The 144,179-nt window shown below is 48.4% G+C and overlaps 1 long non-coding RNA gene across 1 annotated transcript; it reads left to right on the forward strand.

Annotated features, from left to right (window-relative positions):
• Positions 1-8,497: 8,497 nt before the first annotated feature.
• LOC131484308 (uncharacterized) lies at positions 8,498-112,852 on the forward strand. The gene is made up of 5 exons (XR_009248155.1): positions 8,498-10,259; positions 94,580-96,551; positions 101,697-103,502; positions 110,809-110,964; positions 112,214-112,852. It is a non-coding gene; the product is annotated as an uncharacterized LOC131484308 (long non-coding RNA).
• The last annotated feature ends 31,327 nt before the right edge of the window (positions 112,853-144,179 follow it).

The raw sequence follows: 144,179 nt of genomic DNA on the forward strand, positions 1-144,179 counted from the left end.
CCCAGAGGCCAGGACATCCTCCCCCTGCTCTCACTGAGCCCGTCTGCTTGTGAAATGAAAATGTCGCCCAGGATGACTGTGGTCCTTCACAGGGACCTCGTGGGAATCAATAGAATATCTTTGTGTGTTTAGAAGAGATTTTCAAATCCTAGGACAGAAGGGGAAAGATAAAAACAAAGCCTCACACTACAGGCAAAACCCACATCTCCAACGGGGCCTGGAGCAGCCCCTGTTGGCGGGTGTGGGGGGATCCTTCAGCAAGGACCGCTGCACACAGCAGGCGCCAAATGTGTGCACTTTCTGCAGAGGCGGGACCCCACACCCTGACTTCACCAGAAGAAACTTGCAGCCTGAGAGGACTCAAAAATCATGTCTTTCAAGTTATAAGGAAGCAATATCATTCTGAGACCTATTCTTTAAAACGGCAAACATGCAATAATTTTACTAGAGTGAAGTATGCAACGCAAGTATACCCATAACCTAGGTCACTTTGACCATGGCTTGTGTGGTTCAAAAAAGGAAATAATGTGGGTAGTGGAAACTCTGAATGGACATGACAGATGAGTGACAATGAGTAACCCAGGGTTCTGTCCATGTCTTCTCACCTTTTTTTTAAATGTTTATTTATTTTTGAATGAGAGAGAGAGAGAGAGAGAGAGAGAGAGAGAGACAGAGTGTGAGCAGGGGAGGGGCAGAGAGAGAGAGGGAGACACAGAATCCGAAGCAGGCTCCAGGCCCTGAGCTGTCGGCACAGAGCCCGACGCGGGGCTCGAACCCATGAACTGTGAGATCATGACCTGAGCTAAAGTCGGACGCTTTAACCGACTGAGCCACCCATAAGGCTCTCTTCTTACTTCTAATTCAGAGCAGGAAAGGGCACATTCGGTTGATGACTGTGAACTAATTAAGAGGCAAACTGAAAACAATTCCATTTAAAAATATACACAGAATGTGCACCGCCCAGGGTGTCTATAAATGTCCAGGTTTCCAGCTCTGAGACTAGGGCAGCTAACCCTGGCTGGAATCCTACCTCTTGCGCTTATTAGCAGTGTGACATTGGGCAACTTACTTGAGCTCTCTGAACCTTGGTTTCCTCCTCTGTAACACGCATGTTGTAACAAACACCTCATGGGTTCTTGCTCTCATGTTTCCGAGCAAGCTGTGTCATCGTACTCGGTGCGGTGCCGTCTGGGTGATGCGTGTTCAGTACTTTTTATCCACCTAGGACTTCAGATTGGGGCCAGCCAGAAACACAACCATCTCACCGAAAATTAAAATCAGCTGGTTTGGTTGGAGACCACCCCCCCGCCCCCCACCCCCACCAAATGCTACAATTTTTTTTTTTTTTTTGCTTTGCCACATTAACTTCATTAAATATTCGTGGGCATTGCTTGTCTCTTGGGGATCTGCCTGGGAACCCTGGGAGGAAAAGGCCCGTCCTGTGTCCTTTGAAAGGTTCCCCTGCGCTGGTGGACATGCTTGGATGCTGGAGGTGGGCAATGGGAGGGCGGGCGATGACTGAATGAAGAATGAGGAAGGCTGGAGGCAGAAGAAGGTCCCCTCAAGGGCAGAGCGCGGCTCCTGAACGAGGCGGCAAGAAGCCCTGTCCGGGGCTGTGCAGCCACACGGTCTGCCTGGTTTGTTCCCTCGTGAAGCGGAAGGTGCACCTGCCCAGGGAGGCTCTGTCTCTACGGTCAAGGGCAGGAGGGACCTGGAGGGACGCAGGGCTTGTCCTGCAGCCCACTCCCAGGTCCGTGGTTTCAGGAGAGAGGGCCGGCACTTGGAATGTCCACAGTTTCTGGAAAATACTCGATCAACGTATCCTGTCTTCCCAAAGGCCATCTCCTCGATGCAGAGACCATTTGTATCTGCAGAGCGCGAGGTACCAGAGCGAAATCGCCTTGCGGCCTTTTTGAGGTTTCTTTGTGCTTCGTGCTGGCAGAGCCACGTGGAGCTGGGAGCCCACGCGGACAGGCTTGGGTGGCCCCCCTCCACGGACGGTCCTCCCTGACTCCGCTCACACAGATTTCCACTTTGCACACCTCACTTAAGCACGGCTACCTCAGTTCATTCGGATTAGAGGAGCGTTTGCCTTCTTGACAGAGGTGGCGAAACAGGAGTTGAAATAATAGTGGTAAGATTATTATCACTATTATTACCAATAATATTGATTTCCCATTTTCTCGGGGACGAGACTGACTCAGAGGAGGCAAAATGTGGGGCGGAGCTCTGTGCTCTGCACGTGATTTCTCCAGGAATACGTGTGGGGGGGGGGCGGGGGGCGGGGTTACTATTTTCATTCCATAGATGAGGAAACTGAGATTTACATGGTTGAAGGGATTCGCCAAAGGCCGTGCAATTAGTTCACAGTGGAGCTGGGATTTTAACTCGAATTTTCTAGCTACCTTTGTGATTTCACTTAAATTATACTGAGTTACCCACATCAATGTAGTTTACTTAAAGGGGAGCCTGGGCGGCTCAGTCGGCTGAGCGTCTGACTTCGGCTCAGGTCGGGATCTCATGGTTTGTGAGTCCAAGCCCCGCGTCGGGCTCTGTGCTGACAGCTCGGATTCTGTGTCTCCCTCTCCTTCTGCCCCTCCCCCGGTCACGCACAGGCACGTGCACACACACACATACTCTCTCTCTCTCTCTCTCAAAAATAAATATACATTAAAAGATAAAAAGAAATAGGGCCCCAAGCTGGATAAGCATAAATGGTGCCCGATTTTGCACGATATTTCCTACGTGCGTCTCGGGCCACAAATCCGGATGTAGATAAAATGCTAATTTCTTGGCGGCCCATTACATGACTTGTTATCTGAGTGACAGTCATGTCCCCAGGGTCACAGAGCAGAGCCTCCAGCCTTGCCAAGGTTTCAGATGGGAACTGCAGAGCCGAGGATGGGGTCACTGACCCACAAAGCTGTGGCTGACACGTGAACCCCCAACACCCAGGACTTCCACACCAGGGGGCCCTCTGCTGCTCGGGGTCATGTGCAGGAGCCCAGATCCGGGGTGCATGGGATGGACACATCACCGGGTCACCTGTCCCCGAGAAGCGGGCGGGGCTGTACTCTGGTCGTTACGTTAAGGATCAAGGCACACAACCCACAGACCTCTCCCGTCTGTCTTTCTTTCTTTCTTTCTTTCTTTCTTTCTTTCTTTCTTTCTCATTGTTTGGGGGAAATCTTTCTTCCTCCGTGCTCCTGGCCAAGACACTTGCTATGAACACTGTATATCCCCCCCTTTCCAAGGTGACTTGGGCATTTAGAAAGAGAATCCAAGAAGGAAGTATATGGTGGCAACTCAGAGCCCTCTGGGGCCGTGATCACACAAGCAAACTCCCTAATGAATAAGGAAAATAAAGAAGGAGACACAGAAATCATAATAGGTTAATAGCTATGTCTGCGTGTTTACAAAATCTATAGATCTATATTTCCATGCAGTTCTGGCTTGCTCTCTGTATTTACCTTCAAGAAAATATGCCAAAATGCTATCAGTGGTTATGGTAGGTAGTGGCTGGTAGGATTTTCAATGGTTTTAATGTGTAAAAATTCCTTGGTAAACGTGTTTTATTAATAATTAGAGTAAACAATACTATTTCGTAAAACGACACACATAGATATGTTTTAGTATAGGCGACTGAAAACTTTTAAGATGTTCGAGAGAGTAATATATAGAAAACAAGCTATCATTTGTGATTTTCAGCACAGGGCAAGGACGAAATTCTGTTTCCCCTGAAGGATGGCAAATTAATATCCCCCAGCCTATTTATACAGTCAGTAACGAGTAACATGAGCGTATAATGTGAAGTATCAGCTCTATCATTGTTTCACACAATTTGTGCAGAGGATGTGGTTCTCCAAGTAGACCACGTGACATGTAATTTTCATTGTGACGTTTTTATCGACCCTTAGCTGTGTAACTTCATGTACTATCTGACAAGAGAAGTGGAAAATGAGGCTCAGCTCTGGCTGTTTTGGGGACCCCTGGCAGGGAGGAAGCTAGAAGGTGAACATTCCTCTTCTCGAAGCTTCCAGAATTCCTCCTGATGATCTGCCCCAAAACTACCACCTGGGACAGGTCACCATCATAGTTATAGAGGCACATGAATCAGTAAGACACTGTAACACACAACGGAACCGTGACCAGTCTAAGGACCCAGTTCTTCGCTCCTCCTTGAAGCCTGGTTTCGATGACGGCTCAGGTCTTCTGACGTGCTCCCTTCCTTTTCAGCTTCATCTCCATACGAGCCGTCCCCCAGCTTGGAGCCATGTTGAGTTCTCTGAACTGTAAATCTGACCATGAGGCTCCCATGGGGAATGGCTCTCCATTGCTCCCAGGGCGAAGTCCCAACCACAAGGCACCATGCAAAAGGTTTTCCCAGTAGAAGCTTCTCCAAAGAAGATATACATGTGGTTGATCTAAATGGGTAACAAGGCCATCCAAAGATGGCCAACATCATTAGACACCGGGGAGGTGCAAATCAAAGCCACTGTGCAGTGCCCCTTCTCATTACATTTCCTCATTACGTTACACACAGAATATCACATGTCCAGCAATTCCACTCTTAGGTATATACTCAAAAGAATCGAAGACAGGTGTTCCAACAACAGCTTGCATAGGATTGCTCATGGCGGCAGTCCTCACCATGGCCAGAGGGAGGGAACAGTGCAAATGACTCTCGACGACGAGGTCAGCTGTTCGCTTACAGTGGAATATCATTCAGCTGTAAAAACAAACACAGTGTGGGGCGCCTGGGTGGCTCAGTTGGTTAAACATCCAACTTCGGCTCAAGTCACGATCTCGCAGTCAGTGAGTTTGAGCCCCGTGTTGGGCTCTGTGCGGACAGCTCGGAGCCTGGAGCCTGCTTTGGATTCTGTGTCTCCCTCTCTCTCTGCCCCTCCCCTGTTTGCACTCTGTCTCTCTGTCTCTCTCTCAAAAACAAATAAACATTAAAAAATAAAACAAACAAACAAACACAGTGCTTCGTATGCTTCAGTGTGGACAAGGCTTGAACATTTTTTTAAATATTTATTTATTTATTTTGTGTGAGAGAGAGAGAGTCAATGACAGAGATTTAGAGTGTGAGTGGGGAGAGGGACAGAGAGAGAGAGAGAGAGAGAGAGAGAGAGAGAAAATCCCAAGCAGGCTCCGTACTGTCAGTGCAGAGCCCAACGTGGGGCTCAATCCCATGAACTGTGAGATCGTGACCTGAGCCGAGATCAAGAGTCAGACACTTAACCGAATGAGCCACCCAGGAGCCCCCAGGCTTAGAAAATGTTATTCCAGGGGAAAGAAGCCAGGCGTAAAAGGCCACCTGTTGGATGATTCCACTGAAATGGAATATCCAGAAAAGGCAAATCATAGAAACAGAAAAGAAATGAGTGGTTGCCAGAGGCAGGGGTGGGGAAAGGAGGGGATGTAAGGAGTGATTGCTTAATACAGGCCAGGAATGTGGAGGTGAAGACTGCTTTGGAAATAGATAATGGGGGTGCCTGGGTGGCTCAGTCAGTTGAGCGTCCGACTTCAGCTCAGGTCACGATCTCACGGTCCGTGAGTTCGAGCCCTGCGTCGGGCTCTGGGCTGATGGCTCGGAGCCTGGAGCCTACTTCCAATTCTGTGTCTCCCTCTCTCTCTGCCCCTTCCCCGTTCATGCTCTGTCTCTCTCTGTCTCAAAAATAAAATAAAAATAAACATAAAAAACAATTAAAAAAAAAAGGAAATAGATAATGGCGATGGTTGTACAACTGAATTGGACACTATTGAATTATTAAAATGGTAATTTTTATGCCATAGGTTCATTTACGTAATAACAAGCAAATGTTCTAGAGGGTTTCTGTATCTGAGTGTAGCTTTACTTCTGATTCTTCTGCCCCAGGCCTGTCCCCCGTGAGCGGGCCAGGCCTCTCGCTCACACTTCACAGACTAGACACGCTGGCCTCGTATCGTCATTTCCGTGTTCGCATGACTCCCCGTGCTTCAAAGCGTGAGCCCTGCCGCTTTCCTCTCTGCCTAATTCTTGCTGGAGAACGCACTCGTGTTTCAGGGCAGAACTCATATCGCCACCTCACGAAACCTTGCCCCAAACACTCAAAGTAGATTTGTGCACCCACTTACCCCTGTGGACATTTCTAGCAAATCTCTGTGATAGTGTCGCGGTTACTATGGCTGCGTAACAAACGGCCCCACGGCTTAGCGGCTGAAAAGAGTGGCAGCACTGGGGAGCCTGGGTGGCTCAGTTGGTTAAGTGTCTGAACTTCTGGTTTTGGCTGAGGTCATGATCCCACAGTTTGTAAGATCGAGCCCCACGTTGGTCCCTGAGCTGACAGCGCAGAGCCTGCTTGGGGTTCTTTCTCTTTCTGCCCCTTCCCTGTGTGCTCCCTATCTCTTTCTCAAAATAAATAAAAATAAACTTTTGAAAAAAAAAAAAAAAAACAATGACAGCATTCACTTTATTTGCGCATCTGCAATTTGGGCAGGATTTGTTAGGAACAAATCCTCTCTGTTCCATGAAGCCCCAGACAGGGCAACTTGGAGGCTGGGCTCATTGAAACGCTCACCACTCACAAGTCTGGTGACTAATGTGACCCCTGGCCACAATCTCAGCTGGGTGTCAGCATGGGTCAAGCTGTATCTCCTGAACGTTCACATAACATGGCCGGTGGGTTTCCAGGGCAGGGCCTTGAGCTAGAGAGAAGTAGGCAAAGGGTTTTATTGTCCTTATGCCCTTGTGTCATGAGTCACACGGTGTCACTTCTGTCACATTCTCTTAGAAGCGTGTCACTAACACCAACTTAATGGGAGGTGAATTAGACTCCACGTTTTTTGAACAGAGTGTCCAAGCACTTGGGAGCATATGTTACAGTCATCGTGAATATTCCTCTAGTCGGAGAGTACCCACCCCAGACCCCCATGGCCTTCCTTACTTCCCCTATAATATTCTTTCTTAGGTCTCATTTTGTGTCTTCTCTTTGCTAGCTTGTTAGCTGCACGAGACAGTATCAGTTTTGCTCAGTGTCATGTTATCAGTACACAGCACTCTGCCTAAATATTTATTGCAAGAATAAATAATATTTTATTGCCCTCATTAGTTTGCTAGATTTTCCTCAAACTACTACTGCCTAAAGGCAGCAATTGTGTCTTATACGGCTTCATCATCCCTGCACTAGGCCCCGTGGTGTCTGACCCAGAGCAGAAACCATAGTTATTTGTGAAAGGAATCAATCAACGCATCGACCGATTGATGAAGGCATTTGTTTGCTGGGGATGTGTGTGTATTTGCACATGTAGGGGTTTTCAAGAGACTTTTTCATGTGTCTGCTCACCTCAGTGAAAATAGACAATTATTTTTCTTACAAGTTTACATTCAGGGCTAGGAAGCTAGGAAAGAACTCAAAACAAAGAAACAAACAAACAAAAACACCAACCAGTAAGCATTCAGCATATTCATTACATTTACTAATAAATAAATTAATGAATGACTTTGTAGTTTGTTCTTCTTTTAAAAATGTTTATTTTGAGAAAGAGAGACAGCATGAGCAGGGGAGGGGCAGAGGGAGATGGAAAGAGAGAATCCCAAGCAGGCTTCATGCTCAGTGTGGAGCCTGACCTGGGGCTTGATCCCACGAACCGTGAGATGTGACCTGAACCGAAATCAGGTCAGATGCTTAACCAGCTGAATCACCCAGGTGCCCCCAGAGTTTGCTCTTTTTATAGAGAAACAAGCTGAGGGATATCAATCTTCAATGGCTACGTGTTGTTACATTGAATGCATTCTACCATAATCTGCTATTTCTTTAACACTGTTTTTTTTTTTAATATTAGCTCTGACCCAGCCTAGAGCAGTGGTTTCCAAACGGGGTTGATTTTGCGGGGCCAGGAGGCATTTGGCAACGTCTGGAGACTTTTCTGGTTGTCTTAAGTGGGAGGCATCTAGTGGGTGGGAGTCAGGGTGCTGCTGAACCCCTCGAGGGCACAGGACCGTTGCCCACGAAGGAGAGGCACCCAGCCACACTTCTCACTATTGCAGAGGTCAGGAAACGGGACACAGAGATGGCTAGATGCACCCTTTGTCCCCCCCGGGACCCACGACAAAAGGAGGCGTGGCAATGAAGAGTTCCATCAGGGTGACGTGGATGTAATGAGCCCACACTTCCACCCTGCTTTGTGCACCTGCACACGTGTCTCCTCTGCTGGCTGCTGGGGCGTGAAGCGTCATCCACAGGGGTCGGTGTGGGGACCCCCCCAAAGTGCCTTCTACGTTCAGTCCTCATCGGCTGTTGTTGTTGTTGTCATTTATATCATTACCCAGTGTAAGATATCTCCACATATTGAATGTCACAATACATATTCTGAGGTCCGTTACTTGAAAAACCTTTGTTAAAGTCCGTGCACCAATGGAATGTTGGAGATCACAGTTACACATGGAAACAGAAAGACCGGAGAGAGAAAGGCGACCCCTCTCTTCCTCCTACGCGAAGTTTCATCTCAGTTTCTACATTCTGTTGGAAATCCTACTTTTCCTCCAAGGTTTCTGTGATGCCTGACGTCACCCTGCAGATGGGCTTTGCCCAGCCTCCCTCCCGGGGCTCCCGTCCTGGACTCACCACCGACCGCATCTATTGCTTTGGGCAAATTGTCTCCGCTTGCTACACGAGTATGAACCTGTTCTACGATCGGGGCTATTTTAAATGGCTGTTGCAAGGAAAGCACTTTACATAGTGCCCTGAAAGGCAACGGTTAACGGAGGAAAAGCACTTTACAGAACGCCCCAGTGTACGGTCAATTCTCAGTAAATGGTTTTGTTTTTGCCTTGTTAAGGCGAGATCCTGCCTCCCACACGCAGAGACGTGGCCTCATCTTTGCCAGCGTCAGTGGAACCCTCTCTCGGTAAGGCTCTGACTCTGGACTCTGTGCCCGAGACCGCACCTCCAGTACTAGCAAGAAGGTACAACAGCGGCCGAACGACATTCACCAAGCAGGGACCCAGCGCCGCCCTTGGTGGTTTTGCAAGTAACAGCTCACTCACTTCCCACAGCAGCGGCGCCAGCCCAGGAGGAGGTACTGTTCTCCCATCTTGTGGATGAGGACACTGAGGCAACCTCTTCCTGGACATTTGTCCAACTTACGGAGCTGCAAGGCGCGGGCCGTGCGTCCAAGCCCGTGAGTCTTCCGCGATTCTAACCGCAACCCCCTCTGACGGTTACCCTGCCTCCAAACGTACAAGTAGATGACCTTTCTTTCCTCGGCTCAAAGAAAGAACAACTCTCCAGGGCTGGCACCAGAAGGGACGCAGGCAATCAGCGAGCCGGACGGCTCGCGAGCCTGGGAGGGGAGTGAAGCCCGGGAACCAGCCACTTGCACACGTCCCTACGGCTAAGGGAGTATTAGCTTCGCAGCTGCAACCTGGGTCTGCCTAGTGTCAATCCTGCACCCTCTGCCTCCGTCTCTCGCACCCCACAACGACACGACCCATCGTCTCCCGTGCATTATTAATTTCCTATGTGGTTACGTTGTTTCTTAATACCCATGTCTCCCCAGTCAACCGTAGCCTTTCCATATGGAGTTTCAGATCCTATAAATTAAATGAGAACAGCATGTTACACAGGAATGAAGGAATGGTTGTTGGATTTTTTTTTTTTTTTTTTTGAGATTACAGTGACTTCGACCCGTAGGTATTTATGGAAAAACACTAGGATATTTACAAATGTGTTAACGCTGGAACTGTATTTTAATTGGTTTCATGAAAGAAAAGGACTTGGAAGCCCTGGGATTAATATAATTACTTTGCTAGAAACGATGAATTCTTGGCTGGCGTCTTCTGCAAGGGACCGGGTCTGTGAGCCCCTGCGAGGCTGGAGCCCTGGCGGAGAGAAGCCCGGGGCGGCAGAACCCTGGTGTGGCAGGGGGAGCATCTGAGAGAGACGCCAGGGCTCTGCGCTTGGGGACGAGACAGTTAAAGCCTCCCCGTGCGAGCCAGTTCTATCACACGGCGCTGGCGACAGGTCAACAGTCTGGCTGGAGCGCGGACGGGGCTGATGATGCCAGGCGGTGCCAGGGACCCCGGGGAGCCCTAAAGAGGCTCCCCACACCGGCTTTCCTTCTGCAGCCCGGGGGATGTTCCGGCAACGGCCTCATGCAAGGAAACTGGGGCTGTGTCGCTGCTTTCTGGGCGAGCCACGCTGGAGCACTGACGTCCCCGGGCCGAGAGCCCACTGTGGCTGTGACAAAGGGACCCCGGCTGAGAGCCTGCGCAGGTGAGATGAGCCGGGCAGCTGCTGGCGGGGCTCCTGTCTCGGCCGTGGGCTTGGGGGAAGCGGGTGTGCGGGGTGAGATGACGTTCTCAGACAGCCGGATCGCTGCATGCCTTTGCCATTACCCTCATTGCTTTGTAAGAAGCACGAGCGGGCTGATCCCACACTTCGTTCGTTCGGAAAGCCACCTAGAAATTCAGGGAGACGCTGTCCCAGAGCGCCTAGCCGCCGGGGAATTCTAGCTGGGGCGCTCCTGTGACAGCCACGGAGCAGTCTCACTGGCAAGCCCCCGGAGACTTCTCGAAGCCCCTCAGAACCACACTGGGCTCGCTGGTGAGCAGGGAATGTGCTGGGGCGCCCAGGGAGCGGGGTTCTAATCCACATCCCGTCCTGTAGGGAGCAGGGGGCGGCGTGGCACAGGGGGAGAGCACCACGCAACCTCTCGGGGTCGCCGCTCTCCGAAAAAGACGGTTAAATATCTGCCACCACAGGTTTGGGCTCCTTGTGCCCCATTTGCCTCTGTTTGCTGAGCCCTCGGCGCCGGGACTGGTGCTCGGCACGCCTGCAAACCATCCATGAACCGGCTGGGCTTGAGGACGGAAACAATGACGGCAAAAGATGGGTCCAAACTTGGAAAAGCCGCAAAGTCTCCCTGATAACCTCAGGGGAGCTCTTAGCCTTTCAGAGCATTTTTAAAAGAGCAGAGCAGAATTTTGTGTGCCGCTGAGTACATTGGTTAAGGTCTGAACCGCTGTGAGGTGAATGCGGGTGCTGTGGTAGGCGCCGTGGCCCCCGTGGGCCTGATGAGTGTCGGGTTAAGTGCGTCCCGGATGATAGGTCTGAGGCACAGACAGTAGACAGGAGTGAGCTCCGGGCTTTGGGATGAAGGCATTCTGGAAACAGCCTGGCCCAGTGGCTCACGGTGGCTGGATGGGTGTGAGACCGGGATCCATACCCAGCTGGGGGTCAACCTCCAAGATGCCCGATCCATTGGGTAGGACGTGCTCACGATGAAGGAAATATCCTGATGCCAATAGCCAGAAGGCGACTGTTAGTTTTCTGATAAAGTCCCTCCGCTCTGTGTTCACAGATAGGTTCAGGATTCTTCCAGTGACCCTCTAGGCTGATTCAGCCTCCTGGGCTCTGTTCTGTTGCACTCGTGTGCCCTCCGGGCCTCGTGTCCACACACTTGCCAGCTTCACGCTTCCCACAGCACAGGCTCCTTGCTTCTGTTTTCCTCCCGGTTCCCTGATGTTATCTGTACTCTGTGTGGGCTCTGTGTGGGTCCAGCTCTGTGTGGGCTGGACCCGCAGCCTGTAACACCCCCTCCAGCAAAATGTGTGACTTCTATTCATTGTTAAGACTCACCGTGGTTTCTTCCAAAAGGCATCCTTTTAGGTTCTTTTAGGGGTATCTCTTCTTACCCTGAAAGCTGCCTGTATTATTTCTATTACAGAACCTTGTATTATAATTATCTGCACCCCCGCTAATCTGATACTGGACGGCAGGAGCTATGGCTTTGGCACCTGCTATACTCAGAATCCGGGACACTGTAGGGAGAGTCTTGTCCAACTGCAGGCAGAAAGGGAGTGTCTATCTTCTGGAGAAGGCTCCAGAAGCTTCCAAGAGGTTTGTGGTCCTCCACGGCACTGGGAACCTGCAGAGAACCATAGTAAAACCTGGGGACCAAGGCAGGAAACCAGGGCTTGGATACCAGGAGTCAGGGGGCTCAGCTCCAAAGGCCGAGTGCAACAGGTGTAATGGCCCGGTGTGGGCAGAGAGGTTCAGCCAGGTTGACGACACCGAGAGCCTCCTTCCAGGCCTCACGACTGCCAGCTTGGTCTGTCCCCAACTGCAGAGGGTGGAGGCCAAAGAAATGAGCTAAAGATCGAAGCTGAGACTGAGCCGTATGGTGGCCAGTGGCAGTCATGCACTCCATGGAAATAAATCACATTTTTTCAAGTAGTCATTACAACCTTGCTTTGCTCTCACATGACAGTGCCTTGTAACCAGCCTATATGGCTCTCACTTTGCCCCCGTCCCTCACATGGACAGTGAAGAGACTGTCCCTGAGGGACCGGGGTACGCACACAGCTCTGCTCATGAGCAAAGGCACCCGAGGGGACACAGCTGTCCCACGGCTCCGTCTGGATGCACTTTACTTCCCTCTCTCTGTGCAGAGCCCGCAGGAAAGACAAAGTTAGAACGTGGGATCACAAGCTGTGCCTGAGTCAGAACCTCGGCCCTGTGACATACACATCTCAGACTGGTTTAGACAAGACCGGACATTTGTCGGGTCGGGAGACCAAAAGGATCCAAGTGTGGATTTGCTTCTGTGCCAGCTGGATACGGGGGTTCAATGACGTCAACAGAAATTGGTGGGTGTTTACATTTTGTTTTAATTATTCTCTGTTTCTCAAGTCTGCTTTATTCTGGGTTGATTTCATTCACAAAGAAACATTTCCCCGGCGGGGCCCAGATGATACCTCCAACAGTTCCAGTGCGGAAGTAAAAGACCTCCTTCCCCAGAGACCAAGCAGAATCCCAGTGGCCTGTTTTTGGCCCCGTTGGCTCTCCAGGCCATTCCTAAGTGCGGCTAGGGTGCAGGGAATGCGGGCTTTGAGGCCCCCCCACCCCTGCCAGGCTGAGAATCACTCCCAGACCGTCCACCACTGACTCCAAGCTCACTGTGGGGCAAGAAGGGAGCTGTGGGGCAAGAAGGGAGCTTAGCAGTTACCTGGTTAGCTTCTCCCAACTCAGTGTCTCAGTGGGGAAGGGGCTGTGAAAACACCATACACTTAACGATGGCAACTTTGAGAACGAAGAAAAAGATGAACATAAAAACCATGCGTTGTCCCCCACCAGTGTAGAGATAAGACCTCTCATCATTTACTCTTTCCCCATTTACAACGTTTTCTACGTAATTTGGGGGCGCTGGTGCAGCTCAGTCAGTAAGTGTCCAACTCTCGACTTCAGCTTCCATTGTGACCTCACAGTCATGGGATTGGGATCGAGACCCTTGTCAGGCTCTGCACTGACCTCTGGGAGCCCGCTTGGGATTGTCTCTCTCTCTCCCTCTCTCTCTCTCTCTCTCTGCCCCTCCTGCGTGCTCTCTCTCGCTCTCAAAATCAATAAACAAACTTTAAAAAATAATGAAAAAATACGTTTTTTACATAATTTGACACCGATTTATAGTTTAAAGTCTTGACTTTTCCCGTAATCATCTTCTTTTGTCACTCAAAAATGTTTAAAAATATACTTTAACGATAACATGACCTTCCCAGACATGAACATTCACCTTCATCGAAACTTCTTTTTTGGCCTGGAATCAATCCCTTCCTTTTATGGGTGAGGAAATTGAGATTGGGAGAAGGAAGCAATTTTCCTACATTTGTAGCCACTGGGTCCTTTGATCCGGGTTCTTAGTGTATCATGTGCCTCCCGTCTTTTGCCCACATATCTGCAAGGATGATAAAGGGTTTATTTATTTACTTATTATTATTTTTTTTTTTATTTCTGGGGGGACTTCAAGAACTGAAGGACAAAGAGACACATCTTAGCAGAGTAAGGTTCTCCTTCTATCTGTGGAGACTGCCTGAGCCGTAAGAGGGCCCATCAGGGGCCTGACCGGGATGACAGGTAGAAGGTCATATCTAATGGGGACAGCGAAGCTACAGTCTCCTAACCTGTGTAAAGCTGGAGGCTATTTTGCAAACACACGTTCTTTCTAGGGCGGTGTGTGGGCAGGGAAAGTTCTAGATCTTGCTCCTGCCTCCATATTTTCATTCACTGAACAAATGTTTATTGTGCACCTGCTCCGTGTCAGGCACTGTTCCGAGTGTTGAGAAGAAGCCTGAAAAAATACGGGCTGTGCTCTCGGGGAGCTCACATGCTATGCAGGGGAGGTGGGACAGAATGTTAGACAAAGAAACAAAGGAAAATAAAAAGGATCAGATGGTGATGAATAGTAAGCAGGGAATTAAAACGGAGAGCTCTGATAGAGACTGGGGAGTTGATTTTGGACTAAGCTGTCAGGAGAGGCCACTTAGGATGTGAGCATCGGCTGGGGAGAGGGGAGAGTTACTGCCAATGTCCCGGGACGGCCCACGCGGGGCCTGATTGAGGGGCAGAAGGAAGGCCAGCCAGCGTGGCCGAAGCGGGGGGCGGGGGGACTCTGTGGATCGGCCGGTGCTCAGAGACAGGCAAGGCCAAGTGAGATTGTGGTTTTGATTACAGTAAGGGGCTGCTGGGGAGTTTGGTGGCTGGACAGCACCGTGACGATCTGGTCCATGTTTGCAAGACCACACTGGCTTCTCCTGGAGAAAGGATGTGGGGGGTCGGGGATGGAAGCAGGGATACCGGTAGGGAAGCTGTCGTGGCGGGGCAGGCGGGAAGAGGTCGCGCCCTGAATGGCGGGGACACGTGGCTGGGACGGACGTGTTTCGCAGCCCACGGGAGCAGACCCCGGATGCGGAGCGGTGGGGTGTTTAGGGAAAGAGGACGGTCAAAGACCCTCCCTGGTCTCGCTCACAACAACCCGACACCTATGGGTTGCCCCACCGCTTTTCTGCTTAATTGGCAAGAGGTGGACGGGTGGCGGATGACGTTCAGATTCACACAAGCCCGCGGCTCGGACGGGGCAGGGGCCCAGGCGCTGAGGGGCGGAGCCCGGCACCACTCCATCCCTGGTGCCCAGAGCCACCACCATCCTGCGGCATTTGCGTGCGACCGACAGGGAATCTGCTGCCGGAACAATCCGAGAGCCGTCGCCCTCGAGGGCTGAGTGGACACCGTCCTGTCCGGGCGAGCCTCCTGCTCTGCGTGTCCCGGGTGCCAGCCCTCAGTGACGCCCCTGCCCTTGCAGCCCACGTCCCCCGCCCCCCTCCTGTTGGCCACAAGATGAGCTGGAAAGGAGAAGTTAGATGCACGGGGGGCGCTCTGGAGAGGAAGGGTCAGGGGGCAACTTGTCACCAAAGCTCCCACATGGCTTGAGTCGTCCTAAGTTACGGTCAGCAAACCTCCTCCCGTGTGGTTCCCAGCAGGGAGCCGGGGACGGGGCCGGCCTGTGAGACGGTCCCACGGGGACCAGGTTACGTGTCGCAAGGGCCGTGCAGTCCGGGGGGAGCCTCACATCACAGCCCTGTGGTTGGCGGCGTTTGGCCTGAGCGAATGCCCCCCTCCGGCCCTCTGCTCAGCCTCGGCCTCCCTCCCGGATGCCCAGTTTCCGGCCTCCACCTGGAGGCCCTCCCTCCTCCCTGGGCTCTGGGTCTGCGCCGAGGGCCCTGGGGAGCTGACGTCTTCATGTCCCCTGCTGGCGGGGATTCCGGATTCGACAGCATCGCTTATTTATTCTCTGTATGGTGTGCAATCCTGTCATCTACAGTTGGCGGGACACTTTCTGGTGTACAAAACAAACATGGGCACGCACCGCAAAGAGAAAGCACAGCGTGTTGTTTTTCCAGCCAGGGGCGGGTGGCAGGCGCCGAGCCACACTGGGGACTTTGGAGATGAGCCCAGGGGTCTCCGCGGCTCATGGTGTGCCATGCGTGGGCACCTGTGTACTCGTTCTAGTTCTTTCTTTCTTTCTTTTTAATTTTTTTTAACGTTTATTTATTTATTTTTTTTTTATTTTTTATTTTTTTTAATGTTTTTTATTTATTTTTGGGACAGACAGAGACAGAGCATGAACGGGGGAGGGGCAGAGAGAGAGGGAGACACAGAATTGGAAACAGGCTCCAGGCTCCGAGCCATCAGCCCAGAGCCTGACGCGGGGCTCGAACTCACGGACCGCGAGATCGTGACCTGGCTGAAGTTGGACGCTTAACCGACTGCGCCACCCAGGCGCCCCACGTTTATTTATTTTTGAGACAGAGAGAGACAGAGCATGAACGGGGGAGGGGCAGAGAGAGAGGGAGACACAGAATCTGAAACAGGCTCCAGGCTCCGAGCTGTTGGCAGAGCCCGACGCGGGGCTCGAACTCACAGACCGCGAGATCGTGACCTGAGCCAAAGTCGGATGCTCAACCGACTGAGCCACCCAGGCGCCCCTCTAGTGCTTTATTTTAAAGCAAGAAAGTCAGAGAGGCGATCTGAACGTTTTTGGTGGAATATTCCACCATAGAAGCAGAAGCTCATTAAAATTAGAATATGCAAAAGGCAATGTTGATTTCAACAACCAGAAACCAAATCCGGGGCAAGCGGACACGGTATTTTCAGGATTAAAACTGGATGCGAGCTGAGACAGTGAGATGCTGTGGTCACGTCTAAGAGGGTGACGCTTTGGGGTAAACCCACAGCAATTTAAACAACATCAGCACAGAGTGAAAAATTTTGCTGCATCTGGAATATTTGTCATGTAACTAAGGTCAAGATTATAGGTCAAATGATACTTTGCACGTTTTAAAATTTTACTCCAAGAATAACAATATCAAATATTAAATATTCATGGTGGCATCTTTCATTTTTAAAGCGATTTTTATTTGGCACTTATTTTGGGTTCGTGCATCTTTGTTTTAGCGTTTTTTTTTAATTGTCAAATATTTGTATTAGGTAGAGATCATTTTTCATGTTACTGAAATGTACAATCTTTCTCATCATACGGATTCCTAATAACAAATCATGTATTTCTTATAATATATGTTTAACAGAAAGTCCCTCTTAATATAACCCAATCACAGAAAAATGACTCACTGTTTATTATTTTGGACACTCACTGAAAACCACACGAATACAGTGTTGTAAAAAAAAAAAAGTACAGAATAACTTACGGTTTCAGGAATACGTTAGAATTTCTGGAAATTTCAGGATCTGTTTCCTGAGCCTGGGAGATTTACGTCCCATGGGAATTTGGAAGCACTAAAATGAACTCCTAAGGCAGAGTGAGGGATCTGTTACAAATCTAAGGCTTGACAGCTGCAGGAGCAAGGTGGGGGAAAGCCAGTAATGTGGCCCGAGGTCCGTGGTTGGAGACAATGTGTCATTTCAGATGGGTCTGGAAGGATCGGTAGTTGCTCATTAGGCAGAAAAGAAGAGAAGTATGTTCCATCCTGTACAACAAGCAAAAGCCTGAACAAACGAGTAAATAGTATGTCCAAAACAGCAGGAATCAGGAGTAAAAACAGGAACGGCTGCCCAGTGTTACGAAACTTACGACCCTAGAGGAGCCCAGGCACTGATGCATGCGGGGGGGGGGGGGGGGGGGGGGGGGGGGGGGCGGGGGAAGTAGGCCAAGCCATGGCAGTCGGATTTGAGCCCGAGTGTGTGCCCTTCTCTGCTCTCCTCCGCTGTGCCCCTCGCAGCTTCTCCTCCTCTTCCCAGTAGCCCCCACCTGCCTGACACCTCCTCCAGGAAGCCTCCCCTGCCTCTCCAGCCCCCGTGGGCCCACTCTTCTCCAACTTCGTCCCATGTCCTCCTCCTCCTCTGAATGCTGTCCCGACTCCGGCAGCCAGAACTTGCTCCTTGAGGTGTGGGAGCACCTAGGGGCTCGTGGGAATGCAGATTCTCGGGCCCCGGAGTTACCAAATCAGAATCCGGCCTCTGGTGAGATTCTGGAGCGACGTGAATGCACGCTGCAGTTAAGGAACCTCTGGTCTCGCCCCACCACACCCCTTCCCTGGGTAAAACAGATAGGGCGTCAGCAGGGCGGGGACCTGCCAGTGAGGCCGGGACACGGCTGGGCTGCTCTCCGGCCTGGAGGGTGGCGAGTGGACAGTGAGTGCCCCCAAACCAGCATGCTCACGGGACTTGCACTTGGGATACTGATGCTGGACCTCTTTCTCAAAAATCCGATTCAACTGGGCTGCCCACATAGGTGCTTTTAGTTTCCAGATGATTCTAACCTGCAGCCAGAGTGGACCCACTTGTGGCCATCGCGTGGAAAGTTCTGGTACCCAAGTGGATCCAAGGAGGAGAAGCCCATGCCTGGCTGGCAAAGGGTATCAGGGCACCAGAGCATGTGGGTCTCTGGGCTCTCTCTGGGGAACCTGGGCCCAGTGAGTAGCTCCTGGGAAGAGCCAACATGGTGACCCTATCTGTGGAGTGGATCTCTCCAGAAACCTCCCTCGGGTGTGCGAGGAATGATTCTTTTTGCTCTGCACTAGACAGCACGAGCCCTGACAGGTGTGGGAAGCCCACCCAAGGGCTGGGGCAGCTGGCCTTGGAGCTGGGGCGGGGTGGGGGGTGGAGGGTTGCACAGGAGGCACAGAGGGGAATCCCAGCTGCTTTCCTTGGGAAATAAAATCCCCGTGGCCGGGCCCTGCCTTCACGCCTCATTTTTGCCATTCTGTGTCTCAGAATTCACACTCTAACCAGAGGGAGTTTCACGTGGCCCTGGGCACGCATGCATAGACCCACACACACGTGCACGTGCAAGGCACTTTTCTTCCGGGCCTGTCTTCATACACCTCTGTCTGCTTCGTCCGACCTTTGTCCGCCTCCTCCATTCGTAGCCCCAGCTCTCTGCCAGGGTTTCTCTGCTCTACCCAGTGGGCTCAACGTTCCTCCTCTGTGCCACCGAGATCATGACCTGAGAAGTCGGATGCTTAACTGATTCAGCCACCCAGGCGCCCCATCCTTATTTTGTACCTTATTCTTTCATATTTTCTTACCTCCTCGCCGTTGTCCATGTTACTAACAGGTGACTCTGGGAAAAGGCTCAGCTACAACGTGAATGTTTCAGTCTATAAACCGGCGTGGAACATTCAGATTCAATTAAAGTGTTCCAATACTTGCTTAATTAGCCAATGTGCATTAAGCCCCTTGATATCAAGACGTGGTCTAGGCCATTAAAAGAGACCCAGGAAGGGTGGGGGGTCACAGTCCCCATCCCAGAAAAGGGCCTCATTCCCCCGACAGAGAGGCCATCCAGGCTTTTCCAGTGATCCTTTACTGGATAGCTAGACGAGTTTTTTTCTCTTTTTGTTTTCATTTACGTACAAGGCAGGGGCACCCGGGTGGCTCAGTCGGTTAAGCATCTGACTCTTGGTTTTGGCTCAGGTCATGATCTCATGGTTTGTGAGTTCAAGCCCTGCATCGGGGTCCGTGCTAACAGCACACAGCCTGCCTGGGATGCTCTCTCTCCCTCTCCCTCTCTGCCCCTCCTCTGCTCTCTCTGTCTCTCAAAATAAATTTTAAAGAGTTTTAATTAATTCAAGGCAAAAGATACTGTCTACATAGGCCCATTAGTTACATGTTCGTGTGATGTTTTAGGTATAAAATGTTCATGCTCGTCTGTGAAAGCTGGTGGCTTTTTGGTTTTTTGGTTTTTTTTTTTTTTTCTTTGCACTAAATTTGTACAACGGACGCTTGAATGCCCCTGCACACAGCGCCTTGCTTACTGAATCAAAGCCTGTCACCTTCAGTTTGTGAATTAGGTGTGCGTATTATTTCTGGGCCAAGAGCCTAAGGCAAGGGCTCCTGTAACCCCAGACCTGAGCAAAAGAAAAGTGGTCCCTGAGAAACGTGGCCGCTTCGGCACAGAGGGTCCCAGACTCAAGTAGCCGCGCAGGCAAAGGCAGGTGGCACAAGGTGGGGAAGCAGGCCAGGTGCAGAGCCACGGGGAACCGCTGAGAACCCATGTTCTAGGACTCCATGGGAAGCCAGAGTTCTGGAACGGAACATGGAGCCTCCTGGCTTTGGCAGCCCTTGGGCACACCGCGTAAGACCCTACCTCTGCGGGCTGGAGGCGGCTCCAGGGCCCCGACGTTGTCACATCTGCTTGGTACTGTCAGCGGGGAGTAGATGTCTCTTGCTGGGAACCGCTGCCCCAAATCCAAACTCAGAACCGTGTGGTGCGGTTGGCTCAGTGGTTTGAAAGTCAATAAACGTCACCCATTTGAACCGAGCATCTCTGAGGGGTGTCAGCCCGGTTTTCCGCAGACCTCACCCCTCCCTGTCGTCTGGCACGCCCCGTCCCCCACCGCTCCCTGCACCCACGGATGTTACCTGCCTGTCGTTTGTAGGCATGCACATCTTTAACTGTGCTTACAAACAGACACACATGCTAACCTCTCGTCTTTCGCGGGTTTACGATCTCATTGGAGACCTGCGACGGAAGATCGGGTAACGAGGCGGAAGGAACCAAAGAAGTGTTATCAATGACATCGCGGGCCCGGCGGCCTGGCGTGTTGGTCTGCCACAGGTTCCCTGCCCTGGAACTTCTGACTTCTGGTCTGTAACCCGTCGTGAGTTGTGACATTAGAACCAAAATACGCCAGACACTGACTCTAGTGCCTGACGTGTAATCGGAACTAATTCTTGGGGTATTATTTTATGAGGATTATTTTTACTAGACTAGCCTGCGTCAGTAGAAACCAATACAGAGGGAAAGAGCCTTGGGCTCACTCAGTGCAGAAAGGCTTAGATGCATAAACCCACATGGCCCCTTAGCAGTGTTTCTTATATACAAACAGAATGGAGGTGGAATTCTAAAGCCCCAATTAGGTGGAAAAGGTCGCTTTCCTTGGTAACAATAGGCCAGGGCGAAGCAACAACCAAAAAAAAGCTACTTAGTTTGGCAACCTTTGTTCGGAAGAATCCTCTGCAAAAGCCCCCCTCGGAACCTTCTGAATGGGGACCGAACCAACCTTCTTCATCCTCTGCCTGTCTCACATAGGGTTAATTCAATGCTTGGGAGGAGGTGGGCCCCCCTTTTGTGGCAAGAGCTGGTCACAAAACAAAAACCAATTGCCAGGCTTCAGAGGGGTTTCTGGCTCGCACTCTGGGCTGAAACAAACATTGCCGTTCACCTCCCTTCTCCGGCCCGGAGGGGGCGGAGGGCAAGGTAACTCTTCGGAAGGCACAGAATGTGCTGGAAAAGGTGAAAGTTCCATTGCCCATTGCAAGTTCCAGCTGGAGTGCAGACCCCAGGCTCTGCCCGCTTCCTCGGCGTCCCTTGTGGGGGGTGTGCATGCGTGGGGGGAGGGCCCTTCAGGCGCCCCACCCCCACCCCAGAAACAGCAGGCGATCAAACCTCGGGGGCCTGGGGACTTTGGACCCTGGTTTGGAGCAATACTACACTGAAGGCTGCCCCGACTCCAGTCTTGCCGTGGAATTTTCTGTAGTTACGCATGGCTTCCCAGGTAAACACACCCGAAAAGAAGTCGCAGGCGGGAATTGAATCAGACCCTCAGCGTTGTTGGTGATGAACCAGTTTGCTTGATTAGACGATCACAATCACGTCACCGAAAAACCTAGCCTTGTGGCCCGGAATTGAGGGTTCACCTCGCTTTCACGGGTCCTTGGCGAAAGCTCCTCATGAACTATGACGTTTTCTTAGGTGTTGCATGTGACTTTAGACCAGTTGGCATCATGAGAGATAGGGGCTCTTAGCACCATGCCACGTGTCCTGGGGCAGACTGTCGGGCTCCTCTGGGCCTCTGCTTCCTTTCGGTAAAATTCGTACAGTTTTGTCCATCTGGGAGTTTAGCCTGAGACTCGAATGGGATCGTCGTGGCCACATCCCGAACACGCCGGTGTGCGAAGCCTCATGCTCACGCACCTGCCCGCATGATCTTCTCCCCTATGTGGGCCTGGGAGTGGAAGATGCCAGAACTTTTTCTAGTTGGGTGTGAAGGGAAGGAGGTCCTCGAAAGCCTTCGGTCACAGTGAGCACATCTCCGCCAGCCTGACCACGGGCTCCCCAGGGCTGCTGCCTCACCTGCAGTCAGTCCTCTCTCCTGGCATCGGTGACTCTAGGTCCCCGTGCTGCTGGGCTGGCCTTCTTCCCAGGGAGCAGTGAGACCCTCCTGGGGCGGGGGGGGGGGGCCGCCTGGTGCATCGCAGTGCTCAATCTGAGATCAACCTAGGAAAGCAAGGATGCTTGCCTTCAAAAAACACTCTTTTCAGGGGCACTGGGGTGGACTTGTCGGTTCAGCACCCGACTCCCGATTTCGGCTCAGGTCATGACCTCACCGTCCGTGAGTTCGAGCCCCACGTCGGGCTCTGCGCTGACAGTGAGAAGCCTGCTTGGGGTTCTCTCTCCCTCTCTCTCTGCCCCTCCCCTGGTCATGTGCTCTCTCTCTCTCTCTCAAAGTAAATAAATAAACTTAAAAAAAACCACAGTGATATCAACAATTAAAAAAAAGCTGATCTTGGATATTTATTCCTTAGTACAAGTTAGGTTAAGATGTCTGTTCTTTCTGAAATAATCTGCAATTTCTAGTTGTTCATATGTACCAAGCGCTCTCCTGCCCCAGGGCCTTTGCACTTGCCACTTCTTCCTTGGGAGATGCATTTCCCCTGGGCGTCTGCTTTGTGGTCTCCCTCCTCCCGTCACTGTGGACCAGTTCTCCTGGCCACCGTGTTTATCATAGTATTTGCTGCTTCCCTCCACACACAGCCCATCCCACCTCCCTCTTAATTTTTACCCAAAGCCCTTACCACGATCTGACTCCCCATATGCTCTGCTTTTTATTTGTTGGTGATGCCCTTTTCGACTGTATGCTCCGGAGGACGCGTGTGCTTGTCTCTTAGGCACTGCTGACAGCGTGTGGCATCTAATAAGCAGAGAGTAAATACCTGTTGAATGAATCAGTGGAGTCCTCTGTGGATCAAAAGCTCAGAGTTTTTCCTGTTGGTCACACACAGTGCTCTTTGCAGGGGGACATCGGCTGCCCCACTCGGGTCCGCCCCAGAGACCAGGGTGGACTGGTTCCTTGGGGGCCTCTTCCCAGCAGACGGGGTGGGTGGTGAGGTGGCCCCAAGGCCTTGGTGGAGGTCACCCCGTGCCAGGAGGGCGGAGGGGGTCTGCAGGTCTGAGGGTTGCTCCTCTGCCCTCTCCCACACCTGGTGGGATTCTGCCCTGCAATCTCTTGACTTCGGGAAGTTTTGATTTCCCCATCTGAAAAGTTAAAACAAGGAAGTCCACCTTGCTGGGTTTCTATAAATGGTTATGGACTGTCTTCTAAGAACTTAGAAACTCTTTTTTTAGAGAAACAGAGGGAGGGAGAGAGCGGAGAGGGGTAGAGAGAACGGGGGACAGAGGGTCCAAAGCAGGCTCTGCACTGTCAGCAGAGACCCCCATGCGGGGCTCAAACTCACAAACTGCGAGATCACGACCTGAGCTGAAGTCAGATGCTGAGCTGACTGAGCCCCCCAGGAGCCCCATTTTTTTGAGAGACAGAGGTGGGGGAGCAGCAGCAGGGGGAAGAAAGAGTCTTAAGCAGGCTCCACACTCAGCACGGAGCCTGACTTGGGGTTCAATCTCACAGCTGCGTGGCTCGATCCCACCACCCTGCGATCGTGACCTGAGCCAAAATGGAGAGTCAGAGGTGCAACCGACTGAGCCGCCCAGACGCCCCAGAAATTGGACACGCTTCCATTTCTCCCGGCACATAGTAGGCTTTTCAGATCGGCAGGCACCGTGGGGGTGAATGTCTCCACAACGAGCGTGAAAGTGGCCGGGAGTGACGGCCCCGGGGGCCTCCTGCACCTGCTGTCTCCTGGCAACTCTGGAGGAAGGCGCAGTGTCCTGGGCAAAGCCCAACCCTCGGGCCAGCACAGACCACTGGCAGGCTGTGTGCCTCCCCCCTTGGGCTCACCTCTGTACCTCCGCTTGTCCTCTGGGAAAATGGACACATGAATCAGGACTTCAGTGAGGAAGCGTCCTGAGGCCAGCTCAGCAGCCCCCACACGGCGACCTGGGCACAGCTCGGCTCCTTTCTGTGGGTTTTACAGCAAACACGCTGTTAGTCCCCTTCCCCTGCTCATCTCCACACCTCCAGCCTTCCCGCCGGTCCTATCTTATTTTATTTTATTTTATTTTATTTTATTTTATTTTATTTTATTTTAATCTTATCTTATCTTACCTTATCTTATCTTATCTTTCATTTAGCTATGAAAAAACTATCTGCGAAACGTCTCCTCTTGCAGGGTATTTTCTCAGGCTTCCTGATGAGGGCACAAAGCTCTGGAGTTCAATATTTCCAGGCTGAAAGGTGAGACATTTATACAGATGGTGACCAGCTTGGGCATCTCTGTTCGGCGTCAGAAAGTGCTGCAAATATCCAAGGTCAGAGGGAGGAAGGAGAGCCATTTCTTCCCACGGGAAAAAGAGAAAGCTTGGAATTCACTGAGCTTTTTTTTTTTTCCTAACCTTTTGTTTTTAACTTTTTAAAATTTTTAAATTTTGAGATAGAGAGTGTGAGCAGGGGAGAGGCAGAGGGGGAGATAAAGAGAGAGAGAGAGAATCCCAAGCGGGCTCTGGGGTCAGCATGGAGCCTGATGCAGGGCTCGTCCTGGGATCCCGACCTAAGGCAAAATCAAGAGTCAGCTGCTCAACCCACTGAGCCACCCAGGTGCCCCCAAAATACCACTTAGCTTTTCACAAAAAGGCACGGAAGAACTTTAATTTTTTTAATGCTTTTATTTATTTTTGAAGGAGAGAGAGACAGAGCATGAGCAGGGGAGGAGCAGAGACAGAGGAGACACAGAATCGGAAGCAGGCTCCAGGCTCTGAGCTGTCCGCACAGAGCCCGATGCGGGGCTCGAACTCACGAACAGTGAGATGGTGACCTGAGCCGAAGTCGGATGCCTAACCGACTGAGCCACCCAGGCGCCCCAGCATGGAGGAACTTTAAATGCATTGTACCAAGTGAAAAGAGCCAGTCGGAAAAGCTACATACTGTAGGATTCCAAATATAGGGCATTCTGGAAGATACAGAACTATGGAGATAGTAAAGAGATCAGGGGTCGCCGTGGGCCCAAGGGGAGCACAGCAGATTTTGAGTGCAGTGGAGCTAATCTGTAGTATACTGTAATGGTGGTTACACCTCATACATTTGTGCAAGCCCACAGAATGAACACCACCAAGAGTAACACTAACGTCAACTGTGTACTTTAGTTAGTACCAAGGGACCAGTAGTGGTTCATCAGTTGTAACAAAGGGAGCACAGTAACGCAAGATGTTGATGTTAGTAATAGAGAAAACTGTTGGGGGACAGGAAGCAATAGAGGGGAAGGGTCTGTGGTATCCCCTCGATGTTTCTGTTAGCCTAAAGTCTATTGATTCACGTACAGTCACATGCGCACACACACACGCACACACACACACACACACACACACACACCAGTTCAAGAAAGCAGGTTCACTAGACTGGATAAGATTTAAGCAGGTGGAGTTCAGAGGTGAACCCCCGACACCCCAACGCTTCTGGGCCACGCCGGGATGGCGTCTGTAAGGGGCAGAGCTTTGACCCACTTCCCTCTTGGATAACGAACCAGCCATAGGTTTGGAACATTCTAGTGTCAAATAAGAATAAATGAGAAGCTTGAGCACCGGTGCACTGCCATGGGGGAGAGAGAAAAAGGTTTTCGACCAAACTCGTTTAAGTCTTGGGTCTGCTGTCTATTAGCTGTTTGTCCTCGAACAACTCACACCATGTCTCTGGGCCTCTGTCACCATTTACATTTGACCAAACAGAGTTCATTGGTCAAGTGTGATGATATCTATCTATCAGAGGGTGCTGTGAAGACTGATGAGGAAATCTGTGTCTGTACCCAGAACGACGCTCGGTACAAACGGTCAGCTGCTATTTCTTTTTTCTTTTTTCTTCCTTCCTTCCCTTTTAGTGGCAGGAGGAAAAGTGAATGGGAGGAAGCGGCGCCTCTCTCGTGCGCGAGGCTGGAGGGAGGGACTTGACAATGGGTCCCTGTACCTGAAATTTGCAGGCATCCCCCCTGGTGGCCGCCATGCCGGATTTCCCGTGTCCCATTTCCGTCTCTGTATTCGGTGGTGTTCGTTTTTAATGACTCTATCCTACTGACCCGTATGCTGATGTCATAGTTTCAACCAGCATGGACTTTGCTCCCAGATCTCTGCTTCCCCTTGGCCCCTTAACCGTATCATTCCTTGCGGTGACTGCTCTATTGTGAGGCTGGGGAGGCGTTCACCAGCGTCCCTGAAAAGATACCCAGGAAACAGCCCCGCGCTGAGATTTCCACTTGGCACCCCAGCAGGTGGCCTTTGGGGTCAGGGTCCCGCACCCTGTTCTCGAGGACCAGAGGGCACCGGCTTTTAGAGGTGCCAGACCCCAAGCTTGTGCTTAGGGGCGCAACCCTGTATCTGGCCGGTGGTCACAGAGCTCATGCAGCCTCGCCACCCTGCTCTCCTCCCATCTTGGACTCTCCCCCCACCTTGTATAACCCCCTCCCCGTGATTGCGGACCGCGGAGCAGGGGTCCACGGCCCAGCGCCTGAGGAAGTCATTGCAAGTGGGGAGTAGCCGTTCAGTCACTTAACGGCCCGCACAGTCCCTGAGCTGCTGGGGATCGAAGAGGAAAAAGAATCTCAAATTGAGCAAGGGTTCCTCGAATGAGCCCACCCTGGAGGTGACCGGTGGTGACTCTGCCGTGGCTCCAGCTGTGGGGGCAGCTCCTGCCAGGGCCATTTCCCTTGGCGGCCACGGGGCGGAGAAGGGGTGGTGTGAGCGAGCGGCGGGGCAGGGGTGGGGGCACAGAGGCAGGGGCCGGTGGCTTTCTCCCAGTACGTTCGCAGGCGGCCTCCCGGGGAGGGGCTTTCGTTTCGGCAGAGTCTGCACCCCTCCCCCCGATCCGAGAGGTCTGGCAGATGTGTTCAGTTAGAGAAACACGATCGAGCGGGAACCCTTTCCCTGTAAATCCCACCCAGATGCTCCTGGGCTGACTGCGGTGGCCGCACAGGGTCCTTCTCGAATGTCCAAATCCCTGTGCTGGCTTCTCTACAACAGATGTTCCCTTGACTCCTGTGACATTAATTTACAAACTTCACATACGCTGAGCTGCGGGCCCCACCCTGCTGCATATGCTTTGCACGTTGGTGCCCAAAAGCACAGTTTTATGGGTCTGTAGAAACTCTGTGCTGTTCTGCTCTTGCTTTCCACGTGATTCTGCTGTCTTTTATCCCAGCAGCGTTCTAGGCTTGTCCTCGAACATCACAGATGGAAGCAGGCATTCCAGAGCCGCCCCACCCCTCCTCCCAACACCTGCCAGGGGAGGCAGTGAGAGGCATAGAGAGGCCGTGTGTCCCCAAGATTGCCAGATTCGGTGACCAGCTCACGCCCAGGGCCCGATCCTACCTTCCGATCAATGTAGGACCCTTTCTGTCTCAAACCCTGATTCCCGAGAAGATCGCCGTTTTACAGACAACACATTTTAAAAACAAACGGTTCAGTGATGTTTAATATTTTTGTCTCTTTTAAAGGATTATATTCGAGCTGGTGTAGATTCACAGAGAACTGAGGGAAAGGTACAGAGAGTTCCCACACATTCCCCTGCCTGCCCCCCAGCCTCCCGCATTGTCACCACCCCCATCGGAGCGGGACATTCCTTACAAACCACGGTTATACCCATGACAAGTCAGTATCACCCAAAGTCTAGGTTTACCTTAGGGTTCCCTGTTGGCGTTCATTCTGTGGGTTTGGGCAAATGTATAATGACAAGTGCCCACCATTATGGTGTCATCCGGAGTAGTTTCCCTGTCCTAAGTCATCCTCTGTGCTTTGTGTGTTTGTCTCTCCTCTCCCCAGACCCTGGCAACCACTGATCTCTTTACTGTCCCTCGTTTAATATTTCTGAGGTTAAACTGTTACCCCCGGAGGTCATAGGAGTAAAGAGCTAACCATCAAAGCTGAGGAGGTTGGGTCTGGCTGGGTGTCCACTTTCGGAACAGAAGCGTTTCAGAAAAGCCTTGACCACACCTTTCCTACGAGTAACCAGGTGATGTTTGTCTCCGTGGATGTGGCTCAGTCATGGCTTCTGAGGACAGCTGCCCTTGTGGACACTGTCCAGAGTGTTCTCCTCCGACATCCACTCCATTCCCACTTCGGCACATATCCCCAGCTCGGGGGCCTGGTGCTCTCCTAACTTACGTCTGGCTTCCCGGGGCTCCCTCACTGGATCCACCCCCTCGGAGCAGGACCCGGCTGTCTTGTCGCCCAGGGTTCCCAGCACGGAGGACAGGGTCCGGTTTACAGTAGGTGCTCACCAGATAATTCGTCGAGACAAAAACAGGTGTCCTACCCAAACCAGTCTTTCTCACGCGTAACGCTTTCTAACCCAGAGCTCCGAAGTATTATCTTGGTGTTTCTCGATCTTTGGGGGACACAGAGGGCACCTGAGAAGCCAGGTTCGCCAGCCTCGCCCACAGGGGCTCTGAGCGTGGTTTCAACCCAGGCCGAGGTCGCTCCAGGATGCCTCAGAGAAGGACCTAGCAAGGCTGAGTGCTTCAGGGGAGGGGCACTGTCCATGCTTGTCTGTGCTCAGTGACCGCGGGGTGCGTCTGGGCCGCACGGGGGTGTGTCGATTATCTCATGGGTGATGAGCCACAGAAGTCTCGCCCTCAGATGTGAAGGCTGGTCCAGCGCGGCCCTTCCCCGGCTGACGGAACTTGAGCAGATGGCCTCCCTGCCCTGAGCCTGCTTCCGCATCGCGGGATGGGGACATCGGCCTACGTGAAGGTCTTTTTCAGTCCTCACTAGGCTGTGAGATGAAGCGTCTAGGGACCGTGTGCGGGCAGCTGCAGGTATGTGCCTGTAACCGGCAGGAAGGGGCGGAGGAGACCACAGGGGACCCGCTGCCCCGCGAGCCGCTCTCTGGAGGAACCCTGTTCCGGCCACCAGCCGCCCCTCGCTCAACCACGTGTAGGGTTCCCCCCACACAAGGGGAAGCGGAGCCCAGCAGGCCTTCCTTTCCCTGTTCTCCTCGCTCCCGGCACGTTAGCCTTTGTGGGTCTACACCCTCGCTGGACTCAGCCTGCGCTCTTGGGGTGTTTCAAGCCAGACGGGTTGTGGACACTGCGTGACACCGGGAGTCGAAATGCTCACATTCTAGTCTGGCTCCGCCGCTGACGAGCTTGGGGCAGGTGACGTCACCTGTCTGACTACAGTGTCCCAGGTACTCGGGTGGGGGGCGTGCATATTCGTGGTTATGAGCCTGGAGCCCAGAGAGCCCAAATCAGCATCTTTTGGGCCAAATACACAGAATGCGGTTCTAACCTCAGGGCTGCTGAGACAGGGGGTCTGGAGCCAGGTACAGACACAAGAAATCGGGGGCAGAGAGCACTCTGTAGGGGAGTCTGAGGTCCTCAAGGGCTTTCCTGGCGCTCGGCTACAGTGTGTCCCTCATTAATCCACACAAGCGCGGCTCACCTCTTAACCTGCCCCCGGCACCGAATAGGCAGCCCGCTTTGCGTGGGTGCAAACACTCCCTCCTGTTGGTGTTTGCTTGTGAAATTGAGCTTTTGCCATCAGAGGTCTTTTCCTGCTATTTGGGCATCAAAGCACGTGAACCACCATTAACAAGAGGGACCGAGTCTATCAGGAAAGTCGTGGGGGCTCAGCACAGATGCAGCCCATTTGGGGCAAACTTGGGCAACGCCATGGCCAGATATTTGACACCTGCCACATCGCTTGAGCTTAGGGTGCCCGCCCTAAGTCCAGCCCATGAGTTACGTGTGCATGGAAGCCGTGTTCCCTGAGTCCCAGGAGGATGCCAGGAGCTGTGTCATGTTCTACGCTCTCTGGTCTCATCATGGCGCATGGGCGACCATCGTATACTGTTACGTCCCCTTTGCTACACGTTATTGTGACTTTGTCACAATATTATTCTTGTTTTCACAGACGTCATTTTATAGCAATAGTGATACAAACAGATAGATGTTTTTGAGCATTTCTGTGTGCCGAGTATTAAAAGAAACGCTTTTCATGCATTGCCTTATAGCCACACTTTGAAATAATGCTTATCACCCTCACTTACATAGAAGAGAAATAAAGACCAAAGTATGTGAGTGCCTTTGGGGGAAGATATTATTTTGGCCAATGGAGAGGCTGATACATTAGCTCGTTTTGCTTCAAGAAGAAGCAAAAATAAAAAAGTTAGGGGAATCACAGGTACCTGAATCACCCAACCTCTAACATTGGCTTGGAAGGAACCACTGCTTTCCTTAACACAGTTCTGGAAGAGGGGCTTACGCTCAACTGCCATTTTGTGCTGTGAGCTCTGCCGGGGCATCAACCCTCCCAGACTCCTCTGAGGCCAGCCTCCCTCCCCGCTGCCGCAGATGGGGGCACGGGATGCTGGAAGGCCAGGGCTTTCGCCATTTCTGAGACCCAGGGGAGGACACTTCCTAAGGCACATGAGCTCTTGGCTCCCGTGGAAACTCACCGCCGTGAACATCAGCAGACTGCTTGTGAGGAGAGATCATGTCCAAGGAGCCGCAGATAATGGACAAATCCAAATGTGCTTCCGATCACTCAAAACCCAGTCTAAAGGGAAAAAGGAAGGAACCCAGCTAAAATTCTGGCAAGAAGACTTTTCAAAAGAGAATCACAAAATTACAAACCGACTCACTGAGCTAAAGCGAGTGGGTTGGCCTAGAATGTCTCCTGGTCTCTGTTAGTCTTGTCCCCGCTGGAACGTCCTGGGAGTGGGGATGGGCCTCAGGGGACCTGGAGTCTCCGTGGCCTCACATGCTCAGTATACACACAGCTGCTAAAACATCAGGGCCATCGATGTGAGCGTCCGCCCTGAGCTGCTGCCTCCCGTGCTCAGAAGTGGGGTGCGGCCACCCCCAGATGCCCTCCAGCTCAGCCAGGCATCGTGGGCCCCCAGGTCAGGGTGAGGGGAGCACATGCCTTGCATGGCGGGGGGGGGGGGGGGACACCGTGGCCGGTTTCTCTGGCCGCAGGCTCAGGGACCTCGTGTGCGTCCCTGGGGTCCATCACGGTGCCGGTGGGGACACAGAAGGTCTTTCCATGAGACACCCTGAAGCTTCCCGCTCTACCTTCTCCTGTCACACCATTTATTGTGTTCCCTCGTCCTGTGCTAACGAGGATCCTTGAAAAATGACCGGCATGGTAATGATCTACGGAACTTACTGTAGGTAGCAATTAAGTCTGGCTAAGGGCCAGCCTACGCTGACACATTAAAAGGTCTCCAGGCCGCGATTTATGAACACAACTCTGCCGCCTCATTTGTAGCTGAGGCCTTTCTCTGGTTCCCGCTGAAGAGGTCTGGCCTCGGAGGGAGTGATCTCCAGGCCTCCCCCAGCGTCAGCCTGCTCACCAGGCTGCCCAGACCACCTTAGCCCGGCCTTCCCGGCCTTGCGGTGTCCTCACGGCCCCTGCTGGCCTCTGTCCGTGTGACGTGTGGGTCAAGGTTTCCGTGTGGAAAAGGCACAAGCCGCTGAGGAGACGTTCCGTACGTAACGCCTGGGATGGTTCTCAGATGTGGTGAAAATGCTCTGGGGACAAGACCTGAGACTAAGTGCTGGCATCTCACTGTCCCAAACTTCGTTGGCCGCTGGGGGTGGTGGACATTCGGCTCTGCTGGGGCACGAGGACCAAGCTATCTGGGGGGCAGCACCCTCCACTTAATCACGTCTCACTCATCCAGCCTCTAGCCGCTGCGACACTGCTGAGGAAGGGAAAGGACTGAGGAGCCCAGACGTGGCCTAAGACCATGCGACCCGCTCGCAAGTTCACAAGCAGATGAGAGATGCCCAGGTTGTCCCCGGGGCCCGCGTGCCCTGCTGGCCGGTTCCACTCGCTGACATCGCATTAGTCAACACTCAGCCCCAGACTGTGCGTTCTCTTCCCTCTGAGATGGCTAATGGTTTTGCGTCCCAAGACCAAAAGCAGAAGCGTCCAGGCCGCCTGAAGGTGATTCACACTCATCTTCTTGGAGGCCTGGGTTTACTGGGCGCAATCTTGCTGCAGCGGTCGGTGGAAGAAACTGCAGAGACGGGGCCTGGCAGGCCAGGCGGGTGCAGAGGACACCTGGGGACAAGGAGTGGGATGGCTTCTTGTCGATGTCATTGTGACTGCCGTCCAGTGAGTCCCTGAAACCCCCCCTCACACCAAAGATGTTGGCAAGCGTGAGGCCACTGAACACAGAGCGATGACTTTGGGGGAAATAACTAAGTATCTCTGCGACCCAACTCAGCTCCAGCACAGCCTTCCTCAAAAGTACCAGGTGGGGCAGGGTTTATCTGTGGGACATTTGGTGCCGAAGAACAAACAATGCGTCTGTGAGTGTGTGTGCTATATAGAACCTTCTGGGATTATGTTCAAGTCCAGGAAGAATGGCTCAAAACGTGACTGAGATTGATTTGCACCAGCAGGCTGAAGAGATAACCGGATCAGATTTTTGTTAATTTGGAGAAGGAACAACATGTATTAGTTTTTCGGCTACGGTCTAAAGTTCTTTAGAGTTCGCCCTTGAGATGAGTTTCCAGAAAGAGGGAAGGATGTGGAAGGTGACAAGACGGCCCCCATCTCCCTGTGTGACTTTCTGGGAAAACCGAAGCCGCTGACTGGAGAGGGAATGGGGTGTCCTGGGGCCAGCGTAAGGACCCCTGTCCTGGGGCACAGGTGCCTGGGTGCATCCAGTATGGAAGCCATCAGTCCATTGAAACCCAAAGATTGCTTTTGTTTCGTTTTGTTTACAGCTTTATGAAGGTATGCTTTACAAAGAAGTAATTGTACATATTTAAGTCACGCGACTTGAGGTTTTCATGTACATATGCCCTGTGAACTAATTCTCGAAAGCCAGCTCATTAACATATCCATCGTGGAAATAGTTACCTTCTTTTTATGCATGGGGGTGAGAACACTTAATCATCTACCCTGTTAGCAAATGCCAAGAATGCAATACCATATCATTAACTCTAGTCACCCGTCTGTACATCAGATCCCCAGAACTTAGTCATCTCATAACTGAAAGTTTGTGCCCTCTGGCCACTATCACTCTATATCCTTTTTCCTCCAGCTATTGGGAACCAACACTCTACTCTCAGCTGCTATGAGTTTGCAGGATTTCAGATCCCGTGCGTAAGTGAGATCGCGTGGTATTTATCTTCCTGAATCTGGTTTATTTCTCTTAGCATAACGTCCTCCAGGTTCATCCATGTTGTCACAAATAACAGATTTTCCTTCCCTGTAAATGTTTGATGCTGTTTCATTGCAGATGCATTTATTTACTGATGGATGCTTAGGCTGTTTCCACACCTTGACTATTGCGAATGTGCTGCAGCGAACATAGGAGCTCAGGTACCTCTTGGAGATCGGGTATAATTTGGTTTGGGTAAATACCTGGAAGAGAACTTGCTGGATGATAAAGTAGTCCCATCTTTAATTTTTTAAGGAGCTTCCATACTGTTGTCCATAATGGCTGCTCCCACTTACCAACACTCTACCAGGACTCCTTTTTCTGCGCTTCCTCCCCGATATCGATCCTTCGCCTTTAGGGACTCACCACCCTAAGGGGTGTGAGGCTACCTTGTGGTGGTTTTGCAGTGCATTTCCTGATGGTTAGTGATGGTGAACACCTTGTCATGTATCTGTTGGCCATTTTTACATCGTCGAGAGATGTTTAGTCATGTCCTTCGCTCATTAAAAAAAAAAAAATGTTTTCCTATTGATATGTGGTAGTTTCTTACATATTTTGGATATTGACCCCTTATCAAATATATGATTTCTCCCATTGCACAGATTGCCTTTTCACACCGTGGTTGTTCCCTTTGTCGTGCAGAAGCTCGAAGATGTTTCCTAAGGCTGAGACTCCTGAGCTAAGAATAGAGCTATTTGAGCTTTAACTGGCATCCTACTGAGAAGTTGAATCAATGGTCAGTGTCTGAGGCCACGAAAAGTGTCAGCTAATGGAGTATCATAGGGGCTCTGCCTTTAGGGTATCTGTGTACTCAGAGAGACTTCATCTTCAATGACCGTGAGGCAAAGAATGTCTGAATAATTTAAAACGGGCCTTGGGCATGCTGGCAATCAGAAAACAGGCCGGTCGCCTGCCTATATACTTATGGGGCGGGGCTCTGTGTTGCTCGGAGAGCAGAGACAGGACATCGGGGCTCTGAGCAGGGGGACACGAAAGCAGGAGGTGTGGTTTAGGCCTCAGTAGAATAGGCGTGGTCCAAACAGAGCTGGGGAGGTCCTCAACCTTAAGCTTAGCCCAACCATATTTAAACTCTGTAAATATCTCCAACCAGTGGAGATGCTAATGGGATGGGAAGAGGGGAAAATGGAGCAAGGAGGTTTTGACTCCGTTTCACCAGCTGTGGCAGGCAGGGACCAATGGTGGGAGCGAAAAGCCTTCAGAGAAACAAGCTTGGCCAATCCTCAGCTGGTAGCTGAGAGTCAGGTACAACAGACAGACCACCAGTTACTGAAAGGTGATCGGCGCACCTGTTCTCTGCATTCATTGTGTTGGTCAGGGCACACCCAAGAGCTTATCTTGGGAGAGGAGGCTTGAAGTTAAGGCAGATGCAGAAATAAACACACTAGCCTGGATAGCGAATGAAGGAAGTGATTCAGAGACAAGATCTAAGACCTTTAGGAAGGATACCGTTGACCCCACACAGTTTACGGGGACTGGTAGCAGGTGATTTCCAGTAATGGCACCGGGGAAGCAGAGATGAGTATTTTATGGCAGGCCCAACAAAGAAGATGCATAACTCGTGATCTGAATAGTAAAGAACGCTTGGGCAATTTCAAGGAACGGTACACATAATCCAGAGTGGAACACCGAGAGACACCTAAGAGATTAAGTATGCCCATTTGGCCCTGAGGCCCAGGAAGCGATTGACAGGAGGTTCAAATGTCTCTGTATGCCAGATCTAGGGAGGGTCTGGCTCTGAGTCAGGGCTGGTACGGGCAGTCCACCGTGCCAAGGACCTACAGTGTTTTCGCGGTAGATGAGTTTTGAGTGGCATAGCCCAAGCTTGAATTTCAGAGAAAAAGGAAAGGTCTCATTTGGACAGGCTTCTCCTGACACTATGTGTGCAAAAGTCACACACTCCACTCCTGCTCACATCCTGTTGCCCTGGATATAGTCACAAGGTCGCACCGACCACAAGGGAAACTGGGAAATGTAGTCTTATTTGGACTGGCCACATGGCCACCTGATTATTGGGGGTTCTACTATTGTGAGAAAACAGGAGTGCAAATATTATCGGGAACCAACTAGCAGTCTATACCACAGGTGCCCTTACGGTCCAGAGGGATCAAGATAAAACCTAGAACATATAAAATGAGAAGACAGAAAACCCACTGAGAACGATGTTACTTGAGTGGAACTTTGAGTGGCGTTTTGGTAATTTTTACGATGGCCGGCAACCAGCAGTTAAACTGTAGTGTTCAGATTGCTTCCTTGAAGTTAATACTTTTCTGATTGTAGAAACAATATTTCCTTGAACTTCATTTAGGAAATAAAAACGGAAAGTGTAGAACATCAAGTAGAACTAATAATTATCACACCATCAAAAGGTAACTACCTCTGGGGGCACCTGGGTGGCTCAGTCGGTTGGGCGTCCGACTTCGGCTCAGGTCACGATCTCGCAGTCTGTGGGTTCCGCGGGAGGCAGGTGCCGAGAGCGTCACCCAGGGAGGGGAGCCGGCCGCAGCCCTGCCCCCCTTTCTGCCAAGGTGGTGGCCGGTGAGGACAGGGGCGGCTGCGGCCCAGACAGGACGGTGGGGCCGGGACAGGCGTTTGCGAGCCCACCTCCCGTCAGCCCGTGGCCCACGGTCAGCACACCGCTCCAAGGGTGGGGGCCGACTGCCAGGGCTCTTTAGTCAAGTCTGCGCACAGCCTCACCCCTGGATGTCTCAGGCAGAACCCTGGCTGGCCGCTTCTCTAACGGGATCGCGTTGCCCTGGCCTCCCGGACTGCGTTCAATGTGAAAAGGGTGGTGCGCCTCTCTCTGCTTCAGAAACATACAGAAACATGTGGAAACATCACATTTTTCAGATCCAAAGCCATGTGCGCTGAATTTTCCCAGACCTGATCTTAATGTAGATAAAAGTGAGAAGCCCTGAGGGGGCGCAGGCTATAGAAACCCTGCATTGTCTGCTATAATTTAATCATCGTGGGCTGCAGAATTTCTTTGCATAAATTACAACCACAATGATAGCATCACTTTCACAAAAGGTGGCCTCCAGTCGATTCAACCCTCCGAGAGATGGCCGGGTTTTCGCCGCAGGGAAAGGAGTCACTGCCGTCTACAGGGCTGGAGATCATCGCTGGGGCTCTGGTGGTAGTCGGGGCGCACCTGGGGCGGTTTGCTGATTCAGCTGACGTGCCTTTTCTTCTCGGCGTGCGCTAAGCACTTGGTTTTTATTTTTCTAGGAATGAGGGGGGATTGGGAATGGGCCCCGCCCCCACGTCTGGAGGAGGCATGTGTCTCGGGTGAACCTCTGAAGGACAACAAGGTAGAGGAAATGTTTTCCTGACGATGCCTTCACTGGCCTATTTTTCCGCTTCCTCTCCTTTCCCCCACCCCTCGGGCAAAGGTGATTTTTATATTTCCTACGTTTTTAATGCTCTCGGGTCTTCTCGTACCTGGAAAAGCACAGAATCTATGCTGCTCCTGCCTCCCTTTCCCCAGCCCAAGCCCCCGAGAAGACAGGACCCCGGGAGCACGTTTTGTAAGCCTCTCTATTGAAGCGAGGCCTTTAGGCAGCCGTGCGTGGCTGCATTGTGGTGGTCCCCAAGTGCTCCGGACAATCCCTTTCAAAGAATAGGGTCGAGAAGATTCTCAGGACAGAGGCAGCTAATTTCCATCCTTGAGGCTTTATCTCACAAAGGAAACTCGATGTAAAGAGAAGAAATTAAGTCTGTGGAAAATTTGCTCCCCTTTCCAATGGCCTCAGGATGAAATGGAATCTTCTCCCATGTCCTCGAGAGAGGGATGCTTTTCCTGCAAAAATCTTCAAACCAACGTGACCAGCACACGTCACACCTATGTGTGCGGCGGGAGGAATGCAGAGGGAAAAACTCCATGGCTGCCAGCATCCAGTTGGCGTTTAATAAAGGTTAAGGGAACAAGTGAAAACTACTCACCATTGTCACTGCTGCTCCGAAAAGTAGTGATGATTAATTGAGGCAAATTTACAATCCCTTTCATAATCGCAGCAGTATGAAAGCCTTATCTTCTCTTGCATCACCATGGGAACCTTTGATGTTTATTCCTGGGGGCAAAACCGCCGACCGGCCCTCCTGTGTGTATGTGCACATGTGAAATGCAGCCCGGGGTCTAAAAGGGCTCTAACTGCATTGTGTGTATTCAGGGGTGGTCATGAGTCAAGGCACTTCCTGGGAATGATAGAGGAAATCTCAGATAATGCAGCCTTGCGTAATAAAAGTTTTCCTCTGGCTCTGTTTATATGTGTAAATGGGAGGGGCTGAGTGGAAGAGAAGAGTGACAATAAAGACAGTTAAGAAAGACAAGAAGTATGTACATAGCAGATGATTCCCCCCACCCCACCCCACCCCCCTTCAAATCGGATTATCCGGTTGCCTGCCCTCTAACTGGGCTGCGACGTCAGATCCTGGAAGGCCGCACGGAGAGCCAGATAAAGTCCCTGGTGCAAGGGTGTGTGTGCGAGTGTGTGTGAGTGTGTGTGTGTCTGTGCCCAGTTAACTCCAGGAGCCCTGCCCCGCGGCTGTGAACAATTACCCAGGAAGTAGCCCCTCTGACCACTTGAATAGAAAACCTTCCCGAGGAGAACCCAGCCTCAGGGCCCCTGTGGGGGCAGAAAGAAAGGCTTGACCACTCTCAGAAGGTGGCTTGGCTTAATGACCTCCGCCGGGTCTATCAGTACATTTCCATGTTTTACACCCTCCCCGCCTTCATTCCTTAGCTTAAGAGAGGAAAACCTATTGAAATGATTCGGTGGGGTTTCTCCCTTGTTGAAAATAAATCTCATCACTCCCTGAGGTCTGGGACGTCAGGGAAGTGATTAGGGTGGGCTTTGGAGCCAGGTAGGCCTGGGTGCTCATCCCGATTCCCCTGACTGCTGGCGCTTGGTCTTTTGTCCCTCTCTGTTACGTCAGCCTTTCTGGGGAGCATTTCTTTATCTGCAGAACAGGGGCGATGACGCCCAGTGATGCCCGCCTTGCTGGGTCGTACTGTTTATGTAGGAAAAACAGGTGGCACACAATAGAAGCTTAATAAAGGAACAGCAATTATTACTGACCTTGTGTGTGTATATCAATGTATGTAAGGTCCTTTGTCTTGACTGAAAGCAAGTACGTTCTCCTGGATTAAAGAGGAAAAAGGTCATAAAATGCCAGAGACCTACTTCCTTGGAACATCTGCAAAGCTTGAAATAAGGAGATAAGATAGCAGGGTCGAAGCTCTGCCACTAATTAGGTACGGAAGCTTAACGACCTCTATCACCTCCCTGGCTTTCCGTTGTAAACAGAGCTGTGTTCTAGATCATGCTAAACAGCCAGAGCAGGTGGAGGCAACGTGTGACAGAGGCCTCTGGGTTGGCTGTGCGCCCACCTCTCTGCCCACGGGTTCCTGCAGACCTGCCCCTCACTCCTCTCTGGAGGCAATGGCCGTTCTTTTCAACTTTCCCTTGTCTCCAGGCCACTGAAGGCAGGGCTCGTCCAGGTCCTCGGTCCTCGGTCCTCGGGAGTAGACAGCCAAGCCTTGGGGCGGTGGCCAGCCTGGCTCCAGCATGCCTCCCCCTGCACTCGGCATGCCCCGTCCCTTGACCTGGAGCCCCGGATCTCTACCTTCCAGGTCAGGAGTCCACACCTCCCAGAAATGGCCGCACTCTCCCCCGGTTGAGCCCCTGGGAATCAGCATTCCTCTGCTGACACTGTGGTTTGGCCCCCGACTCACTCCCCTCCCGGATCCTCGAGTCCTACACCCTTAACAGGAGACAGCAGACCCCAGGTTCCTTCCAAAACATTTTGAATCAGAGCCAGTAAGGACGCCCAGCCTGGCAGCCGAGAGGCGGGAAGCTGGTCACTCGGGGTAGCATGCCTTGGTGGCAGAGGAACTGTCTCCTCCATCCGTAGGGACCCAGAAGTCGGATCCCACAAGGAACAAAAGGGAGCCCGGGCAGCGTGAGCCAGGGAGGAAAAGCAGTCAGCGTAGATGGCGGGACTGAAGGTGACCGGCAGGCTGGGTCCCAGTGATAATTAGAGGCGGCCCAGCGGGCTGCAGCTGAGGCCCCGTCCCCGGGAGCCATTTCAATTGCAGAGTCGGTGGCGAAGGGCCTATTGGCCTGACTGTCGTCTCTGCCCGGCCATTTGATCACAGGGAAATAATAGCCCCGGCCTCACTGTGTTGGGCTGCCGTGAGGACAATGACCCGCCGTGAAAGGAGTTAAAAAGATTCTGGGGAAGGGAAAGGCTGGCCCACACGGTGGCAATTCAAGATCTTTTGGACGCTGTTAGCTCGTCCTTTAATTAAGCCCCTCGTCTCCGGCTCATCCTGCAGAAGCACACCTGCCTCCCATCTGCCACCCAAAACGGGGAGCGGGCGAGTAGCTTCACGCCGTTACTTTCAGAGTTTTGCCGCGGCCCACGGTGACGTGTCGAGGGAGGCGCCCGCAGACTGGCCTGCTCCTTGTCTTTCTTCCTTGCTCGGAACGATTCTATGGAAACCACATTAGAAAGTGTGGGGGCCAAGCAACTCCATGCAGCAAAGGGAGAAGGCCGGGAACAGTATTCATTCTGGGAACATCAGGCACGCTACCAGCTTTCCGTGCGAGGCATGAACCCCAGGGTCCCCGCGATTTACTTAGTCTCCGTGTCATCCCCCCAAACTACATCTGTGTCTGAAAGCTGGAACACAGCAGAGTTTCCTCTACCAGACGATTTTTGTTTTCGACGGGTGATACACGCTCAGGGCCTGTGACTTAGGGTCGTGTCACCTTCGGAACAGGCCGGTTGTGTTGGCCGTGGCCGTGGCGGTGGCGGTTGCTATTTTAGGCTGTTTGGTGCTTATTCCGCTCTGCAAATGGTTCCCATTCACCAGGCCTGCTATGGGCATAAGGCCCTGTCCTGCCGGGAGGCGGCAGGATGCACCTGTCTGCACTCCTGGAAAACTTGTCTTTGCCAGAACTGTGTTAGCTCGGTGCCAGTGCCCACCCCCGCCCTACAGATGTTGGTGCATTCGCAGGGAGGGAGCCTGAATGTGCTGGCTCCCTCTCACGCACAGGCCTGCTGTCTCCAGATCTAAGGGAGCAGCTGCAAACCCAGCCCAGCCCGACTTGCTTCCCCACCGCCTGCTGCAACCCTAGAAAGGCCAAGCTGCTGTGGCGGCTGGCTCCTGAGGACCAGCCCTTCCCTACTGCGGTGCCCAGTGGAGCACCTGGAAGCTGGGGTCCTCCTTGATGAGCTCAGGATACAAAGAAAGTGCAAGTCCGAGATCCCTGTCTGGAAAAATGACTGTGCCCTGAGAAGCTAGAAAGGGAACAGCAGGACGTGGTTCTCCTCCCCACCTGGGAAACTGCCCCCCCCCCGATGGGTTCACCCATTAGACACCTGCTCCTTCAAGGCTGGCCCTCTGTCTGTACGCACTTCTCCAGGCTGCCGGCCCCGCCCCCGCTGTCTGCCCCGCCCCCTCACGCGTGACCTGGACACGCCCCTCCGCCTGTGTCCTTACGTCATCCCTGACGTCCCCTTTCGTTCAGCACCGCTCTGCTGGCTCAGGACCTCCACGGGGACCCCTGTTCTCTGATCGTTTGATTATTCCATTATCGGCCCAAAGCTCACTGGGTCTATGAAGCTGAGAGAGCGTTTTTATTATATGGTTTTAACTATTTAGAGAAAAGATGCCTAGGCTCAGATCTCCGCTGTCGAAAGAAAAAGGGAGAGTTAAATGCAATTCCAATTTGAAATTGAATTTCAAGCTTGCAGTGCGACCTTGAAAACAAAACTATGATTCGATTGAAGGTATTCAGGAAAATCTGCAAATTGGATAAGCTTCGTGATTTTTAGCATTTCAAATAGACTGTGAGCCCTTGTTGCCACGAATAACTGTTTTGGAGACTGTGGGCTGATGGTTGTTATCTCTCCTCTCAGACAGGCACAGGTACCTGCCATCTCCCAGAGTGGGTCTAATTTGGTGGCTGGGGGGAGAAAGGAAGAGAGAGAGAGAGAGAGAGAGAGAGAGAGAGAGATCCACCAAGAAAAAGGTCTGGCTTCTCAAATGGCACATAATGTGCCTGTGAAATAGAGGAAGAGAACAGAGACAAGGAATTTTCTCACATTCAGGTGGGACCTCTTTATGTCCTGTGAGAGGTCTGCACCTTTCCACAATGAAACAGAGGGCTCCGTTTCACAAATCACACACACACACACACACACACACACACACACACACCCAGGTTAGGAGGGTACAGAGGGTTCCCGGAGGAAAGGGACCACATCTGGCCAAGCTGGGGTTCTCCAGGGTCCTGCGGGTGGATGGGGTCTCGCACTGGGCTGGCCTCACGGCTGTGTGGGGGTGTGACCGTGCCAGACCCTGACCCAGCCCTTCCCTCTCCCATGTCCAGCAGGACTGCTGTGCCCGCGACACATCCAGAGACCATGGTGCGAGATCCCCGGACCTCCCGCCTTCCTCCTCCACTCACTTCCCAATCCTGCTCACTGTTGGCCTGCTTGTTAAGACTTGCTGTTTTCCACGATTCCTTCTATCCCTCCCTTCACCTCATGCTCTATCGCTTTTCTCAGCATTCGTTTTGGCAGCTCAGGCTTTTATTCCCAGTTTTACGATCGTGATTCTGAAACCTTTGTATCTCGCTTATATCTCCCTGTGGAGTCCTGAACACTCAGCTTCAAAGCCCACTGGCCAGCTCTGCCTGTGGGCACCCAGGCCCCTCAGCCTCCAGCATCCAAACGGATGGAGCTCCTGTGTTCTCTGCTCCTGACCTTGTCCTCCACACCTGCTGCTTCCCCGTATCGCCCCACCTTTGGTCAACGACATCCCCGTGATTAGCCAAACTGGAAACCTAGTCCCTTCCTACATGCACCCCTTCAATTTATTGAGGTGGTCTCTCTTCTGACCACTCACTGCTCAAGTTCAGGTCTGCATTAGTCCTGCCATTGTGGCTGCAAAGGCGCCTTCTGGGCTCTGGGTCACCCCTACCTCCGGGTCGCCCCTCACCCTCCAGTCTGTCTTCCCCCTGCCTTCAAACTGATGTTTCGTAATTGAAGCTTGAGTTTTCCAGCACATATGGAATAAGTTCCTCAGCCTGTCCCTCGAGGCTCTGCGTGCGGGCTTTTACACCAGTCGTGTACCTGGGTAGGCTCCCACTTACCCAGGCCCTCTTTAAGCCCTGCACCCCATGCCCACGACGCTGTGCTCAGGCTTGGCAATTTGGAGTGGCTTTCCTGTCTGCTTGGTAGAATACATTTTCAAGCCGCCTTTAAATGTTATCTGTGCTACCGCTGTTTAATGCATGCCATATGGTATATTCTATGTAGTATATGCTATGTGGTCTGTGTTATGTGGTATATGCCATATACTATGCTCTATGGAATATGCAGTTGGAGTTTGTGAATCGAAGTAAAAGGCTCCCCGCGAGCCTTCACTTCCATCTCCAGCGCTGGATGCCCTGCCCTTTCTCCTGTGCAGCTTAGCGTGGCTCAAGGTAAATGGGCTGGGTGCCACACATTGGGATGGTTCCAGAAGCCTCTGTGTGACTGTTGTCTCAGGGCCCGGGATCAAGCCCCAGTCCAGATTCTTCCTCTTGCCAGGGGGATGGTGTGTGCACAGCCACCATTGTTCCACAGTAGGCTACGTGCTTATTAGCTGTAACGACACAATTAGTATTGTTACTTTGTTCCTTTCAAAGCACTTCTCCTTCACTTTCTTATTCAGGACCGTGGGTTTTATGCTCATTACACAAGTGACGGGAGAGAGCTTCCGAGAGGAGGGCTTTTTCAAGGCAGCGGTTAAACCCCACGTTCCCCCGACCCCGTCTATCTTGTTGGAGAACTGCCTCCTTTCTTCCTGCCTCTCCCCTCCCCTTGGCCCTCTTCCCCCTGGTTCTCCCTACTCCTGCCCCGTCTCCAGCTGCTCTGAGACCTTTCCCTTTCCCTCACCCCACACCACGCCTTCCTCCAACCGGCGCCAGGTGCCAGGTGACATAAAATGCAGAAATATGAGGACACGGCGGGTAGACAGAGGCCAGTGGGCCACCAGAAGGGACCTCCTCTCCAAAGTCCCCCTGGGAGTTATCAGCTTGCACACCTACACGTAGGACCAGCTTCACTCTGACTCACCATGCCTTTTATGTAATATTAAAATATTTTTAACGTTTTCATTTATTGTTGAGAGACAGAGGGAGACAGAGCACGAGCGGGGCATGGGCAGAGAGAGAGGTAGACAGAGAATCTGAAGCAGGCTGCAGTCTGTGAGCTGTCAGCACAGAGCCTGACGTGGGGCTCGAATTCGCAGACTGCGAGATCATGACCTGAGCCGAAGTCAGACGCTCAACCGACTGAGCCACCCAGGTACCCCTTTTATATGATATTGACTTCACATTTGTTTTTGGCGTCTTGACCGAAATAATGTGTAATAGTCATAGTTGATGCTTCCAAGAGGTTTTGACGACACTCATTTAAAATCACTAATTGAGGGGTGTCTGCGTGGCTCAGTCGGTTAAGCGTCTGACTTCGGCTCAGGTCATGATCTCGTGGTCTGTGAGTTCGAGCCCCGTGTCGGGCTCTGTGCTGACAGCTCGGAGCCTGGAGCCCGCTTCGGATTCTGTGTCTCCCTCTCACTCTCTGCACCTCCCCCGTTCGTGCTCTGTCTCTGTCTCAAAAATAAATAAACATTAAAAAAATTTAAAAAAACATAAAATCACTAATTGAGAGAGGGTTGATGTAAGGCGTAGATACAAATGCAGCGTGATACTGTGCAACGTTGGTCCAACTTCAGTGGGAAAGAACCACCTGGGAGACTTTTTGAAAAATGCGATTGGCCTCATCTCTAGCGGTTGTGAGGGAGTGAGTCACAGGGGTGTCAAGACAACGCTTCCCTTTATCCAGCTTTCTGGCCGGGTAATTGACAATAAAAGTTGTATACATTTAAGGGGTACAGCTTGGTGGTTTGATGTACGCATTGTTGACGGGGCTCTCACTCTGAAAGTCCTTTTTGGGAGTAGCATTGACTTTATGCTCAGACGGACCCGAGTTCAGATCTGAACTTGGCCGCATACCACCTCTCTAACTTTGGAAGAATCATTTGAAATTTTTGACCTCGAGTTTTGGTTTCCTTTGTTTTATTTTCCTCTTAGAAAATACGGAAGAATACTTGCCTCAGGGGCTGTTGTCCAGATTCAATTAAATCAATTAACGCAATTGGTTAAATCATTAATCGGAAGGTATCCGTCGTGCACTGGTGTTCGTATAATTTAATTTAATTTAATTTGCTTTTTTCAAACAATAGAGTGAATGTCTTAGGAAAGCATAACGATCCATACAGGAGGATATTGTAATCCATTGAGAAATAGGCAAGTTTTTCTCTTCCGTTTGAGAAACACGTGCTCCTAACGTATCTCTATCACAGGCAACTTTGCAGAGATCACTCTAGGCCGTGACAATCATCCATATCACCCATTTTTTTTTTAATTTCAACTTTCACAATGTGGTAGACGTGGTGCCTGAAAACTCCAGAACCTCCTGGCCATTCTGGATACACGACTACAACCACATCCGCGTGCACGGCTGAGGTCCCAAGAAAGGACGCAGCCACCGCAACCAGAGTGAAGAACAAAGTGTCAGCGCGCTCGGAGTTTACCCGGCCGTGCAGGTGACAGGGACGGTCTTGCAGTTTACACATCAAGGGCCCTGAGTGTAATGACTGGAGGAGACGGAAGTTGAAAGCTGGAGTCTGAACTCACTCTCCCCTCCCGGCCCACCTACCCAATAAAGCTGGGTACTGGACGGGATACACCTTAGTGAAAAGTTCGGTGGGAAAACCCTGCCCGCCCTGCTCAGGGGTTTGACAAGGATGCCAGTCTGTCCCTACCTGAGATGAGGGTTCAGTGAAAGGAGCGGAGGGTGCGGAGTCCCCTGGACAGCCCTCCCTGGGAGCCCACCTTATGGGGGGCTGGGGCCCAAACAGGGATTCAGAGTGCAGCACCCAGAACGCTTGGAAAAAGCAAATGCAAGGCCGCTCTAGAAACACCAGGGCAACCACAGGAAGCCCACCAGCCCCAAATCCAAAGTTCATAAAAAAAGAAAGAAGAAAGAAAGAAAGAAAGAAAGAAAGAAAGAAAGAAAGTCATTAGAAAAGACAACAAGTGCTTAAAACCAAAAATAGAACAGATTTTGGAGAAAAAAAATGAAACTGCTAAAAAAGAAAAACCATCATCACTGGAATTAAGAAAATTAGAACGAGTTGGAGGCGCCCGGGTGGCTCTGTCGGTTAAGCGTCCGACTTCGGCTCAGATCATGATCTCACGGTTCATGAGTTCAAGCTCCACGTCGGGCTCTGTGCTGGCAGCTCAGAGCCTGGATCTGGTTTTGGTCTCTGTGTCTCCCTTTCTCTCTTCCCCTCCCCTGCTTATGTGCTCACTTTCTCTCTCTCTCTCCCAAAAATAAATAAACTTAAAAAAAAAAAAGGAAAATTATAATGAGGTGAATAGCACATCTGACACACGGAAAGAGAATCTGTGTCCGGGAAGATAGATTGGAATCATTCGTCGCATATGCGTGGAGCAAAGAGCTAGGAGCTGTAACTCCGAGGTTACACCCGCCACCTGTTGGAGATAACCTGCCTTGTAGCGAGAGGACCCAGGGAAGAGAACGACAACAACAACGACAACGACCACGACAAACGGAGAGACGATATGGGTAGAAATAACGAACGCGTATTTTCCACAGCTTTCGAAAGCCTTGTGTCTGCGAATCGGGAGTGTCGGGGAGTCCTAGAAGGATGCATTCAAACAGACCCACACCACAGCGACATCGCATGGGACCAAGGACAAAGACATGATCTTCAAAGACACCGGAGAGAAAAAGCAGACCGTGTACAAAGGAAGATGGTGGCATTTGCAGGGACAATGGGTGTGACAGTCGACTTCGGGGTGGTGCTCATGGAGGTGGAGGTCAGATAGGCGGCCCCTGATTGCCTGTGCGCAAGTAGTTGTCGAGGACGCCCCAAAGGGCCGGGTAAGCAGTCCCTGCTCTTTTGCAGAGTCCAAAGGTTAGTGACATCTGTGCTCATTCCTCAGGAGGAGGAGCCCAGCACCCGCTCTGCCTCTCGATGGCCGTGTCTTCCCTGTGCTCCCCGTGGGGGACGTTGATGGCTGAGGGTCACTCCGGGAGCCCACATGATCAAAGAGAACATCAAACCTGACTCCCTCCAATGAAGAACACCTTTTAGGAACAAAGACGAGGGCAGCATGCCTGGTAATGTATGGATCTCTGCGTAGAAGTGTGTAGAATCGTAAGAAAATTGTATGACGATATTAAATTGATGGGCTTTTAGTCCCCCCTGAAATTATGTTCCTTTCCAGCAGTTACTTGTAAGGTGAGGCCGTGAGGCTTGTGGTGCCAGAGAAGGAAAGAGCAGACAACCGGGTGAGGACCAAGAGAGCTTATACACTCCAAATGGAAATGTTGGTTTTCTTGATCTCCTTCCCCAGACTTAGTTTTGGAAGTCAGGCTTTGTAGAGAGAAGAGGTTGTCAAATTTTCAGTCCCCCTTTCTGCATATCAAGGCTTAGATCTGACCACAGCATTTTCTACATGTTGGTCCGTGGGGGTTGGTGAGAGAAAGAAGAAAATGCGGAGAGAGACACAGAGAGATAGAGACAGAGAGAGAGGAGGGAGAAATAAGGGACAAGGGGGAGATACAAAGGGGGAAAGAGAAAGAGAGACAAAGGGTAAGAGAGAGGAAGAAGGAAAGATAGATGGAGAGGAGGATGGAGGGAGAGAGAAAGAGAGGGAGAGGGAGAGAGAGAGAAAAGGAGACAGAGAGAGAGCAGGAGGGGAAAGAAAGAGAGAGGGAGAGAGAAGAGATTGGGAGTAAGGCCCGTCAGGCTGCCCAGGGGCCCTGGAAGAAGAGAAGGGAAGTGGGCGGGTGTCCTGGGCCGGATGGATGAGAGGGAAGGTGCAAGAGAATTAGTAGACTAACGTCACAACTCCTTGCTCAGGTGTTTGTGCGACTTGTTTTATTGTGCCTTGTCTTTAATATCACTCCTCAAAGAAACCTTCCCCGATCTTCTCACGTAATACAGCGCCCCCCTTCCTCCCCATTTCTTATGTTATTAAACTTTCTTCGTCTTTAGGCACCATCTGTCTTCTGTTGTCTGTCTTCTCGTCTATGCGGTCTGCCCTGGTTCTCCCAGTAGACAGCAGCGTTCATTAAGCCTCCCCAGAGCCTGGGCATGGCACACCACCGTGTTTGTCTGGTCATGAACCAGGGAGAGCTCAAATCCCATGGCGCTTTCCTCTACGGGGTCTCCAGGACCGTAGCGGAAGACTACCTTACAGGGTGTTTCACGAACCAGGAGAGGGGAGCCATGTCGCAACCAGGCCAGCATGTTGACGGTTGACCAGAACAGCTGCCCACGTGGATGACCCTGAAGGGAGGCAGTGATGCAAAGGTTAGAAAGTATAAGCAACACAGAGCATGCCCGGTGTAGACCAGGTCGAATGAGGATTAGCTGTGCACTCTCAAGGCCGTGGGAACCCGATCCGGAATCCACAGGGCCTCCATTTTTCTGCTACATCACAAGTACTATCATAATTAGAAATATAATTATCCCCTGGGGTCTCTGAACATCTTACTTCTCCCTCACCAAATAAAGACATATGCATGTCGCATTAATATTAAGGAATAAACACTAAATTATAAACGGAGCAGAAATGATAACACGGTGGTGCGATGTCTGCAGATTTTTACGGTCCCTGAGGTACGCCCCTCTAGAAAGAACACAATCGTCTGGCTGTTTAAAAATATTCACAATTCTTTGTTAATCCGGTTCACCATGCCCATATAGGAGGAACACTGGAACAGAGAGTGTATTTAGAATTCTACGCGCCCCATTCTTCCATTGCATTTCCATTAGAGACACCATTTGTCTTGTGCGTTTTATCTCCTGGAACATTCTCGCGTGTGCTGTTGGAAGATAACACCGTTTTCGCGTCTCTCGAGTTGCTGGGTTTTACTCTGCGTCTGCTAACACCCGTAGGTGTATGTAATCTCACCGTAGCAGGATCTTGTCACGTCTTGTTGACTAATTAGCCCCTCACTCCAAATCTCAGCAGCTGTGAGTTCAAGTGTTAAATGGTGGGGCAGTGAATCCAAAAGGGAGGGAACAAGGACAGTGTTCAGGAACTGGCTGGGAACTCCGCGGCTGGATTTTCCCCCATGCATGCCAGGTGCGCATCCTGGTTATAGACCCTAGTGGGCTCAGCCCTGAGCCACAGCTATTGTCCAAACGTAAGATTAGGAACCAGAGCATACGTGGTGAAGGAGAGCAAATTCTTCTAGCTTGGTATTCACGGAGGGGAGTGCAAAATGCGGTAATACAATATATAATATAATATGATATAATATAATATAATATAATATAATATAATATAATATAATATAAATGTATTTGTTTATTTGTCTACCATGTGCCAGACACTGGGAAAAATATTGGGGCCATAATGAATCATAAGACATGTTTCTTGCTCTGAAAGTACGCAATCTGGAGGGAAAGAGAGACAAAGTAGCCTGTTAGAGGATGATATGGTGAGGGCTGGGAGAGAGGCCTTCTCAGGAGCCCTGAGGACTCTGAGGAGGGGTGGAATCGGCAAAGGTGACCTTTGAGCTGTGTGACGATCAGCTAGAAGAATGAAGAGAACTGAGGCAGGACCGGAAGCACAGCCTAGACGATCATAGAGGGCCACCCAGTCCACGGTGCAAGCGTGGGCTTCCACCGAAGGACTTGAGGAACTATTGAAAAGATTCCAGATGGAACGTCCAAGGGGAACCTTGAGGATGACTCCGTGCCTTGATGGTTGTGTTCAAGGATGGACTCAATGGGGGAGAAAAGTGAGATTCGACAAGTCGAGGGAACTCTTTCAAAGGAAAAGAGACACTGAAGGTCTGTGCTAACATACGGATGGTTGAGTCTAGGGTAATTTAAGGGTAACAGTAGTGGGATCAGGAGGAGTGAAGGGGGCTTGGAGTCTAATTGGGATACCTTGTGCTGATGCTGTCATTGAATCATAGAATGTAGAGAAAAGACAGCCTTTAAAGACGACATCGTGCTCTCCGTGTGGGTCAACTTTAGTTGAGGTGTCCCTGAGACATTCAGCTGGCCACAAGGTCCTAGAGCCCCAGACCTGGGCTGAAATGTAGGCACAGAAATCAGAAACTTTCCAGAGCAATCATAAACCAGGGGTATAAACCATGAGAATAAAAGGAGTAAAATCCTAGGAATAATAAAATTTAAAGAAAAGAGGAAGAAAGAGACCAGGGAGGCAGATTGGAAGCCAGTGGTTGGAAAGGCAGTAGGAGATCCAGAAGAGAGAAAGGTCACAACAGCGAAGAGCAGAGATTGCCTTGGAGAGATGTCCTGGAAAGCAGCCATTAGACTAGGAGGACCCCATCCCTGGACTTGCAACTCAGAGGTCTCAGGGGGACTGTGCACGACGAGTGTCAGTGGATTCAAGGGTAGGCTGAAAACTAGACAAAAACATGCTTAGAGGGAAAGAGACAGGGTCTTGTGGAAGGTCTTGAACTCCAGGCCAGGAATCCAGACTTGGGTTCATTGCTACCATCACTGGCAACATAGAGCCACTGAAGGTCCTTGGGCTGAGTGTTGACGTGCTCACAAGAACATTTTGAGAAGATCAGTCTCACATAAATGAGCGTGCCTTGGAAGGGACACGAAGGTTGGGGACGCTGGACTTGGAGGTCGGGGCTGTCCCACAGTCCAGCGATAAGGGTAAGTAAAAGAGTTAGGATGCAGAGGACTGGATGAGAATCGTGAGGTTAGTGTCCATGAATGACTGGGGAGAACCGAAATAGAGAAGAAGCCTGACTAAGTTTTCTGCCTTCTTGTCTTGGAGGAAGAGAGATTCATTAGCAGAAGTGGGTAAATCCAGACGTATTGCTTCTTGGCATATCAAATGCCTTTATTTATTTAAAAAAAAATTCTAATGTTTATTTTTGACAGAGAGAGAGAGAGAGAGACAGAACATGTGTGGGGGAGGGGAAGAGAGAGAGGGAGACACAGAATTCAAAGCAGCTCCAGACTCTGAGCCGTCAGCACAGAGCCCAACGCGGGGCTCGAACCCATGAACCATGAGATCATGACCCGAGCAGAAGTCATGATGGTGAGATCATGACTGAGCCACCCAGGCGTCCCTAAATTGCCTTTAAAATGATTCTGATTTCACAGAGAAGAGTCAGTTTTATCTACTTTAAAAAATGTTTATTTATTTTGGCAGAGAGAGAGAGAGAGAGAGAGAGAGAGAGAGAGAATCCCAAGCAGGCTCCATTTTCAGTGTAGAGTCTGACACAGGGCTCGATCTCATGACCCTGGGATCATGACCTGAGCCGAAGTCAACAGTCCGACGCTCCAATGACTGAACCACCCAGACGCCCCCAGAACAAGTTTTAAGTAGTTCCAGAAGGAGGCTACCATTCATACGTCACTTAATGCATCTCTAAGTTTGTGTGCACTCACGTGTCAGTGAACACGGCTCAGCCTTCATCGTAGTCCCTCCGTGAATGCTCGATCCCTTTCCCGCGGCTGCTCCCGCACCCCAGCCACCGAGCTCAGCCTCCTGTGGTCTCACCTCCTGTCAGGAGCAGTTGAGTAACAGAGAGCAGCGGTGAGGTTTCATATCACTGATATTTCATTACTTTTGCAAAAGGGACAAGAGACTCATTAGTACACTATGAAATATTACCCTAAGTAAGAAAAATTAAATTCTACTTGTCAAAATAGATGAACGCTGCTCATGCCAAGATCCGATGTCCCTAATTCTTTTAATTATGTTTTTTTTTCCTTATTTGCTAATTTGTGAAATTCGCTAATTCACAGTGGGCTTCCCCGTCATTAGGCAGAACGGCCTGCTTCTGCCGTGACACAAAGGGTTTGCACGCAATGCTTCCCGTGGCTTCTGGCATGCTCTACTTGGGGCACCACGTGGACTAATTGATCGGTTCTTTCCCTCTTCAAGCTTGTTGCAAGCCACATATTAATTTTCTCCTTTTGCAACCGGTGATTAGGAGATGAGTATTCTCTGGACAGACAGAAAAACACCATTTTGCTCTGAAATTGGAAATTCCAGCCCAGTCGGGAAGGATGGTAACACCGCCTTATCTTTGGTGTCGTGTGTGTGTGCGTGTGTGTGTGTGCTCACATGTGTGTTCTCCCCAATGCAAAGAGCAAGCATTGTGCTAGCTTCAAGCTGCTGCCCACGGAGCCCTCTTTTTCGCGCGCTCCCCTGGAGGGACACAGCGGCCATCTGGGACTCAGCGTGCTCTGTGACACTTTCAAGTCCAGCCTGGGTCGCTGAGTCCCTTCCAGGGTATGCGGCCTTCTGCAAGAGTTCTGGAAGTATTGTCTGACTCATCCTCACCGTACCCCCTTGACTGAGGCATTTTGAGTTCCCTTGAATGAGTCTGAAACTCAGCGCAGTTGGACAGGCTTCCCAAGTTCATGCACCTGGTGAATGGCAGGTTGTGAGTCTATGTCTTCCCCCCTGCATGTTTTTGCCTCCTCCTGGGTCGTTACCAGCTCTCATCAAATTCCGCATGGATCGTATATTATTTCTAAGAGATGGTGTGTGGGCCCCTAGGTGGGGGGGCTCAGTAGGTTCAACCACCGACTCTTGATTTCGGCTCCGGTCACGATCTCACCATTCATGGGTTCGAGCCCCATGTAGAGCTCGGCGCTGACAGTGTGGAGCCTGCTTGGGATTCTCTCTCTCTCTCTCTCTCTCTCTCTCTCTTTTCTCTTTCTGCCCCTCCCCCATCTCTCCATCTGAAAATAGACAAACATTAAAGAGAGAGAGAGAGAGAGAGAGAGAGAGAGAGAGAGAGAGAGAGAGAAGTGCACTTAGGAAATCCCGAAGCAGGATATGAGAAGAGAGAAGTCAGGGAGAATGTGGAGGGGAGGCGTGAGGGGCAGGCTTTGAAGAAAGGCTTCCCTAAGTTATTGCCACCCTCATTTTAACTAGTTTTTGAAAAAAAAGCAGTTTACTGAAGGGTGTTGAGAAAACACAATGAGCGAAGAAATGTCTATTGATGTCGCATTTGTGTATTTTCTCTGTCAACATTTTCTTCCAGGCACCGGCGGCTTTGACGCCCGTGTGCAGCTTCCGGTGTGACTGTCATCACGGTGGCCTCCCCGTGACCCTGTGCCGGCCTTGGGGGGCTCCCTTCTGAGGAGGAGCGTGCGGGACTTGCACACCATGCTGCCCGACTTCCCCCTGGGCTGGGCTCCCCCCACCAACATTGGGACGTGCGTCCAGGGTGACGTCTGTCCCGATGCTCCCCGGCCAGAGACACAGCAGCAGGTGCAGAAGCCTGAGGACCCCAGTGTGGGCCCGGCGGCTCTGGGGTACACGTTGCTCCCCACCTCCCGGGTGAAGCTGTCCCCACAGAGGCCCACCCAGGGGCCAGCCGGTGCGGGAGAAAACGAACGTGGGTCTGGCCTTAATGCCACTAAGTCTGGGTGGATGGGGGCAGTCACAGTCACTGGACCGAGACGCAGCTGGAGATCACGTCCTATCAGAGCCCCTCGTTCGGTGTCTATATCGTCCAAAAGAAAGACCCTTCCAGATGAACTTCTTTGCTTTCATTCCCAGAACGTTCGTATAATAAGGGGGAACAATGTGTGCGGAAACTTCTCTTAAACGGCTGATGCAGCTGTGAACCCAAGCTGACTGATGGAGGCATCGCTGTGCCCGACTCACCAGGCTAAGCTTCGCAGGGATGATTTTTCACGCTCCCGAGGAACAGTGTGGGGTCCCGAGACTGTGGTTAACCCTCTGTTTTTATTTATTTATTTATTTATTTATTTATTTATTTACTCATTTATTTATTCATTTATTTAGATTTTTAAATATCTATTTGCGTTTGAGAGAGCACAAGGAGCGGAGGGGCAGACAGAGGGGGACAGAGGATCCGAAGCGGGCTTCAGATGTGGGGCTTGAACTCACGAGCCCAGAGATCGTGACCTGAGCCGAAGTCAGATGCCTGACAGACTGAGCCACCCAGGTGCCCCGCCAGTTGTCTTTTCAAAATAATCCCTCACATTCCCTTGAGATCCAGGAACTGATTTTTGATTTTTTCCCCCCAACTTGCCCTCATCCTCCCAGGGCACTGTATTATCTTCCAGAAAGATACAAGGTGGATATGGGTTCAAAGTGCTTATAAATCTGATGACAGCGTAAGGCAGTTTGGCTGAGCGCAGTTCTCACATCTGCAGCCGTTTGCACCGAAACGCCGGGGCTGTGCCCCTAACTGTTCCGCACCTGTTACCGAGGTGGGGTCTCAGGTCAGTGGGGGCCCTTTACTCTGTAGGGGTGCCCTGCCCGCCACCCCACGCTGAATGGGAGAATGGGTACTCAGGACATTTTGCGTCACTCTTTCTTCTCATAAAAAGACCAGCAGAATCGGTCTCGATGTGGATCTGAGAAGCATTTTAAAGGCTCCTCTTTGCATACTCGGGCCTTTGGAAAATCCCTGATGGCAGTTCTCACTGCTCGTTGCGTTCCTGGCCCAAGACCTCTGGACGTGTTTTGCCCTTTCTGGGAACAGTCCTGCCTCAATTTATCTCCTTCTGGACTTTCAGGCCTCTGCCCTTCGGCAGACATGCTGCTCCGGCCAGGTGATCTAGAGGCTTTCCCTAGTGTCTTTCCCGCTTCATCTGCCCTGTTTCATTTTTCCTAGAGCACCGATCATGATCTGAAAGGATCCTGCTTCCCTACTGGCTTGCTTGTTCCTGGCCCTTCTTCCACTTGTGCTGGAACGAAAACGCCATGAGAACAGGATGCTTTAGCCTTATTCACCGAGTGATTCCCCACAGCCTGAAACCTGCCTGGAAAATAGCAATTGCCCCGTAAATCCTTATGAAATGAATGAATGAATGAATGAAGAAATGAGTGGATGAATAATTGAGATCCTTCATAGAAACTGCTTGACGGTTTTTGTTTTTTTAATTTTTTTAAATGTGTATTTATTTTTGACAGAGAGAGAGAGCACGGGCAGGGGAGGGGCAGAGAGAGAGGGAGACACAGAATCGGAAGCAGGCTCCAGGCTCCGAGCCATCAGCACAGAGCCCGACGCGGGGCTCGAACTCACGGACCGCGAGATCGTGACCTGAGCTGAGGTCAAGACGCTCAACCGACTGCGCCACCCAGGCGCCCCTTGTTTTTGGTTTTTAATTCCTGCTGACCACATTTGTCCTCTTTTCTTCGGTTGGGCTCAGAGCATCTTCCTCCCTGTTCCAGATCCCGCACATACCCCTTCCCTTTGCCAGAAACATGGCACATTTGGCCTTCCACGCACCTGTGAATCTCCCGCTTCGTTGTGAAAACCTTCCAGCCTTCTCTTTATTTACCCTGGTGTAGCATAAAGTCTCCAAAACACGCCCCCACACACCACCGGGGGGTGCAGTGTTTGATCGGGGATACGAAGAAAAGTATTTGGTGGCAGGAGGGTGCGTCCCACGACAGGCTCAGGAAGAGGACCCAGGAAGTCAGGAGACAGCTGCCCCTGGTCGGGAATTTCTGCCCAGGGGAGCAAACTGGGGTCAGAGACGATGGTCCTTGTCATCTATTTGCAGACAGGCATCACACAAGTGCATGAAAATAGTACCCATCCGACTGCACTGTAGTTGTTGGAAACGTACCTTCAGTTCCTAAATGCGGCGTAAGCTGCATTATCTTCTCTGAGGTGCAGCCAGAGCACTGATTTCTGAGGCTACTATCCAGACACGTGGCTTCCACAGAAGTCCACGTCCGGGGCGTCTGGGGGGCTCAGTCGGTTAAGCGTCCGACTTCGGCTCAGGTCACGATCTCGCGGTCCGTGGGTTCGAGCCCCACGTCGGGCTCTGTGCTGACGGCTCGGAGCCTGGAGCCTCCTTTGGATTCCGTGCCTCCCTCTCTCTCTGTTTCACCGCTGCCCACGCTCTGTCTCTGTCTCTCTCAAAAATGAGGAAACATTAAAAAAAAATTTTAAACATAAGTCCATGTTCGTTTATCTTTAGTAAAACAGTACTGTACAAGTTTATCTGTACAATATACTGTTGGGAAAGGATTTAAAGAGATTTTTTTCTTGTTCTGTCTTCAAATAGGTAATCGCTTTCAAAATTGAGGTGTAACTTACAGAGGGTATCAGGCCGTGCTTTGAAAGCTCAGAGATTTGACTCTGGGATCCAGAGGGGAGCTTAGCAGACACAATTTCAAGGCCGTCAAACCTGTATCCAGTGGTGGGATAACAGGTTTTAGTCATATTGTATTTGAATCAGAACTTCTTTCTTTGAATACAGAAAAACCGCAGGCTACTCTCTGCTTTTTCATTGTCTCCCAGGAAACCAGGCCTGCTGCCTTGACAGAGTGTAGGCACCTGCCCTTGGCCTTGGCATCAATGCCCTCCCTCCAGCAGGCCGAAAACCTTTAGCCATTCTCCAGAGAAGCCAGCTCCTGCCTTGTGTGGGGGAGAGCGCAGGGAGGGGGCAGGGAACAGCGGATACTTCGCTGCAAAGAGCAAAAGAACCCCCCCCCCAGTTTCAATACGTGCGAGGCATTCCTGGACCCTGCGGGTGTGGGACCTCCTTTTATTCGTTTGAGCAATCGGCACACAGAAATTCAGCATATACCTGTCTTTTTGGACGGAATTTCACTTGCATTTGTAACACTTTGAAAATTACTTAATCTCTCATTAAATCGCTGGAGTGTGCCTTTTTACATGATATTTGCATGGGCCATTAATCAGAGTGAATACAAGAGAAGCCCTATGATCTAGGACATTGCTTTGAGAATTCATGCCTATCCCGTGCCTCTTCCTGAATTTACTTAGAATACAGAAAGGAGTTAAATACGCGTGAACACTTGAGGATTGTTTATGCTGGGTTACAGTTTAAAGAACTACATAACCACAATGGGTAAAAAAAAAAAAAAAAAAGGCCCAAACTCGATGCCCCCCTCTACCTTTGCCCTCAGGTTTAGTCTAGAGGCAAGCTCACATACGCATCCATTTACTTATATTATTTGTATATATTTGTATATACGGCCCCTAATGTCAGGCTCCCATCTGTCACGGTATTGGAGATTGTCCAGGGACAGCGATCATCGCCGTAAATACGGTTTATAAATAGTTATCATTATGATCGATGCCGCCAGCCAGAAGTATATGTGGAACGTGGACCGTGGCAGAAAGGCACATCCCAGTCTGTGTGATGCAAATTTCTGTGTCAGGTACCAGAACTGGGCTTGGTCCCTAAGCCATCCTCTATCCCTTTGGTGCCCTTGTGAAGGGCAATGAAATTTAGCTGATGTCGGCTTTTTCTCCCCCGTTTTCCTTACCACGGTGGCCCTTTTTATGAAATGCCTTCTTCGGCCAACTGGTAATTGCCACAACCTAGCTTCTGTTTGGGGCCTTTGAGAAAACATATGCATGTGTCTCAGAATATGACCACAGAACTGCAAAACTCGACATCGGTCCCAAGGAGGCTCTGCCATGGTCCTCTGGCCCGACTTTGCCGACTGGAGGGTTGTCTCTTTCTCCACCTGTGTTAGTGTCCTCAGGGGCCTCCAACGAGCTACCACGGGCTGGGTGGCTTGGACAACAGAAACGGATGATCTCATAGCCTGGAAGCTGGAAATCTGAGATCTAGGGTGGGGTTCCGTGAAGGACCGTCCCTCCCAGGCTTTCTCCCTGGCTTCCGGTGCTTTGCTCCGATCTCTGCCATTCCTTGGTGTTTAGCTGCATCATCTCGATCTCTGCCTTATCTTCGTGTAGTGTTCTCCTGGTGTGCACATCTATGTCCCTATTTCCCCTTTTTATAAGACTTAGACTGGGGCCACCTCCTCTATGACTTCATCTGCCACAGCCCTATCTTCAAAGAAGCTCCCACACTCAGATACGGGGCGTTAGGAATTCAACATATGAATTTTCAGGGGATGCAGCTTAAACCATAACACCAGCTACTGCCCAAAGAAGCACATATATAAACAATGGTGGGGAAGGTACTACCAATAGCCCACTTGGAGAGCATCACCATCACTGTGGATGACGTCCACCAATGCCTGTGCCAACACGGCATTGGACACTTCTTCCAAGGGTGGCGTTACCCACGCATCAAACCGTTGGCACAATGCGGCCAGATCTCAGGTGTCCAGCCATCCCAGGAGACCATACAGCATCTTCCACTGGTGCTTTGACTTTAAAGCATCCATCTGGCCGAGGAGCCAAGCATGACCCACAGGACTGGAGAAGGAACTAGTGAGGAAGAGATCCTTGCTTGGCCCCAATGTCCCCCATGTCTGCTTTCTGCGAAGGGTAGACAGGGGAGGAAAAGACACACATGGTTTTGGGCCATCAGAGTTCCTCGGGAGTTTGGTTCAATGTCCTCTCCTTCTTGTCCAAAGTCTGCTGTGCTCTGGGACAGTAGCACAGGATGTCAGTGGCATAAGGATAAATGTGGGTGTTTGAGCCCTCACAGCTTTCATCGAGGACTACTGTGTTCCTTGCCATCATCCCCTTGATCCGTCATAGCCCATTATCCAAATGATTTAGATCTATGGGTTCACCCTTTTCTTCCTGTAGGAGAGTTCACTTCCAGTAACTTCCTGCAAAGATTTATACCATATTGCAGGTATAGACAGATATGCCTGTGTTGTACCATAAGGTTACTTCCACGCCCGATGTTTACTTTTCATTCCATAGATATTTTCTGCATATGATGCTGGACAACCAAATGACTTCATCGGTGCTCAGTAGCAATATTTATTATTCACCTGTTATAACGTGAACTTATCCCGTTCCATAATTACTAGACTGTGCCCTTGCACACAGTGGTTACAAAATACGTTTGCCACTAAAGGAGTAGATGTATACGATGGGAGGTATATTACAGCCTTATCTGCCTTCTGCAGCTGGGGACATGGAATCTCAGAGCGCTCGTGTAGCTGTCCCAAGATCACCCGGCCAAGAAACGCCAGCGCTGAGATGTAAGCTGTAACCGACCCTGAAACCGTGGTTTCCAACATCACTGTGCTACGTAAGGTCATACCGGGGACAATTTTTAAAACCGTAATTTTTTTGCTGTCTCTCCTGGAACAAAGCCTGTTGTGTTTTGTAAAAACGGAATGAAGTTAGGAGGTGATCGCGTTGAATCGTAAGCCGTACTCATATTTGAAGAAAAACTACCCCAAATTGTTACAATCCTACTTAAAGCTACTCTATTGTTTTTTCCATCTTAGAACCGATTGCCTATATCGCAGTGAACTTGGCTCTGGATGTTGTATTTTTTTTTCACGTTTAATTAGTTTTGAGAGAGAGAGAGAGAGAGAGAGAGAGAGAGACAGAGTACTAGCAGGGGAGGGGCAGAGAGAGAGGGAGACACAGAATCCAAAGCAGGCTCCTGGCTCCCAGCTGTCAGCACAGAGCCCGACGTGGGGCTCCAACCCACAAACTGTGAGATCACGACCCGAGCTGAAGTCGGGCGCTTAACCGACTGAGCCATGCGGGCACCCCTGGATGTTATATCTTAAGAGAGTGCGGTCAAATTTAAAGTTATTCTGTGGAGGGTGATATGGATATTGTAAGAGTAGTGAATGTGGTCAGAGCCTGGCTGGGTGATGATAGAGCCTCACTCATCATGGATGTCCAACATCTACGGCATGGATGGATGAATGGATGGAGCATCCAATGGGTCACCAAAATTCATGGCCTTCACAGTGGCTCTGAACTCACGGAACCTATCAGTCTATGATTCTCCAGTTCGGTATCTGGCCCTACAGAAAAACAGCACTATTCCTTCTACACCTTGTATACCATACGAGATACCTGAGCCCTCGCTCTGCCGTGGACCCACATCCTGACATTCCGAGAGCGGAAATTCTCCCCGAATGCTCGATGCTGATAAGTGCGCTGGCTGTCTGGCATGCCATCATTCACTCCGTCTGCTCGGGTGGCATCCTGCCTAATTGCAAGCTGGCCTGACAGTTTTCAGGGGCTCTGCATGCCAATCACATTTGCGCTCAGCTCGCTGCCCTGCAGAACCCAGAACATAACAAGCTGGAAAAAGTTAGCCTGCTGGCCGTTCGCGACTTCAAATGAAACGATCGTGCTTCGTTAAAAATTGCCCTATTTTCTGACTGTGGTAGGCATCCCTCAGATACCCTCTACTGACTCCACTCTCCCTTCCGTGACTACTTCTGTGGGGCTTTGGGGCCGTGGAGAGATCATTGACAGAGACCACATCTTGTCCACCCGAGCCTCTGAAGCCTTATGGACGTTCAGAGTGTCTTAAACTCTCAGGCTTGGAAACGAATGCGCCAGGCTGCCAGAATTTCACGGCATTGTCTTCCTATAATAAGCAAACATCTGTTACCCTAAAATTCAGTGTATCTTTTGGAAAAGATGCACTAGGAGGCTGGATACGAGTGAATTTGCTTACCTCCTGGAATTGTCATGGAAAAGACCCAACATAAGCATTCAAATATGTAGATTGCAAAACAGGAAATTAAAACTGCTTTCTCGACGTTGGAAATCTGGGAATGCATGTTGAGATTTAGATCTGCTGCTTATAGAGAGAGTAGGCTTGGAGATGTTAAAAGACTTCCTCAAGATCAAATAGGTCGTTAATGCAGAGCTGGGATCATAATACTCGACATACTCTCCTTTCTCCCCAAACACAGCTGGAAAAATAGGTAAATCGCTATTCTAGTGAAATGGCAATCAGGCTTTCAAAGAAGTCTGGATTGACCGACGCATATTTTTCTCGTTATTTTGCTGTCCCTTTAATGACCTTTCCCCACCCCCCAGCCCCCGTCCTTTTTTTTTTTTTTTTTTTTGCATAATCATCCCAACTCGTCATGCGCTTAAACACGTTCCCTCAGTATGATGACTGTATAGAAATTTTGAAGATCTGAAGTTTCTTATCTTTGAGACATTGAGTATGGTCAGCCCATCTCTTATTTCTATGAAGTGATGTCTATTTTGAGCCGTGCTCTCACTGCCTCCGCAGCCGACAGAATTCTCCTACATCTGGAAGTTCCGTAACCTATTTCTGAATACGCAACAGGTAGGAGGGGAAGGCAAAAAGGCGGAGTAGGGACAGTGGGTGTAGACACGGATGGTGTTGGCTCATAGGGTTCCAAGTGTTGACAGCAGTATTCCTCCCATGCCGTTTGTACTTCCGAGGCCTCTGATCGAATGCGTTTGTACGCATGTGTGGCAGGCTGCACCGGCTGAGCTGGACAGACACAAGTTAAGACCCTGTGTCCTGTGGTCTTCAAACCCACTTGATTGGTCTTCTTCCCCCCATCCCCAAATGGGCAGCAATCGTAGCCTTCCGGATCCGGCTCAGGCATTACAACAAAGTCATTTTCAGTTATGAAAGCCCCAGGCTGGTCTAGATCAACACTCCTACCCCACGCCCCAGTCCAGGGTGTCGGTCTGACTCGGGCTCTCCTGCCCGCAAAGGGAAAGCAAGGTGTCATCCACTCTTATTTTCTTCCCGCGTCGTGTGCCACCTACACCATCACCGCCTCTGCTTTCTGTAACGGGAGACGAAAGGGCAAGGTCCCGTGTGATTAGGGACCTCTGCACGCATTATTAAATGTTGGCTTGGTCACCCTGGGCCACATGCTGTGGGTTTCCTGGAGGTATAATTGACTGTCTGCTCTCCTCGCCTCCTGGCCCCGCGTAGCTGAGAGTACATCAGTTCCTCGTATAGACGATCAACCCCCTTTGGCCCAGCTGTTACTGGGAGTCTTCTCTTGTTCATAGGAAGTGCCAGGCATCCTTGCTCTTGAGAATCTGGATATGCCCATGCCTCCCAATGGGAAAGACAGAGAGCTCCCAAGGGAAATAGTGCAGGTATCTTCCCACAGAAAGTACACCTCCTGGGACTGAAACCATAGACCCCTTCCCAATGTTAACGTGTTCACCTCCGGTGGAAACGCAGACACGTCCGTATAGGAGCGCAGACCCTTCCAAAGGAAGTTCAGACAGGAACCACGTCTTCTCCAAAGGTGATGCAGCCCCCTCCCCACCTCGCCCCCGGGTGAAACCTAAGTACCTCCCGAGAGCTCTCCCTGCTCCACTTTGGGAGAAGACCGGTGTCCCCATGAGCTTGTTCCCCACTGTGTGGGCAGCTCGGTTATTTCCAAACGGGGCTGAGGAACAGGTTAGCTTTCAGGCTTTTCTCTTGCCAGACATCCCCCACTCCCTATCTGCAGTTCTGAGAAGGCTCCCCTCCGACACGTTGCTAACATGGCGGGCGATTCTCGGGCCCTGCACACCTGGATTTCTCTTCTCGCTCCAGCTCTGATCTCTTTCCCTTGTCCTCTTGTTTGAAGTCCAAAGAAGAGCAATCGAGGGAGTGTCTGAGAACAAGGTTGACCACTTCTTAGCAATTCCTGCAGTGGCTGAGTCTGGCTGCCATTTTTAGAAAATGAGGGACTGTTACCTTTCTTCATAGTTCAATGGCCTTAACAAGGCTCTAAAAATGGAAAAATAGGGAACAGCCAGTTACATTTTATTTATATCAAACCTTGACCTGAAAAGATTCTGAGGTGGTTCTTTGCAAAAAGAAAAATGTACAACTTCTGCTAATTTTGTTAAAAATACACAATTCGTGGGGCACCTGGCTGGCTCAGTTGGTTGAGCACAGGACTCTTGATCTCAGGGTCATCAGTTCAAGTCCCATGTTGGGCATGGACCCTACCTAAAATTAAAAAAAAAAAAGAAAAAAGAAAAAAATAGAAGACAGAAAGACTCAATTCACATGTTTAGGACTCTCCATGACAAAATGGTCCAAGGTGTCTTTAGTTATACATGACTTCTCCAGACAAAAGATGTGCAATGATAAAAAAAAATTTTTAAGGTTTCTCTGGGGAAAAAAATGCAGCATTATCTTCTTGAAATGTGTGGGAAAGCAGTGAGTCATGTTCTCAAGGGGCAACAGAGACCTATGGTGCTCCAGGAGGAAAAATACAGTTGATGCATCAGGCCACCTTGTGGGTCCCTCACATTTCAGCCTCCATCGGTAGCAATGCCATTTTCCGATCCCTAAAGAATGAGAATTAAATCTATCTCCAGAAGTTATTTAGGGCTTGCACATGTATCATAGATAAAACCCCCTGACTGGTGCACAGGAAAAATTTTTTCTTTTTTAAATCTGGAAAAAGTTATTTATTGAAATCAGATTCTTATCTAAGTGAACACACATTTTAAATAATACACATCTCTTCACATGTAATTCCTAAAAACCCGGGTCAATATTAGCCCCCCGTATTAGGTGGACGGGAGAGCTGAACTCGAGGACGTTTTTGCTAGATAAATAAGAGCCTTTCTTCAAAGACAGATCATCGCGTCATAGTGTTCCTCTTGCATCACAAGCGGTGAATAAAACCACTTTGCAAAACTCAAATGCTCTGCGATTGCTGTCTGCATCAATTACCGTCATGTGGCCGGCCCTCTATGGCTTGCAGGGAGGCCTTGTCAATAAGCCAGTCCCTCCAAGGCTTCATGTGGCTGCAATTAAGTTTCACCCCTCCCCTCGGGTTTTCAGAATCTGGGCATATTGTGGATAAATCCACAGCATCTGAAAAGGTGGGGAGAAGAGAGAGAGAGAGAGAGAGAGAGAGAGAGAGAGAGAGAGAAACCCAAAAAACAAAAAACAAAACAAAACAAAAAATGGCCAGCATTCCATGAAAGCTGCTTGTCTGTCTGCAGCCTTCTTCACCTTCGGTGATGACTTTTATTATATCCTATTGATTTTCATGTTATTTCCTATTTTTGAGGAGGATGGCTGGAGGCAATCGCAGCAATAGAGCAACGGTTCTGTCAGCCATCTCCGTCGCTCTCACCCCAACACGTGTTCTCTCCATCACAGACGCACAAACACGCATAATTCTTGGGAGTGTTGAGTTTCCAAATATAGGAAATAAGATCGCAATTTCTAGAGCAATCGTAGGACCATCCGTAGAAGCTTTAGAATTTAGCACCGTTCGCAGAGTGCTTATGGAAGGGACGCCGGGCCCACCGACCTCCACGTGGTCCAGAGCCCCCTGACCCTGAGGACACGCACACCCATCGCCCATAGCGTTCAGCCTGAAAGTACTTTTTATAAGTTCCTGCTCCGTGCTGGGCCACGTGATGGTACTCCAGAGAATCCACAGAATAATTCCTGTAAGAGGAAGTGTAAGAGGACAGCAGGGGAGGTCAGCATGAGGCCGGGGACATTTAAAGCCAGGGGTCATGGTAAGCAGAATTCTAGGTTGCCCACCTAGATTCTAATCCGCTGGTGCACACACACCGGGAACTATCCCTGGGACAGCGAATGTGGCGAGGTTATGTTACATAGTAGAGTTGGCTCTAGGAAGGGAAGGTTGCCCTGAGCAGCACCGATCTGATTCAGATGAGCGCTTAACAGAGACAAGCCCCGTCCTGAGCAAAGAGGTTTGAAGCAGGAGCTGGGGTTTCACCCCGCAGGAAGCTTCTCCATCGCTGGTTTGAGGCGGAGGGGGCCAAGTGGCGAGGAATGTGGGAGACAGCCACGGACAGCAAGCAAGGACACAGGGCCCAAAGCTCTATTCCACTATAGGGCACTGAATTCTGCCAAGGACGAGAGTGAGCTGGGAAGGGGGGCCCGAGATCCAGAAGAAAGCCCAGCCACCATCGCCTTGGTTTTGCCTTGTTTGTGAGTCGCTAGCATAGAACTCAGTCGTGCCACGTTTGGACTCATAGAGTGGCCAGGTAATAAATGAGTGGGATTTTTCTATGCCAACTTTACTGAGATCTAAATTACACACCATAAAATCCATTCTTTGAAGTTTACAATATAGTAGTTTTCATTCTGTGCACAGAGCTGTGCACTAATTTCAGAACATTCTTATCGCCCCCCCCCCCCAAAAGAAAGGTCATCCGATTAGCTATCAACCTCCATTCCCCCTTCCTGACCTCCTGGCAACCACTCATCTACCTTCTGTCTTGATTCGGATTCGGCCATTCTTGACGTTTCATGCAAATGACGTCATACAACAGGTTCCCCTTCTGGGTCTGATTCCTTTCACTGAGCATGTTTTCGAGGCTCATTCATTCGTGTCATAGCGTATGGCTGCATAAATGTCCACTGTATGGATAGACCACATTTTATTTATCCATTCGTCAGCCGAAGAACATTTGGGTTGTTTCTCCTTTTTATCTATTAGGAATAATATTGCTGGAATATTTGCGTCCAAGTTTTTGTGTGGACATATGTTTTCAAACCCCTTGAGTGTGCACCTCGGGGGGTAGAATACTGATAAGGTAAATCTGTCCTTCACATTTTGAGAACCTGACACTGAGTCTCCGAAGTCACTGTGCCATTTTGCTTCTCACTAGCAACGTACAAGTGTTCCAAGTTTTCCAAGTCCTCACCAACATTTGTTATTGTTTATTATCATCGTGGGAATTTTGGCCATTGGTATGTCTTCTTTGAAAACAAGTCTATTCAAATTCTTTTCCCATTAAAAGCATTGGATCATCTTTCTATTGTTGGGTTGTAAGAATTCTTTATATAGTCTGGATATGAGTCTCATATCCCATAAATCATTTACAAGGACTTTCTCCCAAGTCATAGACTTGTCTTTTCACCTTTCGGTGTTGTTTTTTGGCGCATGGAGGGTTTACGTTTTGATAAGGTCAAATTTATTTATATTTTCTTTTGTCACTTGCACTTTCGGTGTCCTATTTAGGAGACCACCGCCTAAGCCAAAGTCTTACTCCTGTTTCCTTCTAAGACTTTTAGTTTTAGCTGTTAGGGTTCAATGTATAATTGATTTTGAGTTAATTTTTGTATAGGATATGAAATAGGGGTCCAACTTCATCTTTCGTGTGTGGGTATTTAGTTCTCCAGCATCATTTGTATGAAAGATTATTCTTTCCCCCACTGAGTTTGCCTGACACCTTGTCAAAAATTCATTGATGATAAATAAGGGTTCACTGTTAGGCTGATCTATTCATTGATTGTAAAAAAGAGTTCACTGCGTTCTCATTTTATTCTGCTGATCTCTGTGTATCCCTGTGCCAGGACCACATTGCCTTAAGCTTTGGGGAAGTGTGAGCCCTTCAAACTTGTTCTTTTTCAAAGTTGTCTGGCAGTTCTGGGTCCCCTGCGCCTCCCTCGTAATCTTAAGACTAGTTTTGGGTTAGTTGTTTACCTATGGAAAGTCTTCCTCAAGATGGGCAGGACGTGAGCGTCTATACTCCCACCCCACCCCCAAGAAGTCAAGCAGGTGTTGTTAGCACCCGAATACTCAGTCTTGTATCTTAGGGTCAATCACTTTAGTTATATTATCTCATTACTTCTTTAGGAAGACAGTAGATTGGTTGAAAATATTTGACGTTATGTAAGCACTGAGAAAGGAAACAAAAACTGAGGGCCAGAGGTGTGGAACAAGACAGAACTGTAAGCCCGCGAAGCCACAGCCAGAAAATAGGTCAGGCGGTCAATGTTGCCTCGTGCACTTGACGTGCTTCATGAACATCTACCAAATTAATTCATGAATAAAGGTCAAGAAGCTGAGTGATGCTGTGTGATTTGCATGGAGGCCCTGAACGATGTGAGGGGTCAGAAGCCCATTTTTGCGTGGGCCTGTCCATAGGCACTAAATACGACTATGTGAGAACATTCTGTGGGATTTCGGGAAATGTGACCTACGAGAAAAATGCCTATTTCTAGTATTAGCATACGAGCTCGGATTAGCTAAGTGCATTTTCTTGCTAAAAGGAAGACCCAAGGCATGATTTAATTAGTCAATCTCTTGCAAATGGATGGTTTAGAAGAGAATGGCTGTAGTAAGATATCCTTGTCGCCTTTTTATCCCTCATCGATTCTGCTCTGGTAAGCACGTGCAATTCAACATCAAGAAAAAAAAAAAGAATATGCTGAAGACGCATCATTTTATAATGCTGGAAAGCAGATTTACAACGATTCTTGCAGACTTTGAACGCTAGCCGATTTTTAAAAGTGCCAGCGTTCTCCCAGGTTATTCATTATTTGGGGAGGGGACCCGATCCGTACAACAGTGAGCAATTCACTCTGTACGTTGATACAGTGTCAGAAAAATGAGACATATTAATTATTGTCTGATCAAATGCTGCATATTGTAGAACCCTTTGTTCAGACGTTCCAGCTTGAATGGATGGGTTATCAGCCAAGGAATAAACCGGCTGATCCCACGAAAGCATTTATAGGGAGGGCGGTGCAGTTGTAAAATAAAGGGCGCCATAAATGTGGTGCCCGGTAGCTCTTCAAACAGGCACCCGTGTTCTGTGTGGATGGCCGTGCCTTTCCGCTACATCAGCAACCTGTTATCACCATCCCTCTCTGCGTGCATTACCGGGGCAAGCACAGCCCAGGGCTCTTGGCAGAGCTGATAATTTTTTCTCAACATGATTACCACCGCTTCTGGATTAGGTAAGCCGCGAGGAACCAGAAGCAAGGCTTTCCAGCTCGAGAGCTTGTGTGTTTGCCAAATGAGTGGTTTTGAAAACTGGCCTCCCTTTGCTGAAACACATTTCTCGACACTCTGAGAAACCTCCCGCAGAAAAGAAAAATGTGGCCTCGGGACCCGGGAGGCCAACGGAACACCGTGCATCCTAGTTTTTCTTTATTTTTTCTTTTCTCGGGCGGCGGGAAGACCGAGCAGCTACGCACGGCATGCGTCTCCCACCACACTCTGCGCGGGCTCCGCCTGCGGGGCCCGGGGGGCCCGGGATATCGAACCAGAGGGCGGTGGACCCTACGTGCAATAACACCGCTCAGCCTCAGAGGCCTCTGGGAGTAACAGGTGGAGCAGAAGCGGAATGAGCAGGAAAGTCTCTTGGAGGCGTTGGAGGCCGGGGTGGAGGGTCATAGGTGCCTCCCGGAGGTGTGCAGTGGGCTCAAGGCAGGAGCACGTCCTACAGCACGGACATATTTCTGTTTCTTGGCAGAAGGGATTGCAAACGAAGATTCAGGTTCATATATGGGAGCCAAATGTCATAGATTAAATCATCATAATAATAATAATGCAACCCTGGAGGTTCAGTGGTGGGGGAGTCTCCCCATCTTGCTGACGGAGGCAGAACCCCCGAACTGCAACCCAGGGAGACGCCCGTAGGCCAGGAGTGGCCAAGACATCAGCAATCACCAGTCAGAGCCCGTGACCGACCCGCAGCCCAGGACAGAGCACGCTCATTTCAGGATCCGAGGGATCTACCCCTCTAGATCTGGCAGTGAGGTGGCTGCAAAGCCCGTGGACCCGGGCTTGGATTAAGGTCTAAGGCTTCCTCCTCGGCATCGTCTCGGCTTTTCTGTCTCCCGACCACTGGAAACGGAACTAGTGGTGTCCGATGTTTCGGCGACAAATGCTCTGCAATAGTTATTGGCTTTTTTTTTCCTGGCCTCACAGGGAGGGGCCACAATAAGATCATGTTGTCTCGGCATGGCATCTGAATCAGAGAAGTTTATATATATATTTTTTTTTTATTTAAAAAACTTTCTTTTAATCTGTATTTATTATATACATACATATAGAAAGAGAGAGAGAGACAGAGCATGAGGAGGGGAGGGGCAGAGAGAGAGGGAGACACAGAATCCGAAGCAGGCTCCAGGCTCCAAGCCGTCGGCACAGAGCCCGATGCGGGGCTCTAACCCACGAGCTGTGAGATCATGACCTGAGCCGAAGCCGGACGCACAACCGACTGAGCCACCCGGGTGCCCCTGAGTCACAGAAGTTTAAATGAGCTGTGGGATTCTTCTGGGAACCAGGAGATTACATGCGGTTATTTACTAGTCATCCTACTGTGTACTTTGTGTGTCCATTACGGTTTCTGGCACGGAGGAGCAGGATCGCCACACTGCTGCAGATGTAGACGGGCAGCCCCGGGAAGGGGTGAGTACGGAGGAGGAGGAGGGCCTGCCCCGGGGGATGAGTGCGGCCCACCCTCCAGAACGTCTGTGAGTGCAAAGCCCACTTTGGTGCCTCGTCTGTGTTGACATCTCCCAATGTAACGTCTTGAGAGAGGGGGCACCTGGGTGGCTCAGTGGGTTAAGCATCCCAGGGTCATGATCTCATGGTTCATGGGTTCGAACCCTGCTTCGGGCTCTGTGTTGACAGTTCAGAGCCTGCTTGGGATTCTCTCTCTCCCTCTCTCTCTGTACCCCTATCACCCCACCCCCCACCCACTAAATAAATAAACTTAAAAAAAAATAAAGTCTTGAGAGAGGAGCACCTTCAGGAGCACCCACACCATTTCCTTACTCTCTGATGATGGAGTTTGGTTCCGGAACAATTCGGAGGAGAGGAGATGAACACTCAGGCGCCTGAGATAATGCCTAATCTCAAAGGCCAGTGAGCACGCGGCCATTGGTTCCTAGTTTTATTTTATTTTATTTTATTTTATTTTATTTTATTTTATTAAGTTTATTTATTTATTTTGAGAGCGTATGAGCAAGGCAGGGGCTGAGAGACAGAGAGAGAGAGAATCCCAGGCAGGTTCCCAGGCTGTCAGCACAGAGCCTGACGTGGGGCTCGATCTCACGAACCATGAGATCAGGACCTGAGCTGAGATCAAGAGTCAGAGGTTTAACTCACTGGCCACCCAGGCGCCCTGCAGTAGTTTTCAAAATATATCCACAAATTCTTTGATAGTCTTTCCTTGAAAAGGTGGAGAAATTTCCTTCCCCCTGAGCGTGAGCTGGGCATTCGTCGAACACATAGAATAAGGGGGACATGATGGAGTCTGACACTGACACCAGGTCACAAAGCTACAACAGCTTCTTTCTCATTCTCTCTCTCTCTCTCTCTTCCTCTCTTCCTCTCTCTGGTTTTCTTTTTCTGTTCTCTCTTCTCTCTGTCCCCGTTCCTGTCTCTCCCCCTCTGTCTTTCTTTGTCTGTCTCCCATCACTTGCTTTGGGGGAAGCCAGCTGCCCGAGGAGGGGCTCCCATGCCTGGGACCTATGTCTCCAGCCTCCAGCCATGTGAGTTGGCTCCTTGGAAGCTGACACTCGATCCCCCCGAAGACGGCAGCCCCAGCCGACGGCCTGACCACAACTTTGCGGGATTCCCTGAGCCAGAACATCCTGCTGAGTTGTTCCTGGAGTCCTGACCTCAGACACTGTGTGTGGTGCTAAGCTGCGAAGTTTGGGGGCATTTTGTTACAAGACCGTGGACGACTACTCTACCCTGGACTCATCCTTTGACATCACTGGTCCGTCCATTGGCACGACCGCTCATTGTGGATCGTTAATGGGTCCCACTTGGCCCCCAAATCTTTAGACCGGTGCACGACCACCTGGACCCAGAGCCTGGGGTTCTCGTGGGCATCTGAGGGATTCGCTCAAACAACCTTCTTCCTACATTTTCTCTTCATCCTGGAAACAGGTTCCCTAGCGCATAATTTTGTTCCTGCGAGGAGTCTGGGGAGAGGAGGAGCGGGCACGGGGTGCCCAGACCTGAGCTGCCATGCCATCTGGTCATCTAACAACCCTCCCTCCCTCCGGTCCCGCGGTCACCCCAAGGCTGAATCTTGTCACTTTTGCCTCCACTGTCCTCGTCCTGTCCGTTCGGACACCTGTCCGTCTTTAGGATCGCCTGCGTGGCTCTCAGGCGAACTTCTCGACACCCTTCAGGTTTCCATACCCGCAGCTGACGCACGTCACCTGGAAATAACATCACGAAACACGCCATTTGCATACACAAACACCTGACACGTCTTCCAGCGTCATGCAGGTAAGGACTGGCTGTTTGTCTGAAGCTGGGGACTTGTTCTCACACAAACACCACGAGCCCCTGAACTTCGCCATATCTCCGCCTGGCCCCTGCCCAGCGAAATTCCTACTTTCTCCATCTCTCCATGCCCCACCCCCGCCTCAGGCCAAATGTGTGTGGTCTTAAGCTGCTAAATTTTGTGGGGACCCGTTCCACGGGCGTAGATTAATCACGCATGTGCAGACTCGTGACACAGCTTCCCGGTCCCTCTGGTAATAGTTCAAGTTCACACTAACACAATTTCCACAAACAATTATAAATCACACCCTGTTGTCCCTCACAAGCAATGGGCTCCATGATTCTCTGGTACCATAAATCAGAGGTGTGTGACCACACAGAATTCACGAAAATGCCTCAGGTTTGCCATCTGCAAAGTCCCTGTGATTACCGAGATCCATCATCTTTTCTAACTCACGGATTCCAAACCTACGTGCTTCTCGCAGCGTCCGCTGGAAAGGAAACTAGTAAAAAGAAGTCGAAAAATTCTTTACACATCTTAGTCAGCCAATGAGTATTTACTGAGTGACTACTATGTGTTCAGAATTTTGCTGGGAGAGATGAATCCCGGAATTCCCTATGTGTCATAAATCATTTTGCTGAAACTATTTTTTTAATGTCCCCATATGTTTTCCTTTTCTACAGCTGTTTTTGATTGCTTACTTATTTATTTTGTGTGTGTGAGAGAGAGAGAGAGAGAGAGAGAGAGAGAATCCCAAGAAGGCACTGGGCTGTCAGCAGAGCCTGACTTGGGGCTTGATCCCAGAAACTGTGAGAGCAAGACCTGAACCGAAATCAAAACTGCAGCTCTTAACTCACTGAGTCACCCAGGCACCCACACAGCTAATTTTGCACTGATAATACTTTAAATAAAAGCTGGCTAGAGAACATGAAAGCATTCATCCAAGCTCTGCACATCTGTGTTAACTAGTTAGTTAGCAGTTGAAGGCTGGCCAGACACAGAACATTTGAATAAGATCCTCTGGGGCCCCTGGGGGGGCGGGGGGCTCAGTCAGTTAAGCGTCCGACTTCATCTCAGGTCATGATCTCACGGTTTGTGAGTTTGAGCCCCGCGTCGGGCTCTGTGCTGACAGCTCGGAGCCTGGAGCCTGCTTTGGATTCTGTGTCTCCCCTTCTCTCTGCCCCTCCCCTGCTCTTGCTCTGTCTCTCTCTCTCTCTCTCTCTCTCTCTCTCTCAAAAATAAATAAGCATCGACGAAACTTTTTTTAAAAATTGTTTAAAAAAAAAGGGGGGGCTGCCTGGGTGGCTCAGTTGGGTGGGCGGCTGACTTCAGCTCAGGTCATGATCTTACAGTTTGAAGGTTCGTTGAGTTCGAGCCCTGCGTCAGGCTCTGTGCTGACAGCTCAGAGCCTGGAGCCTGCTTCGGATTCTGTGTCTCCCTCTCTCTCTGCCCCTCCCCTGCTTGCACTCTGTCTCTCTCTCTCTCTCTCTCTCTCTCTCTCTCAAAAATAAATAAACGTTAAAAAATTTTTGAATAAGTTCATCTGGCCAAGCAGACATCAAGGCCTGTAACTCGTGAGTCTCAGTTGAATGGTCTGTATTTGCCGATCTTGAAACTCTTAATACCTTTGAAGAAAACCCATACCGTCATTTTGCGGTGGGCCCCACAAGCTAGGTAGGCAGGCTCACCCTCTTTCTCTTCCCTGTGGGCAAGCAATTAGTAGGGAGGAAGAGATTGTTCTAGATTGGCTCCCCAGAGGCAGGCCCCAGGACAAGAGTTTGTGTAAAAGGGATTTATAAAGGAAGTGTTCCAAGGGGAAGCAGTTGTGGGATTGGGGGAACCAGGACAGGAAAATGGAAGGAGCAAAGCAAGAATGTGACTTCAGGGGGCACCTGGGTGGCTCAGTTGCTTAAGTGTCAAACTCTTGAGTTTGGCTCATGATCTCAGAGTTTTTGGGATCGAAACCCTAGGCTCTGTGCTATTGGCATGGAACCTGCTTGGGATTCTCTTTCTCCCTCTCCCTCTGCCTCTTCCCTGCTTGCTCTCTCTCTCTCTCTCTCTCAAAATAAATAAATAAACTTCAAAAAACCAGAATGTGACTTCAAGAAAGCCCCCAGAGGGTTGCTCCAGGCTGAGAGGCTATGGGGGGGTAAGTCGTGCTCACACTTGTCTGGACCCTACTGAGTAGCTGAGATTCCAAGTCCCCACTCTCTGAGGCAGGAGTAGCGAGTGTGGACGATGGCCCAAGAATGTCCAGCCGTTTGCGCACACAGTCACGGGGACTCCGCTCGCCGAGGGCCATCCTCAGGAAACGGTCACAGAGCAGACCTTTGGAGACAGAAGCGCCTGGAAGCTGGGCATGGGAAACGCTGAACATCCGGAGAGCTCGAGCAGGTGTGGGCAGAGCACCGACGGCCTTCAGGATAGAGGCCAATCCCTCCGACACTAGGCAGCGATCTTTTCTACGCCTGAGAACATTTCACTAAGACTTCAAGTGTCACGTTCTCCCAAAGCTTCAAATAATGATAAAGAAGCCACCAATCCAGTATGTTTGCTAACAGTATACTCTTTGCCAGGTGTCCTGCTATATGTATTTTCTGTGGAAAGTACACAGGAGAATGAGACATGGTTTATGTTGCGCTCAAAAAAGAAAAGTTAAAAGGAGATGATGGAGTCGTCCTTTAAAAAAATAAACAAATACAGCATTGTCTGGGAACCAAACACTAGCACTAAACACGGGGGTTCCCGGGGCTGTGCCACTTGGTCGTCGCTCTCAGGAATGGACGGTGTGGAGGGAGGACATCTGGTTGACACGGGAGTGAATCAGCACGTGAAGACCCTTGGGAGGCACACAGGGGACCTGTTCAAATCAAAGAGGAGGCTTTAAGTCTCTGGACGCTTCTCGGTGGGGTTGGACTGAAGTTCCACGAATGAACAAATAGATGAGGGGGCGGAGGAGAAGGAAATTCGAGGCTGGCCAAGCCCTTCGCAGGAATAGAACGATTTTCGGCCATTTTCCCACCATCCTTATTGAGTAAGGTGCTGGGGACAAAATGGTGAGTTAAGGCGTTTTGTCCTCCAACTGTTTTCCCTCCTGGAGTTTACACTCTAGCGGTGGGGAGTAGGCACTCATACAAGGAGACTTCAAAATACGGCAGTTAGACAAAGAGATGTTTTCCAAGAAGGTGGGCACAAAGGGACACAGTGCACTCAGGTGTGTGTGAGGAGCTTGGGAAGGCAACGGAGCTGGAGGACAGGACGCTGAGAGAGCACGTCGTGAGCCCTGACCCGATGCTCTGCCGCGTTCTCTCTCGAGTGACAGCTACTGGGGGGCGGGGTTATTTTTATTTTTTAAGTTTATTTACTTATTGGGAGAGAGAAAGAGACAGCTCAGGTTGGGAGGGGCAGAGGGAGGGAGACAGAGCATCCCAAGCAGGCTCCACGCTGTCGGCACGGAGCCCGACGCAGGGCTCGAATGCACAAAACCACAAGGTCATGATCTGAGGGGAAACCAAGAGTTGGGCGCTTAACCAACTGAGCCGCCCAGGTGCCCCAGCTAGTGGAGGGTTTTAAACACAAGAGTGACATGCTCACGCTTATATTCTAGAACTTTACTCTTGTACACAATCATCTGGGGCTTCTCTCAATATGCGATTGGACCCCTAGATTTGGGGCTCCTCTCAGCTCTGCTAGTTGTACAGTCTCGATCATCTTTTTCAAGGGAACTTCATCAGAGGAGTCTCTGTGTCACTGGAAACCTAGGAGACCGCTTCTCTCTGAGTGGTGGATTTGGCAATGTCCGGAGACTTTTTTTTTTCTTTTGAAATTGTTTTTATGTTTATTCACTTTTGAAAGACAGAGAGAGAGAGAGCACAAGCAGGGGTGGGGTAGAGAGAGAGGGGGGCACAGAATCCCAAGCAGGCTTCAAGCTCTGAGCTGTCAGCACAGAGCCCCACACGGGGCTCGAACTCACAAACCGTGAGATCATGACCTGAGCCGAAGTCGGATGCTCAACTGACTGAGCCACCCGGGCGCCCCTGGAGACATTTTTGATTGTCACGACTTGGGGATGGCTACCGGCATCTAGCGGATAGAGGCCAGGGATACTGTTAAACATCGTACAACAAATATGCAGGACAGCCCAGACAACCAAGAATTATCTGATCCAAACGTCAACAGAGCCAATGTTGACAAATCCTGTTCTAGATGGATAAAAGAGGAAGTAAAGTAATTTTCTGAAACCTGGAGGGGGTCGGGTGACTGGAAGGCAGTGAGGGAGGGATGAGACAGTGACTGTGGGAAATGCAGTGAGCACTGCCCCGTGGCAATAGTTCTCAAGCATAGAAATGCCGAACCAAGCGTGCCCAAAGCTGAGGTGTGTTTCAAGTATTCAATTACTAAAACAAAATACTAAGTTGGCAGGTTTCGTGATTTCTCTTTTCATAACATCATTCTCACTTATTTGGATTCAGCTGTGCTTTTTATTTAATGGGAGTGAAAAGGCAGAGTTGGCCTTAAGAGGCCAGTCGTTGGGCACAGAGCGTGAAGCAACCGTGTGGTGTCTTCCATTGTTTTCTGTGACGACCATTGTCTTATGGCATTAAATTACATCCTCTTCCCGATCCCCATTATATCAGTGGTTTTTTCCCTATAACGCAAAGTCAAATTGAAGCAAACATATTGAGGAATTGTATGCATAAGCTCTGGGATTATAAATATGAATGAAATGCAGACATTCACATCTATGAAGGAGACAGACATCTCTACATCCCTGAGTTCCTGGAATAAGTGTTATTGCGAACACTTCCAGAATGTGTTAAGTGGGAGGCTTTCTAAGAGAGAGACACATGGAGATAAACATTTTACGGAAGGAGGGAAGCAAAGTCGAAATGTGGATCGTGTTTAGGATCCCAGCAGGGGAGAGGCAGGGAGGACGATAGTCTAGGTGAAGGAAACGCGCGACTCAGATGCTTGCGGACGTGGAATCTAACCTGAATGCAGTCTGGGCACAAACCTGACTCACCCCCAGGGCGAATGTTGGACTACGCACAGTGGCCTTGCTCTTTCCGAAGTTTTAAAAATCATTCCTGTCAAATATCATGACGTTGTTAACGCCTTCATTATGGTATCGTGTTCTACAGTGTTCCATGCTCTTTGTAACTCCCCAAACGTGTGAGTTTCGTTAGCTTCTTGAGCTTTACCCCAAATGAATCAGGTTTAGAGAATGTTTACTGTCTCTTCCAGCGGCAGCAGGAACGGAGTCACAAAATCAGAAACCCAGGAGGGACTCACAAGGCATTAATCATAGTATTTCTTGGCATCGGTGTCTGTCATATCAAGAGGTATTGGCCAAAGCCCAGGAGACCATGAATATGCAACATTTAACTTTTTTCTCCAAATGACATGCACTCCCATACGTGTGTCATTCGACCCTGAGTGTAACAGAGATCCCACAAACCTTCTACCTTCCCCCTTCCCTCTCTCTTTCTCCCCAGTCCCAAAATTTGAAGTCAAATGAATATGTTGAGGGTGCCATAAAAGTGTTCATATATGATATCCTGGATGTCCTTTAAAAATTCCCCCAAATAGTTCATTAGCTAAGTAATCCAGTTCCTTCCTTGATCTGGATATTTTTCTTGGTGTGTGTGTATGTGTGTGTGTGTGTGTGTGTGTGTGAGAGAGAGAGAGAGAGAGAGAGAGAGAGAGGGAGACTTTGGCTTTCTTATTTGTGTTTTCTCGATTTGGTTGGATTCGATGTTAAGCTTTTAAGTGAATAATCTTAATAGGCTATTGACTTTTTCTTGAGTAATTACTAAACTATAAATTTTGGATTTAGATAATTACTAAAAACAAAGAGAATTAAAAAAAAAAACTTTCAGAGGTCCACACCTAAGCCAAGTAACACAAATTCAAGGGATCTCTATGCTCATATTTTGAAATAAACACAAAATGTATCGCTTTCTGGTCATGACATTCCATAAACAGCCAATGAGGGCATGACCAGGGGGAGGAAAAAAGATCAAAAAACATTTAGCACAAAAATAGACCAGGAGAGCAACAGAAGCTTCGTATCTCAAAGCTCAGTTTTTCACTAAAAGACATCTTTGTCTACAAATAATATTTGCAGTATTTTCGAGTTTGAAAAGGACATTCATACTCTTGTTTCATGTGATTCTTGCAGTACCCTCTTAGTGATCACCACTTTCATTATTCTAATGGAAAAACTGAGAATCGCAGAAGTTCCATAAAATGTATCCTTGAGTCAGGATTCGTCTTGCAGTTAATGCATTAGCAATCATGACCTAGCGCGATGGCAGCGTTTTCTTTCATTTCAGTGGTGCATATACATTTTATAACTAATGGCACCTTTGAGCCAATGAAAGATTAGAAATCCCTCAAGTTCACGTAGCCGCCAAGTTGTGTTTACATTCAACTCTGACTCCAAATAGTTTACTCTTTCCTTGAAGCCACCTCCTCTCTCAAGATCATCTGCAAGAAATAAGCCAACCAACAAAAAAAGGTTCGAACACTGTGGATTTTGAGCTAAAATTACCATGCCTACATTCAAAATACACGAAATTATGTGCTTTGCTTGTTCTTTTTATAACAAAGAATATCATTGCATTTCTACCACGTTCGCACGATCTCTGTATTTTTAATTCAGTTTAACTCTGTAAACATTAAGCAAGAGCATATTTTGTGTAGGACACATTGCTCATCGTTATGGGGTCTATACAGCTATGTAAAATTCCAATTATGCTCCTGTGGGGAAAGACGACGGGAGATAGGAATTTATAAACCTTCTCCTACCTATCTATGAGATATCGCGTTAAGAACTTTTATACATTTTGCCTCATCTGATCCCCTTTGTGTAGATGATTAGACTGAGGCTCATTCAACGACAATGACGGTCCCATGGTATCAGGAATAAAAATCGTTGGGCTGAAATTATGGCTTTCAGCTCCCAAACCTATTTCACTTCCGTGGGTTTATGTATATGGGTGGCTCTTACATAAGGTGTGAAAAGAGACACACAAGTACATGGGTAGTTTGGAAGAAGGAGCGAGAATTCGGCTCCTACCAGGAAACTACTCCAAATCCTCTCTCCTCTCATCAAATAGGCAGCTCTTATTTTGTAAGAATGCAAACATTCTGCTGGGAATGTTTCTCCTGGAAACTTCCCGTCTTGCAAATGGAGTCTGACATCAAGAAAATGATCAAAGTGTTGACAAGGGGAAGAGAGAAGGAACAGCGGTTTTATTTGTTAACAGCAACACCAGGTAACTACATGCTTTCAATTTTCCCATGAGTTCCCTCCGCTTCATAAAAATAGTTCTGTCCAGAGGAAGAAGAAAGATATTTCTTCAGGTCTAACCCTGAGCTAAGTGCTATATATTCAGCATCACCTTTTATTCCCACAGCAGCCCTGAGAATTATTATAACCCCCATTTGGTGAGTATAAATATCCACGGATATATTGAAACGCCAAGTAAGTTGCCCAAGGTCACAGCATGGTGTTTAATTCTAGAATATGTGACCTTTCTTCTACATCACACTGCTGGGAAGGATTATTTCTGGGAGGAGCCGGTGGGGAGTCCAGCATTCTTCCATCTGAGTTCCAATAATGCAGAGCTAATGAATATGTATAAATAATAAGCAGTCCGTTAAGCGTCCGACCTCAGCTCAGGTCATGATCTCACTGTTCGTGAGTTCGGGCCCCGCGTCGGGCTCTGTGCTGACAGCTGGGAGCCTGGGGCCCGCTTCGGATTCTGGGTCTCCCTCTCTCTCTCTGCCCCTCTCCCGCTCATGGTCTGTCTCTCTCTCTCTCAAAAATAAATAAACATTAAAAAAATAATAATAATCTTACATCTAACTGGTCATTATTATTTCTAAAACCTGTTCCCGGGCTCTCGTTTATCTTCATATTAATCCATGGACGGGCATTACTGTTGTTGTAACTGTTCCTGTCATTATTATTTTTCAGATGAAGGAACGTAAATGTGTAGAAGACGTGACCTACTCAAGGTCACACAGACACGAAGTGTTGGTAGCATTTAGATTTCAAATTGTGAATTCTTTTCCAACATTCTCCTGACTTTCAAAATCTGAAAAAGTATTTTTTTCTTGAGTCCAGGCCTGGACAGAGGGTGGGCTTACTTCCTTGGCATATTAAAAAAGGTTGAGGATCAAAGAACGCAATCAGAGATGCTGGCATTGTGAAAGCCGGAGAGAGACGGATAGATCTAAGTGTTCTACGCGCAGGGCAAGCTGGGCGGGCGATCTAGAAGGGCAGACCCGTATGAGTGGGGTGGGTGTTAGTACAACTTCTCAAAGATGGAGAAGCTGAGGTTTGAGAGGTGGAGACCTTCTCATAAAGCCAGTCGTTAACCAGAGCGAGGTGCATTGTGGCTGGCCATCTCTGCTCCCTTGGCCTGTCGTTAGAGAAGGGGGTGGAGTGGGGCCCCCGGGTGGCTCAGTCAGTTGGGCGTCCGACTTCGCCTCAGGTCATGATCTCGCAGTTGGTGGGTTCGAGCCCTGCATCGGGCTCTGTGCTAACAGCTCAGAGCCTGGAGCCTGCTTCAAATTCTGTGTCTCCTCCTCTCTCTGCCCCTCCCCTGCTCATGCTCTGTCTCGCTCTGTCTCTCAATAATAAATAAACATTAAAAAAAAATTTTTTTTAAATATGGAGATCACACTTGGACTGTCTCTTAGATTTGTCGCGAGAATTAAGTGGGGCAGGACCTACAAACTCCCTGACATAGTTGGGTGGAGAAGTGTTCACTATTATTGTCCAGGGTTCCACGGCCCTCGTTTCCTTATCTGTAAGGTGGCAATTGATGCAATATTCTGACCACGTCTTAATAAGAATTACCTGGGAAAAAGTGTGAACGGACATCGGTAAAAGGCAGTCGCTACAGGTTTATAAAGGCTGAAAAAAGGGGCGGGGTCAGCGCAGGTGCTCTCTGGAGCAGCAGTAGGCAGACGGCGTTCACACGACGGGCACCGCCTTGTACAGGCAAAGCCAAGACCAACAAGATGCCGATTCTGGTCCCCGGCGGCTCCCGAGACAGTAAGCAACACAGACATGGAGAGAGACATTTCTCAGACATCGTGATCACTTTCACGGAGGTTGTAAGAGAAGAGAAGACAGTGTACCCGGAAGCCTTGCAGCGTCGGTGTCCAATACGAGCTTATTTTGACTTAACACAAGGGAAGATCCGCGTCATGCCATCTGGCTTCCTCTTGGCCAGTCGTAGCCCCGCGTGGGATGATGAAGACAGAGTGCCGCACTGGACACCGCGTGACCTGGCCTTGACCTGGCCTTGTGGCGTCACCCGGGGACGTGGCTTCGCTCACTTACGTTTCAGACCCCTCCCAGGCAGCCGAACCTGTCTTTGAGCTCGCCCTGGCCAGAACCGGCCCCGGCACTACAATCGCTCGGGAGAGCGAGGGAAGTGTCATGAGAGGGCTGGCCATGCGAGAACCCACTGGGGGACAGGGTCAGGCGGTGTGCCCGCTGGTGCTGGACAGCGTGGGCCAGAGTGTCCCTTTCCGAAGGAGTTCACAGTCAAAAACCCACGTCGGGGACGTAATCATCCCGAGTTTCTTGGCAACCGTCCACTGGGGATGAACTTGAACCTTGAGCCTCTGATTCACAGACAGAAACAATCTCCCCTTCTCTGGACAATTAATAGATTTCATCGGCCGTGGGTTTTGCCACTTTCCAAAGTGAATTGCAGTGATCTCTGGGGATTTCCTTACTCTCTTAGTGGCCTGAAAATTCTTAAAAGCGCACCACCTGGCAATTACCTTTGCTGCTCCTGTACGGAGTGAGTTACTGTGCGTGGGGCTGGTGTAGTTTTCACTGCGCATTCAGTGTTTGCCAACGAATGAATGGGCGAGTGGGTGAGAGAACACGCACGTGGGTAATTCACGAGTGTGGCACGACCTCCTGCATGCGCATCGGCAAGAGTTCTGTTTAACGGTGCCAACCCCTGATGGCTGCAGCATGAATGAACGGCCCAGGAAGTCGTCCCAGTGCGGGTACCCAAACCAGGCGGGACAGGATCACCTCCAGGGCCTGCGGCTCTGAGGGCAAGAAGTTCCCCACCCGGCCCAGCCTTCCTGGGCCTCCCTGTGCCGTTCCAAGCTTCCTCCGGACTCCGCTCCACTGGGTCCGCCCCTGAAAACCAAGGTGCCTTCTCTGTCATCATCGTGGGTCACCCGAATCCCTCTCTACGTGAGTCCAGGAGAGTGAAGGAGACACGAGGCGGGAGGCAGGCAGGCAGCGTGGCTGAACCGTATGGGGAGAAGGGGGGTTGTGGGTGGAAAGTGAGAACGGACCCTGAGACCCAGCTGCCAGAGGAGGCGGGGGTTGGTCGGGGGTCCATCAGCCGTGCTCTGCACCTTCTGGGCTGCAGGGAGGGCTGGGGTGGTGGGTGTCCCCAGTGGGGGAGGCAGACAAGGGTGTGTTGGCTCCCCTCCTTCGAGGTCACCTGGGGCTGCTGTTCCCAGGCGTGGAGGTTGGAGATCCTCCCACAGCACTGTGTTCTGTATACCTGTGTCTCTTCGCAGGTTCTGGCAGCCGCTCTGTCCCCTCCTCCCCCTGCTTCGTGTCGGGGAGGTAACAGCTGGGCTGAAGGCGGCCTCCAGGCCCCGACACCTCGCCCACACCTTTGTGATTAGCCCCTTTGTGGATATAACTTTCTGAGTTCTCCTGTTTGAAGCATGTCTCCCATCGGAACTCTAACCGATGCAGACAGATGGTTAGACTTAACGGCCCCTATTCGTGGTAAGTCCAGAGGCGTTTTCTCTCCTGTGTGGCCCTGGATGTGATATTGAGTCTGCTTAAAGCCCTGATTTCCTCATCTCCAGAGTGGAATTAATAGCCTGGGTTGTCACAGGCATCGAACGAGCTAACGCCTGTAGGACACTTGGCCTAACAGGGCCTGGAAGATGGGACACAGTGGATACATTTCAACTTTTAAAAGGTAACATCTCGGGCGCCTAGGTGGCTCAGTCGGTTGAGCATCCGACTTCGGCTCAGGTCATGATCTCAAGGTTTGTGAGTTCGAGCCCCGCATGGGGCTCTGTGCTGACAGCTCGGAGCCTGGAGCCTTCTTCGGAGTCTGTGTCTCCCCCTCTCTCTGCCCCTCCCCTGCTCATGCTCTGTCTCGCTCTGTCTCAAAAATAAATACAAACATTAAAAAAAATTTTAAAAAAGGTACTATCTTCAAGTGCCTCTTTTCACTCTAGAAATAAATGAAAATAGGCATCATTTTATGCCCTGAGTGAGGTTTTATAGTGAAACGGTCAGTCAAAGATGAGGATTTTTTTTTTTAATTTTGTGTTTTCTTAAAGAATTTAAGAATCGCTCCATGTGAATAATATGAGCCCCTCAAACTTTGCACCCCAACACCTCCACCCTCATGAATTCTGGAAGCAACAGAATAGCTCTGTTCAAAGGTTTCTCTGAACTGTACCATTCGGGCAGGTTTTAGGAGAGGTTATATAGCTCAGTAAAGAACTTGATGAAACATGACAACAGGCCCGCACATAACATCGTTATCACTTTACTCAACCGAGTGTTCTGAAAGAATATGGGATTCCAGGGGCGCCTGGGTGGCGCAGTCGGTTAAGCGTCCGACTTCAGCCAGGTCACGATCTCGCGGTCCATGAGTTCGAGCCCCGCGTCAGGCTCTGGGCTGATGGCTCGGAGCCTGGAGCCTGTTTCCGATTCTGTGTCTCCCTCTCTCTCTGTCCCTCCCCCGTTCATGCTGTGTCTCTCTCTGTCCAAAAATAAATAAAAATTTAAAAAAAAAAAAAAAAAAAAAAAAAAAGAATATGGGATTCCAGAACAACGGGGCTGCTCTCTCCTTACCATCCCGCGGAAGCCGAGTGGTCCCAAGTTGGTAGGAAGGGAATGTCTGACACAAACAAGAAAAAGGCAGAACGATCTCAAAAATGTGAACTATCTACTTGCCCAAAAGGAGCACGGCCGGGCATTGGGCACATGTGTCTCTGAAAAGCAAGGCTACATTGCAAGGTTTCTCCAAAATTATTCTGAAACTAAAGAGAATAGTGGTTTTGAAAACATGAGTCCTGGGAGGTGTCTGTGGGAGCAATAAAGTAGGAAGCGTGTTCTTCTGAAAGGAAGCTATTTATAGAAAAGAGAATTTTGACCTCCACATCTCTTTCTTTGGCCTGAGTCTGGGTGATTGAGTGTAGAGACTGGATTTGGTGACACAGGTCCCCACTCCTTGGCGTATAGCCAATATTGCTGTGGGGCCCCAGTCAGTTTCAATGAAAAATGAATGAAAACTCTTTGGTTTTAAAAGCGCGTTCTGACTAACAGTCAGCATGGTAAATTTTTGCATTCTAAAATTGCTCCTTGGGAAGCTTACCGCCAGCATGGGTCCTTGGGGTAGGATATTTTGACGTCATGCTGAAAATTCAGCTCTCTGATGAGATACCTTCTTCGAACCTTTCATCAGTAATCATTCCAGTTTTTTTCTGACTGATTTCAAATCCTTGTTCTTGCGGTGGGTGATAGGAGGGAGTTGGGGGGATTAAAAACGGTGGCTTCTTTTGTGTAAACTTCACTACTGTTTAAAGAAGCCGTCGGCACCTTTTCCTGTGCCCTGTCCCTCTTCTCTTCACCTGGTCTCATGCTCCATCCATGAAAACGCATACATCACGGAGATCCGCCAGGCAGGCATCGGGGTGTTCTATGTGAGCATCTGATCTGCCTTCTGATGGCATACCCTGGCATCGGTCCAGAAAAAAAAGAGCATTCTGTGCATCAGGAGAAGGACAGGAATTACGTTTTAATTATAAGTTTGATTTGCGCAGTATTCCTCATGACTTCGTAGGCATTTGATCTCTCCCTTTATTGAAGCTAAAGCTTTATGCCCCTCATGTGGATGCAGCTGATCATCAGACCCTTGTTCTGAACATAGACAAGCCCTTCTTCCCGAGATGGCTGTCTTTGAAAACCATACCCTAGCGCTCCCGGATCAGGCTGGCCAGCTGTGACGTCCCACCTGTGGGTGCAGGGAGCCCCTGTTTGTGCCAAAGGGTCACGCTTTTTCAAGCACATCATCCTGTTTTTCTGAGTGGTTTGGCTTCCGCCTCACAGGTCCTTCCCAGACACTGATGGGGAAAACGTCATCCTCGAAGGGAGGTGAAGGGACACAAGGCACCTGGTGATCATGTAGTTGGCACATGAAGTGGTGTCACTAGCTTGGTGTCCAGGAGGCGATGTAACCAGGCAACAGCGGGCATCATTCCAGAGCCATCTATAAACTGTGGCTCTCTCTAGACATGAAGAAATCCCAGGAACAGATTCCATTTCTTAAAGCATTGTTTAGACTTTCTTGAGCATACGAGGGGGTGGTGGTGAAAAAGGCTGACCTTCACGTCCCGGGCTCTGTGTGCTGCACCCTGGATTATGTATTCATCCTTTCGCACGACTACAGCCACAGGTTGCGTGAGATTTGAACCAGCGTGAGGCCAATTCTCAGGATTCTTAGAAACCCGGAAGCCTTGTTATGGATTGAAATGTGTCCCCTGGAAATCATAGACTGAAGGCCTCACCCCCAATGTGACTATATTTGGAGACAGGACCTTTAAGGGGTAACTGAGTTGCGGTGGCATCACGGGGCGAAGCCTGATCTTACAGGGATGATGTCCTTATTCGAAGAGGAAGAGACTCCGGAACTTTCTCTGTCTCTGCACACGCACGCAGAGGAGGCCACGGCGAGAAGGCAGATATCCGCAAGCAAGAGAGCACTCTCCCCAGAAACAAACCTTACTGGCACCTTGACCTTGGACTTCCAGTCTTCAGAACTGGGAGAAAACACGCTTCTGTTTTTTAAGCTGTCCCGTCTCGGCTGTCTCATTCCAGTAGCCCAAGCTGCCCCCAGAGAAGAGATGGGCGGTAGCTTTGCACCGAGGCTCTCTCACATTAGAAAGTGTTAGAAAAATTGGTGAGAGGAACCTCAGCCCGAGGGTTGTTGGTGATACAGTCAGTGCAGTGTCTGAAAACAGAAATATGCAGAGAAGCGTAAAGCAGCTTTCTCAATGGTGACTGATGAGAAAGAAGGATGAAGTTCCATAGATGCTACCTCCCGACCCAGCCCTGGTCAGCATGGAGAGGGAGAATGCCGGGTCAGGGTCACGGTGACCCGGTTCTGAGAGCCATGGTCCATGAACGTCTCACAGCACGGTGAGGAGGGGCGTCTGTCACCCCAATATACGCAAGAGGTTGGAAGGTTCGTAAGGTGACTTTGTCTAGAACACCGTGTTGGCGCATCAGGAGCCAAATGCTCCGTGGCGGCACCCACTTCAATGACTTGAGGAAACTGGGCTGGACAGTATTGTTCTGACCCTACCTGCCCACCGCAGGCTTCTGGAAGCCTAGGAGAATCGAGCTACTTTTGCTGCTTTTCCTGTGATTCTCAGATCCTACCTGTTTTATAGATTGGTAAGAAGATGATCAAAGAGATAAATGAGGTTTACTGTCTCAAGATCATGCCACCCAGTGAGGCTTGCATTGGGGATGCACCTGTCGTTTTGACTTCCTTCAAAAGCCTTTCCCTTTCTCCCGCATCTCTTAGTCAAATGCTTTATGAGAATTCTCCAAAATGCTGGAAAAACGCTACAAAAGTGAGACATTAAAAAAAGGGCTTATTTCTGAGGGGAAAACCAGGATCAATTTGTTCATGAACTTTGATACCTGAGACAAGAAACGAAGAAAAGAAACCAACCAAATGCATGAGGACCAGTGAATATTCAGCAACGCGTTACTCCATGTTTCGAGAGGGTGCTATATAAATTCACTTCCTCAGAGCCTTACAAACCCACAGGCCATTCCCTTTGGTTACTGACTAAATCTCAGAACAAATGAGTGGAATGCTTGAGTGGCTCAGTTGTTTAAGCGTCCGACTCTTGGTTTCTGCTTAGGTCCTGATCTCACGGGTTCATTAAGATTGCGGTGACAGCCCGGAGCCTGCTTGGGATTCTCTCTCTCCCTTTCTCTGCCCCTCTCCCACTTGTGCTGTGTCTCTCTCTCTCTCTCTCTCTCTCTCTCTCTCTCACAAAACAAATAAAAAAAAATAGAATACATCGGCATCATGCAAACTCTTCTTGAGATGCCACGAGATACGAATAACCCATATCTCAACCAAGCTCTGCTCTTGCCCAGAATTATGATTCCCGCCAACCGCAGTGGAAGATCCTGATCTCATGGGAAAGGAGAAGCTCTCTCCATGTTCAAATGGAAAATAAGTCCCTTTGGCTTGTGCTAAGAACGCACAGCAGTACACAGTCTAATTGGAACACAGCACGTCTTCTCGATTAAGGAAATCCGTATCGAAAGCTTGGCTTTTGGCCACTCAGTGGATGAGCACGCTTCTTATTTAAATATTCAGACCCAGTGCTCTGTATAACCTATTCCATATTACTTGGGCTCTGGAGGTGCGCCCCCAATTTTGTAAATTGCAATAGTATTTGAAACCCAGGAAGTGACCCAGAAACGCTCCCTGGCTCACTTCTTTTGGGTAAAGATGTAAAAGGTGTCTGTTTAAACAACAAAGCCTTGGCAATTTGGAGAATTGTGCTGCTTGCCACTGTGTCCCAGGAATCAACTCTTCCCCAACCACGCAGTGATCTACACACGTTAGTTGGCTCTAGCTCGGTGCACAACTCTTTAGAGAATCAAGAGTGAGAAATAATGAAAGAAAATCGATTGCAATGATCAAGAAATAACTTAACTCAATTACTACCTAGCATGCTGGTTCAATACATTGTTGTTGCTCGTGCAATTTTTCTAAAATCAGCGAGAGACCCCAAATTTATGGAACGGGAAGAATTTAAAATGACCTTGAACGCCTACTCCTTGCGTTTCTAGCCTCTTTTGTTAATCCTATGTCATTATGGAGAGACACATTTTAGCAGTTGTCCCTTGCTTACAAGTAGGGGCCGGCAGACCTTTTCTATAAAGAGCCAGGTAGTAAAGAACATCGATTTTGCAAGTCACAAGGACGTCGTTACAGCTCCTCGGCTCTGTTGTTGTTACTTGAACTTGAAAAGAGCCATACGCAATACGCAAACCAGTGGGCACGGCTGTGTTCCTGTAAGGCTTCATCCATAACTCGGGGGCTGGGATGCCTTTGGCCTCCGGTGTGCAGAGTGTTGAGCTCTGGCCTCGAAGACAAACCCTGTCCTCTGCTTCACTTCCCAGAGCGCCTAAGCCACCTTCCCCCAGAGCATGCATGTCCTGGCTTCCTTTGCCTACTTTATTCTACCTGACGTGCCCCAAGGGAAGCAGCAACTGCACTCAGAAATGGTGCCACTGTGAAGTTACTGTCTCCATCCATTTTGCACAAGTGGCCTTCAAAGCGAAAGTCTGGGGGGTTAGCCTCAAACTGCTAAGCCCAGGCCTTGTTTCCATAGGCTGCCCTTCAAACTGCCTTTGTTTTGGGCACCCGGGTGGCTCAGTCACTTAAGAGTCCGACTTCGGCTCAGGTCATGATGTCGCAGTTTGTGAGTTTGAGCCCCGCGTCGGGCTCTGGGCTGATGGCTCAGAGCCTGGAGCCTGTTTCAGATTCTGTGTCTCCCTCTCTCTCTGCCTCTCCCCTGCTCATGCTCTCTCTCTCTCTCTTTCTCTCAAAACTAAATAAACATTTAAAAAGTTGAACTGCCTTTGTTTGGCTCTGGAGAAAGCATTAAAAAAAAAAGTGGTAAGTGATGGCCTGTGGCACCGAGCGGACAGCCATGACAATTCCCTGACACCAAAAATGTTATTTTGCGGAAACGAAGACAGCCTGTTTGTTTCAAGCCAGTAAATATCGTCCCCTCCAGCATGAATCTACTGCTTTCCTTTTGAATGTCCCGCGACTTGCCTCCCTCATGTAATGCTCTCGCCCAGAATGTACCCAGTAGGCATCTTCCTTGGGTGTCGCACTCTTGCTTCGTGTGCCCGTATAGGAAACGGCAAGCCTTCGGTGGGAGAAAACCCCAGCTCATTCTCACCTGAGCATCACCTTGAACCTCTCCTTGCGGCTCATTTCCACAAATTGAAACCCACTGGCTCCTTCACAGAAAGCCGACGCGGAGCCCTGTGCTAGATCACCTGGCCAACTGAAGAAAAATGATGTCTATTTTTGTAAGGTCGCTGATCGAGTTTTCCAACTCTTGTCAGAAGGCTCTGAACACTTTATCTCTGCCAGTCAAGATCAAGTCTAGCGGTGGGGGTGGGGACAGGCACTGTCCGGAAGCCAGGACCTTACTCGACACCAGAGTGTGTCTGGGCAACCACGAGTGGCCTCATTCGTGTCTGATGTTGGTACCTGTGTTTACCGGGTTCCTGTGTAATTCGAAGGCATCTGGAAGACCACCAGAGCTTAGATGCCTTGTCTCACTGGTTACAAAGCCTGGGGTTTTTTTTGGTTTTTGGTTTTTTTTTGTTTGTTTTTTCATTTTCAGAGGCTTCTGTCTTGGTAAAACCCACATATATCCTATACAGATGAAATGAGAAAGGAAAAGGAAATACCGTGTGAGGTAGGGTTAGAGCCCCACTCCCGGTTTTCCTAGGGGAGTAAGGATGGTGGGAGATGGACAAGTGACTCTCGGTTAAATGTTGGATTTGACCATTCCTCCAAGGTGCCCAGAGATGGTTCCGGCACACTCCAGTCCCTGAAGTGCATTAAACTTCCTCAGCAGAAAGTACTGTACCCGCTTCGTAATGATTTCAACCCATGCTCTACACATGTTATGGATATGGTGTAGCCACATGTGTGTTATCTTCTAAAGAGACGGTTTTTTTCCAAACCGCATACAGACCAAAATTGTCAGAAACAAATGACAGTTCCTAGGAAAGTGGGTGTTTTTGTCAGAGCTGAACTTTACTTTTAAATCTGAAATACTTGCTTCTTTCCTTTGACAAAGCTCCGCACGCTCGGGGCGCCTGGTGGGGGAGGGCGCCATGGGTGAAGCGTCCAACTCTTGACTTCGGCTCGGGTCATGATCTCCCAGTTCATGGACTCGAGCCGCAAATCGGGCTCTGCACTGGCGCGCTTGGGACCCTGTCTCCTTTCCTTCTGCCCCTCCCCCACTCATGCTCGCTCTCCCTCTCTTAAAAAGAAAACAGAAACCAAAAAAACAAAAAAAGGTAAGTTTCCACCCCCTCACTTGTATCCCTGCCTGATTGTTCAAGTCACAGGATTCTCTCCTATTTGCCAGTAAAAATCTAATAATGCCTGTCTTCCTGTCCCCGCCGCGGCCCCGAACGAGATTCTAGATGTAAAGCCTTGTGGGCAGAATTTGGCTTTATACCACATAAAGCGAGCACATCTTTAATGAACTGTGACCCTGACTTACCATTGGTTTTAACCCCGCAAAGGCAACAGTTCCGTGTAGAGGCTCTCCTCAAAGTCTCAGTGTTTTGTCCGGGTATTTTTTATTTCTTAATTTTTGCTGAAGCGTGAGCTGACACACGTTGTTATCTCAGTTTGGCCCTGGGTATTTTTAAGGGACTCGTGTGACGATGCACCAGTTACCAGAGAGCCTCAGCCTACGGCTGAAAATCCCCCTGGCCTGGCGGGTTTAAACCCAGCCTTTTTATCAGGCGAGATCCCAATGGATTCCACAAGCACACTCAGCCCGGTTTCATCTCTCCGCTCTCACGGAGATGATCCCAGAACAAAACACTCATCCGCCCAGTAGGTTTCTTTCTTTTCTGCTCCCTGTTTCACGAATATTCCATCTCGAAGACCAGACCTCCAGAAGCCAGGGGCAAACAACGGCGGGATCTTGATAAAAAGGATCCTCCGTGGTTGATTCACTGCGAAGGCCAGGCTTGGCGAAAGCTGGGAGAAGGTGCCGGAAGCTCCAACCTGACACTCAGACTCACTCCCAGCAAGGGACGCCTCACGCTGAGAGATTTTTATTTATTTATTTTATTTTTTATTTTTTATTTTTTTTTGGCAAATCCAGTTTGTGAGTTTTTGTTCTCTTCCATTTTTTTTTTTTTTAAACAACCTTTTTTGAAAACATATGTATGGAGGGTTGGGGAGGACTCCTAGGTAAATGGGAAAGAAGTCCTTAATTCTCATTCTGACTTCTTCCCCGGCCCCCTTGTCTTTCCAATCGGGCTGTTCGGATGCGAGGTGCTGTACGATGATTCCGCCTTCCTACACAAAAAGCCGCGTTTTACGCCCAGGCCACTGCCTGGCAGGTGGCAATTAGGTCATGTTTGAAGAGCGGGCGAGGTGAGCACCCCGCAAATAATGTGAGAGAAGGCGTTGTTGTCGCTGGGCTGGAAAGAGATGTAGTTTGAGACGCGCCACGGAGGCCAGGAAGACATTTGAACGCGATGAAGGCCCATGTTCCGCGATGCCACAAGGAGCACCTCCTTCTGATTCGTGCCTCGTATTCTAGGAGCAGTTCTTTTCATGGCTTTTGTACAACTCTGCATGTGGTGGCATCGGGCTGTATAAATTATGCATGTATGACTTCACGCTCGTGGGCTAGTCTGGAGGCTCCCAGATCCTAGCTGGATCTGCGTGCTTTTGTGGGGCTGCGCAGGGGCAGGGGGAGAGGGGTCTCTAGGTTTCCGTGAACAATAATGGGTGTCATGGGAATAAATATGGGGGTGGGGGCTCTGGGGGAGAAGTAGGAATCTTAGAAGGGCTAGAAGGCTGATCTGAGCTCAGACAGGGGTATTTTCGCCTTTCCTCTCTCTCCTGGGTCCTCCCCCCTGCCCAGCCGTCTTGCCTGCCCCTGCCTTCCCCTGCAGCCACGCCCTCACTGCTGCGGGCACCCACCTGGGGACAGGGAAGCTGGCAGACACTGACCTCCCTTCATAGAGCATGCATTTGACACGGCGCTTGGCAGTTTTGTTAAGGAAGCTTTAAATTTAAGTTTCTGTGGGCTATAGGAGAAAAAGTGTAAGAGTATAACAGATGTCGAGGTGGCCGATGATGAATCCCCAGCGCACATTAATTCCACGCTGACATTCTGTCCAGGGACAGAATAGGGACTGAAAATCCAATGTGGGAAGGAGGCATTAACAAATGTGTATAATGATAGGAGTCTAGGGACACCTGGGTGCCTGAGTTGGTTGAGTCCAACTCTGGATTTTGGCTCAGATCATGATTTCATGGTTGGTGAGATCGGCTTTCTCATTGGGCTCCTTGCTGACAGTGCGGAGCTCGCTTTCAATTCTCTCTCTCTCTCTTTCTCTCAAGATAAATAAACTTAAAAAAAAACCTAAATAATATGAAGATGTTGGCCTACCACAACTTTGACACCTTGGACATCTATTAAAAATCCCAAAATGTGGGGGCTCCTGGCTGACTCCATCAGTTGGGCGTCTGACTTTGGCTCAGGTCATGATGTGCGGTTCGTGAGTTCAAGCCCTGCATTGGGCTCTGGGCTGAAAGCTCAGAGCCTGGAGCATGCTTTGGATTCTGTGTCTCCTGCTCACGCTCTGTCTCTTTCTGTATCTCAAAAATAAATAAATGTTAAAAAAATTTTTTTAAGCCCCAAAGGTGTGTAACACATAAATGTTAGCTAACTGTGGCAACTCCCTAGGCCTGATGGGGTGGCCCTCCTGATTGGAATACCACAATGGGAGGCCACAAATTATTCAGGATGAATGATTCTTCTAGCAAATGAGGGTCTGCGGTATGTGCTAGAGTGTTTTCACTAGGCAACATTAGCGTGTTGTGTGCAAAGAAAATGGGCAAGCAGGAGGAATCGCTGCCCACCACGGTGACCTGGGTATTCCAACTTACAGGACGCAGAGGGTTCGCGTCCTGGAGGTCAAGGACACTCTTGTTTACCTCCAAACGGTTACGATGAATAACCTGTAATATGCAAGAGTTACTACAATGCTAGCTATGCTGTCCTGTGGCAAAGAGAAAGGTAGACTGTGGATTCATACATTTCACATTAATCCATGACCAAAAAACAAATTAGTATTGACATTAAGTAAATGACAGATATGGATTGAAGAGAAGACAGGATTACTTTACCAGTAAAAAACAGCATTTTAAAGAACCCATACTAGAGATGCCTAGTGGTGTCCCTTAGTCACGAGGGTGGCTCAGTCGGTTAAGTGTCTTATTTTTTATTTCAGCCCAGGTCATGCTCTAACAGTTCATGAGTTTGAGCCCCACACCAGGCTCTGCACTGACAATGCAGAGCCTGTTTAGGATTCTCTCCATCTCTCTCTGGCTCTCCCCCATGCATGCTATCTCTCTCTCTCCCCATCTCTAAAAATAAATAAATAAACTTAAAGAAAGGAAGGAAGGTAGGAAGGAAGGAAGGAAGGAAGGAAGGAAGGAAGGAAGAAGGAAGGAGGGAATGAATGAAAGAAGGAAGGGAGGAAGGAAGGGAGGAGGGAAGGAAGAAAGGGGGGAGGGAGGGAGGAAGAAAGGGAGGGGGGAAGGAAGAAAGGGAGGAGGGAGGGAGGAAGGAAGGGAGGGAGGGAGGAGGGATGGAGGGAAGGAGGAAGGAAGGAAGGAAGGGAGGAAGGAAGGAAGGAAGGAAGGGAGGAAGGGAGGAAGGAAGGAAGAGAGGGAGGGAGAAAGGAAGGAAGGAACGGAGGGAGGAAGGGAGGGAGGGGGGAAGGAAGGAAGGAAGAAGAAGGAAGGAAGGAAAGAAGAAGGGAGTGGGGGAGGGAGGAAGGAAAGGAGGGAGGGAGGAAGGAAGGAAGGAAAGAAGACGGAAGGAAGGGAGGGGGGAAGGAAGGGAGGGGGGAAGGAAGGAAGGAAGGAAGGAAGGAAGGAAGGAAGGAAGGAAGGAAAGAAGAAGGAAGGAAGAAAGGAAGGAAGGAAGGAAGGAAGGAAGGAAGGAAGGAAAGAAGGAAGGAAGGAAGGAAGGAAGGAAGGAAGGAAGGAAGGAAGGGAGATATACCATGCTGCCACCACTGGGTCTGCATCAGGAGTTACACTAGCAAATGAAGGAAAGGTGGGGTTGTGCTCATGTACGGATCACCATGATTCAGGGACATGTTAGAACACCCTTTCTTTCATGCTGTGTATAAGCTGGGAAAACACAAGCTGAAGGAAGATTTATTTGGGTTTGCACCCGATTGTGAGACCAGTCTCTCAATATGATGGCGACTGGATCAGTGGCCACACTCTGACCAGGCTACTTGAGTAGCTACTCGTCTATCATTGGCTTTGTTGTGTTCAAGATATTTACCAGTAAAATTGACCATGCCATGTTGTAGGTTTATTTCTGGGGCCGGGCGGGGGGCAGGGGTAACCCATTAAGGGTCCTGGTGCCTTTACAGCTTATCATTGTCACATGAGAAAACTCATACCCAGCCCCCCACCAAAATGTTTGTATTTATTTGTTTTCCCAACTGCCAGGAGTTTGATGTCAGTTCTGAGGCTGAACTGTGGTGATTGCTCACCTCACTGGGAGCCTCCACTCCCTCTCCTTCTCTTGTGTGAACCCTGTTCTGTTGACTCCTCACAAAGTATCTAACTGGCACTCCTGAATTCTTTGACACAATGGTACATCAACCATTAGCACCTTTCAGCTTGTAGTATAGCATGGTTCCACCTCCACGGAGAAGACGGCCCTTGCAGGAAACCATTCTGCCCATTAAAGAGCCACAGGTCCTCGTGAGACCCTCAGGACAGCCCAGGATGAGCCCACATGGGTGGAGCCAACCCTGGCTCACCAACGGCAGCCCCTGTGCTGGGCACAGCATCCTGTATGTTGACCTCACCCCTCCCTGTTGGTGTCTCATTTCCTGCGAATCACCTGCACAAGCCCCTCCTCTTTTACCATGCCATGTGCTTTGGGCTGGCGTCCACACTTCGCTCTGTCTCTGCTCTTTCATTTCCTGGCCACTTCTCTTGATGATTCTTCAAATCGTTTTCTGAGTCATCAGCGAGAGCTCCTCCTTCTAGAACCAACTTGCAGCCAGTGGGCTCCAGTTTCTTATGTGGGGAGTAAACAGGATTTTCCTCTCCTCTTCCCAGAGCAGAGACGATGTGGTTCTGCTCTCATTTGGAAAGCAGGCATTCGTCATCCAGGACAGGTTTTTTGTTGTTATTGTTTTACGTATTGATTTTTAACAGACAGAGCCATCACGTCCAAGTTTATGTACACACAGACACATTTTTTACAGACCCACCCATCTGTTCAGGTTGAAAGACATAATATAGGACGACAGTTAAGGACACACCTTTTAGAGCCAGAATTCTAGTGTTGGAATCCTCCTTCTCATCCCCTTGATGGTTTTACGTTCTTAAGCTAGTTAGTTAACATTTCTCCACCTCAGTTTTATCATCTGTAAAATGGGGATAACGATGATATCATCTCATGCTCTTGTGGAATTCAAATTGATTTAGTTCGCGTGAAGCACTTAGTAACTAGAATACGATGAGTGCTTAATATTTATCCCTAAGTATTAGAACGCCATCCTCAATGTGGCCGTTTAAGAGAATAAACTTAGAATTTAATGGGGATATGAGTGCTTTGGCTAATCTTAACTGAGTACTCACTGTATCACTCACTGAGGGAGTATTCACTCTACCAAGCACTTTACATGGAGTAGATTACCCCAGTTTAAATTATATTTCCAATGACATATTATCTGTGCAACATTAGCTGAAGTAGACAGTTTCTCTACACAATTTTCTCATCTACAGAATGGGCACAAAATATCTTCTTTGAATTGCTCTGACAACTTACGCGAGGTGGCAGACAGCACTGGGGGAAAGAATTTACTATACGGGGGTTGTAGAGATTGTCGTTTTTGGTGTTACTACCACTGTCATTATTACTAACAAGCAATGTTTTGTTTTGAGCGTGACAGGGGACGCTAATCCAGACAAACATAACCCCTCTGGAATGATGCCACATATGTGATTATTCTTCTCATGGCCCACAGGCCTGGGAGAGCGTTTGCTCTTGACCGTGGCAAGCAGTGAGCTGCCCGTGGATAAAACGATAGCGAAAATGAGAGAACTTAGCCTTTCTTTTAAAACAACAGCGCTATTGCGAAAGGTAAATTGGTCTCAATTTTTCCACACGTTAAATAGCCTCCAATTTTATGATTAGATAGCTGAAGAAATTAAGTTTAAGTACAGTCAGTTGGCAGTAGTGATAAGGGAAGTGCGAGGGAAAAATAATGTCCCGCCGACCTTGCTGCTCCCGAGGGTTTAAGGTCGCTTTGCCACCGGGGCAGCTGTAGCATGGTCCAGTCGCCCCGCAGCTCCACTCCCCTCCTAGCTCCATGGACCGTGGACTGTGCAAGACGACATTTCAAGAGTAGTCCCTGGTTCTTTTGTTGTTGGTGTTGTTCTTTCTTTCCTTCTTTCTTCCAGGACCAATATAAGGGCCTCCAATTAGTTGCAGGTGCAAATATTATGCATGCAATTAATTGTCTTCAAATGGTTAATTATGGGCAGAATTGGCTAATTCGGGGTGCAATTAACTACTTGCCACTTATTCTGAGGATGCCCGTAGACAATTGTGTCTGCAATTAATTTACAAGAGCCATTACAGTGAAAACCTTGTACTATAAATCCAAGAATAGAGCGGGAGAATTTTTTCGAAGCAGGACTTCACTCTGGGTTAATTGCATTGACTCTTTCCTTTGGCTTTTCTATGCAGGTTGACTGTCAATGGGGTTTCTACGAGTTGCTTACACGGTGTGAGCAGAGCCGCTAGCAATGAGAAGGCACAGAGGAGCCAGCACGCACTCAGGAAAGCAGCCGGGCCCTTGAGCGGCCAGGCCTCGGATGTCATTCAGGGAGCAACGTTCTACGTGCTCTGTGCTTCTTTGTTGGTCCATTTGTTTGTTTTTTTCTGGTACCTTCTGTGGCGGAGTAATGCAGGGGCATTTGCAGAAACGGAAACCCTCACATCTTTCCCGACGAGTTCATTGTCTTTACCGAACAATCAACTTTAAAGCCATCTGATTTGTAGATTCATCAACAGTGATCCGCAGTTACACAGATCCTCTAAGCAATCATGAATATGGTTTTTAATTTAAGTTCCTTCTATAGGACAACCACTGAGCTAAATACTTTGACTTACTTACCGTATTAAAACCCTCAAAATAACTCTACGTATTAGGCACGCTTATGATCCCCGTGTTTGTTAACAAACTCAAAGAAAGGTCTGGTGACTCGCGGGTCAGTCATGGAGCTGACTGTAAACCATGCCTGCACGTCTCCAGCCCTGGACCTTTGGCTGCTGCACGATGTTGGGGATTTCAGGCCTGGAAGGGCCCTCAGACGCCAACCTCTCTGGTTTCTTCCTTGGATGGATGGGGGCAGCCTGGCGCACGTGGCTCGCTGAAGACAAACCAGAAGCCAGATTGCCTGTGGCTCAGTCCAGTGCCGTCCTAACCACAACGTGTCGCCGAAGGGAAACGACGCAGAGTACGTTCCGCCTGTTCTCTGTCCGTTCTTAATACGGGATGGTTTCCCGGCGCAGTCTGCCGTGTTGGCGTGTCTGCGTGTAGGCCATTGATTGGAAATGACATTCCATTGAAAACGCCTCTGAGGACCATACATGGATCTCCAGCAGGGAAGGGTTAAAGTGGCAGGGATTTTGCAGGCTGGATCAAATGTTCTTGAGAGGCCATTCTTCACATCTTGTTTCTTTAGCACCGGTAGAAGGCGAGTAATCAAAGGTGACAAGCTTTCTCTGCTCATCGGGTCCCATTCCCGGCACAGGGCAGCCCACAGGCACATTGATCTGCAGCGGCAGCTGCTACTGGCCTCCGATGCAGAGATTCCGGGCCACACGGGGCCTCGTCGTGTCATTGGAAGGAAGGGAGGAAGGAGTGAAGGCACCACTATCAGCGAATTGAGACAAAACCTATTGTCTGCAACCATGGGATTCGGTCACCTTGAGTACATGTGCAGTGTGATTTAGTTGCTATCTCTGCTCAGGGCTCGGAGGTGGAAACCAAGCGCACTGGACGGTTGCTGGCCTACTTGGATGTATTGGTCTGCAGTCTGAAAGGGCTAGGAAGGGCAGGAGGCACTCCTCTTGGAACAGACACCGAGAGCAGTATGAGAGCTGCGTTACAAAGGTCTCTGTCTGGAAGCGGAGGAAGACACCACAGAATAACGAATTCCCTTCTCTGCCATTTTCTCATGGATTCTTTTTTTTTTTTAATATAATTTATTGTCAAGTTAGCTAACTGACAGTGTATACAGTGTGCTCTGGGTTTGGGGGGGTAGATTCCGTGATTCATCGCTTACATACAACACCCGGGGCTCAGCCCAACGAAGCTACCTTCTGGAATAGAAGGGGACGGTGGGAAAGGGGGAGAAAAAGAATCCATCAACACGTATGCATCTGCTGTCTGCAAGGCCCTTCATGATAACGATAACCTTATTATCGTTAACTAATTTCTAACTGCCTTGCATGAGAGAAGATGTTTATCGCCATTTAAATAAGGAAGAAATGAATTTGGGAGAGGCAAACCAACTTGCCCAAATCCTACGCCACACCTGCAGAAAGAACTGGAAGGAAGGTGTGATGAGGTTGAGGATAAGGACAGTCAAGGCTGTTCGTTTCCTTATGGGATATGTCATATTCCTTGAGAAGTCCTGCAGAGTGGCTTTGAGTAAGGCTGGGTTCTCATATTTTGAGTATGATCTGTAAATCTAAGCCTTTTGTTCCCCATCAATGCGATTTTCTTTTCCTACCAAATAGGCATGGCACGGGGAGACATCTTGCATTTGTGTCAGGTATTGTGTTATCGTGTGATGGACCTTTAGGGAGTATGATGCCATGTGGATAGAATCGTTCTGATCTGGCTAGCCCAGTGAAGGCTGACCTGCTCGGTGAGCCTTGGGTGGTAAAACATACGGGGCCCCTTGTGGCTGATCTCCTCCTTTTCTCCATTTTGATTTCTGGTTTCTTCTTTATATCTTAGGTCTTGGCCAACACTCTTGAATTTCTGAGTTCTGACTCACACTTTCAATAGCAATTAGGGTGTTCAGAACTGTGTTTGTCAGTGTCTTCAAAATCTCAGTTCTGATGGAAGAGCTCACAACAGCCTCTTGTTTTGAACCAGACTCTCTACCCCCATGAACCTCTCTGCAGAGTCTTGCCACCCACCTCTTGGTGTGACAATTACCATGTCTGTCCTGACCAAAGTGTGAATTCCATAGTATGCATCCACGGTATAATTAACATTGGCCATTCCTTATAGAAGCTATAAAAGGTATCAGAAGGATTTGTTTTAAAGAGAAACAAGAGAAAAAAAAATTGATTCCTAGAAGAAAAGACTTGTCAAGGCAATTTCTTGCAAGAGCAAACCCTTCATTAGAAATCAAGTTAGATCTAATTTTGAAGGAGTGGATAGATGTCTCCTGGTATTTCCTATTGTCATATCATATATGACACGTATAGATGAGAGTGATTGTTTTCAATCCCACCTATATTAAAAGAGAGCTCACCAAATGGGTAAAATCGAATGTAATTAGTTTTACCTAAATTGTAGGTTTTCAGAGCAATTAATGAAACTGAAAGTTGAAAGCTGCTTGTTAAGCAAATCAAAGATCAAGGAATGTATTTCTTTTATTGAATGTCACTCCTATATAAACCAACCCACACAAGTCATGTTCATGTTTGAAATACAACAAGCATGTCACGGGAAGCCTCGGCAGAAGCAGCAACAGAGGCAGTTCACGCGTTGCCTGCTTTCCCGCCGACAACGGCAGCCGCGTGCTAGGATTTGGAACCGAGATAGACCTGGTTTTGAGGCAGAACTCAGCTCTTCACTGGCCTAGGAGCACGAATGCTTTCTTCGCCGCTGCAGCCTCACATTCTCTGGTCTATTCCTGCCTTTAGAAAGGCAAACCCTTTAGAGTTCCAGGATGATTTTCCAGGGAGGCTTCTTCATAGAACCCCCAGCCCAGGGGTTGGTAGGAACCCCGAGGTGGCATCCACCGCGCCATTCACACACGCATCGTGCCATCAGCCACTGAGAGCATTTGGTGTTTATGTCACCCGTGTTGATTTCGTAACCTCTTTGCAAGGAAAATAAGGTACCTGAGATATTGTGATTCACAATAAGAATATATGTTTGCTCTCGTTCTGGCACAGAGCTCCTAAAACCTTTGGAATTTTCTAAGTGATGAGAGTGATAAGGACTTTTGTTCTGTTCTCGAGGTGGCTTTTGGAGCCCTGGCTGCAGGAGAACCAACCTTGCGAGTAGAAGGTTGAGACTTTCAGTCCCACTCCTCCCCACGCCAGCCCTCGTTTTTGGGCAGACTTACATGGGGGAGAATGAATATCCACGGTCAACGCTTCAAAGGTTTAATCAATCGTGTCTATGTAATAAGGCCTCAGTAGAGGGACCCAAAAGGGTGGGGTTCAAAGAACTCTTGCTTTGGGCAACACGTGGAGGTTTGAGACAGCAGTGCACCTGGACAGGACGTGTGATCTCCTTGCCCTTTCCCCTTCCTCTGTCCCCAAGCATCTCTTCAATCTGATTGTTCCTCAGTGCTATCCTTTTATCGTGCACTAGTTGATCTAGTAAGTCAAGCATTTCTCTGAATTCTGTAAGCTCCTGTAGCAAATGAATCAAACCCAAGCTGGGGGTTGTTAGAACCTCCCATCTGTAGCTGGTAGGTCACAAACACAGGTGCCAACCTGGACCGGCAGCCAGCATCTAGGAAGGTCGGGGTGGGGGTGGCTGGGGGGGGTGCTGTGTCATAGGACTGAGGCCGAACTTGAGGGATTTCGGGCTGTCTCTAGGTGCACAGCGTCAGAATTGGGTGGAATTACAGGACACCTGGTGTCCAGCTCATGTCCAAGAATTGATTGGTAGTAGGGATACCCTTCCCACACACGCACATTGGAATTGGCGACCAGAACCACTAACACCTATCATTAGGCCAGTGCAGCAGGTAAGGACAGTGAGATGTGAAGACACAGAGCCTGCTGTGTCCTGAGCATGGGATAAACTCGCCCTCGCACTATTGCAATTGCTGTAGTGACCGCTTAGTGTTTTTTTAATTCATAGCAAAAATTACAACAAAGAGAAGGATCTAATTTGTATGTCCAGCTTCCTACAGTGCCGTAGGGTCTCCAGGACTCCAGCGATCCATTGATCCAGATATCAAATGATGGGTGGTTGAGAAAAGAACGGACGTATTGGAGCTGACTTTCCAACAAGGGTATCAAAATAGAGAACTCTCCAGAGAGGAGCGAAGATCTTCCATGGAATCCTCCCAAAGGGAGAATGTGGCGCATTTTATTTGCACCATGAATAAACATACATTCATATAATGCTTGCCTTGTACCCAAATTAGATATGGTACCAGGCAGTGGAGTATAATGGAGACGAGTGTGGGCTTTGCAAAGCACTGTGCTATAAATCGTGAGACTTTACGTGAAGTATCTTACCCCTCAGGATGCTCTCTTTTCTGTGGGGGCGGTAACTTCTTTACAGTGTCCGTGGGAAGATGGAATGAGATACAGAACATCAAGCAGCCAGTTTCTGGCTTAGCATCATAAAGCCACCATGAACGCTGTCCCTACTTAAGGTGCGGAAAAAGAGATGTTCAGAACCGCTAATATATAACTATTTTCTATAACGCCTAAGGAAGCCTTTTTTTCTGAAGGAAAGAAACAAACAAACAAAGAAATAAGCATACAAACCTTAAGAGAAACCTAAAGAAAAAGATCTCGAATAACAAACAGGACAACATATAGATGCATTACGAGACCAGAAATGAGGACCATATGGATGAGATTTTGCTTAAAATACACATGGGCTTAGGAAAAAAAATGAGAGAAAATGGCTGGCAAAAAAAAAAAAAAATGTGCTTTGCAATGGTGCCAACTTTGAAAACATTTGAATAAATAATTTCAGCTTCGCAAAAGTATAGAAAGATTTCTCTCGTTGTCCTGGATACACGAGAGAAGAGAAATGTAGCACGTGGATCAGTAGTGCTTGCGGTGAACATGTAGATATTTTGGCAAGACCCAGCGATAAGACACTTCCCTGTGCGGCTGGCTGGCTTAACTTTGAAGTGGAGATCCGTCGCTGCGCCCTGGTTGGCCCATCCGCACACTTCCTGCCTGTTGGCACCCGGGAGGCACCCCTGCGTTAGTTTTGGCCTGAATGTCACCAGTAGTCCAGCAGGGATGAGTGAACATGGAACTTGGAACATAGCGTGCGTGTGTGCAAACAGCCTGCCTTGTCCCGTTCTGCAAGAAGGCGGTGGAGACGCTCTGGGATGAGGAATCTCGGCCACACCTTCTCGTGCAGTCCGCGGTGTCAGGTTGTCTTTTTACCTCCTCTGCTGTTGTGCCTGCACATGGGAACTTACATTCCTTTCACTTGTTTTTTTTTTTTTTTAATTTTTAATTTTTAATTTTTTTAAATTAAAAAAAAATTTAATATTTTTATTTATTTCTGAGACCGAGAGAGACAGAGCATGAGCAGGGGAGAGGCAGAGAGATGGGGGGGGACACAGAATCTGAAGCAGGCTCCAGGCTCTGAGCTGTCAGCACAGAGCCCGATGCGGGGCTCAAACCCACAAACTGTGAGATCATGACCTGAGCCGAAGTCAGATGACTGAGCCACCCAGGCGCCCCTCCTTTTACTTGTTTTAACCAGAACAATGATACCGTTCGAATAAATATAATCCTCCCAAATGCTTTGGTCCTGGGCTCAAGGACCTGCTTCAGATGAAGCACGTATATATCTTTTTGTGTGAGACGGGCACGGGCATCCGGATCAGAACTGACTTTCAGCCACTCTTTGGCCGTCTGTTGTCCCCGGTTAACATGAATCTCACTCTGCGGAGAGCACTGGTCCTTCATTTCCGCACCGCCACTCTTTTTCCCCAGGGCACCGACCTGAGATTTCCGATTTGAACACACCCTTCTGGCACCGGAGGACATTTGTCTCTGTTCCTGCTCCAGTTCCTTTAAAAATCCTGATGAACAGATCCCTACCGAGCACCTACTGTGCGACAGGGTGTGCACCATGATAGGTCTGCAGTTTACAGAGAAGAGTCATGGCCTCTGCCTTGAGGAGCTACGATCGCCCCTGAACGAATGGCCACCTTACGTTTTCATGGGGCTTTCAGAGAAGCCCAACGCTACGGAGGAGAGAGACACATGGGGTGCAAGGTGGTACCTCACTCGGGATCGAATCAAACCAGAAACACACCAAAAGTAAAGACAAGTGAGACAATATTTGACATAGTCTCCCATCTCTGCTTGGGGCCTGTCTCCTGGAGAAAGGCAAAGTTTTGTTAATAGTGCAAGTTCTTTCTTTATTTATTTATTTAAAAAAATTATTTATTTTTGAGAGAGACAGAGCATGAATTGGGGAGGGGCAGGGAGAGAGAGGGAGACACAGAATCCCAGGCAGGCTCCAGGCTCCGAGCCATCAGCACAGAGCCCAACGCAGGGTTTGATCTCACAGACCGTGAGATCCTGATCTGAGCCGAAGTCGGACGCTTAACCGACTGAGCCACCCAGGTGCCCCCCCCACCACTAGTGAGAGTTCTAAATGTGCTCCTTCCAAGTAGCTGTATTTTGCAGACATCCTAATGACTCACCAGCATCGGAAGAATAAACTCTGTCCTCAGTTGGGCCCTTCGCAATCTGTGGCTAACTGCTCTCTGCGTTCTTTTTCATGGTTCAAACTTATAGGATTCCAAATTAATTTGGCCGATACCCTCCACACGGTCAGTGTTTTTTCCGACCTCAATCTACGTTCGCTCATTTTCTTCTCACGCAGAATGTTCTGCCGCCTCCTCGTCATCTATGTGGGGCCAAGGGGGGCTGAAGAATCAAGTCGGGAGACCTCGTTTCTCACCTGCACACCTGGAGCCTGGAGCAGACAATTAGGGGAGCCCTGGAACAGGGGATTGTGGGTGTGAATCTGCCAATCTCTTCGATGACTTCGGATAAGTTGACCCTCAACTTTCATCACCTGGGTAGCGGGGGGACGCGTGCTTCTTCCTGAGAGTTACCGTGAGGAAGGTTAAATAAGATGCCAGCAGAGTGCCTGCTGTCTGCTCAGTGTTACTCGGCTCTTTTCTTCCCCAGCTATGCTTAGTTATTTTTCTTTAATTCATGCCATAGGGCACCTCTTTGAGATCCAAGACCCTACCCTCCTTTCATACTACCGGGACCCCAAAAACATGCCTCCGAAGGCAAGGTAAACATAGTACTTATGCCACAGATATTTATTATTAGTATTGTTTTTAAGTGGCTTTGGGACATTTGAAATACCATCTACTATGATGAGAACCCTATTAAACCTTAATTCCTTTCTTAGAGGCCTCCAAATCTAGCCACACTGGGGCTTCCAGGTGGAGGCGTGGGCAGGAGGTTTCAGCTGGTGACAAAGGGTGATAATCAGCCTCTGAAAACAGACTCTCACATGCCCTCAATTTGAGTGGGGGCCCCAGCAATCCTTTCTCTATTTCTTGGGTTGATGGACAAAAGGCGTATCCCCAGGATTTTAATCTTCATTCACCAGTCCTTCCAAGCCTCCACCTTTTTGTTTGCGCGTTTGCTAAGGTAAGACCCCACACTGTGCTTTTCAGCGGCAGCAATCTATGATTCTTCATATGCAGGGATCCCTCCAATGCTAAGGAGGAGATTAAAATATCTCGGACCAGCAGTGTGCCTGGCAGGGGCTGCCTGTGTGTCCCAACCCCCAGTCAGCAGGAGAAGCACGTGTGGGTGACTTCTTCATAGCTAATGTTAAAAAGTGAACTCACAGGCCCTGAAAAGAGATACGTGTATAAGCAATTGAAAAGAAAAGAGTTGATTTGTGGCAAAACAGGGCACATTTTTACGCCAAAGCCAAATGTGCATTCTGCTCAGCACCCCCCGTGTTCCTCTGTATCTGTACCTAAACACACACACGCACACGTGCACGCACACACACACACACACACGTGTCCTGTGTGTGTGGGAATATGCACACAATCTTCGTATTTGATACACATAAAACATAGACACAACCCAATCCAAACCAGCTGTTGGGATTCAAGTCCAAGACTAGAACATGAGACCCTCCAGACATGTGAACATAAGTGCAGAGCAGAAATTCAACAAGATGACACCCCCCCCGTCCCCCACCCCCACTGTGTGTAATCCTTTCTCTCTCATATTTTTATATATTTTACACCCGTGGATCTTGATGAACTTAAGCCCGGGCATTGTACAGATTCCAGATTTCAAATGAATAACTCTTTCATTTAGTTAATAGCTGCAGCAGAGCCATAAAACCGTAATAGTTTATGACTTTCAGGATATAACCTGCAACCACAGACAATATAAATTATATTACATTGCACTTTATAGCCGTATGAAGCACACACAAGACCTCACCGCTGGTGTGAAGGCTGTGGAGTGGGGGTGGGGTGTAATGAACTGTTTGTTTGTTTGTTTGTTTGTTTGTTTTCCTTCTTGGCTAAAAAACACCTTCATCCTATGACCCAGCAAGCCATCATTCTGACCAGAGGCCTCCACAGCCGCTGTGCTGAATGCCATTGCGACCACAAAAGAAAGCTGTCGATAAAGGATCGAGGTGAATATTTTCATTTCACTCTTAACTTACGTTGTGGCTTCCAGCACACATGGAGAAGCCACCTCCATTTCTGCCGTAGGCAGCCATCATTATTTTCGAGATGTATGTCATCGGCAACGCAAGGTACTGGACGGCGGACAGAATGGCTCTGTGGCCAGACTCGCCGGTATTTTTGTGTCATTCTACTACGTATTCAGAAGAGGCGGGATGATGTTATCCTCCCTCAATAGCTCGTGTGGCTTCTAAATCCGGCCTCGTGTCTGGGCTTGAGGTTCGGCCTCTGAACCGAGAGCAGAGTAGGAACCCTGATTGTGTAAATGGACCGTCTAAATAAAAAATGAAGATAATCGAGCTTCAGAAATTGTTAAGGGCCAGAGGGAGAGAGGAAGGCAGCCCAGCTTTTGAAATGATGACAAGGCACTCACTTCTTCCCTGCACCTGCTGCCTGCGAAGTGCTGTGTTACTGAAGAGGCCCTCGGTCCGATCTGCATATCAAATAGCTGATTTGTAGATGAGGTCATTCCTTTTGTGGTTTGTCTGTTGCAGGCGCTGGGGATGGGCTGTTGCCTAGCAGTGGGCCACAGGGTCCCGCAGGCTCCTGGGGTCACTCGGCAGCCCCTCACCCATTCTAAATTCAGATCCAGGATTGTTTTCATGAATAAATCTCGGAAATAGCTAATGCATGGCTAAGTTCAAAGCGTGGGTGATATATGACCAGCGAGGCTTTTCTCTAATGACTTTAGTTCATCAGATTAGGTATTGTAGGAGCGAAAGGGTCGTCCAGTTGCCTTTCTGTGTCCTTCTCGCTATCACACGATGGGGCGACGCCTTAGCGCATAAATATGGTACCCACTTTCCGCCTGCCCAGGTACAGCTTATTGTGTGATGGCATGGTGAAAAGATAAATTAAAACATGGTGCTCTGTGGACTATGAAAATATGGCAAAATCGGATTTGGATAACCGAGTGCAACTTTTAAGAAAGCTTTGTTACTCTTAGTTTGCTGTTAATCTGTTGGCTCTTGCTATGTGTGCGTGCACGTACACATGCGCGTGTGCATATTCATGCACACACGCACACACGCGTATTTCAAGCTGCGGCTTTTTCCAATAGACACCTGCAAAAGAATAAAACGGTGAATAAAAATCAGCGAAGGCCTTGATAATTGAGTCTTTGTGCGCTTCTCAATACAGAACAGTCTCTTTTACCTGGCCTGATTCTTCCAACTGTATTTTTCCATGGCTGCATAGGCTTTGACAAGTAGAGAAATTTCCAGAGCAGCATTTGCTTTTGAAAATTAGGAATCTGAAAGTGAGGATAAAATTTAGTCCAAATGCATTTAGGATGAAGCCCCTAGGTTAGAGGTATGAGTCTAGTCGTAGATGCTTTCTTGGGATAAACATCTTCTTTTGTTATATTTCCTGGATTCATCAGGGCCTTTCAGTTTCCGACAGCTGATTCTAGCCACAGCAGTAGCTTTTCAGATTAGGGACATCCCATCGTGGTAAGGAAAATCGGTCAACATAGCCGTGAATAGCTATAACGAGGCAAGGACGGCGGTAAGAGGGAGAAAGGCTGGTGCTCACGAATTGGCAAGAGAAGTACCATCTGCCAAAGGTGTCACCTCACAAATGACCTTAGGTACCTTCCCTGGACAAGGAAAATCAAACTACATACGAGACACGAACATTTGTACACTTAGAAAATTTATTTCAGTTAAGCGTGGTCAGTAAGGGATGTTTCTCTGGTTGCGGGTGGGCAACGTAGGGGTAATAAAAAATACGCCTGTAAATGCTGCTTTTTATGCTTTTGAAGATTAACGATTCTGAATGATACTGAGGTATATTTTTTAATGTCTTGCAAAACTGACATGAAAGTATAGAAACAGAAATAGAAATAGAAATAGAAATAGAAATAGAAATAGAAATTATAGAGATGCCTCGTATCTGCTTAAGAGTTTAAACGCCATCGTTCCCTTGCAAATATTTCACTTCATTTGAACCTCCCTTTCTTCAGAGGCAGAAACTGGGGCTCTAGAGAGGATGACTTATTCAGGGTCCTTTTGCAAACACAGAGCCAAGGAAGGATTTGGTCTCTGCCGTGCCATTACGTTTCCCCAACAGCTAACCCTGGATGGACATCTATCGAAAATTATGGCTGAGCACATTAAGAAATACTGTTTTAAAATCATTATATATACACATATGGCATCTATATCAGATGTCTATCAGATAGTGCATATGTAAAGAATCAGAAAGCAATTCACATTGTTTTCAAAGCGGCATTTTGTTTTTTAAATACACATATGCACATAAATGAAATATGGTAGCCCTTAAACCTCGTTCTGGAAATACAGTCTGGTCTTATATATCGTGGAAGTCAGGAGACATCAGTTTCTTCAAGAAGTCTGTGTACTAAAGAGCTATCAAATCCTGACCAGCATTAATTAATGATGCGTTCTTGTATCTGCAACATCAAATAATAGAAACTTAGTAAGGCGAGGTACCCCAAAAGCCCGGAAGGAATCAAATTTGCATCTAGATATAGCTTGATCTTTGACCCTCTTTACACACCGAAAACCCTTTGAAATTGAGGCTCTTGGCCACAGATTAATGAGCCGTAGGCGCGCCTGAGGGTCTGGTGATGATGCTCGGAGAATTTATGCAATTCATACAGCAGTGAAGAGGTTAACTTCAACCATCTCCTAGGGAACCAGCAGTGACAGCCCGACACACAGTCCTGGGAGATTACTGGTCTGCTGTTTAACAAAGTAAATTTTGATTGCTGTTGATTTTTTTTTTTTTGAGTCAATTTTTTTTCTTTCCCTGTATTCAAGCCAGTGCCAAGTAGCATGTTACAAATGCAGGGATATTCTCCATGCTAGAGAGAACTCGAGATTTAAAAACATCAACAACGGCAGTATTTGTAAAAATGCTCCAAGCCTGTGTTTACTTACAACAGCTTAGGTTTGAATATTTGTGATGTAGAATCACCACGGGGAAAAATAGCCAAGGTGCGTCCGTCCGCCTCGTGAAGCGATTTCTAAATCTGCATCCACGTTCCCCACTCATGAGGAAGGGCCCATTTCTGCAAATCACACATAACTTGATTTTAAGGCGTTGGGTATTCCATGCTGTGTTTGTTATATTGGCTAGGTCTTTTTTTTAAGCCATCGTCTTGATTTTTAGAGTCGGCCAAAGCAGACATGTATGTAAGTCCCATTCACAGATACACACACACACAAAAGATTTGTTCAAAGTTCCTCAAGCGTCTCCCCCCCGCCCCAAATCTTTCCCGGGCACCGTGGTGTCGACAAGAGGTAACACAACGACACGTGCATTTGAGCTTAATGAGTGATTCATCTGCAGGCAGCGAGGGTCAAGATAAATCCACGGCAAAACAGTTCAGGTTGGAGAAGGAATATAAGGAACATTTTTATTTATCGTGCTGCCTAATAAAGAACCGATCTCTCCTTGCATAAACCTACAGCCGCCAACATGACAACGATTTGCACCCTTGTGCTCTAAGATTGACTTTCTCCAGAATGGGTTTTGTTCTCCCACCCGAGACCCATCGGTCAGCCTCCTTGGCGTGGGTTTTGTTTGTTCCTCGGCTATCTGATCATTGTCCCCCAAATACTGGAGAATGCCTGAAGTCCCCCCCAAAAAATTCAAAACAAAATAAGACCATGATTTGGATGATAAATTGCAGGGCGCATGTGGGTGTGGCCCTGGGCCTCAGCGAAGAGGGCACCAGGAGCGAGACCTATTTCACAACAGCAGTTCTGATCCCCAGAAGTGACCGAGGGGTGGGCCCTGAGGAGCTTTCCGACCAAAAGACCAGTGCTTGGGGTCCGCTCCAGGAACCCAGGAGGCTGTTACCCTACAAAAGAGCTTTGTGAAGCCAAATCTTTCATTCCAAGAGCAATGCCTAATTTATACCCCGCAGCAGGCTGGGTATTCTGCCTCTGCTATTTTTACAACATTTCTGGGGTATCCCTTTGTTATCGTAGATACCAATGGAGAATCAAAGGCTGGCTTTTCCCCACCCCCTGGTCATCACCCAGCATTCTGTCATCCTCACTCTGCTTGAGATTAGAAAAATCAACAACACGATCCCCAAATTTAATGAAGAGACAACGCTGAGGAATGTATGTGATTTTTTTTTTTTTTTTTGCACCGAGCAGATAGTCTAGTAGTAAATTCTGTGATGCTCCCTACATCAATGGTGCATAACCATGTGCTTTTCTTAATAGGATTTATGCTTGTCGGCTTTCTATATGCCCTGCCATGCTAGATAAAGGGAAGGCTGAGTCCCCGCAGTAACCATAGCCACTGCAGTGCTGGCAAATTCCTCCTAAGCATAAAACAGGCAACGCGAGGGAAGAATCCGTCCGCTTATACATAAACATGACAGACTGCTATCTGGAAGCCGAGGGTATCTAGCCTCCAGATTGCATTCAGATCTCCTGACGGTCGGGCCAGCTCCCCCTCTTAAATCCTCCCTTGGCAACATCTGCCGCTGGACCACAAGGAAAGCTTCCCTCTTTCCAGACTCAAACCCACTTCCAGCCAAATGTCACCCGGACTCCACGGAGGACGGAGGGAGGAGAATTGTCGACGCGTCTGCTCTGACTGCAAAGGTTATTTCACTGTCTTCGAGATGACTCTTGAGCAGCCGGCAGCGCTTAGGACGGACGGGCACCCTGAATGCGCGGGTTGCTAGGAGATAACTCCAGCTTTCAGCCGGCATTGGCCGGAGTTATCTCTAATTGACAGCTCCTTACCCTAAGGGTCTAATTCTAACCTTGAGACCGAGACGATAATGAGAGGGCAGCTTTGCCATCACCCTGCTTCTGGCGAAGGCGAGGAGATTACTGGCCGCCTGTTTTTCTGGGGTTTTGTTATGCTTCTTAGGACGGAGGCAATGAGAGACACACAGGGGCTGCTGTCTGCAGCCCGGCTTTGTGTCACTTGGGGGCTTGTTTGATTCATGCCACCTGAATAAACTTGTGCTTTCTGTTCAGATGGTCTCCCTTTGAAAGGAGAAGGGCACGCAGGGAGGAGAAGCCTTTGCTGCACTTTGAAACGATTTGGAATTTGAGCAGGGAAGGTGGGTTTCTTTAAAAGGGCGGGGAGGGGGGAGGAGGGGAGGGAAAGAAAAGGGAAGAAAACACTAGATCCCCGTGTTCAAGCGCTCGCTCCTCCCCCCAGGGTCGTGAATGGCTCTCCCTGCAGTCTCTGCTGCTTGTAAGAACTTATTTAGGACTGGGGGTGGGGGGGTGGGGAGGGGGGATCGGTAAAGCCAGAAGCAACAGACAGGAAGAGACGGGCAGGCCCGCAAAAGGGGGTGTTACCATGCGGCCCATCCCGCAAGGCTGCTGACTTATTTTGCGGAAGCAAACTGGGTAGATCCGTGCAATCAATTCACGTCCAGCCTGAAGCTAAGCCGGCCCTTGGGCTGAGGGGTCCTCTGCCTTTGGGAGGCATCTATTCTGCGACACAGTAGGGGCGGGGGGGGAGGATTCCAGGGAGCCGGCTGGCAGGTCAGCAAGGAGAGGCCCTCTGATTCCAGGAGACACCATTGCAGTCCAGTCGCTCGCTGTTCCTCCCACAGGGCCTCACCCCTCCTCTGCACACCCGCAGCCAGTGGAAACACTCAGGCCGGCTCTGCATTTCTGAACCCGAAGGTTGCCATTTCACAGATAGCACACCTCGCGTGCCCGTTTCCCGCGAGCACCCGCGTGGTTTTCGCTGATGGTGAGCGGGTCTCTGGAATATTTCAAACGGAGAAAGGCCTCCAGAGTCCAGACCCGAGAGGCTCAGAGACCCTGCTTTTGTCCTCTGCGATTCTGCATCACCCGGACACCAAAAGGCATGAGTTTTCAAGCCAACAGAGGGAGAGAGGGGCGAAGGCCAAAGACCAAACCCAAAGAATATCCTTTGGCAAAATATTGTGCTATTTTCCCTCTATTTTCTAAAGATTTTTATTGAGATTCCTGCAAAGCAGGGCTATTTCTGAAGGGGGGGTATTATTTTCCAATGCAACCTTTGAGGGAGGAAAACAAAAAAAACTACGAGAGCCACAACTCCCTAGAGTTTTAGTAACATTTTGTTTAATTTATAAATACAGTTTTTTTTAAAGCGCGTATCTAGGAAAACAAGAAAAAATGTTAATGATCAACACAGTCAGTAAGTGAGGACTTTCTTCTCGAATGATTTTTTTTTTTTGTAAATTGCGGATTTTACTTAAATATCAGTTCAATTTACAGAAGGGCTGTAAGAGCACTGCAAACATTGCACAACCTTTACAGACCCAACAATTATTCACCTTTTGCACACTGTTCTTACCTTCTTTCTGTGTGTGTGTGTGTGTGTGTGTGTGTGTGTGTGTGTATTTACTGAGTTTTATTTTTCTTCTTATTTTTCATTATCTTTTATCCTTCCAGACACATTTGGTAAGAAGCTGAACATGACATGTCTCGTTACCTCTAAATATTTCATTCTGTTTATCCTAAGAACAAGAATATTCTCCTACATAATCCCTGTATAATTATCCAAATCAGGATATTTAACAACAATGCAAAACCACCAGCTAATTCAAAATCCATGATCAAAGTTATCTGTTGTCTCAGAAATGTCCTTCATTGCTATGTTTTCCCAGGTCTGGATCAATTCCAAACCTCACATTACATTTAGGTGTCCACGGGAGGTTTGTAATCATCTCACCAAGAAAGGTCTAGAAAGTTCACAGTGCCATACTGCAGGACATTTTCAATCTTCAGTTGTTTTGAATATAAAACACTTGGGGGAAAGGAGACACCTCCAGATGGGTCAGGGCGCTGGTTCTGAGGAGTTCCATTATGCAGAAGATAAATCCTGACTTCTCTAAAGAGAAACGGGGCCCTTATTTTCACATACGACCTCAAGCAAATACCAACAATGCCAGTGTAAAACAAATGTTTTGTTAAAAAAATCTTGATCTTACACAAAATGAGAAGTGCCACTCATGACATGAGAGCTGGAGAAATCAGCATATTTCTGAAAGATTCTTACACATGGGCTTTCATTAGTGTAGACACTTCTCCACCCCAGACAGGGGGAAGGAGATAGGAAGACAGTGAGTGACAGAGACAGCGTGGAAATTATAAACAGAATAAATAATCAGCTCAGGATGCAAAGAAATAAATAATGCATAGAGAAACAAGGGAATTTTTAATTTAAAAAATGAAGTTTTTGTATTATCTTATTATCATGAATGTTCTCCATAAGGGGGATCGTGTTGCCATTGCGAATATTGTCTTGCAGTTCTGGTCGTGGACCTGTTTGGGGTCCAAGATGCCTGTGCCCCTCTTGTGCCCCCCTCTCCCAGAGGAGGGGATGATCACCCTTCTCCGTGAGGTTCCGGCTGTGTACCCGAGCCAACGTGAGTTCTCTCCGAGGTGAGTCGTAAAAACACACCAGGTGAGTTGTCGCACAAAGGAAAGTATGTGCAGCAAATGAGATCAAGGGGAATGACTTCCAAAGCCCTGGCTCCCCGGGCAAGGGGGGCTGGGCTCCTTTTATTCGGGGTCAGGATGAACACCTAGGTAGGGAGGCCTCGCCACCGCAGGTGGAGGCGGCTTGAGGTCACGCGGGCGCCTTAAGGAGATGCGCCTGTGCATACTCTGTATGTTATGTACACGAGGCTCCTGTTCCCAGGCTGGAGACTTAGAATCACAGTGAAGTAAAGGGACAGGCCCGTCTCTCAGTGGTCCATCTGCGCAGGCGTGAGTGTGTGTGTTGGGGGTGGGGGGGGGCGGGATGCCCAAACTGGTCTGGCCGGTCTGTCCCTGTGGGAACCTTGAGCTGTTATTGCTTGAGGGATAGTTTCCATCTCCGCCATGGGATGTTAGGGTCCTCGCCTGAGTAAGGAGGCGAGCTGGAAAGAAGAGCTGAGGGAAAAATGTGGGACAAAGGCCAGTGGCTACAAGCAGGTGAGCTGTAAAGGTCAGGTCTTGGGGTCCGGCTGGTGACAGCTTTTGCGCACGCGTTGTATTGATGTGATGTCTGAGCTCTGAGGGCTCACGCTAGTCCCATATAGCCATGCACACGGTCCTTAGTTTCTAGCCTCTTCCTAATTCTACAGGAATAAGTTCAATGGAAGGGCCATCACAGATGGATATAAAATTCCTGGAATCAATCTCTCCCATGTTTCCCAGTGACTCGGTAGGAGCATTCTGTGTTTCTTGATATTGCGAAGCTTGATGTGTGTGCATACACGACTACCACCTCTGCTTAGCTCCCAAACTAACCTTTCTGGAGCTGCCACCTGACGTTACCTTTCCATCCCTGTGTGCATTTGTCAGCCCACACAATTTTCTACGCAATTAAAAATGGCACCCGGTACTTTTCCATGGGCAACGATTCTTCCGCGAGCCAGTTCTAAATTCATTCTTTTACACTTTGCATTTCTGTTTCAAAGCCAGCAATTGACTCTAGGTGGTGGCCTATCAGACAGGGTGGTGGGTGTATGCAGTGGGTTTCAATTCAGAAGGTGGGCTCTTCTAGAAAAGAAGTTCCGCAGAAGGAGAGGGGGGCAGATCCAGAATGGTGCGCGGGCAGCCGTGTGGTAGGTGAGGGTTTTTTTTTATGACTCAAATGAATAGTGTCTGTATTTGTTTGTTGGTCTTGATTGACGTGTAATTGACATACAATATCCTATTCCTTCCAGGTGTACGTCGTAGAGATTTGATATTTCCATACATCATGAGATGATCCCAGTGGTAAGTCTAGTTATCACCTGTGATCGTACCAAATGATTACTACATGAGTGACCATATTTCTTCCGTTGTACCTCACATCCCATGTCTTCCCTATTTTGTTGGTGGAAGTCTGTGACCTCTTAATTCCCTCATCCATTTTGTAGGGAAAGGGGACTAGTAAAATTAGACCCCGCTGATAAGGCATGAGAAGGAAATATGTTTCAAATGCACGTCTACATGGGAGGGGCTCCTACATAAAAACCATGTTATGAAAAGGGCCCACAGAACAAATGTGTGTCCTTGGAGAGTCTGGTTGCTTTAAGTTAAGAGCACATCTGGGGGTTTTCTGCACATACTGGAGTCAATTATATCTTATCTCTATATGGAGTCATTCAACAAGCACACCCTGTTCTCAGTCATGCCTATGACCCTTGCCATGGCTCATGTGGCAGTGTCTGTAGACCAGCATTCATGAAAGGCCACCCAAGCCACCAGCGTGCACGGAGCTTACCCTAGAACTACCTCTCCACTATCGACAGAGAGGATCTCAGGACAACTCAAAGAGGAACAAAAGTGCTCAATAAATACTTACTCTCATTTGTAACCTCTTCCATCTCCTCTCTGATGTCTTCTCATTGGGCTTTGATCTTTGGAAGAGATGGGGTGACCTACCGTGAGCATAGGTATATTCCTGAGTCTATCCAGAGGCTGAATCCATGGTGTTCCTTGAGGTTTCTCCATCTTTATTATTTTTAAGACAGCTCATCTTTCCTCCAGAATGTCCCCTGGTGCTTCTGCTTTGAGGTCAAGGCAGTCAGTCCCCTGCCAAAAGCCAAATAAATATGTTATTGAACCCATTAGTGCATTAGCTCAAAATAAATAACACTCAAACGTGAGCGTTGCTTAGGGGCCATTTTTGGAATTTGAAGCCTCAGAGTGAGAAATTCAGAATTTCCTGTTTTGTGCCCAAACAGTAGAGCCATTATTGGGAGCGCAGAGCAAGGCAGGGGATGGCGGACCTTTTGTTCTATCAAAGGAGGAAGGCAGGTAATGGGTGTGGCTGCCGTGACCACATACAAAACCTGGATGGGCTTCGTGCTGATTTTCTGGGTGGAAGCTCTCATTCGAAAACAACAACAAAAACAAAAAAAAAAAAAAAGAAAGAAAAAAATGACCATCTCCTGTGTTTTGCCTGGGGTTGACGATATCACACAGCCTTGGCTTTCAGGAACTCCGAAGGCACGTAGCTGTTAGTGGGCTGTGTGCCACACAAGTCCACAATTACGAATAAATTGTTCTGGGATCACAGATGAGGAAAATTGATTCTCTCTTGTGGAGGTAGGGATGACTTCACAGGGGAAGTGACATTTGCGCTGTCGCTTGAAAAGTTGGGTGGGGCTTTGCCATGCAGTTAAATGACAAATTATCGCCCCAGGCAGCCAAATCAGGTCAAACTTGGGGGGGGGGGTGGGGTGGGGGTTGTGAAATTTCATGGCATGGTCTCAGAACGAGGATACACCCGTGTTGAGAGGGTTTGGGGGGTGCAGGAAGGAAGGGGAACACAGTCTGGGTGCATGGTCACCTGGGCTGGGTGGTCCCGGGGTTCGTTCTGGGCTGAGGTGTAGAGCCCCTGCTGGGAACGATGCCCTTTGCCGGGCACTCTGGATGCAGCAGCCAGATGCCATGACCCCAACACATGAACAACAAATGGAGAATTTCAGATGGTGATGAGGGTTACAAAACGATGAAATATGTTACCATCATAGATAACATCTGTGCAGTGGGGAGAGGAATCCTACTTCCAATGGGGTTTCAAGAATGCTCTCTGAGGGACGGCTCTCCGGCTGGTGGCTGGGCCGTGGGTCTGAGGCTCACGGTCCAGAGAAGTCCAGACTAAGGGGAACGATTGCCAGCACGTGCCTCTGACGGTCTGCACTGGGAAGAGGTCCCTATCACAACAGCTGTGCTCCTGCCCAAATAGGAATACTCAGAGTGATCGCAAGAAAACATTGCACAAACGCAGATTAAGCCACATTCTACAGGGGCACCTGGATGGCTCTGTCAGTTAAGCTTCTGACTCTGGTTTCAGCTAAGGTCATGATCTCACGGCTCCCGTGATCGAGCCCCATGTCGGGCCCTGCACTGACAGTGAGGAGCCTGCTTGGCATTCTCTCTCTCTCTCTCTCTCTCTCTGCCCCTCCCCTGCTTGAGCTCTCTCTCTCTCCCTCAAAATAAATAAATAAACTTAATTTTTTAAAAAAGACACATTCTACGAAGGACCTAGCCTAGTTTCTCCAGTGGCTAAAACCTGAGCCAGGTCTGTTGATGACACAACAGAAGCGGGGCCTGAATTTCCTGTGCCGTATTTCTGAGAAATGTTTCTTTGTTGTTGAAAACTCACACTGCAGGATTAGGGGTAGAGGATATCTTATCTGTAATTTATTTTTAAATGATCCATAAAAATATGTAGCTATGTGTGTGTGTGTGTGTGTGCATGTGTGTGCGTGTGTGTGTGTGTGTGTGTGTGTGTGTGTGTGTGTGTGAAGGAGACACAGCACACGAAGGAGAGGGAGGTCTGGTGCAACAAGAAGGGTCGTACAGCTCAGTCTCCATCACCATAAGATGCATTTGTCATTGGAGGGGCACTTCAGGCCCCTTCAGCACCATGTGCATAGGGGGGAGTCGGGGGGACCTGAGATTCTGCCTCCCGGCCCCGCGGGAAGACGAAGCATCCCTGTAGCCCCAGGGTCTCTGCGCTCCGAGAAGGCAGGAGCCCCTCCCCGCCGTGAGCCCCACTCCACTGGCTCCTCAGAAATGTGCCGTTCCCTCCCTGCGCTCTGACCCCACCCCTCTGCCCTCCTGCCCATTCCGCCAGCACGCACCCCTCCGTTTCCTCCATGGAAGCTGCGTCTGTCCCCTACTGCTGTCAACGTGCCTCTCACACCAGGTCCCAGATGTGCAGTTTCCACCTGGCTGCCGTCCAGGGTCTTAGGGCCGGGACTCCAGCTCGCCCCTCAGGACCTAGGGGGGCAGGCACGTGCCGACGACGGCTAACCGTGGCCTCACAGGCCACCCCGTGGACGTTCACCGTTCCCTGGAGAACGGAGTCACATCAGTATCAACTTGGTCTGTTCAACTCTCCAGGGTTGTGCTGATGATCCATATTTCTCTGTCTAGCAGAGTATCATTTCACAGCGTCGGTTTAAGACGGCAAGTTCTGGCAACAGCTTGAAGTTCCATCTGGCTAATGGAGAACTCGCTCTCCGGGTACATATTGGCACCTAACCCCAGTCTTCTTGAGGGATGACAGCTGGGCCGTGATGCTGTGCTCAGCCTGCTAAGCACTGTGCAATCTGACTCGTCCTCTCCCGACCTGAGAAAGCTCAATTCCCCATTGAGAGGGACTCAAATGCCCCATTGTGAAGGCAGCTCTGCCTCCACCAACAATGAGAGGTCGCCAATCGGGGGCTATTTAAATGGGAAGTCAAAGGTCCGCTGGATCTTTCCCATCAAAGATTAAATCCCTCGTTCCAGGAAAAGAGAAAGTGGAAACTCCTATTATCAGGAAACTATAGGAGGAACCATAAACCAATGACACCAGTGATCTTTTCCAATTAGACTCCTGTAACTTATAGGGGGAAACACTTAGCTGATGGCTTAAATAGTTTTATTTCCTCTCAGTTATATACAGGACCAATCTGTCGTGCTGACTCAACTAAGTCTGATCGCTTCGCCTGGGTCGGTGCATCATTTTTCTGGCTTAAGAATTTCCAGTCTCCTAATGCTTAAAACATCCAACACGATTTTCAGTCTGGAGCCCTAGACCTCCTCTCCTTCCCACCCAAATCCTCCCTGGGTCCCATTTCCAACACTGTTCAAAACCAGCCCTTATTACAGTTTCTTCCCTTGCTAATGAAAAACAAAAGTCTCCTCCAGCCTCCCCAGATCTGAGGCCCTAGTTTTCACCCCCATGACTGTTTGGTCAGTGAACTGAGAATCATCACCGAATGGAAAACGGCCACACATTCAAATCCTTGTGCTGTTCCTTACTGGCTGAAAAATGGTAGATTACGTGTTCAAACCTCTCTGCCTCTCAGTTTTATTTCCTGTAAAGACAGGATGTTCATCTCATAAGACAATCTGAATTTTTAGCTTGAATATGCAATCAACCAACAGTACACAAGTTATCTTGCATACCTGGTACACAGTAGTACAACAAACGTTCACACAATTTCTTGTGTGAGTTGGATGTGTGAGTTGGATCCGTTGGATGACCCACTGCCCATGGTAGCCTTTGTCATTCTTTTTTCTTTTATTTTTTAAATGTTTATCTATCTATCTATCTATCTATCTATCTATCTATTTTGAGAGAGAGACAGAGAGAGAGCAGGGAAGCGGCAGAGAGAGAGAGAGGGAGAGAGAGAGAGAGAGAGAGAGAGAGAGAATCCCAAGACTCTCAGTGTGGAGCCTGACATGGGACTTGAACTCACAAACCGTGAGATCATGAGCTGAGCTGAAACCAAGAGTTGGAGGCTTAACCTACTGAACCACCCAGGCACCCCAACCTTTGTCATTCTTTAAAGAGAGAAAGCATGGATGTGTGCCCAACAGCTCAGAAATCCCACGACGTGTGTTATATTCTCGCCAGCTGTTTCATGGAAATTCACCTGATAGGTCATCTCAGCAGAACATTTTCTTGTTCCTTCTCATTGCTGTTCCCACCCAGAGTATTTATTTAATAAATACAAATTGACTTCCCATATTCAGGGCTTGAAGCAGTAGTCTGCAGGGCCATGAATTAAATAATTTGTCTTACTAACAGAAAAGGGCATGGTACTCTCAATTTGTGATAAATATGTAAATGAATCAATTTCCAGCAGCTAATCATGTGCTCCCTACACAGCAGGCCTTCAGTAAGTGTTCCTGACTTACTGGCGGGCGGAGATCACAAAGCTCTTGGGTTTCAAGCCATGCGGCAAAGGGAAATAATCCCTGTGTTCTGTTAGTCTCCTGTTTTTTTTTTTTTAATGTTTATTTATTCTTGAAAGAGAGAGAGAGGGACAGAGTATGAGTGGGGGAGGGGAGAGAGAGGGAGAGAGACACAGAATTCGAAGCAGGCTCCAGGCTCCGAGCTGTTAGCACAGAGCCTGACACGGGGGTGGGGGGGGAGTGCTCGAACCCAGGAGCAGTGAGGTCATGACCTGAGCCGAAATCGGATGCTTAACCAACTGAGCCATCCCAGCCCCCTTGGTTTTTTATTTTTAATTTTAATTTTTTAAAGTTTATTTTTATTTATTTTGATAGAGATATAGAGAAAAAGCAAGGGAGGAGCATAGAGAGAGAAGGAGAAAGAGAGAATCCCAAGTAGGCTCCACAACGTCAGCGCCGAATCTGACGTGGGGCTCGAACTCGCAAACTGCGAGATCATGACCTGAGTGGAAGTCAAGAGTCAGACGATTAGCTGGCTGAGCCACACACGGGTCCCTGTCTCTTGGTTTTTGATGATCACATATAACCAGAGATGCACAGATTTCAATAGGAAGAAATGTCACTGTTTCTACACCCTACCCCAGTCTTCAAAGCCCTACACTGCTGAGCACGTATGCTGGTCCCGAATATATGGAAACCAAAGTCTCAATAACTAATTCTTTTTAACTGAAGCTCATATTCTCTCCCCTTTCCTCCCTTTCTGCCCCTTTTATGTAAATGGTATCTTCTCTAAGCCATAATCATCCATCCAGTGGAGGATGGAGACTGGTCGCCTAGGTCAGTTCATCGCCATATGGATTATATGATTCGATTATTTGCATACGTTTTCTTAATAACCAATCTATTCAATGTACTTTGAACACTGACTGTGAATGGTCCTGGTACCAGATGCGTGGGATACAGAAATGAACCGTGCGTAAGATTGCAGCTATTGGGGCAGCCAGGTATGGGAGCGGTCATGCGATAAAGGGCAGGTCCAGGGGCTGGGACAGGACTCAGTGGGGCTCCAGTGAGGAGTGACCCAATGATAAAATTATTTGAGTTTCTCCTTAAGAGATTTCTAAGAAATATGAATCATTGTCAACCTTTACAACAATACAGAGAACTTTGTGAGTCCCTATGCAACAGAAGTTGTATTAGTTTCCTCTTTTCCAGAAATTTTGTCCAAGATCTAATTTGCCTACGGCAAAATACACAGTTTTCTATATGCATAATTTGATGAGTTTTGACAAAGGCAAACACCTTGTCTTTTATGGTTAGTGTGTTTGTTTCTTGTCTATAAAATCTTTGCCTACCTTTTTTCTTCTGTCATTTTCTTTTATTTTTTGTCTTCATGATAATTCCCATGAATTCGAATTCCCGTCACATATTTCCCCCTTCCCCCCACCCAACTCCCCTCTGGTAACCACCCGTGTGGTCTCTTTAGTTAAGATTCTGTTTCTTGGTTTGTCTCTCTCTTTCCTTTTTTCCTTTGTTCATTCATCTTGTTTCTTAAATTCCACATGGTAGTGAAATCCTATGGTATTTGTCTTTCTTTGATTGATTTGTTTTCCTTAGCATTGTACTCTCTAGCTCAATCCATGCTGTTACAAATGGCAAGATTTCACTCTTTCTTATGCCTGAGGAATATTCCACTCTATATACCACATCTTCTTTATCCATTCCTCTATCAGTGGACATTCGGGTTGCTTCCGTATCTTGCCTATTGTAAATAATGCTGCTATAAACATAAGGGTGCATGTTTCCCTTTGAATTAGTGCCCTTGTACTTTTTGGGTAAACACCCAGTAGTATGATTCCTAGATCAAAGGGGAGTTCTATTTTTAATTTTTTGAGGAACCTCCACACTGGTTTCCACAGTGGCTGCACCAGTTTGCATTGCCACCAACAGTGCACAAGGGTTCCCCTTTCTCCACAGCCTCACCAACACCTGTTGTTTCTTGTGTTTTTAATTTTAGCCATTCTGACAGATGTGAGGGGATATCTTACCGTTGTTTTGATTTGCATTTCCCTGATGATAAGTGATGTCGGTCATCTTTTCATGTGTCATTGGCCATCTGTAAGTCTTTTTTTTGGGAAAATGTCCGTTGATGTCTTTTGGCCATTTTTAAATTAATTATTTGTTTCTTTGGCTGTTGAGTTGTATCAGTTCTTTATATATTTTGGGTGCTAACCCTTTATCAGATATGTTATTTGCAGATATCTTCTCCCATTCAGTAGGTTGCCTTTCACTCTTGTTGATTGATTGTTTCCTTTGCTGTGCAGAAATTTTTATTTTGATGTAGTCCTAGGAGTTTATTTTGCTTTTGCTTCCCTTTTCCTCAGGAGACACATCTAGAAAAGCGTTTCTTGCTGATGATATAGAGATTGCTGTCTGTGCTCTCTTCTGGGATTTTTATAAAATCTTTGCCTACCTTAAGACTTTGAAGACTTTCTTTCTTTTCTTTTAATGCTCATTTATTTGTTTTGAGGGGGGTTGGGCAGAGAGAGAGAAGCCCAAGCCGGCTCCCTGCTGTCAGTGCAGAGCCTGACTCAGGGCTCACTATCGTGACCTCGAGATCATGACCTGATCCGCAATCAAGAGTCAGACGCTTACCCCCCCAAGCCACCCAGGCACCCTGTGAAGATTTTCTCTAATGTTTTCTTCTAAAAGTTTTATGATTGAAAATTTTACATTTGGATCCGTGAACCATTTGGAGTTGAAAATAAAGGGATCAGAAACATGCAAAGATAAGAATAAGGAGTAGCAGTTCAAAACGACTAGGTTGTATTGTTATGAGAAATTGCTCTCCCAGGGACACTGGGAAATCCATCATTACAGATTCATTCCTTTGGCTACCACGCTGCTGTCTTAGGATGAGTACCAAGCTATGGTGTTTGTGGACACTGCCACTTTCATATAGATTAGCTTACCTATTCCTTGCCAGAATTTCCAAACTAAGAACCTTACGGAGGTGTAGCCTCCTGAATAAACACACAATACTGCCATTTTGTGCGAAGAGCCTTCCAGAAGAAGACTCTGTAAGTGGGTGCCTGGAAAGAGGAGGAGCGCAGAAAGCAGGGAGGGAAAAGAGCCCCGTAACCAGCCTCTGACTCCGCATCCTGAGTTTTACTCCCCACCCAGATGTTCCCATTTTAAGTCCTACTGCTGCTATCAGGGATGACCCATCAGTGTGGTCCTCATTTAGGCTTTGACATTGGTCCTGCTGGACTCCCCGCTATTAGGGGGTTCACGCTGCTCTGAAGCAAAGCAGCGGAAATGGGTGAAACCCGTCGGAACCGTGCCCGCGCTGGCCTCAGGTGTTGCCGTCATACAAGCGACGTCATACGTTGACAAGCCATCGTAGCACCTGGAGAGTCAGATCCAGCCCTGGTCCAGGAGTGAGATGGGGACAGTTTTGGGAGGTGACAGAGTGGACGGAAGCCGGTACCTGAGACCGTTCCACTGCTGACCACGACGTGACGCTCGAGAAAGCTGGGTGCTGGGCATTTTGTGCGCACCGCTCCTTCCCAAACTCTTACCGGGTGTGTTGCAAAATGGGGGTCCGATAAGCATCGTTCGAGTGCACCGGGGAGTTGTGGGGAGACGTAAGCGATGGCAGGTGGCGTTTTGAACAGGACACGATGGCAGACACTGGACCCATGGCGGTGGCGGTACTGTCTTCAACAAGGAGCCGGGGGTGAACTGACGGGTGCAAGCACAATAACTCTCCTTAAGCACCATTGCCGCCTGCTGCCATTTTCCAGAAGAATACTTACTAAGACATAAAAGCAAGAAGATGAATCACCAGAGCAGAAGCCTGGGTGTCTTCCTACATGTCGCTGCTTCTCAACGTGTGTCCCTAGTTGGTCACCAAGCCCTATGTCTTCTGTCTCTTTCACGTCTCTCCCAGTTGGCATAGTGTCTCCTTCCCGTGGCCGTATGTCCTCCAGTCTTCTTTATGTTGCTGGCAGAATCCTCAATCTTAAGCCTGAATGAGGATGTGTCCCTACACGGCGTCATTCTCCCCAGGGTTGAGTGAAGAGATGGTTTGCAAATTCCCAGTATATGTTTTCCAGTTTCTGTAGAAACAGAAAGGCCCGTCGACCCTGGAGATAAAGCCATTTCCCAGCCCCTCTGGCCCCTCAGTGCGGCCGATCGAGCGTATTTTGGCAACTGAGTTCAAAGAGAAACGTTGATGGCAGCTTCTGAAACCACCCTAATACCGCTGGCCTTTTTCCTTCCTGTGCCTTCCCCTTCCCTCCTGGCCAGTAGAGGGATCCCAGGAATTAGAAGCAGGGGTTGACACACCCCCACGTATGCCAGCTTCGGTCCTCCTATCTGAGGCTTCAGGCCTGGATGAGTCGCAAAGATGGAAAGGTGTGGTGACTACAAGAAGCCAGGTGTGGCTGCGGTCCGGCTGACGTGTGCTGGAGAGAGCCAGGGTGCCAGGGCGAGGCTGGAGACGGCTCAGCCGACCCGGGGAAGTCTGGAGTCCCTTATTAAAGAGACTCTGAGAAGTTTGGGCTTCCAATACATTGGTATTAAAGAATGACCGAAGCCTCTTACAATGGAACTTTGTACTAAGGAACACCGGTAATCGTGTAACGCTACATTATAAATAGACTGCGTTCCAAAAGACAAAGGGCACTCCTACATAATTAACTCCCTGGAAACAGAAGTCCATCTCTTACTGTTGGACCAGATTCTTGGAGAGGGGCTTGGGACAATAGGGCATAAGACAGCCTGTAGTTTTCCTGATTCTAAAAATGGCTTCGTTTTGGACCGCGCCAAGGAAAGAACTACGGGTTGAGATTCACAAAATCGCTGCCTACTGGTAGCACATCTCCAAGTAGCCGTAATTTGGGAGAAGACGCTCAACACTTCTGAACCTTTGTGAAGTCTGGGGAGATCACGTGGCGGGACCCTCCTTTGCCGCATCGCCCCAGGAGACCGACGCTTTCAGGCACGAGAGTGAAACCTGCGTATGCTCAGGCACTATTAATATTTGTTACTATTATTTTAGAGGTAAAAACAAGCCGCTAAAATACTCAAAGGCTTCCTGTTTGAATAAAAAGAATTGTCATTTCAGAGATCAGTTGAACACACCGAATATATGTGTGTAGCCGTCTCAGGAAAGACACAAAGCAAGCTCTCAGTATGCGTGCATCATTTGAAAGCACCCGTGACTGCCCTCTGTGTGATCATGAGTTAGAGATGTAATTCAGCAAATCTTTTCTGCTTGCTTCCAAGAAATCTAATAAAAGCAGTTCTAGGAAAAGCCTATATGGTTAGGGTCTACTAGAGAAGAATATATATTCAGAATATTGCCTCCAGGTCCAAATAAAGAGATTTTCTTATTATTGCTCCGATCCGATCTCCAATGTATAAAGTGTGGATAAAATAATAAAAGCAAATGACATAAAGTAGAAAAGATCAGAGCCAACACACGCAGTTTTTCAAAGCAATAACCCAGACGGTCTGAAATACCTTGGTGAAACTTTCTCTCATCATCACCATCATCAAAGGGGTGTAGATGTTTCTTTACACAGTTCAGCGCCCCGCTCGGCCCACCCAGGGGAGGAAGGCTCATCGTCCCTGGTGAGCGCCAGCCTCCTGCACACGCGCTGATGGGCAATTGCCTGCAGAGGATTCTGAGCCCAGGGGAGGCTTGCGGAGGGACTCAGGTGGGCAAGGATTGCTCTGAGCTAAACTCCATTTGCTTCCAGGTGACCTTCACGACGAAACTGCCTTCTGACCAGGTAGGCAAGTAAGTGGAAACTGCAACAAAATAAAATGCTTTCGGCCTCCCTCTGTCTTGTGCATTTCTCACTCAGCAACATTCTTTGAGTACCTGCTGTATACATTTCTTGTTCGGCAACATTCTTTGAGTACCTGCTGTATACAAGCCTGATTTGGAACTGAATAGGACTGAGATATCCGTTTCCAATTTCTTTGTATCTGAAAGTCTATATATATATATATATATATATATATATATATCTTAAAGAAAAAAAATATATATGTCAGAAAGGGCAGAGAGAAGAGGGAGACACAGAATCTGAAACAGGCTCCAGGCTCTGAGCTGTCAGCACAGAGCCTGATGTGGGGCCCTAACCCACAAATGGTGAGATCATGACCTGAGCCAAAGCTGGACGCTTAACCGACTGAGCCATCCAGGCGTCCCTCAAGATGTATGTTTAAATTAACGTAAGATGCAAACAGTCAGGCTCATTACATGCACTGTGCTGTTCAGTAGAGAAATTCTATTCGAGTAGTCTTTTTAAGAGGTGGGTGGCAGGGAACTCTCAAAGGCAGCATGAGAAGACACCTGTTGAGTTGTGCCATGAAGAAAAGATTTGGGTTTGGGGGGTTTGGGAATTAGTAGGCAAAATGGCTTTGGTAAAGGCAGCTAAAGGGTGGAGCCCATTGGGATTGCAGTGCCATGGAGCTGGGTGCCTGGGGGGGCAGTGGATGGAAAGGGCCGTAGAGGAAACCAGCACACCCAGAGGACCGATGACTGCACAGCCCATGGGTGACATCCAACAAGGAACGTCTGTAAACAGAGGAGTGACATCAACAGAGGTGTTTCCACGAGAAGAAGGAGTGAGGGGAGAACACATGCGTGTCGATCAGGGACTCGCCCTTTCGGTCACTCGTACAGCCACTTAGTCTCCCTGAAGGTAACCGTGCAGTGAAGGACCAGCCCCGGAAATGGTATAAGTTATATTTTCAAAGTCATATAACCCATAATTGGTAGATCTGGAATTAATTCTTTCGGGAATTAATATTCTCTTTTTTACTGTTTTTTTGTTTACTATGCCATGAATTGTACAGAGTAATCTGATAACACTTTAAAATAATAACAGTAAATACAATTCCCAATGTTATTCTAAGAGAGGTATAGCATAAAGGTAGAAAGTCTGGCTGTAAGATTTTTTAAATGTTTATTTATTTTGAGAGAACACGAGCAGGGGAGGGGCAGAGAGAGAGAGAGAGACAAAAAAAGAGTGAGAACATTAGCAGGGGAGGGGCAGAGAGAGGGAGAGAGAATCCCAAGCAGGCCCTGTGCTGAAAGCACAGAGCCCAATGTGGGGTTCGATCCCCCAATCCATGAATTCACGACCTGAGCCAAAACCAAGAGTCAGCTTAACCGACTGAGCCACCCAGGCTCCCGGGCTGTAAGATTTTTAATAGGTTTTAATCACAGAAAATAGTGACAGAATAATAACGAATCTGTACGGAGCCGTTATTATAAGCCAGTGATTTACCCAGAGCACTTCCTTATATAAGAGTTAACGTAGAAGTTGCTACTGGTGGACGCTGAGAGCATCTTTTCATGTGTCTGTTGGCCGCCTGGATGTCTTCTTTGGAAAAGTGTCTATTCTTGTCTTAGAGGGAGGGAGACAAATCATAAGAGACTCTTAAATACTGAGAACACACTGAAGGTGGACAGGGGGCGGGGGAGAGGGGAAAGAGGGTGATGGGCATCGAGGAGGACACTTCTTGGGATGAGCGCTGGGTGTTGTGCGTAAGCCAGTTGGGCAATACGTTATATTCATAAAAAATAATAAGTACGAAAAATTGAATGAATGAATGAATGAATGAATGAAATAAAGGTTAAATTGTCTCAAGAAAAACCCAAAAAATGGTTGGTACTGGTGGAAAGAAAAGTTGTTCCAGAAGAACTACAGCAGCTGAGGCATGGCGATGAGAAAGTAAGGCATATACAGTTGACAAACGGCGACCGCATCGCTCCTGCTGGAGTGGGGTTTGAAAGCAGAGTATCCCCAGATGAGGCTCCAGGGACTGGCAGAGGATGGGGCGGCCGAGCAGGAGGACACTGGCTGTGTCTTAACTCCTAGACCCGTAGCCCTCCTTCTTCGGGAACCGAAGTGTGCTGATGATCAGTAGTTACTGCTCGGCAACATACATTTCAAGACGGAAGTCGTAAGACTAATTAAAAAATTAATCAGTGCTCTGCCCTATATGAGAGCAAAGCTCTGCAGAGCTACGCAATGAGCCACTTTATGGTTGTATTCCTGAGGGGCTAATTAATATCTTGAGAGACAAGGAACAAAGAAGCCACCCTGTGTTCCTTCGGAATATATCGAATTCTCTGTCCAGAGCAAAGCTCCAGCGTTGACATCTTTTTGCGACCTAGAAACCGTGGCTATCGGTGCCACCAGAAAGCATATGCCAGGGAATATTTGGAAATATTTCCTGTCAGTCAGGGTAAGCAATGCCAGCTGCTGTGACAAAGTGACTTTCGGATCCCGGCAGCTTCCCAAAACAGCCTGCGCATCCGACATCGCTTGCCAGGCAGCGCCACGGTCCAGGGAAGTCAGGGGTGCGGGCGCCCAGGTGCCGGCTGGTCCCTCGCTGCTCTGTGCTGTGGACACAGCCCTTCCAGGGCCACAGCCTGCCACCGTGGTCACTCTGCTCAACTGCCTGGTTCCCCTCCTGGGGTAGAAGATGTTGCAGTTGTCACATGGCTGCTGGCCTGGTTGTTCAACGCCTCTTCTGGTGGGGACCCTTGTGAGACTCCCATTTTCAACAGACGGACTGCTCTCGCTTTGCTGTTTTCACCAGCCTGAATATTCATGCCACAAAGTAATTTTAAACGTCTTTTAATATTTCGGGACTTTATAAGTAATTGGATTTTCCAACCCGCAAGGCTCTTATTTCAGGACTTTCTTTATTTTTCTGCTATTTCTGCTTATGAACGGGTTATTTTTTTTTTCCTCGAGCTTATCTGTTTCTTGCTGCCCCTCCCTTGCTAAATTCAGCCAGTAGAGAACACGGTCAAGATACTGATTCCTTCCACAAACTTGTACCAGAGCCATAGGGTGTAAGCAGTGAAAAGACAAGTCACAGAATGGAGGAAGGTATTTTCAATATATACAAATGACAGAAATTGATACAAAAATCATATAAATATTTTGGCAAATCAGTAAGAAAATATCAAATGTACCAGAATGGTGGGAAGATGTGACAGGTACTTTCCAGAAGAGGAAACACAAATAGCAATATCTTATCCATGTTTCTATGCATCTATCTATCTATCATCATCTATCATCTCAAAGAGAGATGATCACAACTCATAGTGGGCAGGGGGATTAAATTCGAGACCCCCATGAAAAAATGTTATACTTTATTCCATTGGAGAAAAAAATCTGAAGAAGAATGTTCTTATCAAAACTCCACAGATGCAAAAATCTGGAAACATTCTGAAAATGTATCACAAGAAAATAACAGAAGAAACTGTAATATATGCTACAGCACTCAACACAAATTAGTAAGAGTGACACACAATGACATAATGAATTTTAGCAATATCATTTTAAATGAGCAATCTTGTAAAAGATTACACACACCATAAAACATTTTTAAGGTTAAAACAACAGAGATAAGAACATACAGAAATATGCATGAAATAAAGCCCTGTGAGAAGGCGCACAGGACCATGACAGGTGTGCAAGGCACTGAGGGTCACACGCCATGGTTTTGGAGGTGGAGGAATGAAGGCACGTACATGTCAAAATGTAGGTTGTGTTCAAGGTCCTGGCTTTTCTTTTTCACTGCGAGTTCATGAGTACTTCCTAAAAGATACCAAATAAATTATTTGCTAAATCAATTGATTGTGATCCATATGTGGACTAAGGTGTTTTTCTTGAAACTAAATGATTCAGTCCATAATCTAATTACATGCACTCGATATGCAGAAACTGGGACGGAATGGAGGAAAGGACGGAGGGAGGTGGGGAGGGGGAGAGAGAGGGGGGCAGGAAGGAAAAGTTTTATAAACCAGCAGAAAAATGCATTTCCCTAAAGGGGTAAAATTAGTCTTGTCTCATACTTTTCGGCACCTACAGTCAATAGCAGGAATCTGGCAGTGTCGTAATATCTACTAATTTCTTAGGGAACGAAAATGTGAGCCAAGAATATTACATGCCCAGTTGAATTTTTTTTAACCGTAAAAAAGGAAATAGGAAGACATCCTTAAACATGAAAAAAGAAAAAAAAACAACAAGAAATGTAACTCCCATATGTCCTTTTTGAAAAAGTTTACTTAATGAAATAACTTATCTTTCAGTACATAAAAGAATGTATGGTCTACCCAATGCCAGAAAACAGAGCACTTTTTATGAAATTCTGAGGGACTGGATGCATGATCCAATGTTTCTATAACTCTAAGAAGTCATCCAAATATAAAGGCAGAATTTCCAGACAACTGCTTGCTCTTAACAAAGGTGAAACCCAGTCAAACAAGAAAGTGACTGAGAAATCGGTGGAATGAAGATATTTTGGAAGAAGGATTCACAGTGACTAAGAATCTATTTAAACACAGAGCATGAGGTCAGGACAGTCCAGGCTTTGGTAGACTGAGTGCAACTTACATTGGATGCAATGTAAACAAAATGTGATTTTAACAGTCAGGAGCTGAAGAAGGAGAAAAGGAAGAGTGGTATTTCCTTCATGTAGTGTGGTCCACAGTCACCCAATACTGTGAAAAAATGAAACAAAGATTTAATTGAAGTGCAAGTGTGCAGATGCTGAGTGTTTTACACAATCAGTTTATGACATTTAGAATCTAGAAGGTTTACAACAAAATTGAAAGGTGCACAAATTTCCCATGTACTTTCTTCCTGTTCACTGGCACATCCCTCCCCACATCACTCACCAGAATCGGACACTTTTTACCAGGGGTGAGCCACAGTTGACACATCATAAACATGCAAAGTCCACAGTTTACATGAGGGTTCATCCTCAAAATCGTGTTCTCTGTGGGTTTGGACAAACATGTAAGGACATAATACATCATTATATCATATAGAGTATTGTTATGCTCCTAGCACCCCTCTATGCTTTACTTAGTCATCATTCATATCCTCACCTCTGACAACTACTGGCCTCTTAACTATCTCCATCATTTTGCTTTTTTCAGAAGGCCATGTGCTTCAATCATCCAGAATGCCATGTGGTTCGATCATGCAGAATGCCATATGGTTCAATCATCCAGAATGCCATATGGTTCAATCATCCAGAATGCCATGTGGTTCAATCATACAGAATGCCATATGGTTCAATCATCCGGATTGTCATGTGGTTCAATCATCCAGAATGCCATATGGTTCAATCATCCAGAATGCCATATGGTTCAATCATCCAGAATGCCATATGGTTCAATCATCCAGAATGCCATGTGGTTCGATCATCCAGAATGCCATGTGGTTCGATCATGCAGAATGCCATATGGTTCAATCATCCGGATTGTCATGTGGTTCAATCATCCAGAATGTCATGTGTTTCAATCATCCAGAATGCCATATGGTTCAATCATCCAGAATGCCATATGGTTCAATCATCCAGAATGCCATGTGGTTCGATCATCCAGAATGCCATGTGGTTCGATCATGCAGAATGCCATATGGTTCAATCATCCGGATTGTCATGTGGTTCAATCATCCAGAATGTCATGTGTTTCAATCATCCAGAATGCCATATGGTTCAATCATCCAGAATGCCATATGGTTCAATCATCCAGAATGCCATGTGGTTCAATCATCCAGAATGCCATATGGTTCAATCATCCAGAATGCCATATGGTTCAATCATCCAGAATGCCATGTGGTTCGATCATCCAGAATGCCATGTGGTTCGATCATGCAGAATGCCATATGGTTCAATCATCCGGATTGTCATGTGGTTCAATCATCCAGAATGTCATGTGTTTCAATCATCCAGAATGCCATATGGTTCAATCATCCAGAATGCCATATGGTTCAATCATCCAGAATGCCATGTGGTTCAATCATCCAGAATGCCATATGGTTCAATCATCCAGAATGCCATGTGGTTCAATCATCCAGAATGCCATGTGGTTCAATCATCCAGAATGCCATGTGGTTCAATCATCCAGAATGCCATATGGTTCAATCATCCAGAATGCCATGTGCTTCAATCATCCAGAATGCCATATGGTTCAATCATCCAGAATGCCATGTGGTTCAATCATGCAGAATGCCATGTGGTTCAATCATCCGGATTGTCATGTGGTTCAATCATCCAGAATGCCATATGGTTCAATCATCCAGAATGCCATGTGGTTCAATCATCCAGAATGCCATATGGTTCAATCATCCAGAATGCCATGTGGTTCAATCATGCAGAATGCCATATGGTTCAATAATCCGGATTGTCATGTGGTTCAATCATCCAGAATGCCATATGGTTCAATCATCCAGAATGCCATATGGTTCAATCATCCAGAATGCCATGTGGTTCAATCATCCAGAATGCCATGTGGTTCAATCATCCAGAATGCCATATGGTTCAATCATCCAGAATGCCATGTGTTTCAATCATCCAGAATGCCATGTGGTTCAATCATCCAGAATGTCATATGGTTCAATCATCCAGAATGCCATGTGGTTCAATCATCCAGGATGCCATGTGGTTCAATCATCTGGATTGTCATGTGGTTCAATCAATGTCATGTGTTTCAATCATCCAGAATGCCATGCGGTTCAATCATCCAGAATGTCATGTCATCAATCAGATTGGCTTCTTTTGCTTAGCAATATGCATTGAAGTTTCTCTCATGTCTTCTCATGCCTTGACAATTTGTTTCTTTTTAGCACTGAATTTTATTCCACTGTCTGGATGTTTCATGGTTTATGTATTTATTTATTATTTACCTACCTACTAAAGGATGTTTGGTTGCTCCCAAGTTTTGGCAATTAGAAGTAAAGTCGCTCTAAACATTTGTACACAGGTTTATGTGGACATAGGTTTTCATTTCCTTTGGGTAAATACCAAGAAGTGTGATTGCTGGATTGTACAGTAAGAGTATGTTTAGTTTTATAAGAAATCACCAAACTGTTCTCCAAATTTCGCTACAGCATTTTGCTTTCCCACCAGCAGTGAGTGAGAATTCCTCCCTCCACGTCCTTGCCAGTGCTCCACAATGTCCCAGATTTTGGCCTTTCTCATAGGTGTGGACTGGCATCTCAGGGTGGTTTTAATTTGCATTTCCCTAATGACATAAGACACGGAACATCTTTTTATACGCATATTTGCCTTCTATATCCCTTCTTTGGTGAGCTGTCTGTTAAGGTCTCTGGCCAATTGTGTAATCAGGTTGTTTGTTTTCTTAGTGTTTCATTCTAAGTGTTCTTTGTACAGTTTGGGTAACAGCCTTTTATTGGATGTGTCTTTCACAAATATTTTCTCCCAGTATGCTTTCTTTTCTAATTCTCTTGATATTATCTTTCACAGAGCAGAGTTTTTTAATTGTAATGAAGGCCAGTATTTCAATTCTTTCCTTCATGGATCCTGTCTCTTGGGTTGCATCTAAGAAGTCTGTCTAGGTCTCATGAGCCATTTGGAGTTAATTTTTGTGAAATTTAAAATTGTTTATTCTTTAGTTAAAAGGGAAACTAATTTGGGGGCCCCTGAGTGTCTCAGTGGGTTAAGTGTCTGTCTTCGGCTCAGGTCAGGATCTCACGGTCCATGAGTTCGAGCCCCACGTCAGGCTCTGTGCTGACAGCTCAGAGCCTGGAGCCTGCTTCCAAATCTGTGTCTCCCTCTCTCTCTCAAAAGTAAATAAACTTCAAAAAGTTTTTTTTTAAAGTGAAACTAATTTTAATAATTTTCGTAAAATAACAGCATGGTCTTACTGTTAAAAAATTATTTGTGCCTCTGTATTTGTTTATCTCTCTACTTCTCTGTTTATCTAATCTCACATCCATATAACTGTCCAGATATGAGTAGGAGTTGTAAGCTCACTGTCCTTGACCAAATTTATCTACAGATGGGAATTGTTTGGCACGCACGGGGTTCTGTTGTTTTAACTTCAATCTCCGTGCATTTTGCCAGGGTCTGCCACTTGTATTTCTGTTCAGGCACCCATCCCGCTGGCTCTCCCCTAGTCAACTCGGTCCTCATTTCACTTTATCAGGCCCTGAAGTAATACGATCCCACGACCACGGTGTGGACAGTTCTTCCAACCTAAGTAATGAGATGGGTGATATTTCTACTTTTTTTCCTATTTTTCCTTGTTACATGTTTTTTTTTTTTCCTGTAGTGCTGGAGATTTGTATAATGTGCTGGCAGAGTTTATTTTGAAACTGTAAAGTCAACGTAAAAATATCAAACGTATGCAGTTAAAGAGAAATGCCTGTAACACTTTTATTTATGTGGTGACTTATACACAAAATAGCTGATAATAATGTGTAGTTTGATGACTGTTTTGATGTCGTGTTCTCTCCAGCAGATTCTGTAACCAATATGTCAGATGTCAATATTTATAAAATAAGCCTAGAAATGCATGTACCTAATTATGCCTTAGGAACATTAGGGAAAATGCAACGCTATATGTGAAATGATTTGAGTAACTTGTAAGAAAAAAAGAACGATGTATAAACTCAAGATGGCATTTGAAAGGATGATAATTTACTATGGGATTTTTTTTTTCACCGATGGATCTCAGCCCCACTTAAACCTGCTGTCTGGAAACGGTTCAATAAATTCCCAGAAATGTGTAGATCAATCTAGATCAGCATACATGAGCAGATTCTACCAATCAAAGCAAACCTCTCTCCGGAGAACTGACCTCAAAATAAAGTTGGTGCTGTTAAAAATCCACTACCTTTCCTTTAACCATCACCTGCGTGCCAGAATTCCCACTTTATAGGATCATTTGGAACCAGATTGGCACCCCGGGATTTATCTTGCTTTTCTGCTTCCCTGAGCTCCCTTCCCTATTCAGAGCCCCAAAAACCTTTTTCAAGGGCACAGACACCTGCTCTCTCCCCAAGGAGCCATGAACTTGCACGCCCTGATTCTATGCGTGCTATTCGTTCTGCTGGAATTAATTGCCCTCTTCCCTGTCTTTTCTATGCCCACAGTTTTACGCTCATCCTTCAATGCGTGATGGAGTATCCTCTCCTTCCAGAACCCTCCTAACCCCCTTGGGGGATGATGAAACGCGCTTTTCTCTTTTCCAGTAGCAGATTTCTCAGACCTCCGTGCGTCCATATGACTGTGGGCTGGTCTTCAGTATTTTCTCTGCCTCCTGTCAAAGCTATTAAGTCTTGCTACCATTGACAGTGAGCACAGATCCTTGTGTGCGTGTTTGGGTGAAAGGAATTGAGTTACAGTGAAATAATAAGCAAGTTTACAATTTCATATCATAAACTTTAGGTAGGTGGTCTAAGAACTACAGTCCCAATTATCATCCTAGTGAGGGAGGGGGACCCAGGCAGGTACGTCTCCTGGAGTGTGGACTCAGAGATGATTTCACCCCCCCGATTCTATTTTTAAGGGTCTTTTGCTTTATCGGACCATCCCTGTGCAAGAAAGAAGTGGTTCAGCCAAAGGAATATATTTTACAAGATCACCTGTTCTCTTTTTTTTACTTTATGTTTGCTTTATATTTGCATCGCACTATCATAGCCTCAAAGCCTCTAGAACTTAAACTTTGCACAACATATTGTCTTCGATGATTGCAAAGGCCCAAAGGTGGGTAAAACCCAGCCCCGCTATCGACTTCTCTGATTTGCTTCTGGAGCTGATAATATCATCCGTGTCAAAAACATGTGGCTTGAGCCCTGTTGCCCGCAAGGTGGTGTGGAATGAGAAACCCGAGGAGTATCCAGGATCAGGTGAGAGGCAGGTTCAACACACCTTCCGAATACAGCAAAGCCCCCCCCCCCCCCCCCCCCCCGCCGGAGGCAGCAGGTTCTGGTTTGGTTGGAAGGGGCCAGCAACCTCAGGAGGACGTGGTCCACTCTCATGATCTCTCGGGATGGGCGGGGGGCAGAAGCGCATCCGACTGCCTTTGACCGTGACAGGAAATAAAAATGATAAAAGCAACTGCCTCCTCTTTAGTCCTTACCTGGTGCCAGACACCGTCCAGGTACTGTTTCATCCACCCTTCCAAACGGAGAAGGTGGGTGTCATTGGCTGGGCTTTATGGCCGCAGACAGTAAAGCCCAGAAGGGCTGAAGAGATTGGGTGAGGTCTAAGATCTACAGAGTCAGTGGTCACCCTGTTCGATGACCACCTTTATGAGAAATCCCTGGGCTTCTGCAGAAATAGGGTACCGAGCATAAAAGGAGGGTGTTCTGTTAGACATTTTTGGCCCAGCCTCACTTCATAGACATTTTGGGGCGTTACTTGTGTCCAGCTTCACACAGGACATGCTGAGAAACCCCGGATGAGCAGAAATTCCAACCTTCTTGACGGACAGGATTCAAACTGAGTTATTCAGTCACCAGAGCACCCCTCGCCACCAAAAGCAACATATATTCCTCCATAGAACATGAACCACTGGAGTTTGAGAAGATGGTGGGCCAGGCTTGGGCTGGGGAGGGGGATCGGCCGCCATTTTAGACTACGTCACCTGTTCATTCCCTGTGCTGTATTCTCAATGCTGAGTTCAGTGTAATTCAGCCGGCTGTGACGGAGACCCCACTGTCTGCCATGTTGCCTCTCCTCTGGAGTTTACCTGTCTTCACCTCCTTTATTTTTTTAATCTTTTTAAAGTTTATTTATTTATTATCAGAGAGAGAGAGAGAGAGAGAGAGAGAGAATCCCAAGCAGGCTCCATGATGTTAGTGTGTAACTGAACACAGGGCTGGGTCCCACGAACCCTGACATCATGACCTGAGCCGAAATCAAGAGTCAGACACTTAACCCCCTGAACCACCCAGGCGTCCCGTCCTCACCTCTTTCGCTCAGCCTCTGAGATCTGTCTAGAATGTACCTTCTGCTTCTGTTTCCACAGCTGTCATCGTAGCAAGGGCGGCACAATAATTATGGCAGCAGACTATGACGTGTGCCTTTCACAAATCGCACTCTGGTACCTTATCTCCTTTGATTCATAAAAAGTCCCGAGAAGAAACTAGGCCAATTACATGCCTCTCTGTTTTATAGACGGGGAGACTTAATCAAACGTGAGCAAGGTGATTACAGTCACACAGTGACGGCTAAACTGGCTTTTTTGACTACGTGGTGTTAACAATTCACTGTTGCCACTGCTCCCTTGGGACACACACTCTGCCTCGTGCCTCTGTATCTAATCACATCATCATGATTTAAAAAAATTTTTTTAACATTTATTCTTGAGAGATAAAGAGAGACAGAGCATGAGCGCAGGAGGAGCAGAGAGAGAGAAGGAGACGTAGAATCCGAAGCAGGCTCCAGGCTCTGAGCCGTCAGCCCAGAGGCCGACGTGGGGCTCGAATCCACGGGCCGTGAGATCGTGACCTGAGCTGAAGTCGGATGCTCAACCGACTGAGCCACCCAGGCACCCCTCATCATCATGATTTAGTGTATTGATGGAGCTTATTATTTTCCAGAACGTTTATTTATTTATTTTTTTTACTTTACAGTCTCACTCGTCCCTAGAACATTCTACGCCATTAGAGATGGTGGCATCCAGCAGACACTCAGGGAGTGGTGGCGGAGGAAGCGTATGACTCAATCTCCGTGACCTTCAGGTTGACTTCCTAATGTGACAGTGGGGCTGTCGTCCTGGGGGGGTGGGGGGGGAAGCCTCTGCCCTCGCTGGTTCTTCACTGGCCTCCAGCTGGCTCCTTCCAGCCTCCTTTTTCCCATCCTCTTCTCCACAATGGAAGCAAGGCTTCCCTCACGTGTGCCCGGGGGGCGCCTAGTGACGTAAGAAACACAGAAGTGCCTTGAAACATGGGCGATATGGATATCATGGAGCAGAGAGCGGTGGTGCCTTCCCTGAAGGAAATACTTATACAGGCACCACCATGCGCACACACACACACACACACACACACACTGTTTTCTTTAACAAATGAACCAGGCAAGCTAGAACCGTGCAAAAAATATAAGGCAAGTCTAAGGTGACTCCTCCATGGGAGCAAATTCCTTCGTTCTCCCAGTGAGTCTGGCTTCCTGTAGTTCTTTTCCTGCATATTAACCGGCTCCGGAGTGTCCACCGTTTTATTCCATCCGCCCTTTCTCCAATATCTGTTTTCTGCGCACCTTGTCTTTACAAGGTCAGGCTCCGTGTGTAATGTTTCCTTGCAGGCCCCGCCTTGCCCGGCCTGGGGCTGACCACAAGATGAATGCTCAGCAGCTGCTCCAGCCGGCCCTGAGGCATCAGGGATGTGAGCAAATGTGGGGGAGTATTTGCAAACGTGGCCACATCACTGCCTCTAACCCTTGAATCCGGACTTGGCCTGAGACTCACTTCGGGGCAGTAAGGCGTTGGTAAATGGCATCCAGATACTTGAGGAGTACTTTCTATTAGTTCCCCCCTCCTCTTCCTGCCTTTGGATCCCTGCGAGCACCTTCGGAAGTGGGGCGGGCTAGATTCCGGGGGGAGGAGACACCCGTGGACTGCAGCTGGTACTCGGAAACCTCCAGACCCCAAAGCCTAAAAACACCAAACGTGAGTAGGCTCAGGCTGTATCGTGCAGCCCCGTCCAGCCCAGCTTCCAGCTGCCTACAGGGATCACTTAAGTCAGGACGAGAAAGGAACCACCCAATGGACCAGGAAGTATGAGACATGATGGTTTGTTGTTGCAGCTGCTGAGAGTTGGGATGGTTAATTAGTCACTCACTGGTACAGACATCAGGTAACTCTTACCATGAGATACAGGAGACACTGACAGGTTAGGGCACCGATCAACCCATTCTATCTGGAAAAAACTCTTGTTTATATACACTGACATGAAAAATTGGATCCAAGCAAATTTTAATAAAAGCGATCACACTCTTTCCATTCCTTACTCGCCCCCCGCCCCCATAATGGAATATTTGTATTGAGAAAACCTATAATTCTGTGAACAATGGAAGTTTCCATACTGAAGCAGCAGTGAAAAAAGTGCAGGGTGGTTTTAGTATCACTAAAAAAACAACTACTTCTATCCCTACGAATCATTAACGGTGTCACATATGTGAATAAGGATACGCGATTTGTAAAGTATCAGCACATATATTAGCTCATTTGGTATCTTCCCAGCAAATCTGTGAGACGGACAGGACAGGTGTTGTCCATTTTATAAATAAGCGAAGTATAAAAAGAGTAACAGCGAAATAAGGAAATAATAAACAATACGCTGCCTTCTAACACCATCCCCTCATCATTCTGGTTCATCCACGATGAAGACCTGCTGGGAGACAGGACCACAGCCACCGGGGGCTCCGCTGCTGACCCCAGGGCTCCCCGTTCCCTGGATGTGAGGTCTCACTCTTTGGTCCTGAGGACCAAGTCAATTGTGCATCAATTACTTTGCAGGAAGGGCAGTTGTGTGTGGCTGAGTTCAACCAGAAAGAAGAGAATACCTGTTGGGGATAAGACGTCAACTTCTGCTCCTCGAGGAAGTGAAAGATGGACGGCCGATATGATGGTAATGGCTCTGGGTAAGTAAAATTTTGTGAAGGACTCCAAAACAGAGCCTCTCAGGTCCCTCCTGGGCGTGGAAACCTGGTGCACTGCAAACTTCTTTTTCTCCAGGAGCGCCCGGGACTGATGGAGCCACGTGGGCCACATCTCCAGGCGTAGAGGTGAGCCTCTGCGGGGCCAGGTGGAATGATCCATCGCCGAGTGTGGCATGCTAAGAGTCCGAGGGGCAGGGAGGGGTGCTGCCTGAAGGTAGAAGCCAATGTCAGAGCTCTGGGAAGCACCAGACGCACGAGGGGGCCCACGGAAGACTCGGGGAAGCTTTCGGGAAGCGAGGCTGAAGTGCCCGGCGGCTAAGGCGAGGCAGAGCTGAGTGAGGGGAGGGGAGCGGGGCCCCGGATGCCTGCACCTCCTCCTCGCCCTGCAGGCGGGGGTAGCCCCTACTGGAACCGGTTCAGCCAGAGCCCTGATCCTGCAGGCGGTGTGGACAGAACCGGAGCCGCTCGCGGGACGTTATGCCCACCACGGACGCGAGGCTGAAGGCTCCGCAGTATTCATGGGGACAGAAAGCTTTCAGCCGGACTCCTTTTCCGAGGATGGGTGTTGTTGATCATATTACACTCTTGATCATATTACACTGTTGCTTTTAAACGTTCCTCGTCAAGATGAATCATGGCTAAAGGAAGGGGACCGCGTTAGGGACGACGTGGTGCGTGGAATCGCACTGCCCCTCCTCCAGAGGCCTGGGCAGAAGCAGAGGCAACCAGTAGGCTTGTCTGGGGCTGAAGATGTCTTCTTGCGGTCACGTGTGTCAGGGATGCTCCTGGACACGTAAGAAAGCACGCGATCTGCCACGGGGGCCATACCTCCCTGCACCGAAGGAGGGACACTTCCGTGTAACTCTAGCTATGTGGCGGATTGATAATGAAGATTCACTTACTGAACTCTTATCCACCTAAACTCGTGTTCAGAAAAGACATCTTGCAGCTGCCCAGAACCTGTCTTGAACGCTGCCTTATTTAGTCTCCCCTTATGGCCACGGACGTGTGCGGAAATGCCCGGGAGTGTGATTGCCACGTGCCCGCTGTCCTCTCTGCTTCTGGACTCTCGGAGAATGCCAAAGCCCTGGACAGGCATAAACGCACACACCTGGAGTGTGTAACCGGGATGTACACGTGTGCCGTGTCTCAGGTTTTTCTTGCAGCTTCTTTCACCTGAACCTCTGATATCAAAACATCCCCCGAAGATCCAAGAGCTGGGAAGTCTGGTTCTAAGATGGCAATAATGCAACCTGTCTCGCCCCGGCGCTGACACGTAATGTCCCCAAGCTTCACCGGAATGCCGACCCTCGTGGGGACCAGGAGGGAATGGGGCAGAATCCTGACTGCATGATTGTCACTGTCAGTCAGGGTCCTTCCTCAAAGACCGGGCTTAGTTACTATTTCCAAACCTCGGCTAACTCAACATATGCCCCAAAGTATAGACTGAGATCATAGGGGGTTGTGGAGCGTAAGCAAACAGAAATGCGTGGCCCAGAGCTTGGTGCATCGTCGTGATTCCTGATCAACGGAAGCTACTACATTTCTGTTGTTATGCCCGGGTCCTTGTGACATCTGGGTTGTAAGGTACCTGTCACTGAGAAGCAAAGGAAAACAGGAGGCAGAGAGGCACTTCCTGAAGGAATAGGCAGGAGCTGAGATGAGCTACAGAATGAAGAATGACCTACACAAATGGCAGGTGGGAGGGAGCTCATGTGGGTCGAACAGAAGTAGAAAACGAAAGAAAGAGGCCATAGCGACAGCGGGGCATGGTCAGCCCGCATAGGGCGTGACACTGGAGGTAAGTGTTGAGTTGGGTCTAGATGCACAGAGAAGTCACGTCCCAGCTAATCTCAGTACTTCCGGCTTGAGTGGCAGGAAGGGTGGTGAGGCTCGCAAGGAAGAGGTCATCACCCCTTCCTGCACATACTGTGGGGAAGAAGGATGCCATGTGACCGTCTTGGCCTCTTCCCCTACTGCCCCCCCATGCATTCCTCCCTGTGCAGAAATGACTTAGCCTTGACTGGTTGGTTGTAACAGGTTGGATCCTCTTTTTCTTAAATGGATAGAGTCACTCTGTTAGAACATTGAGCACTGAAGGCTTTGGACTCTTTTCTTCCATTTCCTTCTGAGTTAGTGGCCTTCCTGAATGATCTTGGAGACGGCCTGCCTCCAGATGTGCATCTGTTCTGCAGACCTGCTCTTCCTACTGAGTTCATCCAGCTGGTCTTTGCAAGATGTGGATTTGACTCAGTGGAGGGGCATCAGGCAGGGAATTTTGGCAAACCCGTCTGGTCACAAGTTAACCAAATTTATAGATGTTACGTGTAAGAAATCCTCCCACCGCCTTCTAATTCCTATGTCCATCTCTTATCTGGTTCCAAACCGGGCTGTGAACTGGGACTGGTAAACCTTCAAGATGTTGCATAGAACTTGGGGACAAATGAAGACAAGGAGGCAGTGTGACTCACGCATCTAGAACCATACGGGAGACCTCAGTTTACGCTCACAACGAACTATTCATGGAAGGATCCAAGACTCTGGATTGAAGTAAGTCACAGACTTTGTAAGCAGTAGAGCAAGGTTTGAGTCTAGAGATTTGTGAGTGAAGTTTGAGCTTTTCCTCTATACCCACTGCTGATTTGCAGTTCAATGTGGTAAATTTCATGTTTCTTGCTACTGGATATGAGGACAAGGAAGAAATAGTATCTACTTTTTACTTTGCAAAGCAATGCATTGTTCATATTCTAGAACCTTTACAAATACTCTTTTTGGATTATATTTATAGATCACAGGTGGTTACTTGACCTGCATTTTCAGGATTTCATGAAACCATGTTTTAAGGACATCAGCATCAGTAGGTGTCAGTAATGAAAAGGAAGGCCCAACTGGAAATTCCAGAGTTGAATTTGTGCCAGGAACATGAAGGGTCTTCTACGGATCATTCAGCTTTTCTGCAAACTCAACTTCCTACAATACATCCATCACAGGAAGATGTCGAGAGGATCAAAACCCTGTCAAATATAGTGAGTGTTGAGTAAGGCAAGCAGACGTTAACATGTAATAACAATGCCGGGCCTTGTGAGACTAACTCTCAAGGTTGTTTGGAAAATTACTTTTATTGTGAGTTAGAGTTTTTCTTTTCGAGTTTGTCTCGGCTCCACAGGCTGTCCTTGGAGACAAGCATAGTAAGCGTGAATCATCAGTGCCTACATATTTAAACACATTTTTTTTTAATGTTTACTTATTTTTGAGAGAGAAAGAGAGAGAGAGACAGAGAGCAAGCAGGGGAGGGGCAGAGAGAGAGGGAGACACAGAATCCGAAGCAGGCTCCGGGCTCTGAGCGGTCAGCACAGAGCCTGACGCGGGGCTCGAACTCACGAACCGCGAGATCATGACCTGAGCCGAAGTTGGATGCTTAACCAACTGAGCCACCCAGGCGCCCTGAATACTTGTAATATTCTATGTGTTCACCACACACGCTCCATTTCCTTCAACTTATTAGTGAGTAAACGTTCCTGTCATGTGTGGTTTACACCGTTGTTTACTACTGTTGTACCTGGTTATCCCACTGGCTTCCTATTTACATTTGTTTTCATATGGCAGCATTCCATGGCCCCTAAGGAGGTTACAGAATGCAGAACTAGACTTAGTGGCACATGCCATTGAGTGAATTCTCTCTGTGACCACACTCAGGCTTGCGGCCAGCCCTGTGTGAGCAGGGCTGCTGACACGAAGTTGCCTCCTTTTAAGTGACACTGACAAGGAGTGACGGACACCCATCAGAAAGACCTCCTCCCCGGTTAGGTTGTGGACGACTAGAAACCCCAAACGGCAACGCCACAAATTTGACACTAGACGTCACCGGAATCTTCTACACTTTGTTAAGTTTTCTCGTGAATATAATTTTATATGAGTAAACACCTCTTTTTTCCTTCCCACCTGACCTTCTTTATTTTTTGCTTTGCAACTGTGGGTTCCCCTTCCTCTGTCTTCCGTAACAACAGATTTTAAGTTATTGTCTTCTGGCCGTATTATTACTGGTTCTCAGGCTGAGTAGTGGAGAATCCCATTTACATACAACCCATTTTTTTAAGTTTATTTATCTGTTTGGAGAGAGAGAGAGAGAGAGAGAAAGAGAGAGCGAGCAGGGGAGGGGCAGAGACAGAGGAGAGAGAATCCCAAGCGTCTGCATCATCACTGCAGGGCTGGGTGAGAGGCTTGAACTCAAAAACTGTGAGATCATGACCTGAGTCAAAACCGAGAGTCAGACACTTAACCGACTGAACCACCCAGGCTCCCCTACATACAGTCTTTTTGAAAGAGTTTCAATGTTGGGGCGCCCAGGTGGTTCAGTCGGTTGAGCATCCAACTTCGGCTCAGGTCGTGATCTCACAGTTCGTGGGTTCAAGCCCCGCGTCGGGCTCTGCGCTGCTATCTCAGAGCCTGGAGCTTGCTTTGGTTCTGTGTCTCCTTCTCTCTCTGCCCCTCCCCCACTTGTGCTCTGTCTCTCTCTATCAAAAATAAATAAATGTAAAAAAAAAAAAAGAAGTTTCAGTGTAAGATAAAAAGTAAACCCACAATGAGCAGTCTTCTCCACACACCTCAAATGGAAAATGACCCTTCAATAGGTTTTCAATCACTTTTTTTCTATAGTATTTGCCCCATTTTAAAATAAAAAACAATTTTGCTTTTTTAAATAGTGTAATTGTGTTCTTTCATCAAACTTTAACTTGATGAGGAAACTACACTATTCTGTTATAATAAATATATTACTGATTAATGTTGAAATAAACTTTGAAACAGATTCCTTTATATAGAAAGTCCTCACAAGTGAAAAAATTTCAGTTCCTTTGCCAGTAGGAATTAACCTGAATTAGACTCAGGTATGTGGGCGTTTGAAATATGACTGAAGTGATATTGCAGGTTAGTGGAGAAAACATGATCTAGTCAATAAATTATGGTAAGACAAGTGATTACCTAAAAAGTAATCATAACATTGAACCTTTGTTTCATGCCATAATCAAAAATCTGTTCCACATGGACTCAAAAGCAAATTTTAGGAAAAAATGCAAGAACACTTTATGTATAATCTTGGAGCAGGGGAAATTTTCGTGAGTGAAATATATGAAGTCTAGTTCATAAAAGAAGGAAGTCGAAAAATTCACACGTTAAAATTTGAGAATTTTTGGGGCGCCTGGGTGGCGCAGTCGGTTAAGCGTCCGACTTCAGCCAGGTCACGATCTCGCGGTCCGTGAGTTCGAGCCCCGCGTCAGGCTCTGGGCTGATGGCTCGGAGCCTGGAGCCTGTTTCCGATTCTGTGTCTCCCTCTCTCTCTGCCCCTCCCCCGTTCATGCTCTGTCTCTCTCTGTCCCAAAAATAAATTAAAAAAAAAAGTTGAAAAAAAAAAAATTAAAAAAAAAAAATTTGAGAATTTTTGTATTGAAAAATCGTGAAAAGCTAAGCTATGACTGAGAGCAGATATTTACAAGGGATGTAACTAAGCACATATTAGTGTGTCATTCTAGATAAATAACAATCCTGAAGTTGTTGTGGTTTGGGCCTTTTTTTTTTTAATTTCTAAAAAATTTTTAATGTTTATTTATTTTGAGAAACAGAGAGTAAGCAGGGGAGAGACAGAGAGGGAGACACAGAATCCGAAGCAGGCTCCAGGCTCTGAGCTGTCAGCACAGAGCCCGAAGTGGGGCTCGAACTCACGAACCGTGAGATCATGACCTGAGCTGAAGTCGGACACTTAACCGACTGAGCCACCCAGGTGCCCCAAAGTTTATTTATTTTTGGGAAAGACGGACAGAGCATGAGTGGGGGAGGGACAGAGAGAGAGGGAGACACAGAATCCGAAGCAGGCTCCAGGCTCCGAGGCATCAGCACAGAGTCCGACATGGGGCTCGAACCCACGGGCTGTGAGATCATGACCTGAGCTGAAGTCGGAAACTCACCCGACTGAGTCACCCAGGCGCCCCTTGTTTTGTTTTGTTTTTTTGATCACAAGCGGTCCAACAGAAAAAAGTTAACCAAAAGAACAAATAGGAATCTCAAACAGAAGAAAGTCCAAACGGCCCATAAAGTTATTAAAATGTCCCACTCTAGGACTAATCAATGAAATGCTAATTAAGAGCAGGATGGTAAACTTATACGCTGGTCAAAATTGGGAACATTGTGCAACCTGTCAGCCCCATGCAAAAGAATGAAATTAGGCCACTCTTTTCCTCCTACTCGAAAACTAATTCAAAATGAATCAAAGACTTGACTGTAAGACCTGAGTCCATAAATGCCCGGAAGAAAACACAGTGATAAGCTCCTGTGATGTTGGTCTTTGCACTGAGTGTTTGGATAGGATTCTAAGACCCGAGCAACACAAGGAAAAGTAGGTAAGTGGGGCCGCATCAAACTGAAAAGCCTTAGCACAGCAAAGGAAACCAACAGAATGAAAAAGCAACTTACTGCATGGGAGAAACTATTTGCAAGTTATATCTAATAAAGGGCTAATATCCATAATATATAAAGAATTTGTATAACTCAATAGCCAAAAAAAAAAAAAAAAAAAAGATTAAAAAGTGGGCAGTGGACCTGAGCAGGTATTTTCCCAAAGAAGACGTCAAGATGGCCAACAGGTATATGATACGGTGTTTGACATCGCTAATCATCAGGGAAATGCAAATCAAAACCCCAATGAGCTGTCACCTCACATCTGTCAGGATGGCTATCATCCAAAAGACAAGAAACCAGTGTTGGCGAAGATGTGGAGAAAAAGGGCACCCTTGTGCATGGCTGGTGGGAATAGAAACTAGGCTGGCCACTATGGAAAACGGTATGGAGCTTCCTTAAAAAAATTAAAAACAGAACTGCCATATGATCCATTAATTCCCCTTCTGGATACGTATCCAAAGAGAATGAAAACACTGACGCGAAAAGGTATCTGCACCCTCAAGTTCATTGCAGCGCTATTTACAACAGCCAAGACATAGAAACAACCCAAGTGTCCATGGACGGATGAATCCATCAAAAAATGGTGGTACCTATACACACAAGGAGACCCTACTCAGTCACAACGAAATGAAATCTTGCCACTTGTGACGACGTGGTCGGACCTTGAAGGCATTTTGCTACGTGAATGAAATCAGATGGAGAAAGGCCAATGCCGTGTATTCTCACATGCAGCCAAGCGGAGCCTGGGGATTCTCTAATGACGATACACGGATTATGACATCCTGCCTACGATTCTGGAGCGGAACAGATCTGATTAAGTATGGACCTTCGTTAACGGTACCGTATTACTCGTCGTGCGTTCGTTGGGACGAGTGCATCGTATACAAACACGAGATGCTGATGCCAGGGGAAACTGGGTGTGAAGTATAGGGGAACTCCCTGTATTTACTTTTGAAATTACTCCATCTATTAAAAAATCGTTCTAAATGATCAAATGTATTATAAAAATACTTGTAAGAGAAACAGACTCCTGAATGTAACAAATGGAGATAAGAAATTTACACAAATGCTGCCCTGGTAGCTGATTAAAAT

The sequence above is a fragment of the Neofelis nebulosa genome, chromosome 9 (assembly GCF_028018385.1).
Source record: "Neofelis nebulosa isolate mNeoNeb1 chromosome 9, mNeoNeb1.pri, whole genome shotgun sequence".
Lineage (NCBI taxonomy): Eukaryota > Metazoa > Chordata > Mammalia > Carnivora > Felidae > Neofelis > Neofelis nebulosa.